The 144179-nt window shown below is 45.5% G+C and overlaps 1 protein-coding gene and 1 long non-coding RNA gene across 2 annotated transcripts; both read right to left on the bottom strand.

The window, feature by feature from the left end:
- Nucleotides 1-473: 473 nt before the first annotated feature.
- Nucleotides 474-69683, bottom strand: JAG1 (jagged canonical Notch ligand 1). Its single transcript, XM_080998980.1, has 26 exons — nt 69322-69683; nt 68244-68549; nt 50327-50378; nt 38841-39095; nt 37549-37609; nt 29953-30083; nt 29606-29725; nt 28473-28586; nt 27500-27613; nt 25083-25196; nt 24566-24612; nt 22154-22327; nt 21277-21430; nt 19325-19489; nt 18256-18369; nt 15436-15549; nt 13842-13955; nt 13050-13166; nt 12345-12372; nt 11685-11770; nt 9640-9753; nt 8534-8643; nt 8203-8439; nt 5838-5969; nt 4577-4727; nt 474-2739 (listed from the first exon to the last, which is right to left on the bottom strand). The coding sequence occupies exons 1-26, from the start codon at nt 69397-69399 to the stop codon at nt 2282-2284; spliced, it is 3660 nt and encodes a 1219-aa protein (XP_080855106.1). The 5' UTR covers nt 69400-69683; the 3' UTR covers nt 474-2281.
- Nucleotides 69684-74576: 4893 nt separating this feature from the next.
- Nucleotides 74577-85166, bottom strand: LOC308472540. The gene is made up of 3 exons (XR_013983568.1): nt 85099-85166; nt 77431-77491; nt 74577-75111 (listed from the first exon to the last, which is right to left on the bottom strand). It is a non-coding gene; the product is annotated as an uncharacterized lncRNA (long non-coding RNA).
- Between the last annotated feature and the right edge of the window lie 59013 nt (nt 85167-144179).

The raw sequence follows: 144179 nt of genomic DNA on the forward strand, positions 1-144179 counted from the left end.
TCCGATGAAAACAGGCACGTCTTAAGGAAAAGCGGGAGGGACACGGGTGGCGCTGTGGGTTAAACCACAGAGCCTAGGACTTGCCGATCAGAAGGTCAGCGGTTCGAATCCCCGCAATGGAGTGAGCTCCCATTGCTTGGTCCCTGCTCCTGCCAACCTAGCAGCTTGAAAGCATGTCAAAGTGCAAGTAGATAAATAGGTACTGCTCCGGCAGGAAGGTAAATGGTGTTTCCATGCGCTGCTCTGGTTCACCAGAAGCGGCTTAGTCATGCTGGCCACATGACCTGGAAGCTGTACGCCGGCTCCCTCGGCCAATAAAGCGAGATGAGAGCCACAACCCCAGAGTCGGCCACGACTGGACCTAATGGTCAGGGGTCCCTTTACCTTTATAGCATAGCTATTGTTGGGGGTGGGGGAAGCATTTGAAGACATTCATGTTGGAAGCATCTTAATGAAGCTCAATCTTCACGCTGTTTTTATACAAAAAAATTTAATAAATATTTTTCAAGATTTATTGCCAGGAATAAACACATCAGAGATGTATTTTCATGTCCGTGTAACACTAATATTACCATACAAGATATCCTCGTGATCCCGGTGGTTTACCCAGCGAGATTACTCAGTTTTAAGCCTTTTTGTTGTCTTTTTTTGCAATTTTGATTTTTTGATCTTCCAACTTTTTGTAATAGCACTTTGATTTCCTCACTCCTTAAGGCGGGCAGTGTAATCTATGGCAAATCTACACAGTGATCTTAACTGGACACTCTACTGTTCAAGTATTCAACAACTAGCTTATCGGAATACTTTCTACATGCAGTAGATTACAAAGAAAAGAAGTTTTAAAAAAAACCTACAAATGGTTCAGCACCACCTATCTGTGCTGGTGGGTGGGGGTGGGGGAAATCAAGAGTTTACAAAATAAGATTTCGGTGTTTCCAACTCCACACACTAATTCGATATTTTTTCTCTCTTTAATTACATGCAACCGGTCACACGTTCATCTACAGAAGGTTATCGCTCAGTTGTGTTCCCTTAAACTGCTTCGCGGCAGATGATCTGCCTGCCCTCCTCTTTCCCCCTCCCTCCTCCCCCATGCCCCAACTTCTAAAGCAGCCAGGAGGGGGGAAATAAAATAAAATTCTAATCTAATTCTAAACTGCCTCAGCTGGTACTTAACAAATATTCTTAAAGTGATACTATCAAAGGTGTTCTCAAAGAATAAAGACAAAACGCGCACTCAACATCGTACAGAAAGCCTGTTTCAAGGCCACAAAAGCCTTCTCTATCCTTTAAAAACAAACTGATTTTCAGAACACCTTAAATTTTGGCATGTAGGCAAACATGTAACAAAGGGGTGGGGGGTAGAATAAAAAGATTTTTAAAAAGATAAAGAAGCCATAAGCTTACAAATGCTATGGGGGGGAAAAAACACCTTCAACTCTAAACACATACATATAAATAAAAAAAAAAAGGAATGATATTTAAGGCTCTTGATTATTAAGTTAATAAATCAAATATACACAGTGATTAATAAAAAAAGGAATTATTTACATAACTATACAAACTTCTACTTTTGACACATTTCCTCTCAATTCTTCATTTTTTTTACCAGCAACTGCTGACAAGAAGTCCCCCCCAATCCCTCCCCACTTGCCCTCCCCACAAAAAAATACAATTAAAAAAAATAAATAATAAACTTTTTTACTTTTTTTCTCGATAGTTGCTGTGGTTCCGAGCTGCAAAGGCACTTTCAAATACAGAACTAGTTGTACGTCATCATAAAACCAATATACAAAAGAACTCTAATTTCAATAAATAAATAAAATTTATCTCCTTCCCTCCCCACAGGGACTGTGTAAATTGTGACATCGAGAGAGAGAGAGAGAGAGAGAGAGAGAGAGAGAGAGAGAGAGGAAGGAAGGAAGGAAGGAAGGAATTCTTTGCTAGGGGAAGGAAGGCTAAATAATAAAAGGCTACATGATACCTTGATGAAACTTGCCAGGAGATGCATCAGCGGCGGCTGAATTGACCGGGGGGGGGGGGGGGGCGGCACTTTTGACTAGTTTTGCATAGATGTGGAATGCAGCGCTTGGTATTCCAGCCAACCACAGCAACTATCACTGCCAGTGTAAGCCAGCTTGTCAAAACTTAAATTAACACAGGGATTCTAAGCAAATAATAGCCTTAGACTCAAAATATTACACAACCGCTTTGAGAACTACAAGCTCCGAGTTGACTCCAACTGGTAAGTATGGATTAGGAGGCAGCGCCCGGCTGCCTGCTATACAATGTACTCCATGCGGTTCAAGCTCTGCGCGCTTTCCAAGTCCCGGTTGTCCTGCTTGTTTGTCCAGTTCGGGTGCTTTGCGGGCGTGCCGTTGGGGGGCTTTTCGTCTCTGTCGACCAGCGTGTAGGTCGCCTGCTTGGCGAAGCGGCTCTTCTGCTGGTGCTTGTCCATGTCGTCTTCCTCCACCTCGGAGTTGTGTGTCCTTATTTTGGCAATCTTGGAGTTCTTGTTCTCATAGTCCTTGATGGGGATGGCGTTGGCGCCGTGCTTCTCGATGGGGTTCTTGATCTGGTTCAGCTGCTCCCGGACGTTGTTGGTGGTGTTGTCGTCCGACGGCGTGTGCGTGTGCGCGCTCTGCTTCCGGCGCTTGCGGATGCACCAGTAGAAGGCCGTGACCAGACAGCAGATCCAAGCCACGGTCAGAACGGAGCTCAGCAACGGGACCAAGAAATCTGGAAGGCAAGAAGAGTTTGGATTTGATATCCCGCTTTATCACTACCCAAAGGAGTCTCAAAGCGGCTCACATTCTCCTTTCCCTTCCTCCCCCACAACAAACACTGAGGTGAGTGGGGCTGAGAGACTTCAAAGAAGTGTGACTAACCCAAGGTCACCCAGCAGCTGCATGTGGAGGAGCGAGGAAGCGAACCTGGTTCACCAGATTACGAGTCTACCACTCTTAACCACACTGGCAAGGGTGACTCTCGTCAACAACACCATCACTACTCAGCTCAGATAGCTCAGTGGTAGGGACGCGGGTGGTGCTGTGGGTTAAACCACAGAGCCTAGGACTTGCTGATCAGAAGGTCAGCTGTTCGAATCCCCGCTACGGGGTGAGCTCCTGTTGCTCGCTCCCTGCTTCTGCCAACCTAGCAGTTCGAAAGCACATCAAAGTGCAAGTAGATAAATAGGTACCGCTCCAGCGGGAAGGTAAACGGCGTTTCCGTGCGCTGCTCTGGTTCGCCAGAAGCGGCTTAGTCATGCTGGCCACATGACCCGGAAGCTGTCTGCGGACAAACACTGGCTCCTCGGCCTATAGCGCGAGATGAGCGCCACAACCCGAGTCGGTCACAACTGGACCTAATGGTCAGGGGTCCCTTTACCTTTAGGGCATCTGCTTTGCATGCAGAAGGTCCAGATAATGATAATAAGAATAATAATAATAAAGGTTAAAAAAGTTAAAGGACCACAGATGGTTACATCCAGTCAATGGCAACTATGGGGTTGCGGTGCTCATGTCACTTTCAGGCGGAGGGAGCTGGCGTTTGTCCACAGACAGCTTTCCGGGTCATGTGGCCAGCAGGACTAAACCGCTTCTGGCGCAAGAAAACACCGTGACGGAAATAAGAGCACACGTTTACCTTCCCGTCAGCAGTATCTGTTTATCTACTTGCACTGGTGTGCTTTCAAACTGCTAGATTGGTAGGAACTGGGACACAGCAATGGGAGGTCACTCCCATCGCAGGGATTCGAACCGCCAACTTTCTGATCAGCAAGCCCAAGAGGCTCGGTGGTTTAGACCACAGTGCCACCCGCATCCCTACAACAACAATAATAATATTTTACCTAATAGTATTTATATGCTGCCCATCTGACTGGGTTGCTCCAGCTACTCTGGGCGGCTCCAACAGAACCATATAGCACTGGTTCTGGAAGACCTACATTGGCTCCCAGTAAGTTTCTGAGCATAATTCAAAGTGTTGGTGCTGAGCTTTAAAGCCCTAAATGTCCTCTGTCCATATACCTGAAGGAGAATCTCCACCCCCATCATTCAGCCTGGACGCTGAGATCCAGCACTGAGCGCCTTCTGGTGGGTTCCTGCCTGCAAGAAGCGAAGCTACTGGGAACCAGGCAGAGGACCTTCTTGGCAGTGGCACCCGCCCTGTGGAACGCCCTCCCAACAGATGTGTCAAGGAAATGAGTAACTATGTAACCTTTAGAAGACATCTGAAAGCAGCCCTGTATAGGGAAGATTTTTAATGTTTATTGTTCTTGTTTTAAAAACACAATAAAGCATCAAATGTCAGTTCAAGCCATTCGTTAAAGCTCAAATCAGCACTATCCTGTATTTGGAGGTTGTGTCTAACAATGAATAAAAGTAATTTTAGAGCAAACTTGAGATATGTTAGAATTTGTGCTGAAAAGCAACCTTGCATAAGAATAAGCCCTGCCGGGAAGTCTGGAAACAGGCTATGAGTGAAACGGCTTCCTATCCACTTGCAATTTCCATTCCTACTGCCAGCCCTCAACCAATGCATGAGAAAATGCAGTCCCCTCTTTTAAAAAAATTACCTGTTTTGCTTTTAATTGGTCGCCTCTGTACCCGGACTTCTGCAACCGCTGCGATAAGCGTGCTATTCCCATCACGCTTGCTCACCAGATCAATAATTTTGTCTGTTATTTCTTTTATCGGGTTCTCTTCCTCCTGGATATCTTCGGCAGACTACGTGAAAGAGTAAGATTGTGTATTAGAGACAACATGAAGAAGAATCTCTAACCCAATGCTCACAAGAGGACCAAACAAACATGGAGACTCTGGTCTAACATCAAAATATGGGGAACACTAGCTTCTATAAGTACAGGACATGCATCAAGTTATTACCAAGTGCCAATGTCAATCCAGTGAATTGCGCAGAATGCCAACCCTTTCAAAACATCCTTTGGGAGGGAAGCTAGACTCTAGGACCCTCCAATAGGCTTGTTTGGGGATTAAGATCAGCATTGGCTGTCTTGTTCTTGGTGCTATCTTGGAAGATTTGATGAGTGAGCACAAGACAGGATCTTCTTTGTGGTGGTGATATGATCCCAGAATAATCCCCCCCCCCCAGGTTCTGCTGGTACATTCATTTTGATGGCTGAGGACCACAATACCGTCTCTTTCCATATGAACCTTCCCTGACATCATCTTCTGAGGCCCTTCTTTGTGCGCTTCCTCCATGGGGGGGTCCGGAGGGTGGCAGCACGAGAACAGGGCCTTTTTTGTAGTGGCTCCCCATTTGTGGAATGCTTTCTCCAGGGAGGTTTGCCTGGTGCCTTCATTATACACCTTTAGGCGCCAGGCAAAAACATTCCTCTTTATCCAGACTTTCGGCTGATTGACATCAAATACGCTTTTAAAATGTTTTGGGAAGGGGGGGCAGATTATTGGGTTGTCCTTGGTTTGTGTGTGTGTGTTTTTATACTGTGATTTTATGTTGTGAACCGCCTTAGACCTGCAGGTATAGGGCGGTACACAAATTTAACCAATAATAACAATTCACTTCCACAATCTTCCAAATGTGTTAACATCCAAGATTCACTGTTGTTCATTTTAATGCACAACACCTTGCTGCCACTAGCTTTGTTTGTACATGTTGGCTGTATTTTGTCATTGCTTTCAGAACCTGAATTGCTGCATTTGCCGTTTTATTGTTTATATCACCTGTATTTATGTCTATGGGCAATATCCAATTAGATCGTAGTTAAACAGAGAACCTACTCTTTCCCACTGAGACAGAGCAATGCGTCTCAACGTTTAGAGAGATAAGTCAGGCATGCCAACCATCAGACTTACAATCGCAACGTGGATTTCATCGTGTGCCAAGTGCGACGGTTCACACGTGATGTAGATGGAGTATTCCACAGACACATTCTTCAAGATACTTAGATTCCTCAGCTCGTTACAGATATGCTCAGTTGTAAGGCCCTGTGGGAAAAGAGCAAACACAGAACATGAGTACTTTTGACAGAAGAGGACATATGGCAAGAACATAAATCAATGGCACTTCTCTCGTTGCCATTTGCACCTGGCTACAACTCCACAGAGAACGTTGCCTCTTAGGTCAAGAGTGGGGAACCTGTGGTCGACCTAAAGCCTCATCCGTCCCAGGCAACGTGGCCAATGGTCAGCGATGATGAGAGTTGGGCCCCTCCAAAGGTTGTTCAACTACAAAGTTCCCCATCCCTGATCTACATTATAGCAGAAGCCATAATATCCACAATTGCCAATTGGGTCACTGGCAAGGAATAAAGGCCATTGCCCAGAGAAGGGCCATTGCTCAGTGGTACAACACATGTTTTGCATTTAGAAGGTCCCCGGTTCAGTTCCTAGCATTTCCAGGTAGAGGAACCCCCCCCCCCCCAATTTTAAATCCTGGAGATCTGCTGACGTTGACTCTGCATATGGCGGGGTCCAAGTGTGGACTCCATAGGGAACTTCAGACTGATCTCAACTCCCTGATGAGTACACCTGGATGGGACATGTTTTTAGCGTTCATACTTTTCTAAATGCACGCCTTTATTACATGTCAAATGTGAGGTAGCCCCCGGTAGCTAGTTAGGCTTGGCTTTGGGAAAGCCAACTTTAATCCCTTGCTTTATAAATGCCCCATTAGATTAAGGTCTGGTTAACTACAATAACAAGTCCCCCCCCCCTTTTGTAATGTACATAATATCTTATTTCTGTTTAGTTTTCTAAAGGTAAAGGGTCCCCTGACCATTAGGTCCAGTCGTGGCCGACTCTGGGGTTGTTGCGCTCATCTCGCTTTATTGGCCGAGGGAGCCGGCGTACAGCTTCCAGGTCATGTGGCCAGCATGACTAAGCTGCTTCTGGTGAACCAGAGCAGTGCACGGAAACACCGTTTACCTTCCTGCTGGAATGGTACCTATTTATCTACTTGCACTTTGACATGCTTTCGAACTGTTAGGTTGGCAGCAGCTGGGATCGAGGAACGGGAACTCACCCCGTCGCAGGGATTCGAACCACCAACCTTCTGATTGGCAAGTCCTAGGCTCTGTGTTTTAACCCACAGTGCCACCCGCGTCCCTGTCGTTTTGTTTTCTACACAGGTACTATTTCTCGTTTCTTCAGGTCTCCCTCTGTGCACTTGTACTTTTTATTTTTCAATAAAGAATATAAAATTTAAAAAGTTCAATCCCTTGCTCAACCGAGTTGCTGTGAGCAAGTCAAACTCCTTGGGCCAAAGGGTGGATGCCAGAATACAGCAAGGCATACAGGTAGCCTAGAGGAACGGGAGGGAAGGGTGTGCTACAGTGGTTTCTGTGGTAGATGGCTTTTTTAAACCTCAGGGGTGAGGGGACTTCAGGGCTGAATGAGGCCCATCAAGGCCTTGAGACTTTCCCCAGGCTGCATATCACATACTGGCCTCATTCTACACTCTCTTGAACTGCTTTTGCCCGGCTGAAATATATCACTGATCTATGGCACTGCCTCTTGCTCGCATGGGTTTAGAGCAAGAGTGGCCTTCCAACTTTCCCGTGGTTCGAATGTAAACCTGATGTCCAAAGCTAAGAGTCACATCTGCTGCTGCTCCCACTATTCTACCTCTGATCCTCTCCATGGAGCATCCTAGAAAGTTGTATATAGGTTGTATTTCCTTGACATCTGATGGGAGGGCGTTCCACAGGGCGGGCACCACTACCGAGAAGGCCCTCTGCCTGGTTCCCTGTAACCTCACTTCTTGCAGTGAGGGAACCACCAGAAGACCCTCAGTGTCTAGGCTGAACGATGGGGGTGGAGACATTCCTTCAGGTATACTGGGCTGAGGCCATTTAGGGCTTTAAAGGTCAGCACAAACACTTTGAATTGTGCTCAGAAACGTACTGGGAGCCAATCTAGGTCTTTCAGGACCAGTGTTATATGGTCCTGGCAGCCACTCCCAGTCATCAGACTAGCTGCCGCATTCTGGATTAGTTGTAGTTTCCGGGTCACCTTCAAAGGTAGCCCCATGTAGAGCGCATGGCAGTAGTCCAAGCGGGAGATAACTAGAGGATGCATCACTCTGGTGAGACAGTCCACGGGCAGGTAGGGTCTTAGCCTGCGTACCAGAAGGAGCTGGTAGACAGCTGCCCTGTCAGTTTATGCTTTGGAATTGCTTGCAAAGGCATTTGTGTAGCTGCTCTTTTCGAGACCAACTTACTGGAGTCATCATCTTTTTATTGAAGGTGAAAGTGATGTTGGCACAGTTGTCCTGATAGTAAGCATCGGAGTTGCATGTGCTTTTCACGGGCTGCTGATTGGAAGGCCAGCATTCGCCTATGTTGTCGCAGGGGCCTACGAAGCAGTGGTCCTCTTTGACAGGGTGGCAGGTATGGCCTGTGGGACACTCGCTGTGAACTTTGGCGCTTATCAAGCAAGGCTTCGGACCGCACCAGACCTAGAACGGAAAAGACCATTCAGTTGGCAGCCGGACACTTGGAACGCATTGAAAAGGAGGCAGGCCGAGGCAGCCAGGGGTCCCAGGACAGTACCTTAGAGCACGTGACTTTTCCGTTCACACATTGACAGCTATTACACTCGTCGTCCCATTTAGTTCCATCTGGAATAATGTGCCCACTGCCGATGCAAGGCCTCCCTGAAACTGAGAGGGAAAGCGGTTCAGGGATTAACTCACAGAGATGCCTTGGACTCAACATTTTATTAATTATGAGATACTTTAAGTAAAGGAACCCGAGTATTGGGTTTGATTTTTTAACAGATGTGTACATATGTAGAATTTTTTTCAACAAGCTGCTTTTTTGGTATTTCTATTATTATTATCATTATCATTATTATTAATATTATTTTATTTTGAAAACATAATAATCATAAATAAAAAAGAATAAAACTGTGCACCCCGCCACCAAGACCATTCCATCGTAACTATCCAACCTCCCAAAATTTCAATGCCTCCTGCGATAGTTTGACCCCTTTCCGTTTTAACAGTACAAATTCTGCAAACATATCTCCTCAAAATCATTTCTCCTGCATATTCCCCATCTTACCTTAATGGCACATGTTAGTTTACCATTAATAGCTATATCCCACACCTCTTTATACCATTCTTTCATTTTATATTCTGTTTGCCCCTTCCACTTCCTAGCTATAATAACTCGCACAGCTGTCAGTAAATTTGTGAGCAAGTCCTTGAAAGCCAGTGTACCTTCCACCCCATCATAAATTGATAACAATGCTACCGCTGGACTTTCGGTCAGCTTTAACCCGGTGATTTCTGTTATCTCCTTAAACACCCTTTGCCATAAAAAATTGTACATATTTTACACCCCCACCACATGTGAATGTAAGTCCCGGTTTCCTGGCATCCCCTCCAACATAAGACTGAATTCTCCGTCTTAGGGGTGGTCCTCCAAATGAAATTGGGACTCCAAAATCCCATTAGCACCAACGTTCAGGATGTGCGATGGTCAGGGATGATGGGAGTTGTGGAAGGCCACAGGCTCCCCACCTCAGCTTTCCCACCAGCACAGATAGACATTCTGGAATTGTTTGCTCATCCATATTAACTACTGGGAAGGAAAGGAGGCTTTGTTTTACTTTATAAGCGACGAACTACTATATATATATATATATCCAATACCTTCTTGGCATCTGGGGCCAATGCGGCCGGCTGGGCAGATACAACGGTACCCGTTGATTTCATCGACACATGTTGCTCCAAAAGCACAGGGCGAGGACTGGCATTCGTTGATATCTGGTGAGGCAGAAGGGGGAAAGAAGATTAGTAGGAATAACGATGATGTAATTAATTAATATGGGCTGCATGGATCAATCCCCCCACCCACCCAAATGAAGAGTTGTAAAGCTGCGAACCTTGCTCAAAATTTTAAAAAAGATTTTAAAGGAAAATCAGGACACAAGTAGTTACTTAATAATTTTCAGCAAAGCTCATATGCTAACCTACAAAGCTGCCTTTTACAGTACCAGGGCTAGCTCTCTGGGGTTTCTTGCCAAGTATCTTCTGTCTTGGCTAGAGTCAAGTGCGCATTTTGCACATTTGCTACCAAGTGAAGATGCCCTGGCACCTGACATCTCCACCATCTGGAGGTGCATGCCAGAGGATCCTCAAATGTTGACTTTTTCCACACACTAGCAACACATCCTATAGAATTCTACCAGTTATATTTTATCTGCACAACCGGAATGAATTTCAGGAACCAAAAGGCTTTTTCTGTGCAGCAAGAGCAGGAGCAGCGAACAACGTTAGTTGCTTGTTGTTGCTTGTCTTTGCCTACCCCCTTCCCACTGACCTGCTCATAGGTTGTGAAGAATATTCCTATGTTCTAAATGGTCACCATTCAGAAAAAGAGGCAGGAATAGGCCAATATATATGTAGACTGTCCCTGGATCAGGTGAGAACTTAAATAAGTTCTCAGAGTTCTTAATCTAGCTCAGTGTTTCTCAACCTGTGGGTCCCCAGATGTTGTTGGACTACAACTCCCATCATGCCTAGCCAGCATGACCAGTGGTCAGGGATGATGGGAGTTGTAGTCCAACATCCGGGGACCCACAGGTTGAGAACCACTGAAGGTTGTCATCTGAACTAGCCAGATGTGTAACTGATCAATCAATCAATCAATCACAGCCAGTCCATCATTTGAAAAATAAGACTTTAGAGCCGCCTTGCCCCCAAAATGGCAACCAGGCATTTCACTTTGGCGACTGCAACCTTGGTTTTAAGGAGCTATTTGGAGCCTAGCTTATATATCTGAGTTTCTAACACTGCTAGAGAAGCTAAGGGGGTTGATTCCAGGACCTGGGACCTGCCAGCCATTTTCTCCCCTCAACAAAAATGCCCTTCCAATGTGGCCTCCATGTCCAATTTGCATTATTGGCATAAACTATTTCTTGTTTTCTGGTTGCACTTCTTTTTAAATCCTGAGGTGGCCTCTTGCTTTTAACACATACGCAACCTCTAGTTCTGCAGGCAAAAAACGCCCTCTGCTACTAATTTAGGAAACATTTTTTATTGGGCAGAATTCCTCATCACAGGAGCTCTGAAAGGGCCCAGTCTAAGGAGAGCTTTGAAGCCCCATGAAATGCATTGACAGGGGTCAGCAAACTTTTTCACTGTCCCTCAGACCTTGTGGGGAGCTGGACTATATTTTTTTTTTGGGGGGGGGGAATAAAAAATGAATGAATGAATTCCTATGCCCACAAATAACCCAGAGATGCGTTTTAAATAAAAGGGCACATTCTACTCATGTAAAAACACGCTGATTCCCAGACTGTTCATGGGCCAGATTTAGAAGGTGATTGGGCCGGATCCAGCCCCCAGGCCTTAGTTTGCCTACCCATGCTCTTCTTGACACTTGAAGTTTCCAATTCACAGATTGCTAGCGGTCACCAGAACCCACAGGACTCTGGGCAAGTTAGAACCAACTTACTCTACTGTTTTTCAGGAGACTTTTAGCATGACTCATTTTCTCCTGCAAACAGGGGCACAGATCTCTCAGGGACATTATATTTGATTAAAAGAACTGCCACTGGAGTCTCTTGCCAAGCGACACAGAAAGCGCCATATGTGCAAACCGCAATTTAGCAAAAACAACAACATATATTGCACCTCCTGTTCTAATGCAACTTTAGGCCAAAGTTAAGAGCTGAAGGATTGCTAACACATACTTATCCTGCAGTCGGGACCTGCAAAGCCTGGAGCGCATTCGCAGCGGTACCAATTGTCTCCATCCACACACGTCCCACTATTATAGCTGTTTGGGGAGAACAAGAAAGAACTTTGCTTAGCCGACGCTTTCTCACTTTCACAAATGCATGTTCTTTAAGCCCTTTAGCAAAAAGCATCTTACACAATAGTAACTTAAGCAACACCAGCCCGTTTTGATTTTAAAGTAGAAGAGAATACTGTTGCACAAATGGGACCTGTGACAAAATGTTGCAGCATGGACTGCTTCTGTATTTAAGCTTCTGGCCACTCCAGTCCTTTCCTCCCACCTGGTTCCCCTATCCAAGAGGTCCCCTATTCTGGGTCCAATGAAAATGATCTGTGTCCACTGGGGATGTTTCTGGGGTGCTGGGGGTGGGAGTAGACACACTGAGGCCAAATCCCAGCTCCATTAAAATCATGAATCCCCCCATTTATTTCTATGGGCAGCCTTCAACTTCCATCCTTTAGATCATTTAAAAGCAGCTTTTAAAGAGTTCTTATCGTGGCTAAATGGAAGAGTAATGAAATTCCCTCTATACAAGATTGGATCCAAAAGCTGACAGAATATGCTGAATTTGACGGTTTAAAAGTGCAATTTAGTCCCAGGCCCATCTGCTTACCATGGATGCGGACTGCAATCGTTGGTATCTGCAAAGAGATAAGAGACAAAGATGCACAATTAGCACTCTGGATTTCTACAGGCAGTGTTTTTTTTTCTTTTTTTTTAAAAAAAGTTTACTCTCATTTTCCTACTCGTATTGAAGTACTGCCCTCAATGAGGCCAAACAGAGTCACAAAATGTTTAGGGGTATGCGTACCCCTGCGTGTGTGTCCCCCAGAAAAAAGCACTGTCTACAGGTGTCCCCTTCCAAAACAGGTTTGAACTAAATTTCTAAAACACACACACTAAACAAATGCACATAGGATTCTTTGCAAAGTATTGTCAGGAAGAAACATCAACAGATTCCAAAGTGGCCAGGCTGCTGCAACCAAGGAACAGATGAGAACGAACCAGAGTTAATGTTTTTTTCCAGGGTGGTGGGTGGGTTGAAGGGAAGCGGCATTGTGAACACGAAAACATCTGTTTCCACTTATTTCATTTGCAACTTTCTCAGGCCCAGGTCAAAGCTCCAGTCCCACACTGTCATTAAAGCCCAATGATTCAGGTGATGCGAACGCCCCACATCAAACAGCTTCCCCCTTCTGGTTTTAATCTCAAATCCCCGAGGGCAACGAGATGAGCCAGTTTTCTCATCGTCAGCCACCGCCACTTCAGAAAGAGTTTGGGTATATGATAGAGAGGGGAAAAGAGAGAAAGCGCTTACTCTGAGTGCAAGTCGGTCCTTCCCAGCCCTCTTTGCACACACACGTGAAGGAATCTCCACTGACAACACAAGTCCCGCCATTGTGACAAGGGTTCGGGAGGCAGCTGCTGTTCCTTGCTGGAAAAAGAAGAAGCAAAACAGAGTTTCTGGCAAAGTTCTCAAAAACGGCACAGGGTTTTAAATCAGGGATGCCGAACCTCTGGCCTGAATGTGAACTGCCCTGAGATGTACGGAGGAAGGGCAGCGTAATAAATTTAATAAATAAATAAATAATAATAATAATTTATTATTTATACCCCGCCCATCTGGCTGGGTTTCCCCAGCCACTCTGGGCGGCTTCCAACAAAACATCAAAAATACAGCAAAACATCAGAGATTAAAAACTTCCCTAAACATGGCTCCCTTCAGATGTCTTCTAAAAGTCAAAGAGTTGTTTTATTTCCTTGACATCTGATGGGAGGGCGCCACCACCGAGAAGGCCCTCTGCCTGGTTCCCTGTAACCTCACTTCTCGCAATGAGGGAACCGCCAGAAGGTCCTCAGAGCTGGACCTCAGTGTCCGGGCCGAACAATGGGGGTGGAGACGTTCCTTCGGGTATACTGGGCCGAGGCCGTGTACAAATGTTACAAGGAAATAATGCTGCTGAACTCCCGACACCCGCCAGCCCCCAGCTAGTACGGCCACTGGTCAGCCAGGACAGGGAAAGGGAGTCCAGTCACATCCAGAGGACCGCAGGTCCCCCTACCCATCAAAATATATTATGATGAGCAGAGCCCACGACCATTTACTAACCGATGTTGCAGGTGGCTCCTTCCCATCCTGCGGGACACATGCACTTGAAGGCATCTCCCTCGTCATAGCAGGTCCCTCCATTGTTGCATGTGGCTTCGTCACACTGACTGTCACCTGCAGGCGTTCGAATGAAAAAGCAGGATTAGTTAGAAGCGAAACGCACTCCCCCTCAAGCTGTATGTGGAATGGGTGCAGGGCAGACAGGCTCTCCAGGAAATCGTTGCAGAAACAGCTTGCCCGTTTCCCTGAAAGTTATTGCATCCCACCTTCCAGCTCATGGTCTTATATATATAACTTTTATTAAATTTTCTGTTTTACCATTTAAAGTACTCATTTTCACATCCTTAAGATATCAGTGACTTCCCTTCTTCTCTCTCCATGGTTCATTTTACATATCATAAATCCCTGCATATTTTACAGAAACTATACCATTCAGTATTCCATTATTACAGCCATCAAAACTTATTTACACTGTTGAAGTTATCTTCATGCTACCAGCATTTTCAGCTGTACACAATTATTTTCCCTATATTCAATAAACGCTTTCCTATCTCCTCTAAACGTATGTTCTTCTTGTTCTCTTATTCTATATGTTAAATCTGCAAGTTGTGCATATTCTGTCATTCTTCATTGCTTGGGACCTTGCTCATTTTCCATTTTTGGGCTAACCTAACACAGGCCACAGTTGTTGCTTACATAAATAGCCTTTTTTGACCCCTGGGAATTTCAGTCTGAGTTATCCCCAACAGAAAGTACTCTGGATTTTTTGGGAAAGTGCTTTTGAACATTTTTATTAATTCATTATGTACCATTTCCCAATACTCTTTTACCCTTTCCAGCTCATGGTCTTAGAACGTGAACACCAACCGCACTACACGTATGTGCATTCAAGAATTGGTTCTTGGGAATGGCCGTTTGATTGACAGGAGGCACAGAGACCTTGAGCTTTGACATTCCCCCAGTTTATCTGTCCATGTTTGGCACCCGGGAAATAAAGAGATTAATCTTAAGGAAGAACTTTGGCATGTGTGCCTATACCGCATCTAGTTTCAAGCTCCTGATCTGATGCTTAAAAAAAAACAAAACTCAATGTACTTTGGGGGATGGGAAAAACGACACTTCGTTGCACAACGCAGTCAGCCACGAACCACGGCTTGCTGTAAACAATGACTCCGGCTTCGCTCCCCTGCCCGGCGCAAGGAAACAAACCACAAAGCTTGGCTCCTCGCGATGTCCCAAACCCAAGATTGTGGTTTGCTTCTCCCCAACGAAGCACGATCGCAGAGCCAAGTACACATCTTGGCTTGCTGATCGCAATTTGTTTATGGGGAAGGGGGGAAAAAACAAAACCACAATCTCAGGTTCCGACATCAAGGTAAGCCAAGCGTTGTGGTTTGTTGTTTCCATTAGGGGAGGAGTGAGACACGGGAGCGAGTGGAGAGGCTGCCTTTTCACCGTGTGCCAGTTTACGGCACACGGTGACGATCGGCCAATGAGGCTATTATAATAAGCCAGCCCCATTCATAGGCCAAACTAGGCACCGCCGAACTTTAGTGGTGGCACCGATCTGGGATATCTCCCAAAAAACACTCACGCGAGTGGCAGGTTTTCCCTTTCCAGCCATTTTTGCACTCGCAGAAGAAATCGTTCACCAAGTCTCTGCATGTTCCTCCATTGTGGCAGGGGTTTTTGCTGCAGTCGTTGATATCTGGAAGGAAGAGGAGGGAGTTAAAGGGGGGGAAAGAAGCGCTGTGGCAAAGGAGCTTGCTTTTATCCCCAGGCATGTCACAGCCCTCCTTTTGCCCTCCCATCCCAAAGTCTGGATTAAGCGCCTTAATGCCACCGCTGACGTTATCATGTTTATTCTGCACCATACCCCACCGCTCACTTTCAACTTCCCTTGCCAACACACACCACTCTGGCTCCCTCGAAACAAATATAACAGTTAAGCTGAAAGCAAATGAGGCCTTATTACATAATGATTCTGTGTCAAGGCCAAAGGCTAGCAGTTCAGCCCCTCCTCTGCCTTCTCGAAGCAGCGGAGAGGAAAAGGGAGGTATTTCAGAGATGGGAAACTGTGTGTGGATTAGAAGCTAGTCATCATCTCAAAACTAAATGACAGCAAGAGAAAGCCTTACAGTAAAGGTTTCTACCGACAGAAGCCTCATAAACCAGGGCTGGGGGGATGTTTGGACTCAAATTGTTGGACTACAACACCCATCGTCCTCAAGCACTGCCCATGCTGGCTGGGGCTGATGGGAATTGGAGTCCCAACATCTCGAAGGCACAAAGTTGGGGGAGGCTGTTCTACGATGCCAAGACAGGAGCAATGAGATGTTCTGTCTTTATAGAGGAAAATACATGGATATAAAACATTCAAGCCCTTTATTCAGCAGTACTTGGGCTGGCAAAAAGATCACTCTAGTTTAAGTGACCCATTCCCTTCTGAACTCAAATTACTGGCAGCCAGGATTTCATCACATGTATCATCCCTAAACGTACATCTTTTTTATCTCTTCAAAACTTCTCCGGTTTATAACAAGGCAAAAATATAGCTTAAGCAACTCCAGAGTCACTTAACTCCAGAGTCAAAGGAGCCAGCCAGATCATTTAAGTAGATCGAACGGTTCCATGAACCGTGGCAAGGAAAGCATCTTGTGCCGAGCACGTTACACACAAGCAGATTGGCAACCCACAAAACATTTAGTCAAGTCGAAAAAGGAATCCGACATACAGAAACTTTCTTCCGCTTGGGGAGCAATTTAGATCAGAACAGCAGCTGTTTTGATTTTTACTAAAGAAAAAGTGTGGTTTGCCAATTCTAAGATGTGTTTGTGCATCACCACTGGAATACAGGTAAGGTTAAAATGTAAAGGACCCCTGGATGGTTAAGTCCAGTCAAACACAACTATAGGGTTGTGGCACTCATCTCACTTTTGGGCCGAGGGAACCGGCGTTTGTCCACAAACAGCTTTCCGGCTAGCATGAGTAAACCACTTCTGGCGCAACCAAACACTGTGACGGAAACCAGAGCGCACGGAAACACCGTTTACCTTCCTGCTGCAGCCGTACCTATTTATCTACTTGCACTGGCGTGCCTTTGAACTGCTAGGTTGTAGCAGGAGGTGGGACAGAGCAACGAGAGCTCACTCCGTCACAGGGATTCGAACTGCCAACCTTCCGAGTGGCAAGCCCAAGAGGAATGCAACTCTTCTGTAGCTTATGGTGCTGCATATGTAGCAGAAACCCAGCAAGCTGTCTGTCTGCTGGCCCAAATCAAGAACCAAAATCCAGGCAGAGATGGAGAGGGTGCCATCTTGGCTGTGAGTTCTAGAAGACCTGCTCCCTGCCTGGCAGGCCTCTTTCCACCTAGCCTGGGAGGGCAGCACCCTGATTGACTCCAGCTACAAAAGCTGAGGCCGCTAAGGAGGCCAGAGACCATCTTGGCTGTCTCTTAGTGCAGACCCAGGTCACTGAGTCTGAGCTTCCACAGAAGCCAGATGCCATGAACCACCATTGGCAGGACTGGCAGCAACAGCAGCAGATATGTTCTTTGCTCATGATAACATTTAATTCTCTTGCTAATTATGCTGTTTTAAATGTGCATTTTATAATTAGCAATGCTTTCAATCCTCAAGGTTTTCTCGATTCACTTTGCTGTATTGAACGCGCATTCTGCAGTTAACCTCCTTTGTAATGTTTCATTTTGAAATCTTTTGAGATAATATTTTAGTTTCCTGTTAAGTAGGTTGCTTTGAGTGTATGCTTGATATTTGACTTTCTTCAGCAATGTTTTATTATTCAAGTGAAGTAGACTTATAAATCATTGTGGACTTATAAATCATTAAATGTGTCAATACAAATGGAAGTTATAAATATTGCAGCTGCTGTATAAGGGATTATTATTGTAACTGGAATGTAACTGAAATCAGTAAGACTTTGGAGCGCAAGAATAAAGGAAATAATCAAACCATCAATTCTAGCATGTGGGGACCACCTAAATTATGAACTTTGGTATTCGAATGATTAATATTGGGAATTGTGTTGTAATTTGGCATTGTTATACTGAGGCTATTATTGGATTATTGTAATTGAAAACGAATAAAAATTAGCAATGTTTTATTCTGAATTGTTTTATCTGAAGTTTTACTATGTTGTAAATGACTTTTGAGATTTTTTTCTTAAAAATATAAAGCAGTATCAAAATGGAATGAATGAATGAATAAATAAATAAATAAATAAATAAAAGAGTAGCGTCTTTCTTTTAAGAACAAAAAACACCAACTGCTCCTTAAGAAGATCTTTTCAGGACTGCAGTCCAGACAGAGGATGTGAAAAGTGTCAACACGAAGAACGACAGAGTCTCCATCCCTCAACCACCTCCCTTCCAGTAGAGAAACAAAGATCCGCTTACTGGCTTCGCAAAAGGTGCCTTCCCATCCATCGCTACAAATGCATTTGTAGGAATTGATGCCGTCAATACACGTGCCGCCATTCTTACACGGGTTGCTCTCGCAATCGTTGATGTCTGCAACAAAATTAAAAGAGATGAAGCACAAAAAAGGAAGTTTAGAAAACTGGGGCTGGATGAAGGAGGTGGGTTAACCATTGAACCCAGAGCTTGCTCCGTCTGGACCCAAACTGCAACCCAGTGCAAAAAAAAAAGAAGAAAAAAGACAAGCAAAAGGAGAAGGCTCCTAAAAAAAGCAAGCCAACTCTCCATACCTTAAAAGGTTTGAAAACATTCCTTTAAGACGGCTCATAAAACCCCCCAGCGTAAAATTTGCCATCTACTGCTGGAGGCCTTTTGTATGTTTATAAAGTTGGCATTTTTTAAAAAAAACAAAACATAAACCCAAGGTGCACGTTCAAGGCTAAAGGTAAAGGGACCCCTGACCATTAGGTCCAGTGGTGACCGACTCTAGTGTTGCGGCGCTCATCTCGCTTTCTTGGTCTAGGGAGCCGGCGTTTGTCCGCAAACAGCTTCCGGGTCATGTGGCCAGCATGACTAAGCTGCTTCTGGCGAACCAGAGCAGCGCACAGAAACGCCGTTTACCTTCCCGCCGGAGCGGTACCTATTTATCTACTTGCACTTTGACATGCTTTCGAACAGCTAGGTTGGCAGGAGCAGGGACCGAGCAACAGGAGCTCACCCCGTTGCGGGGATTCGAACCGCCGACCTTCTGATCTGCAAGTCTTAGGCTCTGTGGTTTAACCCACAGCGCCACCCGCGTCCCTTACGTTCAAGGCTAGGAGCCTTTTAAAACGAGTTTCCTTGAGGCCAAGGGAATATTAGCATCAACTGGCCCACCAAGGAGGAAGGAACGAACTTGGAGCAAAAGTCCAAAAGTGTCCTTGGTGACTGCAGCCAACCCCTGGCTCCCAAGGCCAAACAAGCTGCGGCGTGCAAGGCATTTACACAGGTGGCTGTGGAGAAAGGGAGAGCCGGGTTCACCACAAAAGCAGGGCAAGGAGAAACTTACTTTCGTGGCAGTAGGTGCCGGTGAAGCCTTTGCTGCATTCGCACGTGAATTTGCCTCCCGCCTGGCTCTTGCACTTCCCGTGGGGACCGCAGACATTGGAAGAGATGTAGCGGACGCCTTCCGGGGTGCTGTTGGACGCCACGGCAACCGTGCAGCTGTCAATGACTGCAGGGGGAAGGAGACACGGACCCAACATGAGCTCTCAAGAGACCCACGCCGTCCCCGGCCTCCTGTGGGTCAAGGGCTTTGTGCTTTCTCTTAAAACAAGCAGGCCCTATAAAACAACGGGGGCCAGATTTCTTCGCCAACGGGAGCCACATTCCAGCGGCGGGGGGCACCCCACTCCCATGTGCAAGTATAGGACACCCTGATATGCAACCGCGCCTCTCAGCTAAGCCACAGAGATCAGCTCCTGCCTCCTCCCAACTCAAATTATTAGTATGATGATTCGGGTGGGGGGTCATAGTTGTCTTGTCCCGTGGGCTAGGCAGGGAGGTTTAAACTTCCCCATCTATCTCCCCCCCCCCCCAAGCTGTGTTTACTTCCCCGCCCCCATCTGAGCTGTCAAAATTTGTGAGGGTCTTGAAAGGTCTAGGAAAAATGGATGGGGCAGGGGGCTGAGGTTAGCCACCTGAGGTCTAATGCAAGCCTTTTTCAAGTACAGTGGTACCTCGGGTTACAGATGCTTCAGGTAACAGACTCTGCTAACCCAGAAATAGGACCTCGGGTTAAGAACTTTGCTTCAGGATGAGAACAGAAATTGCGCGGCGGCAGCGGGTGGCCCCATTAGCTAAAGTGGTACTCAGGTTAAGAACAGTTTCAGGTTAAGAACGGACCTCCAGAACGAATTAAGTTTTAACCCGAGGTACTACTGTACCCAAAAGCCTCAGGGCCACAGCGACTCGTACCAAGGAACCACAATACACTATGATGACACAGCTGAGCTACAAGTGAAAGTCCCATTCTGAGCCACGCATATAAGCCGTGGCCTAACAAGGGCAACATATAGGGCTGCAGAATTACTCCCTGCCACCCCCTCCCCACCCCCGAAAGCCAACACTCCGCTGTTTTTGCCTTCTGTACGACAGAGCTAGGAATATGGTAGTTAAAAAAAGATGCCCAAAAACAGAGTTGGAAAATGGTCTTTGAAGCCACCATCCCTTGTGGACAGTGTTTCAGGGGCCACATACCCAAAGGTGGCTGCAGGAAAGAAAAGGTAACGGAGCCCTGGACAGTTAAGTCCGGTCAATGGAGACTATGGGGTTGTGGCGCTCATCTTGCTTTCAGAGCAAGAGAGCCAGCGTTTGTCCACAGAACACCGTGACGGAAACCAGAGCACCTTCCTGTCACAGTGGTACCTATTTATCTACTTGCACTGGTGTGCTTTCGAACTGCTAGGCTGGCAGGAGCTGGGACAGAGCAACGGGAGCTCACTCCGTCACGGGGATTCGAACCGCCGACTTTCTGATAGGCAACAGCCAAAGAGGCTCAGTGGTTTAGACCGCAGCGCCAACCACACTTCTTGGTGGCTGCAGGTGGGCACCCACCATGCTGGGTACGATCACAGATCAAGGACAGAGTCAAGCCAGGTGAAATCCTTACAAGAGGGCCGCCCACCTGAGGTTCCCCACACCCTTGCCTTATAGTGGGACCCTTGGCCTTCCAGGTGTCGCTAGACAACAACTCCCATCATCCTTGAAAACTGGCTGATGGGATTTGTAGTGCGGAAACACCCAAGGGGCAAAGGTTCCTCACCTCTGCCATATCGGACCATTTGCCCAGTAGATGCCAGTTCTCTCCAGGATGTCAAAAAAAAGGCGTTTTCCCAGTCCTGGCGGAAAGCGTCAGGAATTGAACTCAAGACCTTTAGAAAGCAAAGCATCACATTCCGCCAACCTCCCCGGAAAAATAGCAGGCCGCAACGTAGCGGACCGGCCAGATGCAACGCCTACCTTCGCAAGGAGTCGAGCGGCAGTGATCCTTGAGGTGCGAGCAGTTCTTTCCCTCATAGTCTTCGGGGCAGTTGCTGCAGAAGTAGTCGTTTTCGTAATTGAAGCACTGCGCCCCGTTCTGGCAAGGGTTGGGCTCGCAATAATCTATGTCCAACTAGGAGGAAAAGGGGAGGCAGGGGAAAAAGAGGTCGCCTTAAGACAAAGTGCTCATTATCATTATCCTTCACACTGCCGCAAGCAGGAAGCGGCTACGGAATCTGACCTTTTTATTATTATTATGATGATTCTGTCGCCCCCGATCGCTTGTGTACAGCATACAAAACAACACTTGCCAACGGCACTCAAACGAAAAGTTTATCAAGGAGGGGGCAAAGGTCTAGCATGCAAGAGTTACTGCAATTTTTAATGGCAGTTAACTTTCTCAACGCACCATTTCTGAGAAAGTTTATAAAGGAGTACACATGTGAAATGGATTTTATATTCATGAAAAACAACAGAGGTGCTGTATGCAAGGAAACTATAAATGTCAACTGTGAGAATGGACTAAGATCAAGCAAAGGACTAAGAGGAGATTAAAGAGGAAGGAAGCGGTAAGTGAGGAAGTAATGGACATATGTTTGCAACAGGAGTGGGAAACCTGATTGTTTTAGGAAATTGTATTAAATTTAAATAATTTGGGCTGATTTGTAATAACTTGGAAAACATGCACTGCAAATTTTCAGTGTACTTTACGGAGCCCTGGGTTTCTTTGCCCCACAGCTATTAAAAAAAAGAGAGGGAGAGGGGTCCATAGCGCTACTTGGTGAATACAGGTATTCAGGACAGCGGTCAAAGCTTTGGGGCTCTTATCTGGAGCTTGCGTTTCAGCAGCCCTCACCTGACAGACATTTCCAGAGAATCCGGCAGGGCAGAGACACTGGAATCCATTGATTTCATCTTGGCAGTGGCCCCCATTCAAACAAGGGTTGCTTGCACATTCATCGATGTCTCTCTCACAGTGATCCCCTGCGTAGCCAAGTGGGCAGGAGCATCGATAACCATTAACCAAGTCCTGAAAAAGGGCACAGAGAGGAAGAAAATAAAGAAAAACAGTCCGCAAGATTCTGAAGGAGCAGAAACGACTATTTATGTACGCGATGACAGCAGCACAAATACCACTGGCCCAGGGATGGAAAGACGATAAAGTTCCGAACAGTGACGAATGGCTGATGAAGATGACGGACTAGGCTGAGATGGCAAAACTGACCAGGAAAACCAGAAACCAGGAAGAGAAGAACTTTAAGGAGGAATGGGGAAAATTTACAATGTACTTAAGAGAGCACTGTAAACAACTAAAAACTTTGGCAGGATTAGAGTAATGCTTGTAAAATACAAAGAACTATGGTAAAAATGGGTCAATTGTTTTCTTTTTAAAAAATAGAGAAAATAAGGGAGGCAGTTGAAAAAAGGTTGATAACCATGGAAGGGGCAGAGGGAAATCAAAGGATTCATCCTAAACGATGATGTTTCAATTCAAACTGCTTATGTAAAACTCAATAAAGGTATTTATAAAAAAAGAAAAAATAGCAAAAAAGTTCGCTTGGCCCATCAGAAGCATTCAACGGATACACACACAAAAAATGGTTTTTTTGAGAGAACTGGTTGCAGAACTGAGCCCAGAATTAGACAGGTCAAAGCACATTGGTCCAGGTTAGCGGCCCCATTCAGACATAAAGCAAGGGGGACGACACGACTGATTTTTACAGCGAAAGGGCAAGGGGAGATGTACCACCTGCCCCAGGTTTATTCTCCTAATACTCTCTGGCTTCTAGCCATTTTTCTCCCTGGCCATTTCATGTGATTTTCAGTGGTGCTAGGGGGAAAAAGGAGATCAAACAATCTCATCTTGGTAAAAAGCTGGGGTAGTTTTAGTCCCCTAACTTGGTGCATCTCTCAGTGTTAAAAACAAGACACACACACACCCCAACACACACTTTGCGTGTGAGCAATAAACACGGCTATTCCTATTACACCTACTTTGACCTTCCACGAGGCTCAGTGGATAGCCATGAGAAAGTCGCTTTCCTCTCAGCCTAGCCTACCTCACAAAATTGTTGGGAGAATAAAAAGGGGAGGGGAGTATGCCCCCCCCAGAGGAAAGATGGAAGAAAATAAAGCCATTCTGGCAGGTAAGCGGGATGCAAATTAATAACGGAAGATAGTAATTCACAGTATTCCAAATGGGGGGAAAACAATGATTTGACAATATCAATTGATATAGTCCTATTTTCACTTTGCATTGTGTAAAATAATTTAAGAGATCATCCTATGACACTGCGAGGAAGGCCACACCCCCGGTAAGCCTTTGGAGAGCCTACACTGTCCCTGTTGAGTCTCAAGTACACACTCATATTTGTTTTAAAACCTTCAAGGGATCAGATTGTGAAACCTCCTTGTCTTCTTGCTCTCAAGTCCCAGAAGCTTATTCAGGGTGGAATCAGTGCCACGATATTAGAATTGGTTCTCTGCTATAGGAGTGCTCAAGAAATCCGATCATCTATGCATTTCAATGCAGACCATGGGCGTAGCGGGGGGGGGGGGGCTGCCCCCGCCTAAATCAATACAAATCAATAAAATACACAGCTGAGGTTCTGCCCCCCCCAATCCTGTCTACATCCATGATTCAGACCGACCCAATCCGCAACTCCCAATCTCAACTGTCATTTTTTACACGTCACAGTTCTTTGCTGTAGTTCTCAGCTCAGAAACCATTTTTAAAATGTGCATTCCGACAGAGGGGGGAAAAAACCTGTTCATTTCGAAATGTGTATTTTAAAGGCGAACTTTCAACCAGGATTTTCAAGCGCGCAGACCAGCAGATTAAACACAGAAGACGGAATGGGGTGGGTTTCTGGGCAAACGCATTCAAAAGCAACATGGATCAGATGCAAGACCGATAGAATATGGCTGATCCCTATTCTAAAGTACTGATTTCTGTTGAAAACATACATTGAAACCCAATCCATTTCTTGGATCAAATCATATACATTTCTACCGAGAGTCAAGTCCTGATGAGATCAATATGCTCCCGCATAATAAGTGAATGGAAGACTTAAAACTTGGTCCCTTCCCGTTTAACTACATTAAGACGAGCCTTGTTGATTCAGGCTACTGGCCCACCCAGCACCCTGTTCTTGCAGTGGCCACCCGTGGGTGCCCATGGGAAGCCTGCAAGCAAGAGGCAAGTCCGACAGCGTTCTCGTCGCTGCGATTCGCAGCCATTGCTCTACGCAACTAATCTGCAACTTACCCTGCAAGTGCCTCCATTCTGACATTGTCCAATGCAGTCGTCAATATCTGCAAGTCAGAAAATAGCATCAATCACATATGGGAGTAGGTGAGCCTTTAGAAAGGCAGCGCGCATAGGAAAGGCACGAGAAAGAATTCAAACGGGCTTCGAAACTCTAGGCTAGATAAATCCCTTTGTCCAGCTTCCTGCATGCTTTCCTCCGGATAAGGCCAGGATAATGGGTGGGAACCCCGAGCCATTCTTACAGTGGAGTTAAGTGGAAAACTTCACATCATTGTTTCAAGCCCCCTTATTGGCATATAGCCGGTGTCGTGGACTAATGGGTTTGAGAAAAGGGCCTCTTATTCATGCCAGACGAACTACTCCCTTTCTAAAAAAATCGGCTGCTGACCACCACCCTTTGCTGGCTATTGCCAAAAGCTGAGCCTCAAAACTCAGAACACAGGTCACCTCTTGCCCGCAGAAACCCAAGCAAAAAAAGCAGCAGTATCGGAGATACAGAGGAAAAGATGCCTACTTATATCACAATTCTGGCCAGTCCAGCCAGGGACACAGTTGCAATAGTAGTTGCCAATCAAGTTCCTGCAGGAATTGGCATTCAGACAAGGTTTGCCCTCGCATTCGTTGGCATCTGAAAAGAGAAGAGAGGAGGGGGTGCTGTCAAAGGGAGAGACACAGACCACGCTCTCTCGTTTTCACAGCAAACGCAGTTCGTTGGAAGACAAAACAGTTCCTTTTTGTTTTTAAGCTTGCAGGAGTGGATTAGCAAGACTTTAAAAAAAGACGGAGGAAAGGCAAAAGTACTGGGGGACTTTCAGATTTTATTTCCCCAACTATGGTGCGTTGGCAATCACAGAGTCCTTGGCCTTAATTAAGAGCAACTTTTTTTAATTTAAAAAAAAATACAAAGGGGGGGGGGGGGAAAGAGGGTGGGAGTGAGAAAGAAAGGGAGGCAAGGGAGTTTCAAAATGACACAGCATCATCCCCAGTCATTGGGATTAATACTGTTGGATGAAGAATGCAGACAGCTCATTCTTCATGAGATCATCCACAGCTAGGAATGCAGCTGCAAATTCTGAAGGAGTTAATGTGAACAGAGGGAGGAGAATCGCTTTCCCACCAGGCTGACAGGGAGGTTGGGGGGGGGGGAGGAGAGAGGTGGGAGAGGCAGCAAAAGGACACCCTGTCTTAAGAAGAAGAAATGTCAGCAGGAGTCATAGGAACACTCAACACAGCAGATCCTGCAAAGATAAGTCTCCAGGCGGATAAGCTCTGCTGCAGCAAAGATCCTTGTGGAATCTTAGAACTACTTATTTCAGATCCACACCCTACGTTCAAAGCACTCTTACACCAACTCCAAGAGTCAGGGCTTCCCCCCTGCTCCCCAAAGAATCCTGAGAACAGCAGTTTGCTAAGGGTGCCGAGAGCTGTTAGGAGAGCTACAATTCCCAGCACCCTTAAACTACAGCTCCCAGGATACTTCTGGCTGGGGAAGGCATGGAAGTACAGTAGTACCTTCGATCCCAAATGCTTTGCGGGTCAAACGTCAAAGTGAGTGTTCCGGTTTGCAAACGTTCTTTAGAACCCAAACGTCGGATGGGGCTTCCGATTGGCTGCAGAAGCTGCCTGCAGCCAATCAGAAGCCGCACTTTGGCTTCCGAAGGTTTTGGAAGTTGAACAAACTTCCAAAATGGATTCCGTTCGACTTCCAAGGTACGACTGCAGTTTAAGAGCAACTTAAACCTGAGCTGTGACCTAAACTTGTGGCGTAAGCCTTTGTGGATCGCGGTCCCTTTCACCAGACGTGTGACGTTTCCAAATTAAATAACAGAGGCTCGCATGAGTGGCAAAGGATTGCTGCAGAAATGACTCTGCAGTCTAAAAGTTGATGGCCGGTAGCTGAGGACATGGTCCTCGATCAGAAGGTCTGTACAAGATTCGGCTAAGGTTCTTCACAAGTTTCTTTGCACATGCATCCAGCTCTCAACAAACACAATCTTGTTGTGTTAAGCTACGCAGCCACTCCACTGACATATAGCCAGTGTCTCCTGTTATAGCAGCTTTTGGGTGGAATAGAGAAGTAAAGCCATGGGGCCAGGACATCATAGTCACCAAAACAGCTTACGGGAGGAAACTGCAGTCACGGAAAGACCAGGTTCATAAACTGGGTTCTCCGCACGAATGCTGCTTTGGGGACTATCGGGATGAGGGAAAGAAAATTGTGGGTGGCTCTACAGATGTCACACAGAAACATTTGCCCATTGTCCCCATACAAAAGCCGCCCAGAATGGCTAGGACAACCCAGTCAGATGGGCAGGGTAGAAACAATAAAATCACGGTTATTATTAAGAGCAATAGAGAAGATTGCTGTGATTTAGACACAGAAAGGCAAGAAGAAGCCCAGAGACTCCCATGCCTCATATGCTCAAGATCACACATTTGAAACACGCTGGAACAGGCATTACACCATTTACCCTTTATACTGTTTACAGCAAATGTTAATAATGTCAATTAGAATCCCATGTGCTGAAAGGGAGAGAGAGGGACGGACATCTCTGTCATTCTTTAAAAGATCCCAGGTATTCCACTCCCGGCGGAAGCGTCCCCAGTGGCTTCAAAAGCACGGGCTGAGCCTGAATAATGTAAAGGCCGCAGGTTCGAGCCCCATCAGAGACAACTGCATATTCCTGCATTGCAAGGGGTTGTACTATCCACAGGGTCCCTTCAGTCTCGACGATTCTTACGAACTTCCACTAGGCCAACTTCTTCAAAGGGAAAGACGACCCCCAACACTCACAAGCCCCATGTTACCCCATTCAATTCTGACACAAACGTTCCTCAACACGAAGCACGCAGTGACAGATGTCCCTAAATCTGGAGCGAGTTCTCCAATTCCTTATTTCCCCTTCCATAAATCTACGACCCAATACTTACCAATCTGACACGTTTTGCCAGTCCACTGAGGTGGGCAAATACATTTAAACCCATCGACCATATCCTGGCAGGTCCCTCCATGACCGCAGGGGTTTGGAGAGCAGTCGTCGATATCTACAGAGAGAGATTTTGCTTTAGTATATGCATCTCAGCATCATCAAGAGCAGCCAGACTGGCAAGCCACACTAGGCACAGGCCAAAAGCCATTGCTATATTCAGAAAAGTGAGACCAACGCTGTAGAGAATGCAGAAGAGCAAGCCACCTCTGATGTTCCAACTCTGAGGAGATTACCCACAAGGGCCTGCAGTACCTGGGCAGGGGGAAAAGTTTCCCTGGCCCTATCCAATATGAAACCATGGCTCCCACTTTTCATTCTCCTCCCCCACCCACCCTGCAGTTGCAGCTCCGGCAATGCTTACACATTTTGATCATCTGAAATACGTTCATGCGCAGACAGACAGCACTTTCACAACTGAGCAGCCTTTAAAGCAGTATTTCCCAAACTTGGGTCTTCCGTTGTTTTGGGACTATAATGCCCATCATCCCTGACCACTGGTCCCGCTAGCTAGGGATGATGGGAGTTGAAGTGCAAAAACAGCTGGAGACCCAAGTTTGGGAAACGCTGCTTTCGAGAAAAGATTCCAGCGAAGCCATTTTTGCCCTTGCCCTCAAAGAAAGACGACTAGCCCGGCAAGGCTATCCTCGTAAAATATCCATTTGCGGACGTTCACAGAGGACCATTCAGGCTTCCAGATTCGAGGGGTAAGACATTTGGGGTAGCAAACTGGGATTGTCAAAGATCTGAAGGCCCAGCATGCAAATTTCAAGGAGAGAGCAGAAAGCTGCACTGTATTACAAGCCCAGGCAGAATTTCATCGGACCATTAGAAACCACTGAGAAAAGCCAGCACAGCGGTTTGGGTTCGGCAAGGTTCGAAGCTTCTGCTAAGCTGGGAAATTCTTGTCCACTTACTGAGTGTGCAGGTTGGAGCCCCCCAGCCTGGAGCACAGACACACTCAAATCCCGTCGAGGTTTCGAGGCAGCTTCCTCCGTTGTGGCAAGGATCCGAAAGGCAGGCATGTTCCGCTGCAGCAAGAACAGAATCCTCTTCAGCTTGGCCAATGCCGGTGACACGGACAACCTCATTTTTTAAAAATCACCTGTCCTACTTTCCCTGTCCCCTCCATCTCTTGGGCTCTGAGCTGGTGGGGAACACAGTGCCCAAAACTCCCGACAGCGGCTAGGTTTAGATGGGGAAAGCATCTATTTGAGGGCTGAGCCATCTGCAGGCCGCTGTCTCCCTTTCCATACTTGCTTAAGGCAGAGTTGCCACATCTCATGGCGACTGTATTAAAGGTAAAGGTAAAGGTAAAGGGACCCTTGAACATTAGGTCCAGTTGCGACCGACTCTGGGGTTACAGCGCACATCTCACTTTATTGGCTGAGGGAGCCAGCGTACAGCTTCAGGGTCATGTGGCCAGCATGACTAAGCCACTTCTGGTGAACCAGAGCAGTGCACGGAAACGCCGTTTACCTTCCCGCCGGAGCGTTATCTATTTATTTACTTGCACTAGTGTGCTTTCGAACTGCTAGGTTGGCAGGAGCAGGGACTGAGCAACAGGAGCTCACCCAATCGCGGGGATTCGAACCACCGACCTTCTGATCGGCAAGTCCTAGGTTCTGTGGTTTAAGCCACAGTGCCACCCGTGTCCCTATGGGCGACTGTATTATCCCCTACCAAACAGAGATAAAACATACCCGAGGCAGGACACTTTGGGGATGCCCACAAGTCACAATGCAAACCTTTCTCGAGCAAAGTAAACTCGTACATGCCAGATATTGTTGGCAGAACCAAAGACATATCCGAAGACCTGAACTCGGGGAGGACCATAGCTCAGCGGCAGAACTATGTGTGCTAGCTGTAACTCCAACCTATTCTCCCTCTCTCCAAAACGCACTTGGCCAGATACAACAATTCAGTCCCAAGGATGTCCTCGCTACTGCTCGCTTCCTGATTTTCGCTCTCTCCTGACCATCTCTCCAGCACAGCCCAGGGCTCGCAGCCCCCAAAAGCAGCCAAACCAACCGATTGCAGAGATCCTTACCGATTTCACAGTTCTGTCCCGAGTAACCCTCTGGGCAGGAGCACTGGTACTTGTCCGGTCCGGTGTTGCTGCACGTTCCCCCGTTCAAGCAAGGCGGGTGAGTTCCGCAATAGTTGAGATCTGCAAGGGACCGTCCGGAAAAATGAGAAAGGAGCTGTCTTCCGGGTGGGGGTTTGCGGAGCGCTTCGACCGCCACCCCACAACCGAGCCAGAGGCCGGCGTTACAAAAGGAGAGGGTGTTCCCCCCCCCCGGCGGTGCATCCTTGACCCGCAGCTCCCCCCCTTCGCTGCCTCCCCCAACCTCCATCGTGTTTAACTAGCATTTCAAAGCCACCTTGAGAGTGTACCTTTATTGCAGAACTGGCCACCCCAGTTGGTTTCGCAGAGGCATTGCCACGGTTCGTTGCATGTTCCATGGACACAGCCCGGGTGAGGAATGCACTTGTCACAGTACTGACCTTGCCAACCGTACTGACACCTTCAAAGAAAGAAAGGGAGAGGGGAATTAGTCGCTCGAAAAGAAAGAAACAGGCCTACAAATCCTTATTTATTCATTTATTTATTTGGGGGGAATTACAGTGGTACTTCAGGTTAAGTATTTAATTCGTTCCGGAGGTCCGTTCTTAACCTGAAACTGTTCTTAACCTGAAGCACCACTTTAGCTAATGGGGCCTCCTGCTGCCGCCGAGCCGCCGGAGCATGATTTCTGTTCTTATCCTGAAGCAAAGTTCTTAACCTGAAGCACTATTTCTGGGTTAGCGAAGTCTGTAACCTGAAGCATATGTAACCTGAAGCGTATGTAACCCAAGGTACCACTGTACTTGCTTTTACAAGTATAAAATTACAACAGTACAACCATACACACCCACAGTTACAGATTCCTCCAAATCTCTGGACTTGTCACCTCCCTTCCATGGTTCCTATTTTTAAACTATTTCTACTGCATCTTTTCCAACAAACTCCATTGTCTCCATAGTACTTGCTACATTGCAAGCGCTACTGCAACCCTGCCAATGTTTTCATCTGCTTACAGTGGTCTCCAAGATAAATTATATTTTTTTCCCCATCCTTTGCTAAAAGTTTTGGTCTTCTTGGTTCCTGAGCTTTCCGGTCAGTTTTGTTATTTTGGCATAGTCCAACAGTTTAATTTGCCATTCCTCTCTGGTAGGGACTTCCATCTCTGAGCTAGTAGAACCCATGTACAAATCCTTATTTATATTTTAAGATTTAAGGAGAAGTCTCCCCCACTCCCTGCTCAAAAAAAAAAAAAAGAAAAAAAAAAGGAGTATTTGGTATTTGGTGGTTTCTTGTAAACAAACCAAGTTTTTTTTCCCCCTCCAAGGTCTCTCAAGACACAGCCTATTCTCAGAAAAGAATAACTGTTCTGGGAGCCCCAGTGTGGTGCCATGGAAGACAATACTGTTCTGAAACTCACACAAATGGGAGGGAAGGGAGAATGGGTGCAGGCACACTATAGATCAATCCCTGGGGTTTGACAAATGAATTAATAAAACAGGGGTGGGGAGGAGAGGAGAGAGGAAGAATGAGGATTCTCCCAAGGATTCTCATGAATATAAGGGCTTAAGGATACTTGAGCAGAAAGAAAAACAAGCCAACCAATATAGAACAGCAAAGTTACTAGAGAATTTCCTCTTGGACCGCAACTCAGTTTGCTTGGGGTTTTTTTTTTGGGGGGGGGAGAATCACATGTTCGAATTAGGAAGACAGGAAGCATCTTCTTTCAAGAGAGAGATTAATCTGGCAGCAGTCAGAAGATAGTTAAAAGTCCACTGATGTTTCCACTTTGATAACATATAGCTGCATACATAATAAATCAGTTATGTGCTTAAAGAATATTTATATTCATCTGATATTTTTTTCTCCACCAGATAATTTCAACCTAGCAAACCCAGATCCAAAGCAATTTTCATCCAAAGTTTGGCTCAAGTGCCTGTGTTTATGTTCTGAACGTATTACTTTAAGCTCAAGAAACCAGGCTGGTGTAACAAAGCAAGAGATGTAATCTGTTATCCGAAAAGCTCCCCTCCTCGAATGCAAACACAGGGCATTAAGGAAAATCTCCAGTTTAAATACATTCCACACTGAGACACTGCCATTTTTATTTGAAGCGGAGAATATGAAGGGGAGGGTGGGGATGGGGGAATAGACAAGAAAGGTTGAAAGCATGAAATTGTGGGTTAACTGCAAAGTTCACTTCATTACTGGGACCTGGGAAGAAGTGATCACCGGCAATTACTTGCTAAGCTGGCCCTAACTTATTAAAATAAACCTTTCCATCCAAGCCAGTTGGGCTTTTGGTTTTCAAAAACTCTGCCCAGCAAATCCTTGTCATGGGAAAAGCGATAGGGATCTTTCCAAGGGCTAATTGCTTGCAGCGACTTTTAACTCTCCATCTAAAAACCTCAGACAGCAAGCCACTCCCCTAATTAATTTTACAGAACAGGGGAGAGAGAGAGAGCAAGCAGTTCAAAGCCTCTGGATATATTCAATAAAAGAGAAATATTAAAATATATCTATTGGAAGCCCAATTGGCAGTGTCATCTCTGTGGGCAAGACAGAGCAAAGGGGAATGACCCCCCCCCCCTTTTTGATATGGAAGTCACAAAGGATGCAAAAATTATAGATTCTTTTCTCAGCCTGAACTCTGCAAGCATTAAACAGAAGTGTGGACAAGCAGAGAGTCAGTAGTCTTCGCAGTACACCCTGCTCAGAGATGGAGGAGAAATCATTTCTTTACAGCAGCCATGTTCAAAGTCCAGCCCGGGGCCCAAATCCTAAAAACAGCTCAACAACTTTGGGATAAAATCCTAAAAAAAGCTTATCAACTTTGGCCGGCCCTCACGCATGTTCACTTCATCATATCTGGCCCTCTTTGAAAATAATTTGGACACCACTGCTTTACAGGGTCTCCAAACTCCCACCCACCCCTGAAATTCTACTTTTAAATGCTAGGCACAGCCCATCTTGACAGATCTGTTCCAAAGAAGCAAACGCCAGCCAATTTAAGAAAGAAAGCAAAAAAACAAACAAAGCAGTACTAATTTTAGCCCGAAGCATTTATTAAGTCTTTCTGCGTTAACAACATAACACAATCACATTCTCATGCGGAGAAGCCTGGCTCACATACAGGGCTTCATATTTTTTTAAATCAGACCGTCGTCTTCTGCTGCGAGTGGCTTCCAAAATGAAATTTGGGGCAGGGGTGGGGAGGGAGTCAGACTCTTCTATGCGTTCTTGTTTCAGATCTAGCCGGTTTTGAAAATTCTTATTTTTAAATGATCGCATTTGCAACATTAAAGAGACTGTGACTCATTCCCTGACCCCCCACCCCAAACTTAATGGAAAAAGAGTTATAATCTTGTTTCTCTCCGAGTCCAAGAATATAATTGAGGCTGGGGTATCAGGAAGGACAGCAACATCGCTGGAGAACTTTGCAAAGGAAGTGTGGGAAAATTGCACCTTAAGTAAATAAGGGCACTAGAGCATGTCTGGGCAGAGAGTGGGAGGTGAGAGACAGAGGAAGGCTTGAACTCTGGAAACAAAGCCTGTTGTTCTGGCTAGCGAGGAATGTGGGCAAACCCCATAAGGCACTTTCAGATGGATGACAGAAGCACAAATCTCTGGGAGCTCTGGCTCCAGCTCAGGCAGCAAGCTGGTCTCCGGCCCAGACAAAAATGGGGGCGAACAAAACACTGCAGCCCGACCGAAACACACAACACACACATACACAAACACACAAGCCTCTCTTCTGTTATCAGGGCTGGTCAGATTTTTGTATCGCCCTTATCTAGGAGTGATTCATGTATGTTCTCAAGGGTTGAAAAGGAAGCAGGCCTTCACAAGTTTGCAGGGTGGAGGGGCAAAGCAACCCCCCCCCCCATTTTGGAACAGCACGCCGTAAGGGTTCAAGCGGATCTCATCTCCTTTGGCGTGCTGGAGTTGCGCACACAACATGCGTGACCCAAACATGCTCCATTTCAAAGCACATAACGTGAGCTCTGTCGCCTGAGGTGCCATTTGGATTTGGGCAGAGTGCCACAAGCGCAGCAGGGATATGCCAGGGGAGTGGCTGAAACGAGGCAGGGCTGCCCGAGTGTGGCACAAGATGGGGAGGCCGCTCTGTAAGTCTCCTATGCTACAGGGAACCATGGACAAACCAGCTTTCTGCCAGCCCAGAACCGGCGTACGAAAATTGCCTGATCTCCCCAGCTGGGAGAGGGAAATAAAAAAATCTGTATGCATTGCCACCAGTGTTTGAACCCATGCGAAGACCGTAATTTTGGTGACAGGGCATGGGGCTACAGAAATCTGGCTTCGGGTGCGGCACACTCACAAGAGTGAATGCTACCAGGACGGGCTGGGGACTATGGGGAAAAGGCTTTTTGCATGAAACACACACACACACACACACACTCTGAGGTCCAGCGCCAAGGGCCTTCTGGCGGTTCCCTCACTCTGAGAAGCCAAGTTACAGGGAACCAGGCAGAGGGCCTTCTCGGTAGTGGCGCCCACCCTGTGGAACGCCCTCCCACCAGATGTCCAAGAGAAAAATAACTACCAAACTTTTAGAAGACATCTGAAGGCAGCCCTGTTTAGGGAAGCTTTTAATGTTTAATACTTTATTGTATTTTAGTGTTTTGTTGGAAGCCGCCCAGAGTGGCTAGGGAAGCCCAGCCAGATGAGCAGGGTATAAATAATAGATTATTATTATTATTATTATTATTATTATTATTATTATTATTGCTTAAGAACATTAATCCCCATAGGCCTGCAGACAACCAACCAACACCATATTCGAACATATACACAAGTTAGAGCATTGTTCCAGTTAGCTCATAGAATTGTAGGCGGGCGAAAGGTCATGTAAGTCCAACCCCTGTGATGCAGCCAATTCTGGGTAGGCTTGGGTCACCGTCTACCCTGACTGACAGTAGCTCTCCAGAACTTTAGACAGGGAATCCTCTCCCAGCGATACCCGGAGAAGCTGGGGAATGAACCCAAGACCAAGGAGATGCTGTGCTACCAAGCTGTGACGCTGGCACAACCACAACTCCAGGGATGGGGACACAAGCACTGCGGCGCATGATTGCCACAACGATGTCTCTTCAAGACCCCCTCTGCTATATACGAATATTGCGTCTCGCCTGAGCTGCTGCTCAAAACGTTCGAACCATCACATCCAGCCACGGGGAGCGGCAGCATCACAGGGGAAGCACCCCCTCGCCCATGCAGGCAAGCGCTCAGACACTGGCAAAAGGAGGCGTGCCACCCCAAATACTGCATAGATTCACGAGCATTCCTTCCGGACAGAATCAAAGCCTGCAGCAGCATGCACAACCAAGGCACATAACACAGTGGCTTTCAACCAGTGTGCCGTGGCACCCTGGGGTACCGTGAATGACGGTCAGGGGTGCTGCTGGCAACAATGGCCTCTGTCCTTCTGTGTGGTGGTTAAGAGCGGTAGTCTCGTAATCTGGTGAACCGGGTTCGCGTCTCCGCTCCTCCACATGCAGCTGCTGGGTGACTTTGGGCTAGTCACACTTCTCTGAAGTCTCTCAGCCCCCACTCACCTCACAGAGTGTTTGTTGTGGGGGAGGAAGGGAAAGGAGAATGTTAGCTGCTTTGAGACTCCTTCGCGTAGTGACAAAGCGGGATATCAAATCCAAACTCTTCTTCTTCTTCCCCCCTCCCTCCTCTGATGCCCTCTCGCATCTCTGCATGGCTGTTTGTTGCCGCAGCCCTGGCTACAAGCATCCCAGGTGAATAGTGCCTCTGGGGCTGGCCGGGGGGTGGGGTGCTTCCCTGGCCCCTGTGGGGCAGTGTGAGGAGGCACCGCTCTTTGAGGCAGGCGGGGCAGTTCAGAGACCAGGGGTGGCGGCGGCAGCTGCCCAGAGGACTCCCAAGAGAGGGGAGAGGAGAGGAGGCTGAAGGAATACTCCACAAGGGAGGGTGTTCGAAAAAGGGCAAGGGGCTGCCAGCTCTGCAGGCAAGGGGTGAGCCCCACAGAAAGAATGTACAGTGGTACCTCGGGTTAAGTACTTAATTCGTTCCAGAGGTCTGTTCTTAACCTGAAGCACCACTTTAGCTAATGGGGCCTCCTGCTGCTGCCACACCGCCGCTGTACGATTTCTGTTCTTATCCTGAAGCAAAGTTCTTAACCCGAGGTACTATTTCTGGGTTAGTGGAGTCTGTAACCTGAAGCGCATGTAACCTGAGGTACTACTGTTGTTGGTTAAGGGAGCCATGGACCCAAAAAAGGTTGAAAACCGCAGACATCACAGGTTTTCACCACAACTGCCAAGGTGGGTAGCATGCTCACAGCTGCTCCAGATTTCCCCTCTCTGGTCAGAGCACTTGGGGGGCACTGTTCCCTCTTGCACCCGCTCACCAACATTTATGGCACATCCCCTTCTAGGAGCTATGCGTTCTAGATGCCAGCTGCTGTTCATTATTCTCTCTCTCTCTCTTTCTCTATTGCTCTCCAATAAGCTCTGTAGATACAGTGGTACCTCTGGTTATGTACTTAATTCATTCCGGAGGTCCATTCTTAACCTGAAACTGTTCTTAACCTGAAGCACCACTTTAGCTAATGGGGCCTCCCGCTGCTGCCGCGCCGCCAGAGCACGATTTCTGTTCTCATCCTGAAGCAAAGGTCTTAACCAGAGGTACTATTTCTGGGTTAGCGGAGTCTGTAACCTGAAGCGTATGTAACCTGAGATACCACTGTACCTTGTTTTTTATTCCTATTTACTGATCTGCATCACTCCTAGGGCTGGACAACTCCCTCCTTCCCACACCCACCGCCCCTAAACCTTCCCCATTTAAGGCTTTGTATTTCATCGTATGACACAGGGTGGATTCACCACTCTGGGTCTGCGGATCTCAGCGTCGCAGGATGCAGGAGAGGAAGCAGACGCTGGAACTGGGCTCAAAGGACTAGACAAGCTTGGCCTGGTTTGGTGACAGCCCACATTTCTGTGTCCAGTTCTGTGTCCAGCAAAGTGGGGAAACCAACCCCTGGGAATTAAATTCTACCCTGTGGGATCTGCGACACCATAGCAGGCTGCATGAGCTAAGAATGTTGATGTTTATGCAAGAGACAGATAATTATGCTGGCCTTAAAAAACAAAAACAAAGCAGTGGCTTATACAAACAAGCATTACATAACCCCAACATCATCCAGAAACCCTACCTGGATACGAAAGGGAAAACCGATTATTAGAAATACATGCAAATGAGATTCTTGGCTTTCTAGCTGGATCCCTTATACTGTCTGGCTATATGCAAGCTCTGCCTCTCCCTCCCTCCCTTTTTCCTTGTCTGCTGGCCAACACAGAAGAGACTTCAAAAGACTACGGCAAAAGACTCTGCCTTCATCGGTATCTACGGACAAGATTCCATCCAAGCTATTAACCTCTCATCACTCCCAAGTCTGGCTCCCAAGACCAGAGGAACCAAGAGATGCATTAATCCTATTCTAAAGAATGCTCAACTTTTGCCTATTGATGGGGGACAAAGTTGAGGGAATGGGAAGGGAGGAGGGAGGGAGGGATGAAAGCAAGTAATGTAATTAAACACACTATAGAGGAAAATGCCTCGATCAGCAGATTTTGCACATGGGGGGGAAAAAAATGTTTGCGAAGAATTTCGGCCGCAGCTCATTGCGAAACATCCACAAATGCATTCGTCCTCTCGCCTCCATGCCCAACACGGACAGATCGCTGGGTATTTCGAGTGAGGGAAACGTTTCACCTCACTGACGCCGGGAATGGAGAACACGCAATTAAACATTTCATAATGCAGCGGGAAGAAGGGGTGGCGTTTCTTTCTTCCTGCCTCCCTCCCTCCCCCCGGCTAGACAGCCCCATGTTTAATTTGAAAAGTTACGATTGCTTAGCCAAAGGAAGATTTGTTTGGTTTACCTGCACTCTCCGGGAATTTTGCAAGAACCGTGTTTGGGGCTGCAACCCTGACGACAGATGGCTGCGGAGAGAAGAAGGGGGGGGGATTAGAAGGGTGTGTTTTGGGTCCCCCCTCCCCGAACAGCACAAGAGAACCTTTCCCTGGACTCTCGCCCCTCGTGGGAACGTTTTAATCTCCCGCTAGTACTGTAATCCTACCAAATCCAAGGTTTTAACAGGTCCCTTGGATCAAGTCTACTGGAAGAGAAACTAGGGTAGGTAATGTCTCATGACAGCAACTCCATCATCCCTGGAGCAGAAATTTAAGTCCCGTTTTCAAAAGCCTGCCGTGGTGTGCAAAACACTCTCTTTCCAACATTATAAGCCTCCACGTTTCCTCAGGAAGAGAGTCCATTCCCTTTCAAAAGAGTCAAAATGTTCTACCGCAGATCCACCCCTACTTCTCATCACTGCAAACCAATTTGCGTTTGAAAGTGAAAAGGCACAGCCCCACAGCTGAGTATTATTTAGGATACAGGCTTGTAACCTAAAAAGAACCTTTCTCTTGAGCAAGCACCTTTCTCTTGAAGCTTCACTATCAGAGAAGAAGAAACCTTGCTTCTTCATACTATGAAACGTATCTGATTTACTGTCATGTGTGTGGACTTATGAAGCTGCCTTATACCAGGGATGGGAAATTTGTGGCCCTAGGGTTACTGTTGGGACTACAGATCCCATCAGCCCCTGCTGCATGGCCAGGGATGATGGGAGTTCTACTGCTGGGCCTCCATTTTTACCTGCATCTTGTTTCCAATTTTGACTGGCAGCAAGTAGATGACTACTAAGCTACATGGACCAATTGCCTGACTCAGTAGAAGACGGATTCCTCAAGCACAACTCTGAATACTTCCATCTCAGTCTCCACCATTCAAAAACCTCTGTTATATTGAGCCGCAAAATCAGTTTTCCTTGAACCTGGGGTCTCCAGCTGTTTTCGGACTACAACTCCCATCATCCCTGACCACTGGTCCTGCTAGCTAGGAATGATGGGAGCTGTAGTCCAACAAAAGCCAGAGACCCAAGTTTGAGAAACACTGCACTAAATTGAGGTTGCAAGACCCATTATCATGCATCGTTAAACGAGGCATAAGAACCCTCCAACTTTGCTTTGGATGGTGCGGGACTCTCGATTAAATAGCTGACCTGTTTGCCCTCAGCTTGCCTGGAATTAAGGGGAACGGAAATTATCTTTGGTGCTGCCTGACTTCTAGCGCCACACAATACCCAGGGAACGTAACACGGGCATCACAAACCTTTGTCACAGTCCAGGCCCATCCAGCCTTCCAAGCACGTTTTGTTGCCATTCTGATCGCAGGTGTAGTGCCCAAAAAAGTCATCTCTCGGCCGGCAAAACTTGTTGCAGCCAAAGCCGTAGTAGTGCTCGTCGCAAGTGACCCGGATCTGGTATTCAAAGTGAGCCACACCTGCATTCTGCTTCAATATCTGCCACTGGCGGCTCGGGTTGATCATCCCAGAGTGAGATGCCTTTTCGATGATGCTATCGGCGTCTTAAGGGAGAAAGAAAACAGAAATCAGAAGGGAAAGAGCAGCCTGCAGATCTCTGTTGCGGCGCTCCTTTTCATATGAATGGAACCCCCAAAAAGGAGGAAGAATCAGCGAGGTTAAACCAGGATACACAGAAATATCCCCACCAAAGTGCAGCACAGCTGAGAAGCCTGGAGAGATGATTTTCCTTCAAAGCTCAGGGCTGATTCACACACTTGTCCCCTCATGGATGCTAGTACAGTCGTACCTTGGATCCCAAACCCCTTGGTACTCGGACGTTTTGGCTCCTGAACACCGCAAACCCGGAAGTGAGTCTTCTGGTTTGCGAACGTTCTTTGGAACCTGAAAGTCCAAGGGGGCCTCTGTGGCTTCCGGTTAGCTGCAGGAGCTTCCTGCAGCCAATCAGAAGCCGCGCTTTGGTTTCAAAACGTTTTGGAAGTCGAATGGACTTCTGGAACAGATTCCATTCGACTTCCAAGGTACAACTGTACATACATTTTCTTCTACACAAAATCGGGATCCAGAACCCTGTGCAACAAGCACACACGTGCACACACCTTGCATGGTTTCTGCACACGGCAGCAACTGAAACTGTTGCCGGCTGGTGAGTGTTTATGCAGATGGGCAAACACTAAGCGTTGCCTCATTTACCCAACATCGCCAAAACCACTACGAGGACTATTTACACAAGATTAATCTGACTGTGGGATAGCACTTATTAATATTTAAACTCCACATTATCATCTGTCTTGAAGATTTAGGCACCGCTATCAAAGTAAGATGCAGGCCCTGCCTGAAGGCATAACAATCTAATGAGTGGAGGATATTAAACGTTTCATCTTTTTAAACATACTTCCTTTTTTTCCCCCTTTTACTAGCTATGCCAATTCCCATTATGCGTACACATACTGAAGCCGTAAGCACATAGGAAGCTGCCCTTATCTTCTTCTTCTTCTTTGGCGATCGCTTGTAGCTGAGTAAGATTGTCTTCCATGAACACAGTTTTAACAGTGAGTCCGTAAGTGACTGTGGAGACCAATTCTGGATCCACATGTTCTTCCACGGTGGGGACATGGGTTTCCGGGCAGGAATTGATCACGGTGTGGATTTGCCAAGCGCGCCTTCCTCTTAGTACATTTCTCCCTTTCGTCCTGAGTTCGAGAGTCTTCAAAGCCCATGACACCTTTGGTAAAGGCTGTTCTCCAATTGGAGCGCTCTCAGGCCAGTGTTTCCCAGTTGTCAGTGTTTATACTACATTTTTTTAGATTTGCCTTGAGACAGTCTTTAAACCTCTTTTGTTGACCACCAGCATTACGCTTTCCATTCTTGAGTTCGGAATAAAGCAATGCTTTGGAAGACGATAATCAGGCATCTGAAAATGACCAGTCCAACAAAGCTGATGTTGAAGAATCATTGCTTTGACACTGGTGATCTTTGCTTCTTCTGGTACACTGGCATCAGTTCGCCTGTCTTCCCAAGTGATGTGTAAAAATTTTTGGAGACACCATTGATGGTATCTTTCGCGGAGTTGGAGATGGCATTTATAAGTGGTCCATATTTCTCAAGTCTATTTAGCCCTGAACTGTATCCACAGAGGCTGGTTGTGGCTGTCTCATATGGGGTGGGCGATATATTGTCCAAAACCAGTTTGAAGTACATATCGTGATATCGGTTTCATAATTTTTGACCTGGCAATATATTGCGTGCGCCATACAAAAATCTCAACGTGGGTAAAAATGTGAAGTCAGCCACTCAATGCCTCTACATAACTCCATCCTTATTTCAGACATCACAATATATTGTTGTATCAGGGTGTTTGGCTGGTGATATATCGCGATGTCAAAAACCAGGTATTGCCCAGCCCTACTCTAAGATGCCAAGAAATGCTCGCTGTGAAACCTCGAAGCCAGAGCACCAATGCAAAGCCCAAGAGAAAAATGGCTTCTTCACAACCAGAGGAAGGCAAAAGGCAGGAGAGACTGTACTCTGCAACAACAAGAATGCAAAACTCTCTGCTTGCAAATGCCCTGAACTTTGTTCTGATTATTCACCCATCTGCAAGATATCGTTTCACATCTGACTTATAAACGCCCTCAGGCCAACTACAGTAGAAGTGTTGCAAAACCCTATTTGCTCTGGGCAAGATTCATGCTAGAGATTTCCTGCCAGGCAGGTATAAGCTGGAAACACTTTCCCTTCTGAGCCAAGCGGTGACATTGGCACTCCACTTTCAGAAGTTCACCTGGTTTTCAGGTTTTCTCTGCCCCCACCCTCTGCGAAAGCAAGCAGTCGTGTTAAATTACCCCCTCTTTTTTAGTCGTAGTAGCCAGGGCTCAAAATTCTTTTTATCGCTCTGGACAAGGAAGCAAAGATTCCCCTGGAATCTCCTTCAAAGACTCTCTGGTTATAGGACAGCCTTCCAGACTTTTCAAGAAAACCCGAAACAGCTACGCAACAGAACAGCAAAAACCCTAATATTTCACACGTGCCTGGGACCTGGTACATATCTGTGGTATTTCGCTGGCTAGCCCGGCCTCGAGACTTCAATGATCTGACAGCACCTTACAACCTGCTTGACTGCAGACTGAAAATCTATCATAAAACAGCCAAAAGCTGCCTCTGTAGACTAAGGGAGGAGGGAGAAGGGAAATATAAGAGGGGGAAAGCATCCATGCTAGCTTCAACATTGCTTAGGTATTAGTAAGGTGGCAGCAGGGCAGTATCCAAAATATTAAACAAAATGAGGAATGCCCATGAAGTCAAGTTTACCCCCTGACTCAGAAGGACTAGGGCTGTTGTTCTTGTTTACTGCGTTTTCTACTCCATAAGACTGGTGGCTTTCCAGCATCCCAAAGCCAGGATCATTCCCAGCTTCATAGCTGTCAACTTTTCCCTTTGCTTGCGAGGAATCCTATTCGGAATAAGTGAATTTCCTTCTTTAAAAAGGGAAAAGTTGACAGCTATGCCCAGCTTGGCTAGCTGAGAACCTTTCAATAGGACGAGGTTTCAGCAGCAGGACCTGAACCCAGGGCCTTTTAAACGTAAACCACCACAGAGACAACCTCTGTTTCAAGAAGCAGGGCAATAGGGGACAGCAGAGCCTCAAAGTGTCTCTATTTTTCAGGGGCAGCCCCAGATTTACAGAAGCTATCCCAGTTTCCGATATCTCCCGCTTTTCCTTAAAGGTAAAGGGACCCCTGACCATTAGGTCCAGTCGTGACCGACTCTGGGGTTGCGGCGCTCATCTCGCTTTATTGGCCGAGGGAACCGGCATACAGCTTCCAGGTCATGTGGCCAGCATGACCAAGCCGCTTCTGGTGAACCAGAGCAGCACACGGAAACGCCGTTTACCTTCCCACCGGAGTGGTACCTATTTATCTACTTGCACTTTGACGTGCTTTCGAAGTGCTAGGTTGGCAGGAGCAGGGACTGAGCAATGGGAGTTCACCCCGTCGTGGGGATTAGAACCACCGACCTTCTGATCTGCAAGTCTTAGGCTCTGTGGTTTAACCCACAGCACCACCCGCGTCCCTCCCGCTTTTCCTTAGGAGTCCCTATTTTCATCGGAGAAATGTTGGAGGGTATGGGAGAGAAAAAGGTGAATAGACACTATACACCCACTTTTCAAAGAAGGATCGTTGGGGATAGGACACTCTTTTACTTAAGGTACTTCTATGCCAGCCTTCAAAATAAATTCCATCGGTTTACAACAACAACAATATATGAAATCATTTGTCTTGCTTGCCTTCCAGGTTCCAGGGAAAGGATCTGTATGCTGGTGCAAATCACCATGCAAGACATAAATGCTCCCCCCACTCTCAAATTAGTGCCAGTCACAGGCTATTTGCAAACCCAGCATGAAATAAGTACTATGCATTTTCAGCCAGCACCAGCCTTGTGTTCCAGCTCCTGCTGTCAACCAAAGGCCACGGCTGCCTCTTTTGGGGTAGGGCCAGAGAGCCCCCATGTTCCTGCATTCAATCCTTGCCATCTCCCGGTAGCACAGGGAGAATCCCTTGTCTGAACCGGAGAGATGCTTCCAGCCAGTGCTGACAATACTGATCTAGGCAGAACCAATGGCCTGACTCAGCATTCTCATTAGCAAAGGTAAAAAGGTAAAGGACCCCTGGATGATTAAGCCCAATCAAAGGCGACTATGGGGTTGTGGCGCGCATCTCGCTTTCAGGCTAAGGGAGCCGGCGTTTGTCCACAGACAGCTTTCCGGGTCATGTGGCCAGCATGATTAAACTGCTTCTGGCACAATGGCAGAAACCAGAGTGCACCGAAATGCTGTTTACCTTCCTGCCGCAGTGGTACCTATTGATCTACTTGCACAGGCGTGCTTTCAAACTGCTAGGATGGCAGGAGCTGGGACAGAGCAACGGGAGCTCACTCCATCATGGGGATTCGAACTGCTGACCTTCTGATTGGCAAGCCCAAGAGGCTCAGTGGTTTAGACCACAGCGCCACCCACGTCCACACTCATATGGACCAGTTCACACCGATGCTTCTTCGCACAATTCTCTGTCCAGGGAAAGCTAAGTGGGATCATGCGGCGTCACAGAGAAAAGTGACTCCTGGGATGTGGCATTACTGGCCAGTTATTAGCAACCACACAGGGGGAAGCAGCAACAACAACCACCACCAAGGACACTCTCGTAAGCAGCTTTGGTAGGATTTTCCACATATTCCTCGCTCCCTCTCCCCGCTTGGCAGCGTGCACGAAACCAAAAGGAAATTAGTTCAGAGTTGTACAAACCTGCCATTACCGGGCCGCAAGGATGGAAGGTTAAGGACTGGCAATCCCATGGCGGCAGACAGTGCAAGGAGTCAAGTCAGCCAGCTTGGAGAGAAAGCGATCCTTACAGTTCTCATTGTTCCGCACACAGGAATCATATGATTTGAATCAAGGGGGAAAAAAGGAGGAACTGCAGCAATTAGGAACTGAATGAAGGGGGCGGGGGAAGGATTTACATTCCCAGGAACACGCTTTTGGCTTCACTTTGCAAACCCTGCATAGCCTGTGTAAGAATCACAGAAACCACAGTAAGACTTGCACGGTAAATTTCAGCTCCACTGTGCTGGAAGACTGGGTGTTAACAGGGAGCAAGTTCGTGCAACTCAGTGCAGTGTGGTACACTGGTTAGAGCCGAGAGACCAGGATTCAAAATCCCTATTCAGCCAGGAAACTCACTAGGTGGCCTTGGACCAGGCGTAGCCCATCGGCCTAAAACCTACTTCACAGGGTTGCAGGGAAGGTAAATGGGGAGAAAAACGACGTGTGCTACTTTGGAGGGAAGGTGGATATAAATAAATCCAATATATGAATGAACAAACTAGGTGAGTCGTGTCAGGCTGTTAGGAGGAGCTACTGGCGAACTGGCGGGGGTGAGGGGAGGGAGCCCGAACAAGATAATGCAGTTAATGTGACCGGCTGCCACTGTGGAGGAGGTGAAACACAGGAAGCCAATTTAGATAATACACAGAGTCACAATCATTGGTCCAACGTAGCCTGATATCGCCTCCCCTGGAAGGCAGCAGCTCTTTCAGGCCTCAGAGAGCAGCTTTCTCCAGGCTGGCTATTCAAGGTCCTTCAAAATATCCCTGTGGATGCTACAGATTGAACCTGGATCATTCGGCAAGCTAAGCAAATGCTCCAACACAGCCCCCTTCCAGCACTCGAAAAACTCTTCGGTGGTCAATTTGTTTTGTTTTTTAAAAAAGCTGTCCTGGGACTCTGGTAGCTTAGAAGCTCCTTCCCCTTATAGTATGCATGTGTAAGTTTGAAGAATACAGTGGTACCTCAGGTTAAGAACTTAATTCGTTCTGGAGGTCCGTTCTTAACCTGAAACTGTTCTTAACCTGAGGTACCACTTTAGCTAATGGGGCATCCCGATGCCGCCACGCCACCACTGTGTGATTTCTGTTCTCATCCTGAAGCAAAGTTCTTAACCTGAGGTACTATTTCTGGGTTAGCGGAGTCTGTAACCTGAAGCATCTGTAACCTGAAGCGTCTGTAACCCGAGGTACCACTGTAGTCTCTCAGTTGTGAAATGGGTACCGTATTTTTTGCTCTATAAGAAGCACCCGGCCAGAAGACACACCTAGTTTTTAGAGGAGGAAAACAAGAAACAAGAAAGCAACGCAAAGCCCCTTGAGTGAAGAGGGAGGAGCGCTCCCACTGCACTCAAGAGACTTTCCGTGGCTATCCCCGAAGCCAGAAGAGCAAGAGGGATCGCTGTGCACTGTACCCTCACAACAGGTTTCAGATATGCGGGTCTGCACACACCTGCGTCTAACATGCTGCCAAAGCTCAATACGGCACTCGACTGCATCACAACATTCCTGTTCTTCCAAGCACACACCTCAAGATGGAGAACAAACGTACCGACTCCTGAAAGTTCTGCTCTTACAGAGGACAAACCAATGCATCACACTAAAAACCTACAAATCTTCAGGATATAGTGCCTTGACTTCAATTTATGGAGAAATCCTGACAACACATTTTCCCCTATGCTACAGAATCAGAAGGCAGAACAAGAGAGCTTGGAGTTATTTCTTCAGACGAGTCCCATCTTCAGAATGGCTTGTCAGACATAGCAGCAACAAGTAAAACACTGGAGGAAGTTCTCTGGTCATGCTGCTTACCAGCAGACGACCAATGACCACTGCCCTGATCAGCTAAGAACAGCTGCCAAGGGCCAGAGGAGGTGGCGCTGATGATGATGCCAAAAGATAGCATCAGGAAAGGCAAGACTTCAACCAAACTTTGCGAGCACATCCAGCAGTTTCTGCTTGAAGACGAAGGCCAGAAAGCATCTGAAGAAAGCCCTCCCAAGCTCTCATCCATTAATGGTTATTTATTATTGCCTCACTTCAGCCCCCAAACCGATAAACACACATATTTGTGTACCGTTCTTAACAGGGTGGTCCACCCTACGTCCGGTTACGTTCTCTTTTTTCTTTATAATTTAGCTTTTCAGATTGTAGAAATTTACAATCCATTATCCAACCACCTACATGAAAAGAGAATTCCAAGGAATCTCTTGAACTTCCCTCCTCTCTTTTGTGGGTCCTTATATTAACCTTTTCCTCCTGTATCTTTTCTATTAATCCAAATCTTTTAAATCTCCATTATACCCAAAATTCAACATTGAACTACAAGTCTTAGTCCAATCCTACTAATGATTTTAATTGTTTACAATGCTTTTTAAGGGAAATTATGCATTTCCCCCATTCCTTATTAAAATTTTGGTCATCCCAGTTTCTTATTCTTCTGGTTGTTTTTGCCAATTCGGCATAGTCCATCAACTTAATCTGCCATTCTTCTCTTCTTCTTTCCATCTCTGGGCCACTGACATCTGAGCAGCAGTGGTCCAGTTACGTTCTCAAAGGACAAGGATGGCACAGCTGAAAACCACAGCAATGGCACACAGAGATGCATTCTCGTTGGCTAACCCAGCAATAACAGATCTTTCTGGCCTTTTTGAATAAGAGGGCATCTTTGCTTGGGGACGGCTGTCGACTCCATGCCTGCGTGAGGGCTTCCCGGAAGTAACTGGCCGGATGCTGCTGTAAACAGGATGCAAGACTAGACAGACAGGCTACATGGAGAGTTTGCAGCTCTTCGGATATTACTGGACTCCAGTTCTGAACAGCCCCAGGCAACATGGCCCATGGTCAGGTAAAATAGGCATTGTTGTTCCATAACATCTGGGAGGGCCACAGGACCCCCATCCTCAAGACACACCCTTAACTATTTCCAGCTGTTCCTTTGGTTTGATTTGGTTTAGGAGACTGGTGTTCACCATCTCACCTGGAATAGCTCAGTCAGTAGAGCATGAGGCTCTTAATCACAGGGCCATGGGTTCAAGCCTCAAGTTGGGGAAAAGATTCCTACATTGCAGGGGGTTGAACTAAATGACTCTTGTGGTCCCTTCCTACAACCCTACAGTTCTGCGATTCTTTAACTAGCCAAGTTTGAGGTTTGCAATTAAAAAAAAAAAAAGGTTATCCAAGTTAATCACTTTCAGGAAGGGGCAAAGCACTCATTGCAAATCAGAGCACACTAGGCATCTGTAAAATGCTCTAGAAATTGAACTATCTTATTATTATTATTTTTTTAAAAGAGCAAAAAGCAGGAAATTTGTACTCTATTCACCAGCAAGTTCTGGTAAATGTTTGCCAGTAGTAAATAAGAGACAAAAAAAGAGAGGAGGCGTTCTTCATTGTAAGGGATCTCTAGTGTGATCCCTTTAAAATATACAATGCTCAATCTATTGCAAGTTTAAATTGCAAACATATGCAGGGCCACATCTGAACTGGGTCAAACATTTCTGGTTCAGAAAATGCATTTTGACATTTTGGTTGGAGGACATCTTTTGCCTCCAGAATGTTAAGGCAAAATAAAGGGCTCATTGTGAAGCTTTGGAAATTTCGGTTTCATGAAATAAAGATGAGATCTATTCAAAGGAGAGATAGTAAAGGCTCTGAATGAAAAGGACTGGGATCCTCCGGCAAACAACAGCGTCTTTCAAACGCAGGCATTTCCTCACAGGGGTCAATGCAGAAACACCTGTAAAAGATTTCTCCTGTTTTCCATTTGAGGTTAACATAAGCATGTATATCTGTGTGCAATCCATCATCCAATGTCACCAGTGTCCATTGTAAGATGCACTTCATTCTGGAACCAAAGTGTTTGGGTGACTCTTTTTGCAGTACCATAACAACGTCTTTTATTTTGTTTTTATCTTTATGGCGATACCTTAATAAGCTGCCTCTAACAAGACCCATTTGGACAGGTGCTGTTAAGACAGCTTTCCCTGGAAGATAATTTTGCACAATGATTTGGGGAAGAGAATGACCAAGATTGCATGGATAGGAGAGAAGAGTTTTACAATGAGCACATCATTTGAGTTTTCTTCCCTATAAAATGATTCACATCTGCGATATGTGAATAGTAGCAACACCAGATTTACAGGATTCTCTTAAAGTCAAGCACAATTACTCTAAGCACTTCATATATGTTAGGAAAACTATTCTGTGCAATTGAAGTACGTATATTGGCCATGTCACTTGGCCTGCCTGTATCCTAGCCGTGGAGCCATTTTTGTATGCAAAGCCTGAAAAAGTTGGGATACTTTTAGCCTTGACAGGGGAAACCCAAGTAGAACCTTCCGCCCAACTTGGTGCAAACAGTCATGACAGATAATACCGTTGAATATTTATGGTTTAAGAAGGGCAACAGCAAGACTGAGAAAACTGTCAACTTCTGAGCATAGGCCAGGATGCAAATAGCAAGCAGCCTTTTAAGACGCCAGGCAGTTGCAGTGTCAGCAGTAAGAGATGAGGCTGGGGCACATCTGGAGAAAGTACCGCAAGCTCTCATTTACCTCTGAAAAGCAAGGGCAGCTACAGATGCAACCAATACAGTGGTACCTCGGAAGTCGAACAGAATGCGTTCCGGAAGTCCGTCCGACTTCCAAAACATTTGGAAACCAAGGCGCAGCTTCCAATTGGTTGAAGGAAGCTCCTGCAGCCAATCAGAAGTTCAGTTTCCAAAGAATGTTCGCAAACCAGAACACTCACTTCTGGGTTGGTTTGTGGCGTTCAGGAGCCAAAACATTCAACTCACAAGGGATCCAAAGTATCTCTATGGGAAAAGGGATCTAATCAAACGCCCATTAAGCAACAAGTTTCGATGGCAGTTTAGCCAAACCCATCTCGACACGGTGCCATTCCCACTGTCCGTTTCTTTCGCTACATGGGAATCACGCAACGTTTGTGATTGGGGTATGCTTTGGGAGCCGCCAAAAGGTCATCTGTAAATTGGTGCTCGCACAACAAAACTGCATGAAGGGGCTGTAGGATGTTTGTGAAGCACATGGGTCGCAAACATAGGGTGAATGTGAGTGCGAATCCAGCAAGATCTGGGGGGCACTAGTTTGAATGCCCCTTGAGTCATGGAAAAGGGACAGCAGAGACAACCACATGAACCAAATTTTAAAGCTTTACTTAAAGATGAAAAGGATTCTGCAGAATGGTTTCTTTGAATCAGCGTTTTTATAAAGCACACTTGTTTGTGAGAAATTCTGAATCGACTGCACCTACGAGTCCACTGCAAAACCTGTTTATTTCCACACAATTTTGCAGCCTTCTGAGAAATGGCAGGGCGGACTGCTCGTAATCTCATGCACAGAAATGACTGAAGTAGTGCCATTGTTGCTGATGTCAAACTGAGATGTTGTTGGAAGACTACCCTGGCCTCTCTGGAGGCTGAATAGCATTGTTTCCAGTCACCTTTACCACAACACACCAAAGAACTTCCACTTGCATGGAGATCTGTGGATTTCAGCTCGACTTGGAAGCACAGAACACTTGCGATTTTCTGGGGGACATTCCCCGCCATCATCCTAATACCCACTACTGGCAATGCACCAACCGACCCATGGTCTACTGGTGGATTCTAACAGAGCATTGAGATTGCTTCTCCAAACAGATGGGTCTTTTCAGCTCAGAGGCTCAGGCAGCTGCCATTTTACTGGGCAACCCTCGCTGTGTACAGATCATCTCAAGTGAAGCTCACCCTGGAATTAGAGGAATTTAAGTTTGTCTTCTACGGTTTGCCAATCAGAAGTTCGGTGGTTCGAATCCCCGCAACGGGGTGAGCTCCCATCACTCGGTCCCTGCTCCTGCCAACCTAGCAGTTCGAAAGCACGTCAAAGTGCAAGTAGATAAATAGGTACCACTCTGGCGGGAAGGCAAACAGCGTTTCCGTGCGCTGCTCTGGTTCGCCAGAAGCGGCTTAGTCATGCTGGCCACATGACCTGGAAGCTATACGCCGGCTCCCTCGGCCAATAAAGCGAGATGAGCACGACAACCCCCGAGTCATCTGTGACTGGACTTAATGGTCAGGGGTCCCTTTACCTTTTTAAGCTTGTCTCCTGCATGGAATTCAGGCTGAAACAGACAAGCTCCACACCAGGCCCCAACCTGGAACTGTCTAGATGTTTTGAACTACAAAACGCCAGGAGGCTCCCACGTCTGAGGGGGCTAGTTCATACCCTTCCATTTGCCCCTTCCCATAAAGGAACAGTGCATACTTCTTCCGACCCAGAATCTCTGCAAAGATCCAGCCCATTCCTCTATTTAAGCTGTCCTTGCTGCTTGCTTTTAGACAGCTCGGTGGCAAACGGAGGAGACACACACAAAAAAAGGCCATGTGCATACTTACTAACACTGTCGTTACTGTAATCCCAGGCTTCAACGAGCAACGTGTAGGATCTCTGTAAAGACAGAAAAAGACACCATGTTAGTATCAAAAAATAGAAATAGTGGTAATGAGGCTTAGTGGAGCCACTGCCATCTTTTTATTAGAGCGTGCTTTGGAGAAATGACTCTGCACGCATTTTCCTGACAATCATGTGCTCCTCTAAACATAAATAGGCAATAGATTACAGCCGAGACAAATGTGATCCTCTTGCAGCTGCTTAAACTACCTTATCCAGTCTGACTAAGCTACCTTATCCAGACTGACTCGAGCAATTTAAGGTGAAAGGTCTCTTTATCTTTGTCATCGCTAATGCATCTCACATTCTTAACCAGGAAGTTCTGCATCCACCGTTTGAGGCCTTGCACAGCTGAGATGTCGCTGTGGTTTCTTAAGCACGCTGTAAAGGAAGGAAAGTGGCCCCCAAAGGAGGAGGATTTATTTTTTTAAAAAAGGGGGGGTTTAAACCTTTTTTTTTTTTTTTTTTTTTTGCAAGATCCCAACATTTCCCCATTCTGCATGCCCCAAACCAGGTTGCTAAGGATTGTAACTGTCAAGGTTCAGAACCGTAATCTCTAGAGACTCTGCTTTTCAGCACCTCTTTGAACGCTTTGTCTGTGGCAAAGCCATCGCTGCTCCCACAAGTATCAGGTAACTAAAGGAAAGGACGGGTGAATCTAGGAAGGGAAGGGAGGAGGAGGGAGAGAACTGCATAAAGCAGTCTTAAAAAGAAAAAGGAAAGGGGTGGGGGACTTCACAACCCAACCCTAAACCTCTTTGGAGTAAGAGGGAAGAAATAAAAAGGCTAACTGCCACCTGTGCACTTGGGATGTACACAAGCCAAACATTCAGGCAAGAAGGATGCTAACTAAACCAAAGCACCTTTTATCCCTAGCCTTGAGCAGAGAAAGAGAAAGAAATCTTCAAGAGTTAATCACACTTTCTTCATGTGTCCCTCCTCCTTCCATCCCACAAGTTCAGAAAACTTCATTTAAAAGTGTGGCATGGGGAGGGGCAAGGAGGAGGAAGGAGACACAGACACCAACCCACGATAATTCAGGGACAGGGATGTTTTCTACGAAGCCTACCATCAAATGCTACAAGTCTTAAGTGATGTATTTTACAAGACGGCAAGCTACAACATGCTGTAAAATGTTGGTGAGAATTGTGGGACACGCAGGTGTACGATGCCAAGGCAGCCCCTGGTTCATCTTTCTGCACATTAAAATGTAACCGGTGTGTGGCGCTTTCAGTCACTATCCTTCCCCTGACACATCTGGAGTGGTCGTCTGTGTTTTAAATGGTCTTTTTAAAAAGAAAAAAGAAAGAAAAGGAGAGAGAGAGAGAAATACCAAGAGTCCTGTAGTCATGCAAAGATTGAAGTTGTTGTGGTTGGAAAATCTGAAGTTTTTACAATGACCACAAGGGATAGAAATTTAGACACACACACAATGAACAAGCTTGGTTTCTCAGCCGGACAATTCCACAAGCCTACACATTGGGAGTGTGCCAAAATATTCCGGTGACCAGGTGTCAGTGTTCAGTCACCTTAGCTTCGTGGGACGTGGGCGAAAGGGAAATTACACTTAAGACTCTAACTCAGGCAGCAGAAAAGAAAGTTGTGACTCATAAGCTTAAAGTTTGCCTTTTGACTAATGACATTGTTAGCACTGGCTATCAATCCATTTGCAAGGGTGGCGAGAAGGGAATTAGGTTTTTTGCAGAGACAAACAGCTTCCCTGAAAGAAAAGTAAACAACTGCAAGGTGTAAGGCATAACGCTGACTTTAAAAAAAAGAGAGAGAGAGAGCGAAAAGAATTCAAAAGCAAATTCATTTCTCACGACTTAGCTCAGCATGCAGCCTCTGAATGGGGGGGGGGGGGGGAGGGGAGTCTAGCTTGCTTTTTAAATAGACAGTGTTGGATTGCAGCCTAAATATGTTTCATATTGAAAGCAGACGAGGATTCCATTTCGTTCACTGATAACTGTGGGAAAATGCTTGGAAAAGTAAGCAAAAGTTGGGCAAGTAGAGACATGTGCCCCATCTTGCAATGAGTGGCCAAACTTTTTTTATTATCGTTATTTATTATTGCATTCATATTTCATTAGCGCTGCGTACTGTACAGGCATTTCTCCCTGCGCAACATACAGACGTTTTTTAAAGCACACACTTGAGGACCCTCCTTCCATCAAGTGTACACACACACACAGAGAGAGAGAGAGAGAGCACAAGATGCCAGAGCCAGAACATAAATATACATTCAGCTCAACTTGGAGGCAGTTCTATCTGTCAAGGCAGCCTTCCGCCTTGGATTAATTGCAGCAACACTCCTCCTGAGTCAATGCACAGAGCCAAAACATGTTAGAGCAAGTTGGAAGCATACCACACCAAAAAACAAAGAGCCAATTATGGTCACTCCTGCTACCTTCAGTTAAGAGGATGTTTTCACTGCAGCCTTGCATAATCGTTTGGGAAGATGTTCTGTTTTAAGGCATAGCAACAGTTCCTGCTCATTCTTAGTATTGTTTACTGGCCTGCCCCACCCCGGGCAGATGGGGAGGGAGGAAAAGCAGAATATTTTTGCTGAAAGTGCTACTGTTACTTCATACCTGGCGTTGCCACATTCCAATACGGCCCTTTGCAAATTTGTTTTGGGGTGGTTGTTTTTTTTTTGTTTGTTTTGAAATAAAACAACCAGCCGACAAACACACACTCAAGAAAGTCATTTTTTGCACTGAAACAGAGTCTCAAGACACCTCAAAGGTCTGCCAAATTTGTGGCATTTGTGAACCATGGTCTACTTCACTAGACAACAACACTAATCACTTCTACTCTAGCAGTGAGTGTCCACCCTCAACGATATCGGGAAAGGTCCGATAGTCATTAATTTCAGCTCAAATTAAGAGTGTGTCCACTCAGAAACTTGTAGCAGTAAGCAAAAGAGTGAAAAAAACAATTCTTCACACAGCAAGTTCTCCTGTTCTTGTAGACCAGTCCCTTCCACAATTCAAAGAGATACCCAATTTGCGTTTTGGGTTCTGTTCCTGTTAGGAACTGGGGGGGGGGGGATTTTGCTAGCACCCAAATACAACCTCCTTGCTTTCAAAGCCATGCACCTCAGAGATGGTAGAGGGTTAAGAGGTGTACATCAATCCCCACTCTAGAGATCAGCAATTAAGATAGCCGAGGAATGCATGCATACGGCACAGAGGCTTAATTTTTCCCATGCCATGTCTGACCCTTGCACATCTTTGAATAAATACACCAGTCAGGCACAAGAATTCCACATCCTGAATCTTATCCCATCAAACCAAGCTACTAGGCAACGAGTCGACACTGAGCTAGGAGACAGAGGGACACCCAATTAGCTAGTAAAACTGGGAACCAGAAGGCAGGAGGCTAATGAAAGAATCTAAGAGGGCTCAACAAAAGAAAACAGCCTACCTTGAAGTTTAGGTTATGGGAACATTTTACTGCGGGAGACCAGACCTCTGTGCTTTGCCCGGCACCAAAAATGCACATGTGTCATGTCATCGAACTTGATGCACAATGAAGACCAGGGATGGGGAGCAGGTGACTCTTCAGAATCTTATGGACCATAAGCCATATTACCCCTGACCGCTGGCCACGAAGCAACCATCAGTGTTCAAAATTAGCCAGGCGCCAGGCGCATTTGGCATCCAGCTATCAACTGGTGTGACCAAGTGAAGCTGCTTGGGTGCCACCTGACATTTCCACCACCTGGAGGTGCACACCTAGGGATCATTGGATCTGGACTGTTTTCACACACTAATACCCCATCCTGCAGAATTCTACCAGTTATATTTTATCTGCACAATCGGAATGAATTTCCGGAACCAAATTGCTTTTTCTGTGCAACCTGAGTAGCAGTCACCCATTCAGAAAAAGAGGTCAGAATAGGCCTATCTAGATCTAGATCTAGATCTAGATCTAGATCTCCCACTTGATCCTGGAACAGTATACACACACACACACACGGACTGTTCCAAGTGGCTTTTCTTCTTTAAGTTCTCAGAGCTCTTAACCGAGCTCAAGGTTGTCATCTGAACCAGCAATCAATCACAGTCAGGCGATCTTTGGAAAAATAAGACTTTGGAGCTGACTTACCCAAAAAATGACCACTAGATACAGTGGTACCTCGGGTTAAGTACTTAATTCGTTCCAGAAGTCCATTCTTAACCTGAAACTGTTCTTAACCTGAAGCACCACTTTAGCTAATGGGCCCTCCTGCTGCTGCCGCGCCGCCGGAGCACAATTTCTGTTCTTATCCTGAAGCAAAGTTCTTAACCTGAAGCACTATTTCTGGGTTAGCGGAGTCTGTAACCCGAAGCGTATGTAACCTGAAGACTATGTAACCCGAGGTACCACTGTATTCCATTTTGGGGACTGTGCCCTTGGGCTAAGAAGCCATTTGGCCCCTAGCTTTTATACCCAAGTTTCTAACACTAGCAACAACCCCTGTGGCATCAGGGAGTTCATGCAATGGATGGTTACATCTGCACCGGTTTGTTTTTGCATGCTGCAAAACCATGGGTGGGGAACTTGCTTTTCTATCTGATTAAATTTAATTATGTACCCCGTCTTTCCGACAACGACCTTCGAGTTCAAAGCAGCTCACCATCATGTGGCCCTCCTGGTGTTACTGGGCAACATCTCCCATCATCCCTGACCATTGGTCATGCTGGCTGGGGCTGACCAGAGTCCAACAACCCCCAGAGGGCCACAAGTGCCCCTATCCTTTCACTGACTGTGCGTGAACAGGGTGCCCATGTATATCTTGATATGACAATCCCAAAAGATATGCCAACCTCTGTCTAAGCTGCACCACTTTAGGCTGCAAATGGTCAAAAGAACCACCAACAAAAATAACTTCCACATAGCAGACTAGATCTCGGAGAATCCTTCTCTCCAACTTGTTGCTTTCCATGTGGAGCTCATACACATGAGCATGGATGGAGCAACCCAGTCAGAGCCAGGCGACCACCTCAGGCTGCAGGATCCACAGGGCAGCAGATCCCAGATATGCAATCTGGGCGCCAAAAGGCTCCTTAAACCAGAGTTAGGTAAAGGTAAAGGGTAAAGGGACCCCTGACCATTAGGTCCAGTTGTGGCCGACTCTGGCCAAGGGAGCCAGTGTACAGCTTCCGGGTCATGTGGCCAGCATGACTAAGCCACTTCTGGCGAACCAGAGCAGTGCATGGAAAGGCCGTTTACCTTCCCACTGGAGCGGTAGCTATTTATCTACTTGCACTTTGACGTGCTTTTGAACTGCTAGGTTGGCAAGAGCAGGGACCGAGCAATGGGTGCTCACCCCATCGCGGGGATTCGAACCGCCGACCTTCTGATCGGCAAGCCCTAGGCTCTGTGGTTTAACCCACAGCGCCACCCGCGTCCCTAAACCAGAGTTACAGTCGCCAAAGCAGAAAGCCTAGTTGCCATTTTGGGCCAGACGGCTCAAAAGTCGCATTTTTCGAATATGACATTCTGTTTCCCGAAATTCATCCCAACTGTGCAGATAAAATACAACGGACAGAACTTTACAGGAAGCGTAGCTTGTGTGTGAAAACAGGCCAAATCCCAGGATCCTCAGGCAAAGACCTTGAGATGGTGAAGACATCAGGTACCATCCTGACAGCTGAGCATCTTCACTTGGTCGCAAGAGCCAGATGCAAAATGCGCCTGGCGAATTTCCAACGCTGGGAGGGTGTGTGTGTTGCATATGAGCTCACACCAGTAGCAGAGACGGAGCAACCTAGTCAGAGCCAAGAGCTGCTGCCTTCGCACACATATTGGTTAAGGAACGGGTGACAAAATCTGTTGAGGGCCCCCAGGGACCTGTTTCTCCAATCCTCTCTGCATCCCTTTCATGGCAGGGCAGGTTTACCTGGATCAAGATGCAACGCCGCCCTTCTTTGCTACGATAACGGATCATGAGGCAGGTAGCACCGTGCTCTCCTTGCAACACTGCCTGCTTCTGCCACAACCCTGCCAAACCACCACCAGCACCAGACCACATCACCGCAGCCCCATATCACCAGCAGACCTGGCCCTGTGTCACTAATTCAAAATGTGTTGCAAAATGTGTTTGCTAGGACAAGATGCGCAGAAAAAGGCATTGGTGAAAATCACAGAAGAAGCTGCACTTCTGTTGCTGTTTACTATTGGGTTCCAATGGATTGCTGAATATTGCTTTATTTAAGTTGTTTATTTTAAAGTTATTGTGACTTTTTATGTAGGATCTGATTCTTACTATTAATGATTATTATTGTTGTTGTTGTTGGAAGCTGCCCAGAGTGGCAACACAGCCAGATGGACAGGGTAGAAATATTATTATTATTATTATTATTATTATTATTATTATTATTATTATTTCATGCTGGACACAGCAATACAGGGGCAGCACAGGAATGAGAGAGCTAGTCTGTGGCCCTCCATATGTCATTGACTCCAACGCCCAGCAGCCCCAGCCAGGATGGCAAATGAGCTGACATGATGGAACTTGTAGTTTAGAAGAATCTGGAGAAACACGTGTTCCCCATCTCAGATGTAAAAGCTGGCCACAGCAGAGCAGGACTAATGGAGTCCAGCACAAAATTGAAAGAAAAAAACCAACACACTACTGATAAGATCTCCTTTAAAAGAGCAAAGTATGGCTGTTAAAGTGGTAACAGGTTGGGTTTTTTTTAACGACACAATCCTAGTCTCTCCCACACACTGATATCCTCATTGGGTTTTCACGGGCATTGTTGGTAGCTAACCACACACTCCCAGGTGTGGGGAAAAGGAAAGGATTATGCTAAGCATGTGATCAGATTACAGGTGAGAACTTTCAGGCCTCAGGCCAGAAGTGGGGAAGATCTGTGAATCTACAGATCTGCTTGGACTACAACTCCTATAATTCCTGATCACTGGCCATGCCAAACCTAGGCAAACCTAGGCAGAAATTTAAGAGGACTTGCAAATTCTGGCCAAGTGATTGTGGAGGCCTTTCAGAAAAGAGTGCCCCTGGTTCCTGCCCAAAATGTTAGAAACAAAATTAAGTTGGGTACCATTTGAAAACAAAAGACTATATTGATCCACAAATATACCAGTACCCAGTTGCACGAGATTTCACAGCCAATTGAAAGGTTTTAGGACTCCCCACAGTAAACAACCTCAGTGCACCTGCTCAAATCCAAAACCTTCCTTCTCAAGTCATTTTGCAGCGTTCCCCCTTTCCGCAACTGGTAAAGAGATCTCTGTGGCCCAAACTGCATTCCACAAGCCTGGGAAAAGAAAGGATTCGACTCCAACTCTCGCTGACTGTGGTTCGCATTCCCACGCACCTCACCCTTGTTTTGTTTCCCCTCAGCAAAGAGCCAGAATGCCTTACTGTACTTTGTGACTCAGATTTTATCTGAAGGTCCCGAGTTCAAGTCTGGCTCATGCTGGGTGACGCAGCATCAACATGCGGCAAGTCTGGATTTACTAGCTCTCAGCCAGATCGGCTCTCCCACGACTTGGGACCAAGCATTTAAAAGTGCCTCAGAACAATGCATTCTGCTGCAACACTCAATGCAGCAAGAAATCCCTATACAGCTGTACCTTGGTTTTCAAATTTAATCCGTTCTGGGAGTCCGTTTGACTCCTGGAACAGTTCGAAAACCAAGGCAGGGCTTCTGATTGGCTGCAGAAGCATCCCGCAGCCAATCAGGAGCAGCAGAAGCCACACAGGATGTTCGGCTTCCAAAAATCATTTGAAAACTGGAACAATCACTTCCGGGTTTCTATCATTCGGAGCTGAAACATTCAAGTTCAAAGGCATTCAGCTTCCGAGGTTCCCCTGTATTTAAAGGGTATCATATCCCACCTTGCGGGACGCGGGTGGCGCTATGGGTTAAACCACAGAGCCTAGGGCTTGCCGATCAGAAGGTCAGCGGTTCGAATCCCCGTGACGGGGTGAGCTCCCATTGCTTGGTCCCAGCTCCTGCCAACCTAGCAGTTCGAAAGCACGTCAAAGTGTAAGTAGATAAATAGGTACCGCTCAGGCGGGAAGGTAAACAGCGTTTCCGTGCACTGCTCTGGTTCGCCAGAAGCGGCTTAGTTATGCTGGCCACATGACCCGGAAGCTGTATGCCGGCTCCCTCGGCCAATAAAGCGAGATGAGCACCGCAACTCCAGAATCGGTCAAGACTGGACCTAATGGTCAGGGGTCCCTTTACCTTTTTATCCCACCTTGCAGCCTTCCTAGTTCTCCTCGTTCTCTTCAACCTCCTCTCCAGCTTGCCAAACTCCAGCTCCCATCAGACAACAACCAGCATGACTACCCCCAAAGAATCCTAGAAAGTAGTTCGTTATGGGTTTGCTACGGATGCCGAGAGTTGTAAGGAGACCCCCATTCCCTTCACGGACCGAGAATTCCTATAGGGATTTAAGAATCGATCTCTCTTCTGCAGGGAGTGCTGGGAACCACAGCTCTGCAAGGAGAATAGGGGTCTCCTGACAGACCTCAGCCCCCTTAGAAAGCAACAGTTCCCAGGATGCTTTGGGGCAAGTCTTGACCATTTATGGCGCGGTCATATTTTGAAGGTATTGTGCAGATGGGACCCTGAATAACCAGCTAAAGCAATCCGCAATCCGGAGCGCACTCCCCAAAACCGCTTTCCAGTGGAGACAACATTTTGCACTCTTTAAATTGGGCTTCTTGACCAAAAAAAGAGTGCAGGAGGGCTTTGTTGTTGTTGTTTTAGAGCACAAGTGTGTCATATGCAAACACATGTCCGCTTCTGTGCACCAGGCCCCCTCTCCCCCAACCTTGGGAGAAGGAGCAAGGTCAGGCATGATGACCACTTCTTCTCCTCCTGGTCCCACCTCTGGACCAAGCCAGGTATCACTTTAACAGCTCGGCTGCTAACCACGTCCATTTCTCTTTTTTTAATTACATACCAGGCATTCGTGGGGAGGGGGCATTTCCGCAAGGCCACACCACTTCCTTCCCCAGCCACAACCTCGATGATCCTCCCCTATAAGGCTGAGATCACAGATGGGGAATCTTCTGGGCGTTGCTGGAGTACAAGAACTCCCATCACAACAGACCCCTGGCCATGCTGGCTTGTACTGATGGAAAATGGAGTCCAACAACCTGGACAGAGTGAGGGAGGGGCACAGATTTCCGACCCCTAAGGAAAAAGTCTCCCATTGGGCCAATGAGAACTTCAACCCCATCCCAAGCTTCATAGAAGTGCTCTCTCTCTGTGTATGTTGGGATCAGGGCTGAAGACCTCCTAATTCAGTGTAGCCCCAATTAAAATGGGGTGGTGGGGGCGCTGTGCCCCATATTTAATTTAAAAAAACAAACCAACCCTATGCGGTTAGAAACCATGCTACTGATATCCAGTTTGGACCTCTATTCTGAGAGAGAACATTGAGGGAGACCCAAAGCCCAGATGGAATCTTAAAGGGCCAAAAATGGATGTGCCCAAACTCCTTGGGTGGAAACAAGCTACCCATAGGTTGACTACCGTTACAAGGTTTTTGTTTGAGGGCATCTTGCATACCTGCTCTCACAAGGCGGAAGGAAGTAGGAGAGTCATGTGCAGAAGCCCATTCCCTGACAAGGACAATACAGAGCAGAGCACCTCTTTTGACCTTGAACGCATCTCCAGCAAAGGACAAGCCGAAAGGGTTAACTGCGGTCCTAGCCAATCCTTCTGCTTCATGCCTATAGTTAGGGCCGTGTGCCAAATCACAAGAGTATTCGTTTCCTCGTTTGGGGACAGAAAAGCGAGCCAGTGAGTTGAAACCTGTTGCGCTACTGCCCCACGTGGAGGACTACTTGAACATAATAACCTGGTAAAGACAGAGGGAAAAGAAGCTCTGAAGGCTTTCTTTCCTGCACCCACAACCCCCTGTTTCAGCACCTACAAGGATCAGAAGATCCCAAAGGAAATCTGGCTGCAGGGCAGCTTCAGATTCTCAACCCATTGCCCTCAACCCAGAGCAGCCTGTGTTCGGACCAGTTCTCGCTCAGCTTCACATAGTGCCAAGGTGAAGACATTTGGTTAAAACACAGTGCGGATGGCAATCCTCCAGGTCCCTCGGGCCTGGAGAACAAGGAGGGAAAGCACACAAACTGCTGAACACTTTGCCCCATGGCATTACAGAACTGCCGAGTTGGAAGGGGCCCCGAAGGTCATCGAGCCCAACCCCCTGCAATGCATGTTCATTCCCAGATCACATGACACCCACCAAGAGGGGCAAGTACACAGAACTTGAGGAATTGCACCGCCAAGGCAGCAACTGGGGATAAGGAAGGAACACAGGCAAGACCTACAAAGGCCTTTGGAGGGGGGAAAGCAATACAGTAGTACCTTGGTTCTCAAACGCTGAAAACCCGGAAGTGTTCCGGTTTCTGAACGATTCTCGGAAGCCAAACGTCTGATGCGGCTGTTGGCTATTGTTTCCGGGGCGCCTGCACCAATCAGAAGCTGTGCCTTGGTTTTCGAGCATTTCGGAAGCCAAATGGACTTCCGGAAGGGATTAAGTTTGGTGCTTTTGTTTTTGCTGTTTATTTTATGGTTTTTGTTTCTGAGGCTTTTTTTTGTTCATTTGTTTTTGTGACTGTGGAACCCAGTTCAGCTACTAATTGATTGATTGTGTGACTGCGGAAATGGATAAAAGCCCCCCATCCAAACAATGACTATCATCAATGCAGGTAAGAAAAAAAATTAATTTTTATCATCTACAATACTATCTTATTCATTTAATAGTGCAGTACATTGATTATTAGGGACGTGGGTGGCGCTGTGGGTTAAACCACAGAGCCTAGGACTTGCTGATCAAAGATTGGTGGTTCGAATCCCCGTGACGGGGTGAGCTCCCGTTGCTCAGTCCCTGCTCCTGCCAACCTAGCAGTTCGAAAGCACGTCAAAGTGTAAGTAGATAACTAGGTACCGCTCAGGCGGGAAGGTAAACAGCGTTTCCGTGCACTGCTCTGGTTCGCCAGAAGCGGCTTAGTTATGCTTGCCACATGACCCGGAAGCTGTATGCCGGCTCCCTCGGCCAATAAAGCGAGATGAGCACCGCAACTCCAGAGTCGGTCAAGACTGGACCTAATGGTCAGGGGTCTCCAGCTTGCCAAACTCCAGCTCCCATCAGACAACAACCAGGGTGAGCTCTTGTTGCTTGGTCCCTGCTCCTGCCAACCTAGCAGTTCGAAAGCACATCAAAGTGCAAGTAGATAAATAGGTACCACTCCAGCAGGAAGGTAAACGGTGTTTCCGTGCGCTGCTCTGGTTCGCCAGAGCGGCTTAATCATGCTAGCCACATGACCCGGAAGCTGTACACCGGCTCCCTCGGCCAATAAAGCGAGATGAGCGCCGCAACCCCAGATTCGTCTGCGACTGGACCTAATGGTCAGGGGTCCCTTTACCTTTTTACATTGATTATTGCTTTCATTTTATGGATCAACGGTCTTGTTAGATAGTAAAATTCATATTAAATTGCTGTTTTACGGGTTGTTTTTAAAAGTCTGGAACGGATTACTTTCTATTGGAAAGCGCACCTTGGTTTTGGAACGGACTTCCGGAACGGATTAAGTTTGAGAACCAAGGTACCACTGTATTTAAAGAATGGATCCTTATGGTGCTTCATGTCGTCCAAGGAAGAGGGCAACTTAAGTGTGCCTTTCCCTTTTCCCTTCCCCTTCCCCAACCCCTTGCCCTTAGGACCAAGCACTCACTGAAACCGGAGAAAGAGGATACCACTTTTTCTAAGTATTATTTCTGAGTGCGCATGCTCGCTGCCTCTCAAACCGAGCCGATGAGTGTCCTGGCAAGCCTTCTGGAATAATGACTATCCTGCAAACGCCTGATGTGCTGAAGCAGCCATTGTGCAAAGCAAGTCCATGGTTTGTCCGGGAGCCAAGCTACGCCGAGTCTACTGCTGCTTCCTGTTGCTTGCCTTGTCCCAGCATTATTTTTGGACAGGCCCCATTATGCTCTGTAATCCTGCCTGCTGTCAGGATGGCCACATTATTGTCATTGGTTAATATTAGCCACCACTGCCTCCGTCTGGGTGGTCGGACTACAATTACTCCAATGACCAAACTGGTATGTTTCGAACAAAAAGGAAGAGGGCGGGGTCTTTTTTTTCTGGGGGAAAGGCTTTAATTTTAAGAAGGAATAGGGGCGCCTCGTTTTTAATCAGTTCTTGCAAAGAAGCCCCCAGCTGCAAAGGGGCTCAATAGCCGATCACTGTTAAAAAAAAACCCCCGAAATACCATCTCCCCTTATCCCATTGCCAGACGGCCTTTTCCTCCAGAAGCTTCGCTCCCATCCCCCTCACCGCCCAGAGAAAACGCTGCAAGCAGACCAGGATGTCAGTGGGCAGTTTAAACCCCTCAGCAGCAAGGAGATTACCCGCTATTCTCAGCATTTAGCCTCTCTACCTGTTTAAAGCATCGCTTTTGATAATTAAACGCACCAGTTACAACAAGGTGACAAGGTTAATAGACAGAATACCTAGCAGTCAGTCAAGCAGAGAGTCAGATTTGCACCCAGCAAGCCTGAACAAGACGTGTTTTTTTTTTCCTTCTCCAGACTCATTTACCTGGAGAAGAGCTGAGTAGGAAGGGACAATGTCCCAAATCACTTGAGCCCCTTTAACCATTTCAGGGAACGCTGTGCCCTTCTGGGGCACAGTATTAAGATTCCTGAACTGCAGCTAGGCCTAGTTCTATCCCCAAATACATGTCCCAGCTCCTCGATCCATTCAAGAACGCAGATAAGCACCTTCTTTGGGGAAATAAAAACCTCTGGCATGGCGAGTGTTATCCTGGTCATGGAACAAAGCAGCAAGTCTAAAAATGCATGGCTTTATTTTACTAAGACGGTGAGTCACCACTGGAGCAATCAGGAACGAGAAGATTTATGGGACTTCTGCCTGATCAAACAGAAACGTCCCCTGGAATTGACTCTTTTAAAGTTAACAGAATCACAGCAGTTTATCCAAGAATAAAACACAGCAATTCAAGAAAGTTACTTGGAAGCTGCTCCCAAGCTAAGAGGCGGATCCTATGCAGATGTAGGCATACTTAGGCCGCAATCCTAAACGCACACTTGCAAGGGAGCAAGCCCTACTGAACAAAGTGGAACTTTGCTCCCTATAAGCACGTTTAGGATTGGCACAATTCGGCCCTCTGCTTTTGCTGCGGAAGGATCTGAGAAAGGAGTCAACTTACAAGACTCATATATTCCAATGCAAGCTCATGGCAATGGATGTAAAAATATTGTCACAGTCTGATCACTTGAAGTATATGCACTCAACTTCAGAATACCAGCCTCACCCAATGGGCTGCAACCCAAGGCTGGGAGAATTGGTTACTTTTCAAACACTTAATGCAAACAATTATCTGCTCCACTGTAGTCCCTCTCTCTCTCATTAAAAATACCACACATTTCATGTTCTGTTCCCATGATGCACTCAGTCCTACCAAATGCAAGTTTCCTCTAATTCTTTGTTGTCACAGATTTCACTTTCGGAAAGTTGAAGTCCTCTCACAGGCTCAACGATAATCTGATAGCAGTTTTTCGCCTCCTCGGGTCAGAGACCCTTTGATAGATCCAGACAAAAGGCCTTTGGGGAAGGGCTGTCTACAAAGAAAAGCCTGGCATAACTCAGCAAGATTTTTTTTTGCTTTTCCTCAAGAGCAGATCCTAGAACAAAAGTCAGCCTTAGGAGCTAGCCAGAAAACATCTTTGGAACGGGAGTATGGTTTAGTTGAAGAGCTGGCTGCTGCTGCTGCTGCTAGCACTTTTCCAGCCCAGGGGTGTAAAGCACACAACCAGGAGATTCAAAACTTGTATTAAAACAACAACAACAATTTGCAACAAAGCACTTAAGATATTTTTAGCACCTCAGTAGGCAGCCAATAAACATGACTCATAAATAAACAAATAAAGTGCTTTATATTTGCAAACTGCAAGGTCACCATGTAAACGTGGGGGGTTTTGGAGGGGGGGGTGTCGAATTTTGAATATGCATTGGAAAAAATGCCAGCTCTGACCTATACAATGTTCCCGGCTTGCCTGAACGGGGGGGGGGGGGGGGAATGTCTTACGAAGAGAGAAAACACGAAATTCTCACCGTCCTATTTAATGAATAATGGAGGCTGACTTAAGTGAAACAAAGAAAGTCACGCACTGGAAAGCATTTCAGGGTATCAAAACAGATCATAGATTAAGCCATTGGCATTGTGTGGGAGAGGGCTTTAAACAAAGGCATGCCAATGCTTGAACCAGCAATAAAACAAGGGGTTTCCTGAGGTGTGTGGAGCAGGCCTCCTTATGGGAAACACACACACAAAGGCTTACTCCGCAAATATCCATTGGCTAAAGTGCAGGTCACGCTTCTTTCAAAAATATGCGATCGCATTTTTCTGTATCATTTTAGCAGTTGGTGCAGGTGCAGCCTTGGGGATGATGGCTCCTTTCTTTCCTTCATGCTGTTTCGCTGCCCCGTTTCCTAGCAACCTATTCAAACCTCCAACCTCTTAAAAAAAAAAAAAAGGAAATTTACAGCCCTCCATCGCCACAGCCATTACTCACAAGGGTTACATAAAAACCTAGGCTGGGCAGGGGGAAAGTTTTAATAACAAAACTCTAAATCCTAGTCTCTACTTCATTTAATTACACATGTACGTAGTTAACTGTGTGTATGTTAAATGGAGCAGAAACCATGCAGGTTAGAATCTACACTATATATATATATATACACACACACACACACACACACACACACATATATATATATATACATACATACACACCCACACACATTTTGATTTACTTGAGGAAGTATAGATTCAATCCAGCATGGATTACAGGGTATGTAGAAGGAAGAGACCCAAAGGGCTTTTCACTCACAAAGCAATGTTTTAGAACTATTTCTTGACAGAAAGCATGTGGATAACATGTCCTGGCAAAGAGAAGATGTGGGGCCCTTTTTAAATGTGGGCCTGTATTTTATTATATTTTAAAAGGAGAGCCTTCTCCAAAATCACAAAGGATTGAAAAGTTAACAGCTAGCCAGATTTTTTTATTTTTTTTGCCAATTGCCAACTGTAAGTTAGGAGGCAAATCTGAAATTAACACCAGCTCCTAACAGCTTCCAACAGGACTGCTCAGTTTGCACCAAACAAGAAAAAGCTGAGGACCAACTGGCTCATCTTCAGTTGAATGGAGACCAGAATAGGGAATTAACCCAAGTCTCAGCAGTGACTGCTTAGCTAGGGAGCTCAGGGTTGCCTTTGGAGATAACACAGCCTGGAACATATGCTTGCATCGGATCTGGGATGTGTCATTCCTACCACAAAACAACAAACAAAAGATGCCATGAGAACCTTGAGGAAGAAGGCAGATCACTCCAAACCAACTGAGCTAATGGAAACTAGGAATTTCATCATAAAAGCACCTTGGGTCCAGCCAGGTAGATTTTTTTGTGCACAAAGGTGAGAAAGAAATCCACACTCAAAACTCAGCTTTTTATTGGAATCGGATTCCTTGAAGGAGTCTTCTGCTAACCTACAGCTGCTTATAGTATTATTCCATACACACACACACACACACACACACAAACACATGAGTTAGGATCCCAGTGCTGTAGATGGCAGGAGATTATGTGGGTAACAGCCAGAGAAGAACACCTGGTGGAATTACCTGGCAGGACAAGATCACCATAGGATTTACTCATGCCTGACTCACCGGATATGCAGACATGCCATAAAAAAAGCAGACGGGTGTTGAGGGGGGTGGTGGAATGTTTTGGGAAGGAGAGAGATGGGATGCTGTACAGGGAGGAGGCGTCGGCTGCCTAATCGCATGCATGGTTTATGAAGCAAACCCTACAGGGCTCTATGGAGGTTTCTTCCAGGTGTAGGGCTGCAACTTAAACTGGGACATGAGTGCCATTGCTCAGTGTGGCTTACTCCCAAGTAAACACGCCTAGGATGGCTCTGTGCACAGGGACTGCATCTTTACTCAAGTCAGCCTCAGTGTTTGCGGATCAGATCTGCTGCTTGCTTTCACAGAAGCACCGGTCTGCTGCTTGCTTTCACAGAAGCACCGGTCACTTTTAGGATTATGGGCTGGTGGTGGAGGGGGAAGAGATCAGTTTCATGACACACACACAAGAAAAGATTTGTCTGTCCAAAAGGGTCCTGGATGAACCCGCTCCTCAACAAAGACACAGAGAGAAAAGAGAATAGAAAGGAGGCCGAATTCTTAAGAGAAGGTTGACAGCCATTGGCAGCACTTCAGATACCACACATTTCCACTAAGCTTTTTTTATCCCTTTGATGGCAGATTTGATAACAGTTTTATCTCCCTGCAAGCAAAACCAAACTAGCAAGGCTCAGAGTATCGAACAGGGAATACTTTTGTGAGCTCCGCTATTGTACTTTGTAATGCAATCTTCTTAAATATGTGCACTTAGTTTCACCCTAAATCATAATGATCTTTTTTAAAAAAAAAAGAAAGAGAAAGAAAGACTCAGAGGGATGTGTGCGTGCGCCGATAATTGCAGCAGAGACAGATAGGAGGCAGCACAAGAGCACATGGTTAGCATTTTGTGTTGTGCTCCGAGTTGCTGGGATCACAAGAGAGAAACGGGAGGAGGGACTTGGCTGTCCCTCCCACTGAATCCTCCCAGATCTCCCTTTGCGAGCCAATCAGAAAAATGCAATCTAGTGCATGAATATTCATTTGGGAGACAACAGTTGCACCTCTTCCAGAAGACCAATAAAGAAGGAGACCTCCATTTCAAGAAGAGGGAGGGAGGGAGGCAGGGCTCCCAAAGCTGTTCTTTCAAAAGCTCTCCCTGCCCATTCACACAACCAGGACCTGCTCAACACCCATAAAGAGGGATCTTAGATGGATTCCACATGTCTGGCCCGGAGTTTAAAAGGATGCTGTCCAGCTACGCCCCTGAAGGGAGACGGCAGATTCCTGCTTTACAGTGCTGGCAGGCAGGCAGGCAGACACAGACAAACAGCATGGTTCCTTCTGCATTATCAAGAGCTCAATAGTGACTTAAGCAAACATGCATTTGGTGAAAGTGCGGCCCATTTGAAGACTGGGTCATTCACAGCCAATTAAGGACCAACGCCTTTCCCAAGTGCACGCCCTTCTTTCCAGGTGGAGGGTCCGGAACTGCTACCCAAGCCAAGGGAAGATGGTTCCAGCTCTCTTGCCTCGCCAGGCAAAACAGTAAAGCTCTCATAGGAGAAGGGGAAACAAGCAAAGGATGGCGGTGGCAGCAGCAGCAGCAGCATGGGCATAAGGCAGAGGGAGTTATGTCTCTCCTCTTGATTGAGCTCCCAGAGATTCTCCAGGGTCTGGGCTGGGGAAGGAAGCACGCTAACAGGATTCCTGGGGAAGCTGGCAACCGGGAAGAGCTAGCAGCTCCCACGGGCACCACCAGAGATGCCACTGGGTAGGGCGAGAGGGGTCCCCATAGCATTCCACCAAGGGGGTCTCCAACGCATGGCCTGCCGCCCCCCACCCGACCCTCCTGCCTCCACCTAGGCATGAGAACTAATTGGGAGGGGGGAGCAATAAAATAAATAAATTGCATGAACTTCTGACCTTTTAAATTCTCCGGGGGGACGGGACACTGGGGACAGGGGATGACTTGCATATACATGTAACACACAGGTTTCCCCCCCACCCACCAATTCACTTAGGTTTTTCCATCTAGCTCCGTTTAAGCTTAGCCAGACGGAGACGTATGCGGCTCTAAGCCTGCGACCGCAAGGCAGCCAGCCCCCATGCACAGTAAGGCGAGGAAGAAGGAAGATGCTCTCAGCAAAGTCAAGTCACTCACCGGCCAGGCAAAGCTGAAAGGGAGGACAATCCGGTTCCTTTCGTTATTCCGATTGTATTTCAAACTGAAGGTATTCCCACCGACGACCGGGGTAGATCCGGACCCAAAGCTGCAAGGGCCCCCAGCGGAAACCCTCGACTGATACTCCTTCAGGCAAACTTTGAAATAAGTATCGCATTCATCTCTGGTGCATTTCTTATCGGCTGGGTTTCGGGTCCCGTCACAGCAATTCCCATTCTGCAATTCGCCATTGACATTTTGCATGGATATGATCTCAAACTCGAACTGGCCTGATGTTAGGGTCACCTGTTTTGTTTTGTCATTTAAAAAAAAAAGTTCCCCCAAAGAAAGCAGAGAGGAGAAGGAAGCGTTAGCACGTTGCTTGTAAATAAATATATATATTTTTTAAAAAAATAACCACTAACAAGTTTAGCAAAAAATGAAAGGGGAGGCTTCTATTGCTCCTTGATTCAACAGGTTAAAAAGCGAACAGGAACCCTCATCTGTTACCCACGCCCACCCCCAAATTCTGATGTTAGGGGTAATTCCCAGAGGGAAATCGTGTCGCTATTTGCCTCTCAGCGCTCAAAAAGAGTTAAAGGGTCGTTAGCTTCAAGCAAGGGAACACCGCGCAGAAAAAGCATTGCACAGCTCAAGCGAATAACTCTAATCAAGTCAGACGCACTCCTGAAAACAATCATGGAAAAGTCCGCTTGCTACGAGGCTTTCAGAAAGCAAAACCCTCTGGAAAAAAGAAATGGAACGCTGACGGTATAGGGGGAGAAGAAAGGGAAAGTCCTCGGGGAAACCTGGCTTCCCCCCTAGAAATCATCACCCCGAATTCAAAAACGCATAGCAGAAACATTTTTTAAAAAAATGCAGCTGACGGGGGGCGGTGGGGAAATCGGTCAAAGCGAATGTCTTGGGGCGGGGGGTTGGGTAGGCGGGCAGGAGCTCTGCAATCGAAAGCTTTCCTTGGGAGACAAAAACCCCAAAAAACCGAAGCCTGCGAAAAGCGAGCTTCTGCGCGGAGCTGCGCTGCGGGAAGCAACGCCCGAGCCTTGCCCCAAAAACGTACCTTGACTCGCAAGCATAACAGGGCAAGGAGAAGCCGTAAGGAGAAGTCCGTGAGCTGCGGTCCCTTTGAGCCAAGCATGCCTCTTGCTTGCAGAGTGCCCTTCGCGCAGAGACGCTCCCCGGCTCGCTGCCGCTCTTTGCAGCCGCTGCCCGGCTCCCAGATATATATATATGCTCTCCCGGTGGAAGCGCGCGCGGGTGGAAGACGCCACTTCTCAAAAGGTTTTCAATAGCGCCCCGATCTTCAATGCAAAGCAGCCCAGCCTCCTTTTATTCTCCTTGGCCTCTGTCTCTTAAAAACCCCCACCCTTCCTTTCTTCCTTTCTTATTAGCGATGGTTATTCCGCGCGCCCCCACCCACCCCCCTCGCCCGCTCGCTTTTCTCTCTTTTGCAGAGCTCACCGGCCAACCCCTCTCTCTCTCTCTCCAGCCCGGCCAGCACAATAACCCGGCCTGAGCCCCCCTCCCCACCCCCCGCCACACGCGCATAGACGACACCCCTCCGGAGAGAAAGGAGGGGGCCCACGGCTATTTGCACGCGCGCAACCAGCCCCCTCCAAAAGGAAAAAAAAAAGGAAGCCAGAGGAGGAGGGATCCGATCGCCCGTGCTGCAAGCCCCACTGAACTGACTGCTTGCTGCTGCTGCTTGCTAGCCCATGGCTACAGCAGGAGGAGGAGGGGGGGCGCAAACGTCAGGCAGCGCATGCGTTGCTATTAATATGCATTAAGGGGGAGGGTGGAAGGGCAAGCCGCAGCCCCGCCTCGGGTCCCTGGAGAGGCTTGCCTTTTTTCCTTGGAAGGGTGACAAGAGGTGGAGCAACCCTGGGAAGGCAGGGCTGGGCGGGGGGGGGGGGACGGGGGCGGCGAGGGTTGCAGGAGGTGAGGAGCAAAGCGCAGCAGGTGGGCAAGGAGCCTTGAGAGAGGCGGGAGAATTAATAATGCTTGACGCGCGGCAAGAAAACCGCGCGTCTGTTTGCAAAGCTAAGCAGGGTCCGGGGTGGTTTCAGACGGGATGGGGGAACCGCTCGGGTGGAGGAGGTTGGACTGCATGGCCTTGGAGGGAGGTGTCGCTTGCCCCCTCTCTAGGTTCCGCGATGGTGATGCCAATAGGAGGGCTTGCGTGGCAGGGGGTTGCGCTAGATGACCCTCGCGGATCCCTTTGCGCTCTGGTTCCATGACGGCTAATAGCAAGCCTTCGAGCATTGCTGTTGCAAATATGGGAGAGCGCGTTTGGTTTCGCTGATCGTGTCTGCTGAGCTGAAGACAAGAATTGGGTTTAAAAAAAAAAAAATTAAAGCGGGAGGGGAGGGCGGAGGTGCCCGTCAGGTGTGCAGCCCTCCTAAGATGGGCGTGTTTTGGAAAGCCTTCGCGGAAGAAGCTGGCTGCCACCCAAACGCGCGTGCACGGAGGTTTCAGGAGTGGGGAGTTGGCTTTGCGCAGAAACGCCCCGGACCTATTAGCGTTTCAAGGCTTTGGAGGGTCTCAGTTGCCCGTCCGTTCCTTCTCCTCCCTCCCCCGTCCGGGCCCACCCGCCGCTGGAATCGTGTGCCTGGGTGATCCGCCAGCCCCGGATAGCATTCCATATGCCTGTGCCAAACGTGGGATCTAGTGCACGATCGCTCGTGTTGCAATAAATCTGCTAGTCTTTAAGGCGCTTTGTTGTTCTTCCTTCGTAAGGAAGCGGGCGCGTTCTCTTCTCATTCTCTCCCTCCCCCTCGGGGGGCCACACAAGCTGAGCCCCTTTCTCAAGGCATGGGAAGGGAAAATGGATTACTTTGCGGGGGGGGGGGAGGCTTCAGAAATGTCCCACGCTCCCCTATCACACGTGGGAGAGCTGCAAAGAGAAACTTAACTACGCGCTCGCAAGGAGGAACAGCTCTTTAGCGCAGGATTGCAAAGTTCAGCAGCTTTTAGTATCGAGAAAACCTGGACGACGCGTGAACGTCGCATGATCGAGCCGTCTCGGGAGCTTCCCTCCCAAACCACAGGGGCAAACGCAGCCTGAATGCCTCGGTGCTGTGCTCAGGCTGGGGAATTCGACGGGAGACTCTTTGACTTCAGAGCAAACGTGCAGACTCGCACTGTTAAGTCTCAAGGTGGTCTGTGGAGCTACTTAACTCCATATTTCTCAATCAACCTGCCTGCCTCTGGGCGGTCCAGGTGAGGACTCGCCTGATTGAGCAACGAACTAAAGCAAGAGTCCCTGCACGCAGAAAGCTAGTATGTCAGGGAAACGGCTGGAGTCCTTTTTCCTGGCTTGCTAGGTGTTTTTTTTTAGTGTGGAGGATTTTATATGGAAAGCTATGAAATTATGTGGAATAGCTCTACCCCGCCCCCACCCCAGCTTTTTGGGGAGGCAGACCAGGCACAGGTCTTCCTTCCTATGCCTTTGCCACTAAATAGCTGTCGCGCATACCTATGCGGATTCTACAAGGGATGGCACTACTTTAAAAATGGTGCGAGGGCGACGTGGCTTTGGGCTTGTTTGCTCCCTGCGCTTCTGATCGGTGAGCGCAGCATTTTAGATAAAAGCCTGCCGGAGTGAATAATGCGCGCAAACACCATTTTCTGCATTGGGAGCAGCTGTATGGGTTTGGGAAGGGGAAAGAGGTTCGCCTTGAGCGTTTGTGAGGATACGCGGGGCGGTATGAAGTAAAAACACGCACGCACAAAACATCGAAGTTATGAAGCTCTGCTCCCGAACCTGTTACTGAAAGAACAGCCTCTGAGCATATCAGGAGTGCTTTTCCCACATGCATCAGCCACCCCAAGAGCCGAGGAGAGGATGGCTTTTAGAGTCCCAGCTGTAACGCCCTTGGGCCTGATCCTGTACACTTTAAAGCATCTTTTCCCCTTCATAGGAGTTCTGGGAACTGTAGTTTGACAGCCTCAGAGTGCCAATTCCCTTCACCAAATGACAGTGCCCATAATTTAATTTTAATTTTAATTTTCATTTTGGGGGGGGGGAGCGCTTCGAATGTGTTTGGGGGCGTGTATGCAGCCTATGTTTGGAAAGATTCCTGCATTGCATGGGGTTAGACTAGATGACCCCTGGGTCCCTTCTAACTCTAAGAGTCTATGATTCTATGGTAACACGGGGGGGGGGCACACCTGAAAAGCCATGATTCAAAGGTTGCCCTCCCGTGCGCCTTTTTTTTACTTGGTGGGGGTTGGGTGCGTAAGACCCGCAGTGGATGGCAATCGCTTTAGGACAGGTTGTGCGTGTGTTTGTGTCTGTGTGTGTGAATGCGAGAGAGGAAGATGATCACATTGGGAAAAGGAGGCGTGTGCTGGAAATCAGTGTCTCGAGACAAGTCGTCACCCTGGGGAGAAAAGGGCGTGCGTTAAGGGTTACTACTTCTGCCGTCAAGCCGATCGCGCAGCAGCAGAGAGCTTCGCTGCCTGAGATCTGGCAAGATTTGATGGGTTAGGCACCAGGAGAGGAAATCCTTTTTGGCAACGAGAGAGACTTCTCCAGGAAACTGATCACCTGAACCAACGTGGTGCGCTGACACACACACCCATAAAAAAAACCCGAATCAAACAATCAAGCGCCTGGAGGCAGGCTTACTTCTGAGTAGCAGTATTCCCTGCGCTTGCTCCGCAGCTTGGTTTTCCCGTTTCCCAAAGTTCAGCTGCTGCGCAACTGCACCTCTAAGGGGGCGCTGCTCTGCGGCGGCTCCAAGCGTGGTGGCTGGTTAAGTAGGTGACAATCAGCTTTCGATCTGTAGCCCTAAATAACACTTATTAGGAAGTGAGTCGGATGGGCTTCCGTGGGACTTCCGAGAGAACATCTGCTGCGTCCAAACGATGATTTAAGAACAAGGATTCCGGGCAAGGAGAACACTTTAAATCGGAACAAATCCAAGCCTGTTCGCACCTGTCAGCCATGCTTTATTTTTTTGGCGTATGAGTTGCAGTCATTAGTAATAGCAGTTAAGCTTCCTTTTAAGTGCTCAAACTGTGTCAGGTCTCAGTTAATCCTTACTATGACCCTGTAAAGCAGGCTAATAGAATCATCCCCATTCTCCAGATGGAGCTGTGGTGGAAAGGCAGACCTGGTTCGTGCTGATGTAGTCTGGGCTGTACCAGTGGTATACTGGTGCGGGGAGGGGTTCGGTAGCCATATTTTTTTAAAAAAATAGCTGTCAGTGAAAGTGTAACTCAGGCATTGCTGGGTTAAAAGAAGGATGTGGGTGGGCGGGTATGTAGTCATTTAAGCACCCACCTGCAATCTGAAATGACATAGCTTGAATACACAGCTAGGGTAGCCTGGTCAGTAGGACATGAGACTCTTAATTCCAGGACTGGGGTTCCAATCCAAAGATTCCTGCATTGCAGGGGATTGGACTAGATGACGCTCTTGGACCCTTCCAACTCTGCAATTCTATGGTGCTATGAGAACTAGACCAGAGAGGCATTCCCCGTGAAGCTTGCTATCTGCGACCTGCGACCCAGATCACGTCCATAGGTAAAGGTAAAGGTACCCCTGACCGTTAGCTCCAGTCGCAGACGACTCTGGGGTTGTGGCGCTCATCTCGTTTTACTGGCCGAGGGAGCCGGCGTACAGCTTCCGGGTCATGTGGCCAGCATGACTAAGCCGCTTCTTACCTTCCCGCCAGAGTGGTATCTATTTATCTACTTGCACTTTGACGTGCTTTCGAACTGCTAGGTGGGCAGGAGCTGGGACCGAACAACGGGAGCTCACCCCGTCACGGGGATTCGAACCGCTGACCTTCTGATCGGCAAGCCCTAGGCTCTGTGGTAGCGCCACCCACGTCCCCTCCAGGCCACATCTATACCATACCTTTAAACCTCTATTATACCACTCTAACAAGTCATGGCATCCTCCAAAAGAATCATGGGAAGTGTAGTTTAATTCCATTCAAAGAGGGATTGATTGTGAAACTATTCTGAGAATTGTAGCTCTGCGGGGGGGGGGGGGTTGGGGTCTCTTAACAGCCCTCAGCACCTTTAACAAACTACACTTCCCAGGATTCTCAGGGGAGGAGGAAGCCATGTTATTTAAAAGTGGTTTAAGAGTTCTTGAAATCTATGGTGCTGATGTAGCCCCATGCAACATCTCCCACGAGTTTGTGATGACGGTGAAACGCGGAAATGGACAGAAAAACGAATGCCCTGTGATCTCTGGTAATGCGTGGCAGTATTATAATTTTAAAAACCCCCGTAAAGTGTGACGTTCCTGTAACGTGTACACTCCTTGTGTTATAATAATTATAACCATGTACAGTATTCATTTAAGACCTTTACATGCTACTTAATAGTTCACATTTCTAAGCGGTGCACGCAAAAGCAATTTACAGAAAACCGAACAATGAAACCGTACAAATTCATCAAAAAACCAAACACCACCTTAACATGCCTACTGGAAGAAGAAAGTCATAGCCCTTGAAGTTCAGGACAAGGAGAGTGCTTGTCTAATCTCCATTGGGAGACAGTTCAACAGGCTTTTGGTCCACTACAATGAATGTGTGGCTTCTGAAAGCTGTGCATCTGAGCAACAGAGATTGCCTCAAAAATCTCAGCGATTGTCTGAGATATAAGGGATCAGGTAGTCCTTGAGACATCCTGGACGCACAGTTAGTTAGTGGTTCCCTAGATCAGGTGGATGGGAGGTTGCCTGCTCTTGATGGGGTTATGCTTCATCTAAAGAGTGGGTACTTAGCTTGAGGTTCCTTCTCGATCAATTGCTGTCTCTTGAAGGTTCAGGTGGCCTCAGTGGTGAAGATTGCCTTCCATCCACTATGACAAGGCCCAGCTGAACTCCTATCTGGAAAGGGATAGCCTAACTTCGGTTGTCTATGCTCTGGTAACCTCTGTGTTAGATTAGTACAGGAACATGGGTTAGGGTTTATGGGAGTTGTAGTCTGAGACATGGAGACGGCTACACACGTTTCCTAAACCAGGCGTATAAACCATAGCAAAGTCAGTCACCAGGTAACAGTCCCTGTGTAAGCACAGAATGCCGACTGACCACTGGGAGCCAGGAGGCAGTGGCGCTGGGAAACCAGTGAGGGGTAGAAACAGGATGGCATAACCTGGCCAAAAAAGTAACCCTCTGTGTCCACATGCATTTTGTCGCAGGTGAATGTTTACCATGTTCCTCCTGACCTCAGTTGTGGTTTTAGCTTGGATGGACTAAATGAGGATCTCATTGCTGCTCAGCGAGGTTTTCGTGGTCTATAAGACCTCTGGCCCATCTGATCCCGTTCCATAAAGATCAGCCAGAGATTATGCCTGTGTGCCAAAGGGCAGAGGTAACCCATCATGGCCCAAGGTTTATTACAACCGGCAGCTTTCGGATCACTGCTAATGTTCTACTTATCTGCTCATCTTTCTTGTTCTGGTTCTAAGCACTGCTGGGACATTGCTGGCATTAGTAAGCATCCTTCATAGTTCGCCCAGGAAATAGGTTCATTTCAGCACTGGAGGAATTGACGGCAGCATGAGCCTGGTAGATTGTAAACATCACTCATTTTGCCGGCAGCTTTGGATTTCATGCAGGTTTATACTATGCAGGGTTAAGTGGGTTGAACTTCCCGGGAAAAGGGTATCTGACCTGCTAGACTTTCTATGAATTCTTTCCTGTTCTTATTACCTTTTAAACGAGTGGATTCTATTGTGGTTGCCAGTTCTTGCACCTTAAATTGCTTGATGGCAAGAAGGTCCAAGAAAGGCTCATTCATCATCCTGCCGAACGGAGAAGCTTCAAATTCCAGATTGTCTCTATAAAAGGGCCCTCAAGAGATGGCTTTTAAAGGTCTTCTCCAGCCCTACATCGGATTAACATCCCATGATTGTTGTGCAACCAAGAGAAGTGGCAGCTTTTGAAATTCTGCCTTCTATGAAATTGTTTCTGTTTTACAATTTTGAATACTCATTTAAACATCCTTGAAATATCAAGGACTTCCTTTCTTCTCTTCCCGTGGTTTATTTTGCATATCATAAATCCCCGCATATTTTACAAAAACTAAACCATTCAGTATTCCATTATTACATCCATCAAAACCTATTTACACTGTTGAATTTATCTTAATGCTGACAACATTTTCAAGTATACGCAATTTCCCCCATATATTCAATAAACATTTTCCAATCTTCTCTAAATGTATGTTCTTCTTGTTCTCTTATTCTATATGTTAGGTCCACAAGTTGTGCATATTTCATCAGTTTCAGTCAGGCTTCCTCAAATTCGGCCCTCTACATGTTTTTGGCCTACAACTCCCATGATCCCTAGCTAGCAGGACCACTGGTCAAGGATGATGGGAATTGTAGTCTCAAAACATCTGGAGGGCCGAGTTTGAGAAAGCCTGGTTTAAGTTGTCATTCTTCTTTAGTTGGGACCTTGCTCATTTTCCATTTTTGGGCTAACAAAACATGGGCCGCAGTAGTGGCTTACATAAATAACCTTTTTTGACCCCTGGGAATTTCCATCTGAATTATCCCCAACAGAAAGGAGTCTGGGTTTCCCCCCTGAAAAGTGCTTTTAAACATTTTTTTTTCCAATTCATTATGGATTATTTCCCAATACTCTTTTACCCTTTTGCAGGTCCACCACAAATGAAAGAACATTCCCTCAACATTGTAATTATAACTTCCGATGCAGCTTGAAGATGCTGCACATAGCAAGCCAAGTCTGTCACAGACAGCTTGGTTGTCTTCCCCCCAAAATGCAGAGAGTCACTGGTAGCTCGGTTGGTTACAGCGTGGTGCTGATAATGCCAAGGTTGCAGGTTCGATCCCTGTATGGGACAGCTGCATGATCCTCAGGGTCCCTTCCAACTCCACAATTCTATGATTCTATGTAAAAGCAAAAGAGGTACAATTCTCCCTGCAACCACTAAAACCTGGGTTTAATGTGAAATCAGTGAAGCCGTACAGAATAGATGCCAAGTGAGATACTGCCATATATCTGACATTTCCTGGGACATTAAAAATTGAGTGCAGGGTTGTTAAATTATGACTGCTACAGGTGTCATTTAAACTGCCAACTAAAAATTGAAATAGGGACTTAGGGTTTAGCATGAATGTGAATAAATAAGCAAAAAGTGGTTGTCAATGCGCAACTAGCTCTTCTAAGCACACTTACCTGCAGTAAAACTTCTGAGTAAACCTCGCTGGGATTGCAGGAATTCTACTTTCTGACTCATCTGGGGAGTGAGTGAGAGATAATGACAGAAGTAAGGCAATAGGTCCCTATTCAAACACACTAACATGACACTAGCTCTGATATCACTTGTGTTGCTTCTAATGGCCATTAGTGTTAATCTTGGTGACTGTTTCATCTGGCCCCATTTTGCCAACGTCTCGTCACACTCTGGCGTGACCAAGAAATCAAACTCAACACGGAGCTGCCTGGCGCCCACCGCGTTTTATAAGGCTAAGGTTGCACGTAGGGTACAGTCGAGGGCAAAAACCTGCTTCTTCCTTTAGTAACAGGAATCGCCAATGGGTGAGCTTCAATTCCCTGCCTCCACAGCTCAACTTTTGGACCAGGAGGGATGGGGATGCTGTCTTGGTTGGGAGGAAGGAGATATAGGTCAAAGCAGTAGTCCCTTGCTCCTCTTGAGGCAATGGCAGATGGCGATATTGGGGGTGGCAAAGGAAGACAATGGGGTGAATAGAGGAAAAACTGGGAGTTTGTACCTTTCTCTCTCCTCTGCTTGCCAAACAGGGGTGCCAACTGGAATAAAATATTGGGGGATCCCAGGGAAGCCCTACCCCATATAATAGGTCACAAAACATGGTGCACACACACCATTTGAATGGCAATGCCCATCAAATGTGGGGTGGGGCAGCCCCCTCAAATACTTCATTGGGGGTCCAAAGAGACCTTGGCCCCTAGGAGTTGCCTCCTCTGCCGCCAAACTTGACTGGTTTTCAACTAGCAAACGATAACAATAGGTTGCCATTTGGGCACAGATCTGAGGCCACATTCCTAAGACAAGTCCAGAAGTGAAATCGGGTGTGGTTATGAAAGTGAATTTGGGGCTGCAGTCTGAAACCAGTTTAGGATGGGATAGCCAGCAAGGTGCCCTGGAGATATTGCTGGACTTAGCTCTCATCAGCCACAGAATGGCTGGTAGAATGGGAGTTGCCATCCAGTTTCACCTGCAGGGCAGGTGGCTAATGCATAGATTTTAATTGTACCCTAGACCAGGTAAGTAATGGGCATTTTAATTTCAGAAAGCCCTTACACTCATCCTGCCTATAGCCCTTTCCCGTATTTGAAGTGCCTCACATTTCATTTATCCTTATGTGAATTTGAGAGCCTCGGTGGATCATATTTCATAACATTGGCTAATGAGATGCTATTATTATTATTATTATTTTCCATTTTATACATTTCAATAATTTTACAATCATTTTAACATTTTAGAACTCGACTTCCTTCCTCCTCTTTCTGCGGTTCCTTAAATTTATTTTTAATATTTTCTGCATATCCTAATTAACTTAATTTACTCATTTATTCATCTACTTTAAAACTGCAGCTTCTTACAATAATCCTGCCAATGTTCTGACCTGTTTACAGTTTATTTGTAAATATTCAATAAACCATTTCCATTCTTTTATAAAAAGTTTATCTTGATTTCACATTTTTCCAGTAAGTTTCACCATTTCTGCATATTCCATAAGTTTTTGTATCCATTCCTTTTTTGCTGGGATTTCTTCCTCTTTCCATTTTTGGGGAGGTAACATTCTTGCTGCTGTAGTCGCATATTCATGGAAATGACGCTCGATTCCTATGACGCAGCTGTAAATTAATGTCACAAACCAGGTCAATATGAGCTTTGGCAATCAGGAAATTGGCCTGAACCCCTCAAAACCAGTATTCCAGGTTATGATGTCCATCCAATTTAAATGTTCAAAATATGCCTCAGCTTCCAGTCTCTCTCCCCTTCAGGTCTTGCATGTCTTCATCTTCTTTGGATAGATAACGCTCATATTAAGAGGATTTAGATTTTAGAACAGGTTGCATGGGTCATCGGCCAATATGGCATGATGCAGTATTTTGAATGCAAAAGGTTCACCCGAGGTTTTCTTGTTCCCAAATCAGAGATGTCGTAGAGGTTCAGGATGTGAAAGGAATCAAGCTCAGACTTATGAGAGAGAGAGAGAGAGACAGAAAGTCATAAAAAAGCCTGGGCATTCTTCTGTGCGCTAGGGAAATGTGTAATTTCCTTTGCAGGTTCTGTGAGTCATTTGGGTTATAGCTGTAACCTGGCTCTGTGAATATCATGATAACTTCAGACACATATACACATTAGGCTGTTTTTCTTCTTTTTCATCATATAGTATCAAGTTGACTCAGGTTCCTGGGGCTGTGCCGGAGAATGGAGGTAAGCAGCAATAGACAAATTTGTGCATCGAGGTCCCCAAGCCACCCCAATAAAACACAATTCACACAGAATTTTTGTTTAAGGTTTTTGGCATAATTTTGGCCACAACTTTATTAAAATACAAAAAATGTGAGTGGTTGCTTAGGCATTGGTTGCGACTATCTGTCTCCGCCCGGGGGACAGCCTGACATTCGCACGCCTGCGAAAGTCAGAAAGGGAAAACATTTTGGGGAGAAAGATGGAGCTGGGAACCATGCCCTCACCTCTCCCCAAATGCTCCCAGGGGCTCTTGCGTGGCCCTAGCCCCTTGACAGGGGTTCGGACAAAAGCATGGGGAGCCCCTGGATTCCTTTAATGGAATACCCTTGCAGCAGCAGCATTGGAGGGGCAGGCACAGCCAACCCATGCCCCTCCACCAACCAATTCATAAAACCAATGCCTAACCGCAACATTACAAATCATCTGTAACCTGAAGCAACTGTAACCTGAAGCATATGTAAGCCGAGGTGCCACTGTAAAGAAAGGAGATCCTGACTAAACATCAGGAAGAACTTTCTGATGTAAGAACTGTTCAACTGTGGAACTGATTCCCTCAGAAGGTGGTGGACTCTCCTTCCTTTGAGGCTTTTAAGCAGAAGCAGACGGCCATCTGTCATGGATGCTTTAGTTGAGATTCCTGCATTGCAAGGGTTGGACTAGATAACTCTTGGGGTCCCTTCCAACTCTACAATTCTATGATTCTATGATAGTATGTCTGTGTGGCTAATTCTTCAATCTGAGTTCCGGGGTTTGGGATTATTCTGTTATGCAGATCAAGAGTGCAATACATTTTTAGAAAAAAATATTTTATTTGCTATGTACAGGTACGTCACTGATATCCATTGTAGGTAAGTAATGCAAAGGAGCATACAGAGGTAAACAATGCAAAAAAATGGTAATCCAACACCTATAAGAAGAAAATAACTAGTAACAAATATGAAAAACGGCCAGATTTGAGAATTACAGAAACACTGTATTTGTTGTCATCTTTTTCTGTTAGTCACAGTCCCAAAGAAAAGTCTTGCAGCCCAAGTAATTCTTCAGCTAAGAGTAAATTTTATCATTGAGAACCAGGCTGCTGTTTTAGTATTTGCCGATAAAGATAAATCCCTCTCTTCAACTATATCTCACGGACAATTTTTATTTCAATTTGGCAGCTGTCAGCTTAGTACCAATAAAATAACTTCTGGAGAAACCATGTAATTGGCTCAAATGAAGCCAATTTCTGGGATCCAGCAATCAGTTTGGAAGAGTGTGACTGCGCTCATATAAGCATATCCTTGGGAGCTTAACCTCTGGCATATGCATTAATTTAAGCCAGTAGCCAGCACAAATAGGCTCCCTTTTCTGCTGGAGGCATTTCAGTCCAAGTTCTTAATACAACTGAAGGTGTGATCCCCGCGAGTCTCCAAAATAGCATTTAGCATTTTGTTCCCGAAGCACTTCCTGATCGCTTTCTCCCTGGAACCCCAAAGCTCAAGGATATAGCTTTTTTCCTACAACCACCTTGGAACCCCCAAAATTTTGGACCACAAGTCCCATTCATCCAGTGGCTATGCTAGCTATGTTTTTGGCCTCAGCACTGAGCAATTGCAAATGCTGTGTTTTTAATTTCCTAGATCTCCTTTATTGCAACAAATATTTCCTATATATGCACCTAGTACTTTACAGTTATGGGGACTTTTTTGTGGTTCAGGATGCAAAGGCACAGCCATGTTAGTATATGTTAAAGGGTTCCTTTCCGAGCACAATTCTAAGTGTTGGTGCTGACCTTTAAAGCCCTAAACGGCCTCGGTCCAGTATACCTGAAGGAGCGTCTCCACCCCCATCGTTCTACGCGGACACTGAGATCTAGCGCCGAGGGCCTTCTGGCGGTTCCCTCACTACGAGAAGTGAGGTTACAGGGAACCAGGCAGAGGGCTTTCTTGGTAGTGGTGCCTGCACTGTGGAACAACTATTTGACTTTTAGAAGACATCTGAAGGCAACCCTGTATTAGGAAATTTTTGGATGTCTAATGTTTTACCATTTTTTATGTGCTGTAAGCCACCCAGAGTGGCAGGGGAAACCCAGCCAGATGGGTGGGGTATAAATAATAAATTATTATTATATATTCGTCTATGTCAGATTTTATGCGGTGATTTCCTTTGAGGAGTCAGATTCCCCATCCCCTCCAGGCCCATTCTTATGCTCATGGTTTGCAACGCCTCTCTTCTCATTAGCGACAAGTGTTTCAACTGTTTGATTCAGCACCAAAACATAGTGATCTCTACTACCTCTCTGCTGGGCACATAAAAGAATATTGTTACTACCTTGCCCACCGCTGAAAAAGACACGTGTTGTGCCATCAATAACCTTGGGAAACAGAGCTGGATTTTATGCACAACGTGTCAAAGAAATTCAGTTACAAGCTCTGTGATGCTCATAGCAAGTACCATTCAGCACGTACTTCAGAGTTTCAGTTTTTGAATATACCAAACTGTAGGAGACATTTTTGACATCTTGTGCTATTTGAAAAAAGAAGATGTCTCCTAAACTCTACTCCCTTGTGAGAGTTTTGCCATACCACAGCCATAAGAAAAGGACCTGCCATCCTCATATGAGGCAGGTGGTGCATGTGTCATGTTTTAGGCTCTACAGTTTAGAGTAAACTGAATGAATGAATGAATGAATGAGTGAATGAATGAATGAGTGAATGAATGAATTGTACCCCACCCATCTGGCTGGGTTTCCCCAGCCACTCTGGGTGGCTCACAGTAGAATATTAAAAACATGATAAGACATCAAACATTAAAAACTTCCCTAAACAGGGCTGTCTTCAGATGTTTTCTAAAAGTCAGGTAGTTGTTTATTTCCTTGACATCTGATGGGAGGGCGTTCCACAAGGCGGGCACCACTACCAAGGCGGGCACCACTACCAAGAAGAACCCTCTGCCTGGTTCCCTATAACCTCACTTCTCACAGGGAGGGAACAACCAGAAGGCCCTTGGCGCTGGACCTCAGTGTCCTGGCTGAATGGTGGGAGTGAAGACGCTCCTTCAGGTATACTGGGCCGAGGCTGTTTAGGGCTTTAAAGGTCAGCACCAACACTTTGAATTGTGTTTGAAAATGTACTGAGAGCCAATGTAGGTCTTTCAGGACTGGAGTTATATGGTTTTGGCAGCCACTCCCAGTCACCAGTCTAGCTGCCGCATTCTGGATTAGTTGTAGTTTCTGGGTCACCTTCAAAGGTAGAACCACGTAGAGCACGTTGCAGTAGTCCAAGCGGGAGATAACTAGAGCATCCATCACTCTGGCGAGACAGTCTGCAGGCAGGTAGGGTCTTAGCCTGCATACCAGATGGAGCTGGAAGACAGCTGCCCTGGACACAGAATTGACCTGTGCCTCCATGCACAGTTGTGAATCCAAAATGACTCCCAGGCCGTGCACCTGGTCCTTCAGTGGCACAGCTACTCCATTCAGAACCAGAGAGTCCCCCACACCTGCCCGACCCCTGTCCCCCAAAGCAGTACTTCTGTCTTGTCAGGATTCAACCTCAATCTGTTAGCCGCCATCCATCCTCCAACCGCCTCCAGGCACTCACACAGGACCTTCACCACCTTCACTGGTTCTGATTTAAAAGAGAGGTAGAGCTGGGTATCATCCGCATACTGATGAACACCCAGCCCAAACCCCCTGATGATCTCTCCCGTTTGGCACATAACCCTTTCCTTCCTGCGAAAGCTTCCACAATTCATTTGACTTTCTAATTATGGATCCTGATTTCCCCATTTGTTCAATATGTAGTTAAGGGGAGCGGGGACCACCAGTTAAATCCCTTCCAATTAGTTCCTCCCCGCAAGTGCAAGGTGGTGGCGGCTGCAATGGAGGCAAAATTCCCATCCCGCGCAGGCGATGAAAACTTTTGCCGGAGTTCAATCACACTTGGTAATTACAGAAATTAGCTTTCAAGTTTAGATCACTCGGCTGTGCAAATGGGCTCCTCGGGTGGAATGTGCTGCTCTGAAATGCACGTCAGTCAACCATGAAGCTGGATAAGGCACTATCATTATATTTGACACCGTCACATTCATTCGAGTGAAGGGGATCGGTTTCAGCAGAAGAGCAAGATAAAAGTGGCCCCGGGGCACTTAGGGAGGCCTCTTGAACTAAAAAGGAAGCCTTGCTCATCATGTTCCTCATGAAAGCACACCTTGACATACAGTAGCTTTAACTCCTTGTAAAGGGATTAGATGCATGGCTGGCATTTACTTCTCCGCTAGGATCTGCACCACAGGCAGAAAATCCTAACTGTGCCTGTTGGGTGTTTGCCTCTCATAATAAAGGCCTACTGGGCCCTGCCAGGGGGAAAACAACAACAACATGGCGGCTTCATCCAATTCAGAACATAAGAGTCTTGATCCAACATCCCCTTCTCTCAAAAGCCAACCAAATGCCTATGTGGACCCCAGACCCTCCAAATGCCCCTATTTTCCAGAACAGTCCCAGATTGGGATGACCTTTGCCTTTTTCATCTTTAGCTTTTAGGATAAGTCAGCGCCCTCTCACAAGTCAGGCAAAAGAAAAACCCTCTGTCCGACCTGCAGTTGCTATTTAAGATTCCACTTCCCCACTCCCAGGTCATAGGAACATTTAGCATCTTCAGACAATGAAGAGTTGACCGAGGGAAAACCCGTATCATCCTATATTGTCAGTGTCACATTTACGTATAAGCTAAACAAGCTATAGCTTAGGGCCCCAATCTCTTGGGGCCCCCCAAAAAAATTTAAAGAAAAAAACTGGATGTACATTTCCAAAATATAAGATAAAAAACAAATAAAATAAAACCTACATACAGCGACAGTGTTTTGTGTTGTGTAGGCTCCTAGGTGTTTCCTGCTTGGCAGGGGGTTGGACTCGATGGCCCTTGTGGTCTCTTCCAACTCTATGATTCTATGATTCTATGATGTAAGTAATGGGCCCCACCTGCTAGCCTGCTGCCTGGTTTGCTCTGGTTTGCTCATTTCTATATACAGTGGCACCTCGGGTTACATACGCTTCAGGTTACAGACTCCGCTAACCTAGAAATAGTACTTCGGGTTAAGAACTTTGCTTCAGGATGAGAACAGAAATTGTGCTCCGGTGGCGCAGCGGCAGCAGGAGGCCCCATTAATTAAAGTGGTGCTTCAAGTTAAGAACAGTTTCAGGTTAAGAACAGACCTCCGGAACGAATTAAGTACTTAACCCAAGGTACCACTGTAATTTGAATCCATTGTTTCGGGTTCTACCCTCTAGAGCAGGAGAAAACAAGCTTGCGCCATCTTCCATGTGACGGTCCTTTAGATATTGAAGGTGGCTATCATATTTCCTCTCATTCTCCTCTTTTCCAGGATAAACATACCTCATAACTGACTTACAAGAATTGGTTTCCAGACCCTTATTCATCTAGGTTGCCTTCCTCTGCACACATTCTTCTTAGAATGCACACATTCTTCTTAGATTTTGTCAACATTCTTCTTAGATTGTGATGCCCAGAACTGGACACAGTATTCCAGGTGTGGTCTGACCAAGACAGAATAGGTAGAGTGGGACTATTACTTCCCTTGACCTGGACATTATACTTCTGTTGATGCAGCCTAGAATAGCATTAGCTTTTTTTTGCTGCTACATCACACTGTGGACTCACGTTAAGCTCATGGTCTACTGAGACCCCATGATCCTATTCACAGGTACTATTAGCAAACCAGGCATCCCCATCTTATATTTGTGCAGTTGGTTCTTCCTGTCAAAGTGCAGAAGCTTGCATCTGTCCCTCATTTTGTTAGTTTGGGCCCAGTTCTCCAATATGTTAAGGTCATACTGAATCCTGATTCTGCTGATGAAAACATGGATGCTTAAGAAGCTATTTCTGACAGCCTTCTTGGTGGGTGGGATGTGGTAGTCAATTCACTGGTCCCAGCCAGGGTCTACTTGGAGAGAATTTTGAACTTGGTTAAGATTTTGACAAATGGCTTCTGCTGTATTCGATATGGTAACATGATTTGCAACACAGGCCATTGCATTTGTGGTGAGGAGGTAACAAAAATATTCTGCACTATATGTCCTCCTAGTCCATTTCTGGAAAATGTGTGGAATAGTTTTCCCCCTCTGTTTATTAGAGGATAAGAAACAGGGGGTCTAGTTGACGAAAAATGGAATATTTGCTTGCTAGGACTAATATGGAAATTACTCAGAGTGTGGTCACCCTTGTCTTGGCTGCTGCAAGACAGCAATAAAATTATTTTGTGACATAGGTAGCAGATTGCAAGTAGGATAATGTATCATTAAAAGCTAGATACTTTATGTATTTTCATATTTTAAGCTGCTGTCATTATGCTATATTTACATTTGAACGGAGCTTTCAATATATGCAACTCCTACCAGACTTGCATTTAAGATAATTCCACTGAAAACAATGGGATTTGCTTATAAGCTGCCCAGAGTGGCTGGTGAAACTCAGCAGGATGGGCAGGGTATAAATAATAATAATAAAAATATTCTTATTACTTGTGACTAAACATGCACATGACTGAACTATACTGAGCTGACATTTCTTGGACTTGATCCTCTCAGTGATGCTTCTGACCCAATCCAGACCATCTTTGACTTGAAATACCTGAAATTGAAATCTTTGACTTGAAATACTATGAAATTGATGAAATACCCAGCGGTGCCTGTGAAGAGTGTCACAGTTGCTTCAGTGAAAAAGGGAACGTGCTTCAGATGGAAGTAGGATAAGGAAAGTTGCTTAAATTTTGTTATCCCTATTGTGTGATCCATCTTGTTTATTTTCCTCTCTTGTTTTCGTTCAAAATTAAAATCACAAAAATTTAAATTTAATAAAATGTTGGAAAAGAAATCTGGAAGTTGTTGTACCGTAACACCATAAGATTAGAAATTATAGTGGTCCCTCTGGTTAAGTACTTAATTCGTTCCGGAGGTCCGTTCTTATCCTGAAACTGTTCTTAACCTGAAGCACCACTTTAACTAATGGGGCCTTCCGCTGCCGCCGCGCCGCCGGAGCACAATTTCTGTTTTCATCCTGAAGCAAAGTTCTTAACCTGAAGCACTATTTCTGGGTTAGCGGAGTCTGTAACCCGAAGCGTATGTAACCTGAGGTACCACTGTATTGAGTTTCACCAAATAAACATACAATTTCTTATTCACTGCCCAAAATAAGATGCTAAACTCTAATTTTACCAGTGCTTTTTTTCGGGGGGGGGGGGTACTCAGCACCGGCCACTTTTTTATTTTTCTAGAAGAAAAGCACTGGTTAAAAGTGTGGCACTTACTTTAACAACTTCATGGTGAGTACCGGAACCGTTTTTTCTAGAAGAAAAACACTGAATATTACACTTTTGTTCAGCTTGCAGGATGTTGTCAAGCAAAAATTCGTAGCTTATTGCGGGGGTGGTACATGCAGCTACACCAAGCTTATATCTTCTTCTACCAGTTTGGGTGTGAAATTTAGGTTGCAATTCAGTGTTGTGCTATTACAAATGTTCTGCGAAAGCATATCAACTTGTCAGATGGAACAATCCCTCCTTGCACAGGACTTCTGCTGACAGAGTTCGTTAGGAGAATCCCCCTCATATATCTTAGAATGGCAGCTAATTTCATCGCTGCCCTTCCTTCCTTCCTTCCGTTCCATCTATCTTATATAGACTTATTCCTCTGTCTTCCCCCAGCAACCTCACATCCATTCCGAATCTGAAGCTGCTCCTTCCACGAAGATGAGTGAGAAGGAAAAGCTACGCTTGCTTAATTTCTGCAAATCAAATTGCTGATAACGGCACGCAAACTAATCCAATTACTTCTCCCCCGACCCTGTCCCATTGCTGGCCAGCTTAGCAACTCTTATGACCAATGTTTTTATTTCATATTTTGGAATTGCAGGATTCAGTTGGCCTGTGGTAGGTGGAAGGAGTAAATAGCTAGATCAGCTGGCTCTCTTTGATTGTGCCTAAGCCTACGTTGTAGTTGGGGGTGGGTTGCAAGAGTTCATCAACCTTGTTTAGACCCTTCTGTTTGCAATTCAAATCTGTCGCTTCCTTCCCACCTCCTTCCAGGATATTTATTGGAAGCACGTGCTGAGGAATCTGTGCATTTGATATGCTAATGCGCACAAGGCTTCGGATGAGGTAGGACTCAGATGGTGGGCCAAGGGGTCCATCCCATCAGCAGAAGTTCTGGAGACCCATCTGTTCTGTTTTGTGAGCCCACAATGAAGCCCGTTGCAAGAAATGGCGGAGGGCTCTGAATTTGGATGACTGCATGCATGCTATTAACCTTCAACAAGTGCAATCCTGCAGAGAGCAGCTTGTACGATGGGAATGGCCTTTGTTGTTGTTGCTAGATAATGAGCCTGAAAACACACACACACACACCACTTTAAAAGAGGCAGAACTGCCCTCCCCTCCTGGTCTCCTAACCTTGCGGCTGATCAATAGCGGATCCCTCGCCACAAAAGCCTGCATTCTTTTATTCTCAAATTAGAGCAGCTGTTGCAGCACCAGCTCAGCTCATTGGAAACCTATTAGATTTGAAAGGGCTTAATCCACTTTGAAAACACCAGCGCTTCTGAATCTCTCTCTCACACAGATTAAGAGGCAAGACACTGAGCGCTTGCCAGGCTTTTCAATAAGGTAACCTGCATCGTTGACACTGGACAAGGTGATGATAACTCGGTTCTGGGTGGTACACAGTGATCCACATGACAGTCACCTCCAGGCTTGATTATTGTAACTTGCTCTATGCAGGGCTGCCCTTGAAGCTGACCCAGAAACTCCAGCGGGTGCAGAATGCCACAGCGAGGCTCCTTATGGGGTCTTTGCCATGGGATCACATTCATCCAGTGCTTTACCAGTTGCACTGGCTCAGGTTTAAGATGCTGGTTTTGACCTTTAAAGCCCTGTGCGGCCTAGGACCCCCGTACCTACGGGACTGCCTCTCCTGGTATGCCCTGCAGAGGACTTTAAGGTCCACACACACACACAAAAAAACCACTTTGGAGGTCCCAAGCAGCAAGGTGGTTAGATTGATCTCAACTAGGGCCAGAGCCTTTTCAGTACTGGCCCCGACTTGGTGGAACGCTCTGTCGCAAGAGACTAGGGTCCTGCGGGACTTGACATCTTTCCACAGGGCCTGCAAGACAGAGCTGTTCCACCTGTCCTTTGGTTTGGACTCAGTCTGACCCTTATGTTTCCCTCCCCTTATGGTTTTGATTTATGGGCTACTATTAAAATGAGGCTGCATTTTAAATTATATTTTAATAAACACGGTTATTTCCCATACATTCAATAAACATTTCCTAATCTTCTCTAAACATATGTTCTTCTTGTTCTCTTCTTCTATATGTTAAGTCTGCAAGCTGCGCATATTCTGTCAACTTAAGTTGCCATTCTTCTTTAGTTGGGACCTCACTCGTTTTCCAATTTTGGGCTAACAAAACATGGGCCGCAGTAGTAGCATACATAAATAACCTTTTTTGACACCTGGGAATTTCAGTCTGAATTATCCCCAACAGAAAGGACTCTGTTTTTTGGGGGGGAAAGTACTTTTAAATATATTTTTTTCACTTTGTTATGGATCATTTCCCAATGTACCTTTTTACCCTTTTACAATTCCACCACATATGAAAGAACGTTCCCCCAAACGTTCCCCAAAATGTATTTGGGTGGCCCTGCCTATGAGTTCTCATTGTCTTTCGAGCTGTTGATGCCCCCTGCTATTTTTAATTATAAGGATGTTAAAAACCCCACCTGTACCTTCTCAGCGAAGAGTTTCACACAGCGAAGGAATGGGTATTCAGGAACACACCGGCATAATCTAATGAGGCATTCTGAAAGCAGAACAAAATCTTAGGCAGTGCATATAAGGGGGAGATCGAACTTAACGCCATGGAATAGATGGCAACTGAAGCAGAAAAAGCATGAGGAATCAAAGATGATTAGAGGAAATGAAGGAAAAACACACTGAGCAGAATCGCAAGAGTGAGAGAGATTGAAAAACAGAATGAGGATGCTCGGATGAATGGAGCAACAAACCTTTGCATCTCATTTCTTAAACTCTGAATGAAAATCTTAAATTGAAATATTATGTTTTAAATTGTCATTTTTTTTATCCTCTTCAACAGAGGAAATGAGGAAGAGTTGGCTAAGCTTTCATTATGCCTATTCATGAGTTTCAGGTGGTCCCCCCCCCCATAGCAATGAACAGTTTCAAGATGAATAGCTCTCTCTTAGAATTAGTGCTGTACCATTCATTCATAGGCATTCTGCGTTTAATTATTTTTTAAAAACACACACACAACCCTGCTGCCATCTTCCTTCATTGACATAACAATGGTCTCTGTCTGCTCATGCTTCTCGACACTTGGAGAGCAGATGGGAGTGCTGAATGCGAATGTGTCTTACCATGATAGAAATATTTATATGAGGAGCAGGACTTTTTTTCAGTGTTCGTGTAAACCTCCTGAAAGTAATTGAATCATGCTATGCCTATTTCAAGGCATGGAAATTCCACAGATTAATGATGATGATATCACTACTTCTTCCTTTTTTCACCTAGCGACACTTGGGAAGGAGGCAGATGCAGGGAGTGGAGAACATAGCCCAGTGATGGCCATACTTGGCCCTGTTTTGGGACTACAGTTCCCATCATCCCTGACCACTGGTCCTGTTAGCTAGGGATGATGGGAGTTGTAGTCCCAAAACAGCCGGAGGGCCAGGTTTGGCTATCACTGAGTCATAGCCCTCCCTGCCAGAATCACATGCAGAGCATCCTGTTTCTCAGTCAAGGAGTCATCCCAAGGATGTGGCAAAATAAAGCCTGTCTTCCTTTCCCATTTGAAGATTGTTTGTTATCAATATGTGAAGTTGTGTCTATAGGCTATTTCGAGTCCGGCGCTCACGCACAATGCATCATAGGGCAAGAATGTATGGCATTGTATTCATCGTCGCATGCTGTGAAAGGTGACCATATTGGTTCTAGAAAATCCTCTCTAAGTCAGCCAGGGGCTAGTCCTAGGTTCCGTGGGACTTAACTGCATTAAATACTAGAAAAAGTTTTGAAGTCATTGTCCGGACAACCATTGTAGTGTTTTAGCTTTGTACTAGAGTGCTTAAGCTACAGCCAAGAGGATGCCATTTGCTTACCAAACCCTTTTCCAAAACATGTCAGTGTCTGTACTGTGGTCCTCATTAAATGATGAATGTCTTCTTAGCACAGATTAGGGTCTTTCCATTTCCGTGCTATATTAGAGACAAAAAGAGACACACCATACATTTGAAGGACATGACTTCTGCCACAGAATCCTGGGAATTGAAGTTTGTTAAGGGCGCTGGGAATTGTAGCTCTGTATGGGGTGAACAGTCCACAGGATTCTTTGGGGTGGGGAAGATGTGCTTGAAATGTACAGCTTGCACACACCGTCACGATATTGTGGTTATTTTTTCTTAGGATAGGGGGGCGTTTTTCGCCACAGAGGATGGCACCACAAACTAGAAATAATATAAAACTATAGTTTACAGTGGTCCCTCGGCTTACATACACTTTAGGTTACATACGCTTCAGGTTCGCTAACCCAGAAATAATACCTCGGGTTAAGAAGAAGAAGAAGAAGAGTTTGGATTTGATATCCCGCTTTATCACTACCCTAAGGAGTCTCAAAGCAGCTAACATTCTCCTTTCCCTTCCTCCCCCACAACAAACACTCTATGAGGTGAGTGAGGCTGAGAGACTTCAGAGAAGCGTGACTAGCCCAAGGTCACCCAGCAGCTGCATGTGGAGGAGCGGAGATGCGAACCCAGTTCCCCAGATTGCAAGACTACCGCTCTTAACCACTGCACCACACTGGCTCTCAAGTTAAGAACTTTGCTTCAGGATGAGAACAGAAATCGGGAAGCAGCGGGAGGCCCCATTAGCTAAAGTGGTGCTTCAGGTTAAGAACAGTTTCAGGTTAAGAACGGACCTTCGGAACAAATTAAGTATGTAACCAGAGGTACCACTGTATATAGAACTGAAGGCTTTGCGCAGTCACATGGACGTAGCCAGGATTTATGTCGGACTTTTGTTCAGGGTGGCAGAACCGAGTATCTGTGACACAATTGGTCATTAAGTATTTTTATTCTGCTTGATGTCTCCCCACCTTCCCCATGTATGGGATTCTGGATGAACACTCTAATGGTCAATCTGCCACTGGAATCGCATGGAAATAATCCCTTAGGAAATTTAAATGCCTTCTCGGAATGTAGTGCAATTTCCACCCTGCCTGTAAGTAACCCTAGAGCTAATTTCCTCCCCCAAACTGGTGCCCCCCGAAACTACAACTGCCATCATCTCCAGGCAGCATGGGCAATGGACAGGCTGTGTGGTTCAAAATATCTGGAGCGCCCCAGGTCAGGGAAGCCTGCTCCGAAGGTATGAACAACGTTGCCTTAAAAGCAACTATTTTCTTTTCAGCGAAAACACAATAGTCGCTTTAAACCAAAGATTCATGCACAATTTACGACAGCTGAAAAATTGACTGAATCCACCAGGCAACGCATCAGAATGTTAAAAGGCCCCTCCGATTTCCTCTTTTCTACGAGAGGCAGAGTTGCTTGTCATAAGCCATTCTTACGCTGGTTAAAAATAGATGCTTCTGCCCTACGAACCTTTGAAACCTCCTTTCCCTCCCAAACCCCACTGGTTTCTCTTTTGATTAGTCGAAGAGGAAACAGAATATCCAGGAGGAATGTACATCAAAGCGGACACTCTAAATGATGTAGAAATGCATACAACAACAAACAAGGCCAGCGGGAAAGGGAGAGATGCTATAAGCGGGCATGTCTTCATATTACACCGAAGGTCAGCTCGCTGAAGATTCAGGAGGTGATCTCTGCAAAGCCGCAGCAGAGTTTAATGCCTTTGCTGGAATTTGGAGAGGTAGGTAGGTAGATGTGCATTACATTCCTTTGAAATACTGGCTCTGTGCCTATTTTCTTCTTGGGGATGATGATGATGATGACTAACATTTCTATACTGCATTTGAAGATCACAGGGTGGTTTACAACATAAAAACACAAAAATACATACCATAATAACAAACAAAACCTGATATGTATTGGCTGGGCGTCATGCAGGCTTACATGCTTAGGTAGCTTGTGGGCTTTGGTGCAACAACAACAACAACAACAACAATTTATTACTTATACCCCGCCCATCTGGTCAGGCCTCCCCAGCCACTCTGGGCAGCTCCCAACAGAATATTTAAACACGATATAACATCAGACATTAGAAGCTTCCCTAAACAGGGCTGCCTTCAGATGTCTTCTAAAAGTCAAATAGTAGGCTTCAGGTGGGACTACACATGAGTAGGGGCTAACCAACTGATGAACAGGAAGAGGTTCTACATAACCCTTCTCCTGATCACTGATTTCCAACCGGAAATGCCCACTCCGCCATTTTAAGTTGTTTCTCCATTGCAAGTTTATAGTGCTGCGGCCATTGAAGGAAGGAAATTGTCTCCATTGATCTACAGAAATAATAATAATAATAATAATAATAATAATAATAATAATAATAAATCTACAGAAATAATAATATGTAGACAAATACATAGTCATTCGCAAAACCTTGATTATGTGACCAGTGACCTCATAGGAGCTAGTAAATTATTTGAGGCCTAGAACTCACCTCTAGGAAACTAGAATTAAGATGGGATTTTAACATCCCCCAGCTGAACTCAAAGGAACTTAAATGTGTTTGACTTTGGCTGGATTCTGACAACAACAATAAAATTAATATCAATACTTTTTACAAACATCATAGGCATTTTGTGGGTCTCTCACAGGCAGCCCCGTCTGTAGAAAAAGTCATGACAACAGCTCTAATGTGTCTCATTAAGGAAAGGGTGTGTGGTTTTTTGGTCTTTTAAATCCTGCAACCCATTTTTCTGCCCTTCATATATTTTGCTGTGCCCTTATTAATCTGTGCCAGCAGCCAGACATCCTCTGACAGGGATAGTGAATGAATCGCTTCAAGGGAGTCCTTTTTTTATATACTGAAGAGAACAGGAATGTCTCCAGTATGTCCAGAACAACCATCTTTTTGTTTGTGGACTCCGAGCTGTAAAATTGAACGGGACGTGAGAGCAAAAGTTGAAAATGAGAAGAATAGAAATAAGTGGAGTGGGGGGGAAAGACAAGTGACAGAAATACTGAATAATGGCTCTGTACACAAGAACAGCATCTTCTCTCCAAGCGAGCTGTATAAATTGTTCTGTGTTGGTTTCCCATGTGGTGTCAATTCATTTGGACTGATTTGTCGACACCCAGGCTAACACTGGATGTTAAGCATGGCTTGCTCAAACCCAAAAGCTTGCTCAAGTGATTAAAACCTTCTGACCATGGATGGGCTTACACATTGCAGAAGCCACATGGATGCTGCCAGGAAGCAATTCTGGTGGCTGTAGCTTTAAGTCGTGGGATGGGAAGCGGGGCAGTAACACAGAGAGTCTATGCCACATCGATCTTCTGAATCAGGGGCATTCTCCAGGACAGTGCCACACATTTCTGGCCGCAGCTGGTGTAAACTTTCCATGGGACCCAGAGGGTACAAGAGACCGTGCACCTCCTAGGGAAGGGCGGATCTGTCAAATTCTCTTAATTCCCCCCCAACCTTAAATTCAGTTCATCATGTTTCCCCATGAGTTTGCAATCTTAAAAAATGTTCTCAGCATTTTAGTACAAAAATTCTGCTAACATAATATGCTTACAAAGGTAGAGGGACCCCTGACCGTTAGGTCCAGTCGTGGCCTACTCTGGGGTTGCGGCACTCATCTTGCTTTATTGGCCGAGGGAGCCGGCGTACAGCTTCCGTGTCATGTGGCCAACATGACTAAGCTGCTTCTGGCGAACCAGAGCAGCGCACTGAAATGCCGGTTACCTTCCCCCGGAGCAGTACCTATTTATCTACTTGCAATTTGACGTGCTTTCGAACTGCTAGGTGGGCAGAAGCAGGGACTGAGCAATGGGAGCTCATCCCATTGTGGGGATTCGAAGTGCTGACCTTCTGATCGGCAAGCCCTAGGCTCTGTGGTTTAGACCATAGCGCCACCCGCGTCCCTAATATGCTTATATTCAGTTGCAATTTTGCAAAATGTACACTTTTTTTTTTTTTTTTTGCAAAGCAATTTCCCCTAATAGAATATATTTTGGGCATCTTGTTTCCACCAATCTTTGCATTTTTATTCACACCTTACCCTAGTATATGCAATTTTCTACATGTTGTTTAGCTGGAGAACTGCGCTGCAATATTCAGAGAAGTGGAAATTTCCAAGAATGGTTGGGTTTCAGTTCGCCTTTGGTTTCTTTAAGTCTAAAGTGAGTTTGCTTTTAAATGGAAACTGAATCAACTTTCTCCTCCATTCTTACTGCCTCTTTATGTATGTGTGTTTCTTACTATTTTTTATCCAACTGTTTTATCCCCGTTCATTTAACAGCTTCATTTTTCTGGCCACTTACAGAGTAGTTAGACAAAGGCTTCCTCTTGACTCCTATATATGTGGGGCATTTTAATCATCATTCAGATCAGAAAATGATCAACCCGTTGGTCAACCTCTTTCCATTATTTTGTTAGGGTGGGAGGAAATAATGCGGGAGCACCTCAAGTTTTGCTTGCGAATTTTGTAAGTGAAGCGTATACAAATATTCATCCCTCTGCCTGTTTATGGCATGAATACGAGACTTCCAAGGATGAATCACATATAGCGTTCGCATGTCTACTTCATTCAAGGGGAGTATGAGTGAGGGGAATTGATCCCTCCTCTAACTGACCTCCTCTCATTCCCTTGGTTAAGACACTCCCCCCCTCCCAGCTTGGCTCAAATGCTATAAGTAGCCCATATATGGAGAAAAAAAGTGTCTCAGATGTTGTGGTATAGAGAAGGCAGCTCCCAAAATGTGGAACTCCTTTCCCATGAAGTTGCACCAAGGATCCTCATTACATGGCTTCCTCCCCGCCCCCTCCCGAAAACAGTCTTTACCCTGACTGTTGACATTTATGATGTTTCCCATTTTTTTGTGGGACCCCCTCTGTTGTTTGATGTACATTATTTGGCTTGTTTTAAATTGTTTCATTGGATTTTAATGTCATAGGATTATATGGTTGTAACTTGCCTTGGGACCTCGTGGGGAAGGGCGGGTGAGAAATTACTTTAATAAATAAAAATGAGCAAAGAGGTTCAGCTCCCCCTTTCATATAAAAGTCACATCCTACTTCCTGCTTAATCCACAAGTGGGGCAAACGTATGATTAAGGAAACACGGGCACTCCAAGAAAGTAGAAATATATGACTAAGAACGCACCAACCATCTCCACATCAACATAGCTGAAAAGGTGCAGGAAGCAGGCATATAGGTCCTTTCTTTGAAGTACAGCAGTGTAAAAACAATAAAAGAAGACAGCACCGGATTCTTGACATGAGATCACCTCAGCTATCAAAGATCTAATGGCATGAGATTGCCATTGCTGAAGGTAGAACTTGCCTCAGAAGAACATTGCTCTCATGAAAGCAAAGGTTACATATATTATTATTGTAACCTAGAAAGTCTGCGCCATAAAAGGATCTGACAATTTTATGGGTGTTTCCCTTTCTCCATATAAATCTCTCCCTTTTCTTGGCAGAAAGAGTGAAAACGATGACGGCCAGCTGTAAAAGCGAAGGGCTCCTCTGTATTTTCTTCTCGATTTTGCAGAGGGAGGCGTGTGGTGGGCAGAGGCAGGTGGGGGGAGGAGGGAGAGAGACTGATTTAGTTAAAATGCCCAGTGGATTCCCACATATATTTTGCAATGGTTTCTCCCACCAGGAATCTCGCCCACTCCCCATGCTTCTCCGATGCAATTAATGACATGCAGAAGTGTCAAACAAAAGGAAGAAAAGGCGCACTGCTGCTGGGAACGAGCAATGAGTGTAGTAATGTGATTATGGTAATGATCAACAAGTCATAGTCTGCTGCTTTTGTTCCCTGTAATTAACTTCTTGGAAGGGCACAGTGGCTTTCTCTGTACTCATCAGATGGCTCTGTCTTTGTGTCCCCCAACCTCTCCCTCCCCCCCCTCTCTCTCCCCCCTACAGAGACTGTCTCCCTGCAAGTGCATTGCTAAACGAATTCATTGCAGGAACAAAGATGCGGCGGCGGAATAGAGATGGATATCATTTGTTGTCAGAAACTCAATACCATATAGCAATCCAATTACTTAAGCTGTTTTTATCGGTCTTATTGCTGCTCACGGCCGAGGTATGCTCTTAAAGTGGGATAATTCCATCTCACAAGAACGCAGAGGAGCAGATTAGGGCTCTAATGAGAAGGTTTTCTGTAGGCGAGGACTTTTCTATTGCATAAGCATTGGGATCCAGGAACCAAACCTGCAGCGGGGGAAAACAAGGGCCGTCGTTGCAAAGCCCAATCAACCTCAAAATCTGCACGGTTGCTTTATAGGTTTTCTAGAGGGAAGGAGAGAGAAACGAAATACTGGCAAATCTGCCATCCCTTTGCGGCCTGTTGAGAACCTCGACTCGAATGAGAAATGGAGATTGCTGTAAGCTGGCTATCTCAATTTGTATTTAAAACGGTCGGCTCGCTGTATTACAGGTCAAAAGTTGCGCTTGACGGCAATAGCAGTTACAGAACACCAGTTGCCATAAATTGCCTGCAAGACAATTTCAGCATACTAGTACACAGAATGAATTTGGGGAGGAAAAGGCTTATAACTCTTTAAAAAACAAAACAAAAACCCCTATGGTTGAAAATGCTGTAAATGAAAATGCAACTATTCATGCAACTGAATATTGCAAGATTCCAAATCCCGTGATCCCTGATCACTGTCCAGGATGTCTAGGGCTCATAGGAGTTGGGGGTCTAACAGCATCGGGAGGGCAATTCCTACTGTGCTATTGCTATTTGTTGTTGTTGTTTAGTTGTTTAGTCATGTTTGACTCTTCGTGACCCCATGGACCAGAGCACGCCAGGCACTCCTGTCTTCCACTGCCTCCCGCAGTTTGGTCAAACTCATGTTAGTAGCTTTGAGAACACTGTCCAACCATCTCATCCTATGTTGTCCCCTTCTCCTTGTGCCCTCAATCTTTCCCAACATCAGGCTCTTTTCAAGGGAGTCTTCTCTTCTCATGAGGTCGCCAAAGTATTGGAGCCTCAGCTTCAGGATCTGTCCTTCCAGTGAACACTCAGGGCTGATTTCCTTCAGAATGGATAGGTTGAGTATGTGCTCCGAACTGCAGGGTAAAAAATATGTGTATTCTGTATTTACGTATAAAGGGATGGGGTGTCTAACAGAAAAGGGGGGTGGGTGGGTGAGGGAAACTGGACTCCACCTGAAAACTCATTGCATTCTCATGTAGCATTTTCCCAGCCTGGCTTCAATTCTGGCAGTAAGAAGAGAGCAGTACCAGAAGTCATGGAATGTGAGAAAGTAAGGCGAAAGGCACCTTTCATCATATGTGGTGGAAATGTAAGGTAGTAAAAGAACTTTGGGAAATGATATATAATGAGTTGGAAAAAATGTTTAAAATGACTTTTTCTAAAAAAGCCGCAGTCTTTCTTTTTGGAATTCTAGGTGCCGAAATCCCAAGGGAGCAGAAAAGACTATTTATATATGCGACCACGGCTGCATGGATGTTATTGGCCCAGAGATGGAAAGAAGATAAAGTCCCTACCAGAGAAGAGTGGCAGATTAAGTTGATGGATTATGCCAAAATAGCTAAAATGACTGGAAGAATCAGACATCAGGGAGACCAAAATTTTAATAAGGAATGGGGAAAATTGATAATTTATCTTAAAAACCATTGTAAACAGTTAAAATCATTAGTGGGGTTGGAATAGCACTAGTAGTTCAATGGTGAATTTTGGGTATAATGGGGATGTAATAGATGTGGATTATCATAAAAGATGCAGGGGAAAATGATTAACAATAGGACCCACAAAGGGGAGGAGGGAAGTCCAGGAGATTCTTTGGAATCTTGTTTTTATGTTGTATGTTGGATATGTGATTGTAAAACTTTAATCTGAAAACCAAATAAATAAATAAATTGTTTGGGAGCTGAAGCCATGGTTTGGGTTCTAGAGTAGGTTTGGCATGAACCATAGTTTGGTGAGGTAGCCGAAGGCCCTGGGCTTTCTCTCATACTATATCCCTTCGTGCATGCCTGAGGCGACGAATCCCAAGCATTTGGCAAATTATTATTTTAAAACAGGATGGACCAGAAGGGAAAATATGTGAGTGGCAGTCATGATTCATGATTTTATAGTCAAAACATAATTATGGACAGGGGAGGCAGAATACATGGAAGATAACACCTCTGATATGTAAAGAAGAAATAGAATTTTGTCAAGGCCTTTGTAAAATTCCTTTCATTTTAAATAGCCCTGTTGTCGTTGTTGCACAAATTTGTAGCCAAAGACCTACCATAGAATGAATATATTTATACTGTCAATTTATTTAAAAAGCTTCTAATAACCACAGGAGCCAATTTGTTTGGCATGCTTGCCATTCTTTTCTGGGAATGCTAAAGCTAGAGATAGGTGCTCTTTTTCTGTTGCAACAATGCCACTTAAAAGGCAATTTGAGACATGAATAAAAATCAATGTTTAACCCAGAAATATGTTTTAGTTAATCATCACTTAGAACTGCCAGTGAGCAGACTCTTCTCTCACACAGCTGAACCTGAACTAAGCATGAACTTCCAGTAGGTTTAAATACAAAACTCAGGGCTCGTTCAAGCATTCTCAAGGATGTAGTGGAATTTTTATATCCCTTAGGATGCTGAGAGAGAATCAGACTAAAACATGTTTACTTTACCTCCCAAGTAATTATGAGCAGATTGCAGCTTTTTTTTGGACAATGGGATTGTCTTAGTAAATAAGAAGATTGAGAAGCTGCAATATATTTTGATTTCAATGAGTTCCACAAGACATTTCCATTAGTAAGTTGGGAAACATGCATTGCAATGCACTGTGAGCTGAACCTCAAATCCAGACAGTAGTAATGGATCAAGCTGGAATAACGTTGTGAAATAATGATCTATTATAGTCTGGTTCAAGTACTGTTCAATAATCTTCCTGATGATGTGGTGAAGATACAGGAAGTATGCTCGCTGACTTTGGAAATGATATACAGTGGTACCTCGGGTTAAGAACTTAATTCGTTCCGGAGGTCCATTCTTAACCTGAAACTGTTCTTAACCTGAGGTACCACTTTAGCTAATAGGGCCTCCTGCTGCCGCCGCGCCACCGGAGCACAATTTCTGTTCTCATCCTGAAGCAAATTTCTTAACCTGAGGTACTATTTCTGGGTTAGTGGAGTATGTAACCTGAAGCATCTGTAACCTGAAGCGTATGTAACCTGAGGTACCACTGTAAAGCCAGAAAGAACTGGGAAGGTTATAAAGCAGCGATGAGGATCTATGATCCTCCAGCCAGTATAGAAAATCATCAGGGCTGATGGGGGTTGCAGTCTAGCAAGCATTTGGGAGGGTCACAGATTTGCTACCTCTACTCTAGAGGACACGATTAAAATACGAAATGACCCTGGTAACTTGCAGCACTAGATCATAATTAATAAAATACTGATCCATAAGGTCAAATAGTAATACTTACAATGGTCACTTACACAATTACGACTACTGATTGGCATCCTTCTGTCTTTGGAGATAATGGGGGAGTGCAGCTTTGGGGTGACATCAAATTTTTTCAAAATTTTTTTATTTATGATTTCCAATTTTATACATTTCAATAATTTTAAAATCATTTTAAGATTTCAAAACTTGACTTCCTTCCCCCTCTTTCTGCGGTTCCTTGAATTTATTTTTAATATTTTCTGCATATCCACATTAATTTGCTCATTTATTCATCTACTTTAAATATATACTCTTATGAAATATATACTCTTATGATTATTACAATAATCCTGCCAATGTTCTTATCTGTTTACAGTTTGTTTGTAAATATTCAACAAACCATTTCCATTCTTTTATAAAAAAAAGTTTCTTCTCTTGATTTCTTACTCTTCTGTTAAATTCCGCCATTTCTGCAAATTCCGTAAGTTTTTGTATCCATTCTTCTTTTGCTGGACCTCCTTCTTCTTTCCATTTTTGGGCAAGAAACATTCTTGCCACTGTAGTCGCATACATGAATAAATTTCTATACAGTTCGGGTAGTTCTGTCCCTATAATTCCCAAATAATGTTCCTATAATGCCCTGTATTATTGTTTATGATTCACATTATTATCAGCACCAGAATGAGATCATAATGGCCAATCTCTCTCCTTCAAGTGGACAACATCAGCACGAGGACACAAAGACCAGTCTCTCTCCTTCATTGGCCACTATCAACATGAGGTCACAATGGCCAATCTCTCTCTCCTTCAGGGAGGCAGCATCCTCATGAGGTCACAATGGCCAGGAGAGGGTAAGAAAAAACCAGATCACAGCAGGCTGTGTGTGCAGATGGTAGATGCAAGTATAGCCTGGCACCCCAGATTCAATGGTGAACCTTCAAAGTCCAGTAGCTGTCTCAGGTTGAGGGCAGACTAGAGAGAATAGATAGACTAGGCAGCAACTGATGGGCAAAGCAGCAGTAGACCAGCCGAGAGGAGACTACAGAAGAAGAGAGGAAGGACAGGAGGAAGCACCCAGCACTTGGAGAGGAAGAGAGAAGGTAATTTGGAGAGGAGTAGCAATGCTCGCCTGTACTTGTCCCTGTGACAGTCACCCAGAGTCATAAGGCAACTCATGAACCTCAACCCCAAGCAATGAAAATTAACTTTCTGGGACACCTGTAGCAATGGAAGGGGAAGGGGTCAGACAAAACTATTAACAAGATGTCTCGAGTCAAATCAGAGACTCCCAAGTCTTCATATTCCGTAAGTTTTTGTATCCATTCTTCTTTTGCTGGACCTCCTTCTTCTTTCCATTTTTGGGCAAGAAACATTCTTGCCACTGTAGTCTCATACATGAATAAATTTTGTACTACAAAACCACCATATATGATAAGGGGTCATGTCAAACTGTTGGAAGGTTGCAGCACCTGTGGCTGTAGAGACCAACATGGGAAAGACTTGTTTTGTTGCAGCAGCGGCAGATGAAGGTGTCCAGTTGTGTTGCTGCAGATGCACCATGGTGTTTTTTCTCTCTGTGCTTCTCCCGGTGGTCATTCCTCCTGTGGTCACTGCTGTGGATACACAACTGGACTGTTTTTCTCCAGGCTCCGTGGTTGCCTGCAAGGGATTCCCACAAGACCACGGCAGTTACTGACACATTGCAAAGATATAAAATGGAGAAAATTAGACCACATCTCACCCGTGAAGAAACTAGAACTCCTACAGGAGCACAGATTAATGTGTTTCAGAAGAATAAAATGATATTGATGGATGGATACTGAAATTACTGGAAGTGGCATAGGAAGTGAAACTGAGGGGAAAATACGGATTGGGAGGAACTGGACCTAGAAAAGAGCCCTATCATTTTAATGCTTGTCTATGGAGGTTCTTGAAGCTACGACTATGGCCCCAAAATGGAAAATGAGTGAAGTCCCAACCAAAGAATAATGGCAACTCAAGTTGACAGAATATGCACAGCTTGCAGACTTAACATACAGAATAAGAAGAACATAAGTTTGGAGAAGATTGGAAAACGTTGATTGAATATACGGGAAATAACAGTGTACAGCTGAAAATGCTGGCAGCATTAAGATAAATTCAACAGTGTGCATAAGTTTTGATGGATGAGTTAATGGAATACTGCATGGTATTGTTTCTGTAAAATATGCAGGGATTCATTATATGTAAAATGAACCATGGAAAGAGAAGAAGGGAAGTCACTGATATTTTAAGTATGTAAAAATGAGTACTTTAAATTGTAAAACAGAAAATTTAATGAATATATATATATGAAGCTACTACTACAAGGCGTTGAGGAAGTATGACTGGAGTCACTTAGTTCCAGGGAAACAATGCTGGCTCCATATGAAGGAATCCTCAATATGTTTGCGATCATCTACACCGCCTGCCCCCTCTTTCTAAAGAGGTTACTCTTGATTTGACACTACCAATAATAGAAGGTTAAAATGCACACAAGGAGAATTTGCTTAGAGGAAAATAGAAAAGCCAGCTAATAAGGGCCTCTGCATAACTGAGTTCAGCTGCATTTCACCCTGAACTGTTGACAAGGTTATTAGTGTACAAAGGTTTCAGCCACAGACCTTGTCCTGTAACTCCAAGGTGGTTCTCATTAATTTTAATTGGCAGAAACATGTGAACATGGCCTGATTCTTCCCAACTTCACTTCAAGCCATATTGACCCCAGCCCACTGAAGCTTTTGGTGCTAGCATCGTCTCGGAGAGCAGTCCTAACTGGGACAGGGCCAGCCCTACCATTATGAAGCCTCAGGCAGATGCCTCGGGCAACAAATATAGGGGGGCAGGCAGCAGTGGAAAGATCCTGGAGGACAGAGTTGTGTGTGCCCTCTTAAAGGTAAAGGACCCCTGGATGGTTAAGTCCAGTCAAAGGCGACTATAGGGTGCAGCGCTCATCTCACTTTCAGGCTGAGGGAGTTGGCGATTGTCCACAGACAGCTTTCTGGGTCATGTGGCCAGCATGACTAAACTGCTTCTGGCGCAACAGGACACCATGACGGAAGACAGAGTGCACGGAAACACTGTTTACCTTCCTGCCACAGCAGTACCTATTTATCTATTGGACTGGCATGCTTTCAAACTGCTAGGTTGGCAGAAGCTGGGACAGAGCAATGAGAGGTCACCCCGTCACGTGGATTCGAACTGCCAACCTTCCGATTGGGAAGCCCAAGAGGGTGTTGCTGTGGTCTAAGCCCTCTTGGCAAGGCTGCTGCCCTCAGGTGTGGTGGAAGATGCCATCTTATCACCAGTGCTGAAGAAAGCTTATTATCATCCTCCCAGCCACTTTTACTGTGGAAGGGTGGTGCTACTGCTTTTGAGCAGGAGCCATGGTGGCTGCCCATTTCAATTTACCCAAAATGGGCTGGAGGAGACTCTTGAGAGTCCCATGGACTGCAAGAAGATCAAACCTATCCATTCTGAAGGAAATCAGCCTGGAGTGCTCACTGGAAGGACAGATCCTGAAGCTGAGGCTCCAGTACTTTGGCCACATCATGAGGAGAGAAGATGCTGGGAAAGATTGAGGGCCCAAGGAGAAGGGAACGACAGAGGATGAGATGGTTGGACAGTGTTCTTGAAGCTACTAACGTTAGTTTGACCAAACTGCGGGAGGCAGTGGAAGACAGGAGAGCCTGGCGTGCTCTGGTCCATGGGGTCATGAAGAGTCGGACACGACTAAATGACTAAACAACAACGCAGGAAGTTTTGTGAGGAGTATTATTGGAAGTATTGCAAAAATGGAGAAGGGGAAGGATGATTTGTTAAGAGATGTAAAGTCAATATAAAGTTAAGAAATGCATAAGAAGTGGTTAAAACGGTGGATCATCAGAGGTGCTGATGGAAGTATAAAAAGATTGTATAAGTGATACATTTTATAATTTATATGTTAAAATCAATAAAAATTAAAACAACAACAACATAGATTGTGGCACAATATATATGTGTGTGTGTGTGGCCACATTGTGTGTCTGTGTGTGCAGAGGTGGATTTAGGGGTGCACAATTGGTTCACCCACACGGGCCACCAAGCTGAGAGGGCACAGCAACAATGATTTAGACAGGAAGGCAAGAAGCATGGGGCTGCTGTACTTTGAAAGCCCAAGGTCCGCCATTGGCACGTGCGTGTACTGGGGTAGCTGCCCATTGAGGGCACTATGCCAAGGGTCCACCTACCCTGGATCCAGCGTTGCACTGGGGATCAGCTGCATTGCGGCATTTGTCGGCACCTGAGGCTCACCTGCTCACTAGGTGGGAGCGGGGCACAGTGCGTTCACAGACCCTGTTGCGCCAGCTCAGCCGTCACCGCTGGAGCCAAGCAGGGCCGCGCTGTGCCACCTGCCCACCCATGCAGGGGGAGCCGGCTGCTCCCAGCTGGCCGACCCGGCCCTTGGTGGGCAAATCCCCCTGATGTTGGCCAAGCAGCCATTCAGTGAGGGGGCCAGGGATGTGGCAGAAAGGCCAGGCTCTGGGGTGCAGAGACCCCCGATGGTAGGCAGAGTGGGACGGGGATCCCTGCGTAGGAGTGCCTGGTTCATGCCCCCTTAAAATTGTGTGCCTGGGGGCTATGGGCCCCTGTGCCACTCCCACTATGCCCCGGCTGGGGATTCCTTCCAGGTAAATGGTTACAGAATTGCAGCCTAAGAGTTGGCCAAAGACATTCAGCAAGAAAGACAGTGAACAGTACTGGTTTTACAATATTGGCCCGAATATAAGCTACGCTCTTTTTTTTCCAAATTCCGACTGTGAAAAGTTAAAGTGTGGTTTATGTTTGGAGCCGAGCACAGGCACCAGTTTGGGGAGAGGGGTCACGGAGCGCCAGCCACCCCTGTCCACTGTTCAGGGTGGTAGTACTGGGAGGTGGGCCACACCTGCAAATAAGCCTTGAATTTTAAAGGTGCGGCTTATAGCCAGGCCAATACGGTACTATGTAAACTACAGTGGTACCTCAGGTTAAGAACTTAATTCGTTCTGGAGGTCCGTTCTTAACCTGAAACTGTTCTTAACCTGAGGTACCACTTTAGCTAATGGGGCCTCCTGCTGCTGCCGCGCCACCGGAGCACGATTTCTGTTCTCATCCTGAAGCAAAGTTCTTAACCCGAGGTACTATTTCTGGGTTAGCAGAGTCTGTAACCTGAAGCGTCTGTAACCTGAAGCGTATGTAACCCGAGGTACCACTGTATTCAGATTGAGGCGATATTCACATAGTGCCCTTAACCACACACCCTTTCCCATGCTAAGACGAAGTATGGGTCAGTAACAAATGGATCAGTAAGCAAGCTCACACTGATGTAAAACACACCAGAATGTGCAAGCTTTAAACTGTACACCGCACTCATAATACGATCTTTCTCAGGGGCACGGTGAGAAAAATCCAAACACACGCACACACTGGTACGCAAAGGCAGGGCTGTTTGCTTAAAATAAATATTTGCTAGAATAAAATAAGTGCCGTTCCTGCTTGCTGGAAACGTTGCTGAAGAAAATGGATAAAAGTTGCAAAGCAGGAAGCTGACATGTGTTTTGTTTTGCTTTCGATGCCAAAAAACAAATCTGTAGCAGACACCCAACCCCAGCAAAGGAACAGGAGGATGGAAATGTGTGGAGTTTTTTTGAAGCCTGCGGCATGGAACCCCCCAAAGCTCTGTTAGAAACAAAGTCCGAAGCTAGCTTCTGATGTAAGAAAATTCACAGGAGTTGCTTCTCTCACCCCCCCCCACCCCGCCCCGCCCCACCCTGCTCTGTCTCTATTCTTTATGTGGGTGGCAGATGTCATTGATGATGAAAAGTGCACTCTCCACAGCAGGACAGCAATCCAAAGTGCCTGGAAAGTTTATAGCTGCTCTAATAGCTCCCGGTCTTTCACGGAAGACTAGTTCGGTCAGCATCCTTGGGGGCTGAGGCTTGCTGCCTTCAAATAGGGGCCAGGCAATACCTCTCCAGGCCCCAACAAGTGATGCCACTTGGCCGTCAGGAGAATTTGATTTATTATCTGAGAAGCTTCCCATCCATCTGCATAGGAACTTCATTGAAGTAGCTCCCCTAATGGGAAACTGAGATAGCCTCCCACCCTGCTCCAATTATTTCCTGCTTATTGCTGGGAGCCTGGAGAGTTTTGTTTGTGGGGGGCTTCGGTTGTCGGGGGACTGTGTACGAGGGAGTCCCTTCCTATGCTGTGGAGTGTTGTTGCTGTTGTTCCAAACTCATAAATTGCGAGCATTTTCATAAGTTTTTGCTAATTAATGCCACCGCAGTGGAAATGAGAGCTGGGCTGCAAACAAGCTACGGCAAGTGGGATTTTTATTGCTAGTGGCAAAGTATAGGGAATAATTACCAGGGCCCACAGAGATCTCTTGATTGCAAGCATCTGCATATGTAATGGACGGGCTGAAAAATCCCAGAGAGAAACGGATCAGGATTTGCACCGTAGGGCACATTTATGTTGTCAGCTCCACCTTTCAAACTGCAGGCGGACAAATGTGGGAAAATATTTTCTGAAATGCTAGACATGCTGTTGACTAATCCTGGGCTAGGGAAATTGGCCCTGCTTTGCTACACACTGTCCGGCCGCCAAGACTTGCGAGCGAAATATTTGGGCATCACGTTGAGACTTGATCTCACAGAGAGGCTTCTGTCCTGTGCGGATTTCCTCGTTGCGATGGCTTTGGATGCAATAAAATAAAATAAAATAAAAATCGAGGGTGCAATTGCAGGAAGGGAGGGGAGGGTAGGGTAGGAAGAAGGAAAACGTGAAACAATTCATGCCGGTGAGCAAAAATGACTAAACAAATAACCCCGCTGCAGACATGTGGAAATGGGTGGGTTGGCACCAGCGATGGTTGGGGAAAACTGTCCCTTTAGCCAATCCTAAAGTACGTCAGGTAAAAGGCGTTGGATCCAGCCTGACATTCAAGGCAAATATCTGGATTTCAGAGGTAACAGAACAGGTAATTAAAGATATCCAAAGTAAAATGCACTTCTTATAAGCAGTATCTGCTGGTGGCTTATTGCATGCAGAAACAAGCTTATTTTAAAAGGAAGGTAAATGCATTTTTGAGGCTGAAAATTAAAACGCATTTACTCTGCAGGGTCCTCAAAAAATGTATCAGCTGCAGGCGGATTGTTTTCGGACTTATCTCTGATTTAGCAGGTTCAGAGGCATTAGGAGTTTGTGTACACAAGCATACAATGAGAGGGTGGCCAAGCCACTGAGAAACTCAGCTCACCCTGTTTTAGTCAGATATAGAATCTTCCCACTTAGTATGCTGGTAGTCTTATTTGTTAGCCCATTTTATTTTATTTTATTTTACTTCTTATTTTTAAAGAAGGCAAGCTGTATAAAAGTGTGAGAATGTATCAGGCTGGCTTTATTGACTGGGGAGGTAGAATCTTCTAGCAGGATTGATCTCAGGAGAAACAGCTCTGCTAGTTACCATCATAAATGTTTAAAGGTATCAAAAATATTTGACAGAAAATTCTCAAGGCACTTGAAAAAATAAATCAGAAAGGAGAGAACCTGCCTGAGGAGAGCAAAGGGGTGGAGCTTATGGATTTTATTAGGGCTGATTTGAAATGAAAGAACAATATTTACATTTAACAACAGTGTCCTGTTCTTAAGCAAAAGAAGGACTATAGGGAATGTTGACCCCAAATAATTCAGTAGATTGAAAAATGGAAGAACCCCATACATTTATATTTATAGCCATGTTTTGCATTGGTAAAAGAATGAATGGGAAGAACACAAATCTCTTCTTCAGAAATATGATCTAAATTCCAAATAAATAAGGCACTTAAATATAAATGTGTTTGACTGTTTTCTTAATGAGGCTTGCTCGCAGGCCCTGCAGGGTTAATTGAGTGCAAAGATCTTATCTTCGCTGTATTACATTCGCTGAAAATGAAGGCGAAAACCTGGGCAAGAATTTGAACAAGGCTCGAAAATTCAAGCACTCCACACTGAGCTAACTAGCTTGTGTGGCTCCGGCTCGCTGTATGCCTTCAAGCGATGGAGAATTTTAAAAGCCCTAGATTACAGGGCCATTAAAAAAAGAGACACATTTACATGTGGTCACATGTAGATTTGGCCACAAAGGGATCACTTGCTGCAAGTATCCCAACACTAGCTGAATTAAATGGCACAGCAGGTCCAGTCGAAACACAAGAAAAACATGTCAAACTTCATCTATTATTAGTTGCTACAGGCCCACACTCCAAAACACAAGGACAGCTGGCCATTAAGTTCCCTTTCCCTTTTCCACCGGGTCTTTTAATTGCCTCTTGTCCTGTAGCGACGAACGCCCTGGAGTCGAATACATTGACATGAGAGGCCTTCCACTCTTCACGGCTCGCTTAGAAGTTTGTGTCCGCAATACTAAAACAAACAGATTGAGCCACAAAGGAACCATTCAAAACTGGAGATCTTTCTCCGCGAGCAAAAGTTCAAGCGAGGCGCGCGTGATACTTCGGCAAGGGTAGCTTGCTGCAAAGGGTGCGCCATGAATATTCATCCAAACGTCTTCAGTAATGTTCACTTGTTTCAGTGCCGTGTCAACGCCCCAGGCATCGCCGGTTGCTCCTCCAATCATGACGCCTTTGGACAGTCTTTGGAGTCGGTAGCTTAACTGTCATAGCTGGCAAAATTCCTCCATTCCAGATGAAAGAGTGAAATTATTTCCTGAATTATTTTCTTCCTTGGGATTCTTGTGTCAATGGGATCCTGGCAATGAAACTCTCCCTGTTACTCTTCTCTGCCCTCCATCGTCATCATCATCATCATCATTTATTTATACCCCGCCCATCTGGCTGGGTTTCCCCAGCCATTCTGGGCGGCTCCCAGCAGAATATTACTACTACTACTACTACTAAAGTGATCAAGCATCAAACATTAAAAACTTCCCTAAACAAGGCTGCCTTCTTTTAGATGTCCTAAAGTCAGATAGTTGTTTATTTCCTTGACATCTAATGGGAGGGCATTGCACAGGGTGGGCGCCACTACTGAGAAGGCCTTCTGCCTGGTTCCCTGTAGTTTCACTTCTCGCAGTGAGGAAACCACCAGAAGGCCCTTGGAGCTAGACCTCAGTGTCCAGGCAGAACGATGGGGGTAGCGACGTTCCTTCAGGTATACTGGGCCGAGGCCGTTTAGGGCTTTAAAGGTCAGCACGAACACGTTGAATTGTGCTCGGAAATGCACTGGGAGCCAATGTAGGCTTTTCAGGACCAGTGTTATATGGTCTTGGCGGCCATTCCCAGTCACTAGTCTAGCTGCCGCTAGACAAAGAAGGCCAATGCAAGCAGCCATCTGCCAACCCCCAAATATTCCTGGGCCTAGCATGATGTAGCTTCATTCCCCTGCGGCATTCCATCTCAAATTTCAAAGGTAGCACCACTGGGCTGCCAAGTTGCTACTTGAATCCATGACAAGGCTTTTTTTTCATGTTTGAAAAGAAAACCTTCAGTACAGTGGTACCTCAGGTTAAGAACTTAATTTGTTCTGGAGGTCCATTCTTAACCTGAAACTGTTCTTAACCTGAGGTACCACTTTAGCTAATGGGGCCTCCCACTGCTGCCATGCCGCCACCGCATAATTTCTGTTCTCATCCTGAAGTAAAGTTCTTAACCCAAGGTATTATTTCTGGGTTAGCGGAGTCTGTAACCTGAAGCGTCTGTAACCCGAGGTACCACTGCATCTTTGTCTTTTAAGGTAAGCCCACCCCCAGCAAAATCTATTTTGATTTCACATGCCAGCCAAAAGCTGTTATTGCTCCCCCTCCTAATGCACTTACATTTTATTATATGTAATCACATTTGCTCCCAAGGCCCCAGGTTCACTATATAACATGGGGTGATGCTAGTGTCAAAGCTGAAAACAAGAGCAACCATGGTGGAAAGCTCTGGTGTGCGAGTCCAATCTGTGACAATGATAGTGGCCAAAAAATCTTATTTTTGCACCATCATTACATCCACACAGAGTCATTCAGTGGAGCTGTTCTGAGAAGTTAAAGGCCTATCACCACCAGGAGCCTGGAAAAATTGCTGGAAAAGGAGTCCGTGACCTGCTGTGACAGCTTTGCTAGACACTTGTGGATAAAGTCGCCTACAACTGATCTGACTTGGATACCATGATTATAGCAGGTCCTAGGGAGCAACCTTTGACAGCTGTTGATGCTTTTTGAAATTGTTATTTTCCTTTTCTGTGGCCTGAAGTTGTAGATTGGTTTCTTGGAAGTGGGAGGTCAGCCACACTTCCTCTTGTCCTTTCTGGCTCATTAAAGCGGTCAGAGAAGGTTTGGTCCAGTGGGCAAAGTATATGCTCTTTAAAGGAAGGCATAGTTGCTTCAAGGGACGTGGGTGGCACTGTGGGTTAAACCACAGAGCCTAGGGCTTGCCGATCGGAAGGTCGGCGGTTCGAATCCCTGCAACGGGGTGAGCTCCCATTGCTTGGTCCCAGCTCCTGCCAACCTAGCAGTTCAAAAGCACGTCAAAGTGCAAGTAGATAAATAGGTACCACTCTGGCGGGAAGGTAAACCTCGTTTCCGTGCGCTGCTCTGGTTCACCAGAAGCGGCTTAGTCATGCTGGCCACATGACCCGGAAGCTGTACTCCGGCTCCCTCGGCCAATAAAGCAAGATGAGCGCCGCAACCCCAGAGTTGGCCATGACTGGACCTAATGGTTGGGGCCCCTTTACCTTTACCTTATAGTTCCTTCTATAAATCCTGAAGATGGCTTATAGTGAGACCTTTGTTGCAGGACAGGGCAATAGAAACCTCTTTCTCTATCCCCACTGTGCTGGATGATTTCCAACCTGTCTAAAATCTTCCATTTGGGAACAAGTTGCTTGAGCATGTAGTGGCCACTCAGCTTCAAGAGTCCTGGGCAAAACAGATGAACTAGACTCATTCCAAACCCTCTTCAGTCCCAATTTTGAGACTTGAGAGTGCTTTGGTCATTCTCGTTCAATATTAAGGTAGTATTTTGGCCAGTATGCTCAAGTAAAGAAACATTCCACTTGATTTAAAAGCCAGCTGCAGAGTTAAAATAGAACAACAAAAATAAGCTGTATTTTTATCTTATTATATTGAGAATATTTCCAGCCTTTGAAGAATTCCTTTGGCTTCACAAAGCTAGTGGGAGAGAGAGGCATTCACACGGGAACCCGGCACAGCCATCCAATTCCCAGTTCCTTAAGAGAAGGATTATGAAAACACAAGCTCAGGAAATGCCTTAGAACAGGAGCAACCTTCTCACTACATATTAGGGCACTTCCAGACTGTCTGTTTTCGGGTGGCATTTAATAACATACAGCACGGGCAAATTCAGGTTGTGCAATTAAAGTTGGTTTTGAGCTCTTGTGCGAGAAACAAGCCCCCGCCTACAAGCCCCCCAACTTTTATGTGATAAGTAAATGGGTGGGAAAAGGCACTGATGCAACGTCATCTCACCTCCCCGCAAAGAAATCAGAATGAATACCCAATAAGTGGCTGGCATTGTCTAACCTCCCCACAAACATTGTGCAGACGAACCAGGAGGAATGCTAGGAAGACTGCCAAGACCACATAACACTGGTCGTGAAAGACCTACATTGGCTCCCGGTATGTTTCCAAGCACAATTCAAAGTGTTGGTGCTGACCTTTAAAGCCCTAAACGGCCTCGGTCCTGTATACCTGAAGGAGCATCTCCACCTCCATCGTTCAGCCTGAGGGTCCAGCTCTGAGGGCCTTCTGGCGGTTCCCTCACTGCGAGAAGCGAAGTTACAGGGAACCAGGCAGAAGGCCTTCTCGGTAGTGGTGCCTGCCCTGTGGAACGCCTTCCCATCAGATGTCAAGGAAATAAACAACTATCTGACTTTTAGAAGACATCTGAAGGCAGCCCTGTTTAGGGAAGTTTTTAATGTTTGATGTTTTATTGTATCTTTAATATTTTGTTGGAAGCTGTCCAGAGTGGTCGGGGAAACCCAGCCAGATGGGTGGGGTATAAATAAATCATTGTTGTTGTTGTTGAAGCAATCTTAGTGTTGGGTGATCCCAAACAGAGGTGATCACATTGATGCAAGCAATGGCCACAGTTGAAGCAGCAGCAGCAGCAGCAGCAGCAGCAGCAGCAGCAACATTACACCTGGGTTTAATTCTGTGCTTGGCTGGATTTGCTTTTGAGCAAGTCATTATCTTTCTGCTAAGATCTGCAAAGAAAGGGATAATAGTTTCCAACAGCTGTTAATATGAGGTTAATAGTTATATGCCGCACAGGGGAGTTGCAGAGACAGGCAGCTGAAAAATAACTGCTAGCAGCAATGTTTTTATTTACTTGTTGTAAAATTTAGATCCCACTATTCAACATGTAGATCTAAAAGTAGCTGACAAGAGTAAAATAAATGGTATACAAAATTCAAAACCTCCAGTGAATCATCTGAGAAGCATTCAGGTATGCAAAGCCCTCCTTAAGTAAAACAGTTTGGATCATGTCTCTGAAACTCAGTAGAGGTGGTGTCCACCTAATTCTTGCAGGAGAAAATTCCACAGAGCTGGGCCCACATCGAAAGCATGACTTCTTGCTGACATGAGTCCTTTTTTAAAAAATGTAATTTTTTTGTATTTTCTATTTTACATAAACAAATTAATTAAATACATAAACATATCATCCCTTCTGACTTCCCTCCCCCCATTGTGGATCTTAATGTCATGATTTTCCCCTCAGCATCTCTGTCATAACTCTATTTTTATAAATCCTTTGTCAATCCATAGTTTCAATTTTTACTACAAGTTTTCTGTCAATCCTACCAATGTATATAATTGTTTACAATTGCTTCTCAAATAAATTATAAACTTTCCCCATTATTTATTAAAGACCTACTCTTCCTGGTTTCTAATTCTTCCTGTATGTTTTGCCATCTCAGCATAGTTCGGCAATTTTGTCTGCCGCTCTTCTTTGGTCGGAATTGTACCGTTTTCCATTTCTGGGCTTAAGAGAGTCCGCATAGCCTTGGTCACATACATAAATAGTTTCATCTGGTCCTTCGGGATCTCTGGTCCTATAACGCCTAAAAGAAAAGCTTCTTGGTTCTCTTGTTGACACGAGTCCTGCTTCTGGACCATAGTAAACCACTAACAGTGCTTCCTCTGATGATCTTGGTGAACGAATTGGCTTCTACAAGATATGGCGTTCGTTAAGGTATCATGGGCCCAAGTGATTCACTATTGTACGCTAGAAGGAAAACTCTGATCCTAAACCTCGGCTGCTGCTGCCTTGCAGCTGTGCTCATTTGTGAGAAAGTCTTCAGGAGTAAACCCTGAGGAAGAATATCTACCCACTGCCTTGCCGCTGAAGAAAAGGCTAAGGAGATGATGGACTTTTTGGAGCTGGCCGACCTGACTGGAAGAATCCGCGAACAGAAAGAGGAGGAGTATCAAGAAGAATGGAAGAAATTCAAGGACTATTTAGTTAAATATTCTAAGATAACATAAGAAGAACTACTTATAAGTACCAAATTGGCCTAGGAGTTAAATATGTTAAATTGTATAACATTATGGATAGAAGATGATATGAAAAGAATGAAAGATGTTAACTGACTAAGTGTAATCTATTCAAAAGTAGTATTGGAAAACTGCTACAATGAGCTACATGGAAACTCAGCCAGGGGGACTCGAGGAAGTCATCCAAAAATGATAACAAAATTGGGATTTTGACAGGATATATGTTTGTCTTTTTTATATTGTTATGCTTTGTTTTTATGTTTGTTATAAATTTGGAAAACTAATAAAAAAAATTGGAAAAAAAAGAAGAAAAGGCTAAGGAGTAAACCATACACAAATCAGGAGAAGGGTCCCTAGGGTGGCTTAACGGTGCCTTGAAGCTTCCTTCTAGCAACTCCTGCAGCCAAGCTGGTGCCAAGCATATTGCTCTGCCTTTCTTTGGACCACATCAGTGAGGCTGAGGGGGGTGTTTTGTCATCTGGGCAGCCCGAGACCTCCATATGCACTGCCCAGGCAGAGAGGTCACTTCACTGTTGCCACTGCTTCCACCACCACTCCTGGTCTATGTGACGTTGACATATGAGAGTGTTGGAGGTGAAATAGTTAAACAGGTTACCCAATCAGAACCCAGGGGGTGGAGTCAGAGGGACTATAAAACCAGCTCTGGGAGGGGCGAAGGGGGGGAGTTCGTTGGGAGTTGGGTGGTTGGTTGGAGTGGGAGTGAATTGGGATAGAGTCAGTGGGTAGGTTGAGTTAGTGTATAGAAATAAGCTGAGTCAGGAACAGTTAGGAGCTAGGAAGACAAGTAAATATCTGAGAGGTGGTTTAGTGAGTGAGAGCAGGTAGGTCTGGATAGGCACCCCATGATTATAATTGACCAATACCGTTTATGAAACCACACGCTTGTTAAACTGCAATAAATGAACAGAAGTTTATGTTCCAATTTAACCCTGACTGGACTCAGTATTGTACCACGTAGGGCCTGGGTGGTGGTAGTGAGAAATAAAGTGGTGGCACAGGGACCAATAGACGGTGAAACGTCCGGGGACCCTGTGTGATCGCCACAGTCATGTTTGCTTGGGAAGCTCTCCTCCAGTTCCAAAAGAGGTTTGCCACAAGGCAAGGTGTGCTGCTGTTCAAGAAGCATCATCCCCAAATCTCTGTGGGTAGATGTGCAAACTCTTTGTTGCGGCACCTTGGACCCCAGTCTTAAGGTGAGCAAACATTTTATGGGACCGGAACCTATGGACTGCTTTCCTCTCCCTTGTATATTTCCTGTCAAACTGCGTAGTCAGAGAATAACCTGATGCACACAGGCTTGGATTACAGGCTCCTTCCCTGAATTTTCAGGTTTTTTTATTTGCAAAAACCAGCGATTGGGTATCAGGACAAGTAGTGCATTTCCTTGTGCATGGCAACAATCATGCACAGCAATGTTCTAGAGATGGGCTGTGTTGGTTTGTGAGGAGAAGGAGTGTAGGGGGGGGAATAGACAAGTCACATGTGGAGGATTTTGTTTTGCAGGAGGGGAAGGGATGTGGTGAAGGACTGGACTTCCTCTAAGTCTGTACTCTGATAAGGAACAGTGTGCAGGCAGCATTCTGCCCCATTGCTTAGTCAGCATAAAACACACTCCAACAAGAGCGCAAGAACTAGGATGACTGACAGGCATCTGACACTTCGGGCCAAGGGATATTCATTGAATTTGATGCAAGTCGTCTGATAAAATAACTTATAAACCTATTATCATACTCATACATAGGTTTCTTTCAATGCTGTTTGACAAAGAACATTCCCCTCAGTTTACCCTTTGCCTTTCCTGGCCTCGATATTTTTATTACACAGGCCCAGATGGGCAGTTAGGAGAAGGATTAACGTGGTTTGCATGGGAACCAGCAGCCAAGCTCTGTCTGAGGTCTTGACAGGCGGTACCAGCCTCTGCCTTGGAGAAACACATTTAGAATTAAACACATGTTTAATTCCCCCACCCTTCCTCATATGAGAGAGAGCAATGACATTTTAAACCCAAATGATCCTGCATTATATAAGCCATGGGTAGGCAAACTAAGGCCAGATGGCCGGATTCGGCCCAATCGCCTTCTAAATCCAGCCCGTGGACAGTCCAGGAATCAGCGTGTTTTTACATGAGTAGAATGTGCCCTTTTATTTAAAATGCATCTCTAGGTTATTTGTGGGGCCTGCCTGGCGTTTTTACACAAGCAGAATGTGTGCTTTTACTTAAAATGCATCTCTGGGTTATTTGTGGGGCATAGGAATTCGTTCATTATTATTTTTTTCAAAATATAGTCCGGCCCCCCACAAGGTCTGAGGGACAGTGGACTGAAAAAGTTTGCTGACCCCTGGATAAGCAATACATTGTGAATTTTCTGCAGTTCTCGCACCTTGAGCCAAGATGGTTAGAGATCCTTGAGCTCCAGGAACTACTACTATTACAATCAAGCATTTCACCAATGTCTGGAAGAATGCTGTGCCTCGCATACCCTCTGAGGTATTTACTATTGCTTTTTTTAAACAGCCCCAAGATGCTCCCACCCCTATTTCCATCAGAGAAATGTTGGAGGGGAACTGCGAGAAGTGAGGTTACAGGGAACCAGGCCGAGGGCCTTCTTGGTAGTGGCGAGAGGCTCAGTTGATGTACTGCTTCCCTATTCAAAATCATCCTCATCCTCATCCCTCGACATTGAAAGCAAGTAATTCAGAGAGAAAGGCCCTAGGCTAGCTTTCTTCCTGACATGCTTGCACAGGAATGATTTTTTGTTTTTCTATTGTGCTGGTCCCCGGGGGGGGGGGTGTGTTACCGTGCAGCGTGGTCTAAGTCCAGTCCTAGGTTGTGAGTAAGGAGGCTGTCAGTCAGGGGCGAAGCGAGGTCCAACGCAAGGAGTCGGGCGTGGTCAGGAACTCCGGAAGAGCAGGTCTGGGTGCTGGCAGGAACAGGATACCAACATTGTTGCTCCCACAACCTGGGTCTGGGCTGACTGACCTTTATCTCCTTTGACGCCTAGGGCGGTCCTGGCCCACAGGTGACTAGGCTCTCCTGGCCTTAAGGCGAGCACTCCTCCTGTGAGAACTTAGTTCCCTCTGCCTCTCTGCCCTGAGCCTCTGCAGCTCTGGAGAGGCTGGAGGGTTACTGGACCCAGAGGAAACCTCACCTTCCCGTGACAGGGTTGAGAGAGGTGCACCTGCAGGCAATGGGTCCTTGATCACCTCTGGAGCCAGAGCGGATTCAGCTGGTGTCTGCTCCTGAGGATCTGGCACAGGTGAGGACCCTTCAGGTTCAAGCCCCAGCCCTGGCTCAGCCAGCCCTGGAGGCGGGGACTCCTGTGCAGGCTGGGATTCCTCCGGTTCAGCCTCCGAATCAGATTCCCAGGCCATCACATCTATATATTTTTTCTTATGGGGGAGCATTCAGTCATGCCAGCCCCTTCTTGCAGGCTGACGTGGTCAAACCTTGGTGCTACACTATCGGCTCAGTGGGAACTAGGCCTCCCGCTCCCATTCAAGTCTCCCATTCGTGTACCCCTTTTATAATATAAATTGATATAAAGATTCTCCGGTGAACTTATCCTGCTGGTATCCAAAACAGAGTAATGGTTTGTTTCTTCTTCGAGAGATAAGCAAATATACTGCCAAAACAAAACAAAACTGAGCTCAGAGTCCAACAGCAAAATCACCATAAAAGGGTATTAGTACAAGTAAGGAATAAATTGTCTCGAGTGCAGAGATAAAACTACTGGCTCCGGTCAGCCATTTTTCCTTGGAAGGTAAAACATTGCTGAAAAACCCAGTCAGACTGACCAGTTTCAGTTTTTCTCTTTCAAATGTTGCTCCTTACCACATTGATGTTGGTCCCCAAGACACACAAAGGAAGATGGGAAGCTGCCCTAAACCAAATCAGAACATTGGTCCACCTAACTCAGATGCTCTCCAGGATTTCAGACAGAGGTAATTCTCTGCCATACCTGGAGATGCTGGGGTATGAACCTGAGAGCAGATGCTCTACCGCTGCCCTTTGGCCCTTCCAAATTCAGATGTGCCTACACTAGACCCTGCAGATGCTGTTCCATTATGCAAAGTCCCCATATCCTACTTCCTAAGGCAGAGGTAGGCACAATTCAGGCTTGTGGGATTAACTTTCCTTTCGTTGATAAGACTCCGGGATCTGCCCACCGGAGCCTGGTGCAAGACATACTTCAAGAATGAAGAACCTAAGGATTAGTTTTGCATATCAGAAATTAAATAGAGCTCAGAGTCCTTCCACTGAAAAACTCAAGTCTTGGTTCTTCTTTCAGCTGTCGTGTGTGTGTGTGTGTGTGTCTGTCTGTAGGGAGGGAGAGTCATGTCGTTGCTGCTATTGCCAAAGAACTGTGAGTCAGAAAGATCTGCTTGAAGTGCTGGAAATCACCCAGAGGTCCACCAGTGGATTCCTCTATACCTCCTTACTCACCCATGTTCTAAGGAATTCCCATGATTTCATAAAACAGAGAGTGAGATCTTCCTTCATTGCTCTTTGGGTCAGTTAGGTGGGAAAGAAAGAACTGGCTTGACTGGAATCATGACAAGATTATGAGGGAACCTCCTTTGGGACACTTCCAGGATTGTGCAGGGCTGCTACTTGCAGCACCAAGCTATTTTGGAAGGAAATAGATTGGCAAGTAACAGTTGCTTGGGGGTCACGGAGAACCACCTTGGTTGTGATGAAGGGTGCGGTTTGCCTTCCATCCAGTGGTTACGAGATGGAAAGGTATAATGAGAAGGCCAATAAATAACTGGAGGAAGGGAGTAAATGGGATGCCGTTTTACAGAGAAGCACTCTAGATGCATGGAAAGGGCATTAAACCTATTTAAAATATAATTAGATCTTATTTAAAATATAATCTCCAGGCCACCCTTCAGTATAAAATGGCCCAGGTAGAGAGATCTTTGATACTTTGCGTACTAGATTATTCTGATTGGTGATAATGGCACCACCAATCTCTGCCTGTTTAGTCTAATGTTACAGAATTAAGTGATGGCATTTGGAATTAAATGCATAGCAGAATATGAACTGAACCCCTCCTGGAGCATCAGAGGCAGATTTAGGGAAGAGCAACCCGTTTGGTCTCACTGGGCACAGAGCCTTGGGGGCACTTCGTAGGACGTCGCAACTATGAAGTAGAATGGAAAGCGAAGTGTGTTTGTGCACGCCAATTTTTGGCATCTCACAAGGCTGAAATTTGAGCTCCCAAGGCCTGCCACTAATATAATCACACTGGGGTTAGCAAAACAATAGCACTATCTTTATTAAAGGAAATGCATGCTTGGTAGGCAAGATCCTAGTTCTGTCTTAGCTAAAGTAAAGATGACCAAGCCGTGCATGTCAAAATGTTTCCTCTCGTGAGGGAGGCATGGAGAAGAAGGAGAAGGAAGTGCGGTTATGTCAGGAACCTTAAGAGTATCAGGAGAAAGATCAATAGATCAGCACAAGAAAGACACACTAGGAAGCATGGAGTTTCCTCTCTATCTCCCCTTTCTCCAGCCTATAGCCCAAGTGGAGCTGTACCTTGAGACTTCAACATTAGGCTGATAGTGCATAGCTGTCAACTTTTCCCTTTTTTAAAGGGAAATACCCTTATTCTGAATAGGATTCCTTGCAAGAAAAGGGAAAAGTTGACAGCTATGCTGATAGTGGCATCAGAAACATGAGAGGCATTTTTTCCCCCTTTTACATTAATGGATGCCGGTGTTGTTAGCATTCTTGATGGGGATTAGTCCAAGATCTTGCGAAGCAGGCCAAAGATGTGGAGGGAATGTTCATAGGATTCTGCTTGCTTTGCTAAGCTGTAGGACACAGATCAGGGTGCAAGTGCCATTGGAGTCGATGTCACTATTTCTGAGTAAACATGCACAGGATCAGACTGCAAATGACATCAGACTCACGGCTTTGTGGCTTCTGCCTCCGCATCCATAGCAGGGCGACTATGTGCCCTAACTTTACATAGGACAGTCCTCTGTTTGAAGGCATCCTGTATTTGAAGGGCTGTCTGGTTATAAGGATAAAACAAGAATGGAAAGCAGGGGTCTTGAACCTGCCCATCAACAGTTAGCAGCTGGACAGCTAAGTGAACAAGGACACAGTCCTCATTAAAGTGGGTTGTACAGTGGTACCTCAGGCTACATATGGTTACAGATGCTTCAGGTTACAGACTCCGCTAACCCAGAAATAGTACCTCGGGCTAAGAATTTTGCTTCAGGATGAGAACAGAAATCGTGCTCTGGTGGCGTGGCGGCAGCGGAAGGCCCCATTAGCTAAAGTGGTGCTTCAGGTTAAGAACTGTTTCAGATTAAGAATGGACCTCCGGAACGAATTAAGTACTTAACCCGAGGTACCACTGTATTGCATTTCCATTTAAACTATTGCGATTATTTCTAAATTTGCACCACTGCTCAAATTTCACATATTTCACATATATACCTTTTAATGCAAATCTGTGCCCTCTTTTTTGTGATGCATGACTGGCAATATGTCAATGACTCCCCCCCCCCCCAGCATGCAAGGGATCGGTCTGCAAATGACGTCAGCCCCAACAGAAAATCAGTGTGAATTTTCAGTGGTAGGAGATTCCTGGTGCCTAGCAGAGTCTCACTGTGTTAACATGTGAGCTCCAAGTTCCATGCTAGCACCTTTGGCTGGCCTGTGTGTTACATTTTGGGTGCTGTCATCTGAAAACATTTCAAAGTATGTTGCCGACTAGATCCAGTACTCTTAAATTGGCCTGCCTTGCTAATCCATTAATCTATGGGATGCAGCAGGCTGCCAAGGAGTGAATAAACCTTTGGAATCAGACCTCTCTGTCTTCCTCTCTGCTTTGTGTTGGCAACTAATAGTGAATTATTTGGGAGATTATCCAATGTACACTGCCCTTCTTAGGGCTGACTGATCTCTGGAATTGCCAAACATGTTTGCTACCGACTCCTTTAGAGGCCTACAACAGCCTGCGAAAATGTGCCCTCTGTATTTTGTCAGCTGTGTTATTCCGTCACTGCCGGAGCCTTGTCTCATAATTCACAAAACTGATAAATAAATTCCACCCCGGAGTCCATGATAATGTAGCATTTGGCACCATCACCTTTAGACACTCTCATCACCTCCGAAAATATTTTCCAACCTTTTTCGTTCAGCCTTCCTTTTTTGGGTATCATATCAACACCCCCTCCCGTCGCCGGCTCAGCCTTTTATTGCACTAATTCAAACATCACTTCAGAGGTTAACGTGTTTGAACTCCCGGACTGATGCTTTTAACTTCTATCCTGTGGTCAATCAGAGGCAAACCTCTTTCTATAAACAGTGTCAGATAGTGTCTCACACATTGCACTTAAGAAACTTAACTCGCAGTACTTCCTTGACCTCGGTGGCCTTCCAGATTGGGGCAGCTTAAGTGACACAGAACAGGGTCCCTGCGAAGGAATGAAGTGTTCAGTTCTGTAAGGCTGAGATCTGAGGAGCAAGGGCAGAGGCAGAGAAAGGGAACGGATGTAGATACACAGAGTGAGATCCAAGGCTGGTGAATCAGGTCCTGATACAAAACCCAGTGATGGATATGGCCTTCAGGAAAAGGTAAAGGGACCCCTAACCATTAGGTCCAGTTGTCACCGACTCTGGGGTTGCGGCGCTCATCTCGCTTTATTGGCCGAGGGAGCCGGCGTACAGCTTCTGGGTGATGTGGCCAGCATGACTAAGCCGCTTCTGGCGAACCAGAGAAGCACACAGAAACACCGTTTACCTTCCTGCCGGAGCAGTACTTATTTATCTTTTTGCACTTTGATGTGCTTTTGAACTGCTAGGTTGGCAGGAGCAGGGACCGAGCAACGGGAGCTCACCCCATCGCAGGGATTTGAACCGCCGACCTTCTGATCAGCAAGTCCTAGCCTCTCTGGTTTAACCCACAGTGCCACCCGCGTCCCTTGGCCTTCAGGTAGTTTGCCTTAAATATACCGCCTTTATCTTCCACGGATCTCAAGTGCTCATCCCCATTTCATCCTCATGTCAGCCCTGTGAGGCAGGTTAGACTAAGTGATGGTGACTGGCCCAAGGTCACCCGGTGAACTTTGTGACTGAGTGGGGATTTGAACCTTGCTCTCCTGGGTCCTAGCCCAACACTCTAACCATTACATATCTCTAGAGCCTCGAACTATCTGCTCTGAAGTTTCCTACGTACGGCGTGCATTGCTCACTCTTCTTTGTTCCCATTTATTAGGATTAATCTGACAGAAGGGGAAGTGCTAGTTTTGGGGAAGAACTTATCTTCAGGAAGCGGGGTTGAGCACCGTGTCCCCCAGATCCCTCAAGCTCCTATTTATTCTACATGTTAATTCTTCAGGTGACAGACCCCTTGCATGCTGTCTTAATGCACACACCCCAAAGCACTTTGAAACATCACGCAATGATGTGTAGGGAGAAGGGATGCATGTATTTTGAGATGATAGTTGGAAAAGTTATTTTATTGGGAGCAGCAAGGGAGGGAGTGGGTGGGAAGTCAACTTTTAAATTTGTGTTGAATTTGTATTAATTTGGTGGCAATTTGTTAAAAATTAAGGAATATCAATAAAAATAATTGGCAAAAAAGGGAGAAACATCAAGTAAGGATCCACGCAGATATAACAGAGCTCACAGATCACCAAACACCACAGAGAGACCTTTCATGACACCTGAAATCACCTCAGATTCCATTCTTGTCAACAAGGGAGGTTTACATGCTCGGTGGCAAGTCCCCCAATTGATGAATTTCCACCTGACATATGGACCCTTGTAAACTGCAGCCCCTGAGATTCGGTTTGTTTAAGCTGCTTGTGATTCAGTCACTTCAGCTCTAATTTCAAAAAGAGCACATTGATGCTTCTTGTTTTGCTTGGGTGGTATTCAACTGAATGTTACCCGGAGCAGACCCATTGAAATGAATGGGCCCAGTTTAGTCACGTTCATACATTTAAATGGGCCTACTATGCGTAAAATGTAGTTGACCACCACCCTTTCTTTGCTTTCGCTGTTTATAACAGTACAATATTGCTTTGTGGGATGCTTCTCCACACCTCAGATATTTCGAAAAGTATCCCAACCATTCAACCACCGAGTGGCTGACCCTAATTTGAAAGAAAATTTGGCAGTGGGGAAGCAAAGTTCAGTTATATGTCTTCCTCAAATGTTGACCAGATTGAGTCATAGCATGCAGTGTTCCTATTTTCTAGGGACAGTCCCAGATTTACAGAAGCTGTCCCAGTTTCTGATTTGTTCCCAGAATGGACCCGCTTTTCCTTAGAACATCCCTATTTTCAACAGAGAAATGTTGGAAGGTATGGAATTATCTGACCCCCCCAAGCCATCTGAAGGCAGCCATGTATAGTGAAGTGTTGTTGTTTTTTAAAAAAGTCTAATGTTTTATTATGTTTTTATATATGTTGGAAGACACCCAGAGTGGCCGGGGCAACCCAGTCAGATGGGTGTGACGTACAGTAAATAGTAAAATTTGCCCCAGCCACTCTGGGCGGCTTCCCACACATATAAAAGTGTAATAAAACGTCAAACGTTAAAAACTTCCCTGGCCTTGGGCTAGCACGTATCTAGAGAGACCTTGTGCATTCTTGAGACATTGTGCAACGCCTTGTGTGCAAACAGAAACACACCTTTGGATTTCCGTTCTCTTTTCGCATATAAAGACAGACCTTGTGTCGAGACAGGAAAAAGCATTTCTCCATGTGGAAGAGCACTATATAACCCCCAAACAAAAAACCAGCATTCATTGATACTGTCCTGCATCAGGCCGGTGGCTTTTAGCAGCAGCCTGGCAAGTCGTTGCCCCCTTTAATGGCAGGGCAGATAAGTAATTCAGAGGCATGGACTGGGGGGGGGGGGGAAAGCATCACCTACTAAATTCATGTGCATATCATACTGCAGTTCAAGGCCTGCCATCCTGCACAACTCTGACAGTAGCCCAAGAACGATCACCCACAGATTATCTCTCTCTCCTGCTGCTGTATTTGCAACATCAAAATCAATAGTCCCTCCAGCAAAGAAGCATTTCATCATATATATTCCAATGAATGCATGTATTTATGCCGAAGTGACTAATGGGTTTGTTTGACCTGTATATGATTCTGCCCTTGATCAGAATAGTTTGATGCATATGGTTACATATATGGTTCTGATGGATTTTTTTTTAATCCTCTTGAGTGGTAAATAAGTTTGTGGTGTTTGTTTCTGAATGGTAAAATTCTGCCTTTTAACCATTTTTGGAACCTGAATCCCCATCAACTTTCCCCCTCTGTGGTCCTGCTTTAATTGCAATCATCTGGGTGATTATTTCATTAGCTATTGCTATCTCAGGCAGGTAAGCTATTTATCCAGCTGATTCCTGTTTGGTGCTTATGGTATTACTTTTATCTCTTTTGTAGACTAACACCAGTGGATTTGGTTAGCATTGGGTTTATTTTTTCAGAGGTCTAGTTAAAACGTTTGTTAAGTATAAAGGAAATACGTGTTTTGCTGCACAGACATTCTATAATGTTTTGATGGGCATTTCTGAAAGATATTGTGATGGGATAACTCAGTGGTGTGTTGATGCTCACTACAAAGTCTTAAAGAAATATTTTGGGAGAATTTAAGATATTTGTGGCCCCCTCCCTACCCCCCCACTTAACTAGCTCAATATCTCCTCCATGTTATTTAACAATGAGTGACAGTTTTGTTGAAAGATTCGCTTTCCTGTAGGCAGTGTTTATTCCTTTGCTTTTAAATGGGAAATATAGACCAAACAATCCGATACAGATTCCCGGTTGTGTATACTCCCATGTCTCCTTACAAGTGCATAGTTCAGAAATCACCCGCTATAATGCCTTCATGAGATTCATAATATAAATATATGCTCTTGTTATTACATGTGGATAAACTTGGAGCCGAAACTATTGGTAGTGAAAATGGCTAAGGGGTAAAAGAGATTTTTTTAATAAAAAAACCCTAGCACAATTATACATAGATACATAAGTAATTTTCACTGTGTTTGTTGGGTCTTAATCCCAGGAACATGTGTGCTGGATTGCAGCCTAGGTGTTGTAAAGCAATTTATGAAAAAAATGGTACCCCGGGTTGCAATTCTGCATCCTTTGAGGGCCAGTGAGAAGTGTTTGTTCAGTTCCCAATACCCACTCCAGAAAGCGGGCCAGTTACATTTTACAAAAGAAGAGAGAAAATGTATCACTCTTACCCCCAAATGAAAGGCAACGAAAGAGGGCAGAGATTCGAATAAATGTGGATATGCTTATTTAATATGTATAGATGCAAATTTAGAAACAGTTACTGTAATTAAAATTCACCACAGTGGACCACACCGAGACTAGCTGGCCTGTGTGCCTGCTCAGTTTGATTCCCAGGTACAGTGGTACCTCGGGTTACATATGCTTCAGGTTACATATGCTTCAGGTTACAGACTCCGCTAACGCAGAAATAGTACCTTGGGTTAAGAACTTTGCTTCAGGATGAGAACAGAAATCACGTGGCGGCAGAGGGAGGCCCCATTAGCTAAAGTGGTGCTTCAGGTTAAGAACAGTTTCAGGTTAAGAACGGACCTCCGGAACGTACTTAACCCGAGGTACCACTGTACTAACTGCTGGTTGGGCACCTTCAAAGTCCCTCTGCCCCAGCTTTCACTTCTTAATTGTTAAACCGGACTTAGACCAGACCGCCCTTCAAATAGAGGACTCCTTTAAAAAGGAGGACTGTCTAACATAAAGAAGGATACATGGCCAGCCTACATCTGTCGCTGTAAAAGCATTCCGGAGAAACCTTATCTCACTCCCCCCTTCTTAATCTAATATTGTGTAGACCTGAAGCGGTATCACAAATTGACCTGCCTCTTTTGACAAATGCGCAGAGGATCAAATAAAACATTGGGTCCCAAACAGCAGCTGTAATCGCATTTCAGTTGCCTGCAAGCGAGTGTGTTTATCGGCCGGTCTCCTCCTGCTGAACTGCTTTACCTGTGCGAGTAAAAGAGGTGAGGAAAGAGAGCTGAGAGGAATGGAAAGGGAATATATAGGCCGTGTTTGGGGAGCCCATGGGACCTGTGATGGTTAAAGGCTATTGGGACACCAGCAGCCACAGAATCAATGCCACCCACTCTATTTCTTCACCAATTCATGTTTCAGAATTTAAACCCTAAATTGAAAAGCTGACAAACGCTCAGGGCTGGATTCAGGTTTGATGAGGCCCTAAGCTACTGATGCGGGTGGTGCTGTGGGTAAAACCTCAGTGCCTAGGACTTGCTGATCGTAAGGTCGGCGGTTCGAATCCCCACAGCGGGGTGAGCTCCCGTCATTCGGTCCCAGCTCCTGCCCACCTAGCAGTTCGAAAGCACCCCAAGTGCAAGTAGATAAATAGGTACCGCTTTCTAGTGCGAAGGTAAACGGTGTTTCCGTGTGCGGCGCTGGTGCTGGCTCACCAGCTGCAGCTTCGTGACGCTGGCCACGTGACCCGGAAGTGTCTTTGGATGGCGCCGGCTCCCAGCCTCTTAAGCGACATGAGCGCGCAACCCTAGAGTCGGACACGACTGGCCCGTATGGGCAGGGGTACCTTTACCTTACCTTTAAGCTACTGAAGGTAATGGGGCCCTTTATATGTCCAGCTGTCCTTTGCCAACAACAAATTGTCATTGTTTTTTGTGTTGAATATATGCTATATTGTAATTGATGGAACTAATAGGTATCTAAAGTCATTTACACATAACAAAATATGTATTTTATCAAAGTAATCGTTGGACTGAAATACAATTAAGAAGAAGTATATTAAGAGTGATTTTTTTGGGGGGCCCCCAAGAGAGTGGGGCCCTAAGCTATAGCTTGTTTAGCTTATACATAAATCCAGCACAGGGACATGGGTGGCGCTGTGGGTTAAACCACACAGCCTAGGACTTGCCGATCAGAAGGTTGGCGGTTTGAATCCCCGTGATGGGGTGAGCTCCTGTTGCTCTGTCTCTACTCCTGCCAACCTAGCAGTTCGAAAGCACGCCAGTGCAAGTAGATAAATAGGTACCGCTCCGGCAGGAAGGTAAACGGCATTTCCGTGCACTGCTCTGGTTCGCCAGAAGCGGCTTAGTTATGCTGGCCACATGACCCAGAAGCTGTACGTCGGCTCCCTCGGCCAATAAAGCAAGATGGGCGCCGCAACCCCAGAGTCGGTCATGACTGGATCTAATGGTCAGGGGTCCCTTTACCTTTACTTTAAATCCGGCACAGCACATGCTGTATGATTTCAAGTACAGTTGATTCCCAACTTACACTGCGGTTGTGTTCCAGGGACAGCACAGAAAGCCAAAATTGCTAATAGTCAAAGCACACATGCCCCACACCTCCGAATGCTCTCACAGGCCCACTATACACTCTCCACAAGGTCTCCCAAGGTGATTGCAATGGTGGGTGACATTATCAACTCGCCCCCCCTTCCCAGATGCCCACTCACCTTAAAGTTTTTTAAAATGTTCTTGGCCAAGCATGCAAAGCTTCACACACATTAAATGCACGTGCTGTAAGTCGCCACATAACCCAGAAAGCTGTCTGCGGACAAATGCTGGCTCCCTTGGCCTGGAGCGAGACGAGCGCCGCACTCCATATTCGCCTATGACTGGACTTCTGTCGAGGGGTCCCTTACGTTTACCTTTTACCTAAGATATGGTATGAAGCTTCATTGTCAAGGGATCAATTTTCACAGGGACTGTAACAGAGGGATGAAGAGGGATGAGCTCTTTTTCCCACTCACCTCTCCATTTTGCCAGTTTGTGAAAACTTGTTAACACTCTGTGTGTGTGTGTTTGTGCGTGTGCGCGCACCCCCCCCACAATTTAAGAAGAAGATTAGTCAATGCCATGCCATCAGTCCTGAGCTCCAGATTTTTGATATATTGCTGAAATGATGCAAATCAAAAACCCATTTGCCACTTTCCCAGCAATATCACTTGAAACCTTTTCTTTGCTGCAAACTGCTATTCTGACATCTGCAAGTGTTTAATAAAACTCACAGGTTTTGCCTTTAATTTCATAAAATAATATTTGCGGCTATGTCATAGTTACTGCTTATTCCAAACAAGAAAACCAAGAACCCACACATCTCAAATGTCATGTGTTGTGAGAAAGAGACTAAATTATTTTTATGTTTTGAAGTTGTTTTGTCTTCTGGAATTGCTTTCCCTTACAACCCTGCCCAGTCTCTCAGCATTCGAAATATTTTTTTTCTCAAAATATTGGATTTATTCTGGATCAATTCATCTGCCATAAACACAAGGGTCTTGGGTTCTGTCCTAGCAATAGATTATAATCAACGCTTGACACTTTTGCATGGCTGCAACAAGCTTAGTGTATGTAGACGATGAAGTGATTTCTTGGTTCATTCTATTTTTGCTGCTGTTTATCCAGCAACAAAACTTTTTTCAATGGCTACATCCCCACGACCACTGTTTTATTTTCTTTGTTGTTCAAAAGTGTTCTCTGGGGGGAGGGGTGACCAGTGGCATAGCATGAGGGGGGTCACAGGAATGTTTGTGCCTGGCACAAAATTGTTAGTGGCACAACATCCAATTCCCAGTGTTGCCTCAATACACACTTCTGTCACTGGGCTCAGTTGAAAATGGCTTCTCCCCGTGCTGGAAGTGTAAAGAGATAGAGGGAACATTCCTTCATATGTGGTGGACTTGTAAAAGGGTAAAAGAGTATTGGGAAATGATTTATAATGAATTGAAAAAATGTTTCAAATTACTTTCCCCCCAAAACCAGAGTCCTTTCTTTTGGGGATAACTCAGACTGAAATTCCCAGGTGTTGGAAAGGTTATTTATGTATGCAACAACTGCAGCCCATGTTTTGGTAGCCCCAAAATGGAAAATGAGCAAAGTCCCAACCAAGGAAGATTGGCAACTTAAGTTGACAGAATATGCACAACTTGCAGACTTAACATAATAAATAAGGGAACAAGAAGAACACAAAGAAGATTGGAAAATGTTTACTGAATGTCTGGAAAATAATTGTGTACAGATGAAAACGCTGGCAGCATTAAGATAAATTCAACAGTGTAAATAAGTTTTGATGGTTGTAATAACGGAAAACTGATAGTTATAGTTTTTATAAAATATGCAGGGATGTAAGTTATGTAAAATGAATGATAGAAAGAGAAAAAGGGAAGTCATTGATATCTTAAGGATGTAAAATGTCTCTCTGAAATTGTAAAACAGAAAATTTAATAAAAATCATATTAAAAAGAAAGAAAGAAAATGGCTTCTCCCCGCGACCCAGGAAATGACCTCTCCAGACAGTGGAACAACTCTTCTTATCTCTGCAGCTATGATCCCCTGGGTGATGTGGACACTGTTAGGCAGTTGACTGCACATGTGTACTCTGTCCATTTCCCTCCTTCCCATCTACACCTCCACGCAGCCCCGGGCACCAGCAACCCATGATACACCACTGAGGGTGACCACCTGAGGGGAAAATTGTGACCTCCACTGGTGACTGCTATCCCCGCCACCCAATGCTTCTAATGCTAGATAATCTCTCACCTCCCCAAATGATTGACAAAAGGATACCGACTTGCTCCCACTGCAGCACCCATTTATTCATGCGATGTCCACAATGTTCATTTTGTCACAAATACAAATGGAACAGAATGGGGCCCGTTCTCTTCCAGATTGCATTTGCAGTGAAGTGCATGCCACTCTTTGCAGCCATCCAAGTCAGCTCGGTGGAACTTGCTCCCACCGCAGCATGCAAAGGACTTCAGCCTTAGCATTTCCACTATCTCCAAAAGGGAAATGCCTTAGGCCTATTTGGTACCTGCAATTTGATCCTCAGGAGCTCACCTGTAGTGTGAAAGTCAGGGCTGGCTTCCTGCCCAGCAAACGCACGGGCTGCCAGCTGAGTCATGGGTCTTTCAGGGACTCCTGATATTTTCAGGGTATATGGAAGGATAGGAATGTCTCACCAGTATACTTTGCATGACAAAAGTAAATTAAAAAAGGCCACCATTTCAGCAAAGGGGTTGCCAGGTATTTTCCTTGTACATTCCTGAAGCAGAATTTGCTACACAACAGTAACCAAATGCATTGCTGGTCGATTCAGCCACATTTTTATGCTGCTTTTACAGGCTGAGAACCTGAACTCTGGTTTATTATTAAATGATTAATTGATTAAGTTATATACATACCACTTAATGCCAAAATATTAAATAATGCTTCCAAGTTTAATTAAGACAGTTGAAGTGAGGGTGGGTGATTTACGGCTATTGAGCCAGATACCGAATACAGTCGTACCTTGGTTTTTGAACAGCTTAGTTCTCGAACATTTTGGCTCCTGAACACCGGAAACCTGTTCCGGTTTGAGAACTATTTTTGGAAGCTGAATATCTGACGGAGCTTCTGTGGCTTCCGATTGGCTGCAGGAGCTTCCTGCAGCCAATCGGAAGCCGTGCTTTGGTTTCCAAATGTTTTGGAAGTCAAACAGATTTCCAGAACAGATTTAATTTGACTTTCAAGGCTGTATAAGGGTTTGAGGAAATATGTTTGCAACATTATAAAGGGAAATGGGGGGGAAAACTTAACAAAGAATCCCAAATAAATGACCTCGGTGTTTTCAAAGAGAATAAAAGGAACTGCAGGTAGGTAAACCGAGGTGGAAAACTAACTCCAGAATTATCCATCTTAGAACTTAAAAAATATTCCTAGGCACAGGAAGGACAGATACTGGATAGTGTACATCTCAAGAAAAGATAACTGCCAAGAACAAGATGACACGGTGTATTTCATGACCATCCTTGGCGTTGACAGTTCTTAGATAGAGAAAATTGTTCTTTTTCCAGGAGACTTGTTTACACAATCACTTCTCCTAAGATGGTCCTGTCACTTGCCTCTGTTCTGAAGTTAGTCACATTTATCAAACCAGAATGAGGTTAAAAGTAAGAATGTGCGACTTGGTACCTGCCAAACAGCAACCAGTGCTGTAAGAGACGGTTGCATTTTGGGCTTTTCAACAGCTAACAGATTGGAAACTGATCTGATTTTCTTTTAATTGAGCCCATGATTTATTTACTGTCCTAAGATCACCTGATTTTGTTCCTGCTATAACATTTCTTGTCAGTTCACCAAATGAAAAAGAAAAAAAACTATCATCACTATAAAGGGTCATCAATCCATTGTCTATTTTCTGAACTTTAGGGGGATGGGAATCGAGAAATTCTGAGTCATCTTCGTGTCACTCTTCTGGTTGTTTTGCTCATGTGAAAAACATCATTTTTTTAAAAAAAAACTTGCCAGATAAGGAAACATTGGGAAATTATCCTTAGAATAATATTGAATATATTAACTATATATGAAAATGAAAAATGAATCTGCAGATTGACATTTTCATGCAATTACCGATGTCCACCTCTTTGTGTTCCTTTGGATACAGTTCTCCTATATGCAAAAAGCTTTAAAGTCTCAAAGCCAGAAATATCTGGTTTGTTTCTTTTTTTAAAAAAAGGCTTTGCACCTATCATTTTGCCATTTGATCTCTCTCTCACACACATACACGACAGATTTCTTTCTTTCTTTCTTTAACTACAGAAACAGGGCTTGAATTCTGGGGAAATCTCACCAAATTCTGATACATTAACTCAAAAGTAGCAAACCGTTAGACTAGTCTGAATCAAAAGTGAAAATGGAAGCCTATTACTAGTAGTTAGGAGGTAGTCTTTCCTTGCCATTAGTTATATCATTAAAAGAACTGCATAAGAAATACTGACTCCACACACACAGGAAGAACAAGGATAGAGTTTGAATGCTTCACCTGTAGATTTACAAATCATTTAATGCGTCAGTACGAATGGAAGTCGGTAAAATTGCAGTTGTTGTATGAAGGATTGTTATTTTGACTGGTGTGTAATTGAAATTAATAATATTTTGGAACGCAGAAATAAAGTAAATAATCAAACCATCAATTCTAGCACACGGGGGGGGGGGGGACGCACCTAAATTATATAATTTGGCATCTGAATGATTGGTATTAGCAATTTTATTGTAATTTGGCATTGTTATCATGAGGCTATTATTGGATTATTGTAATTGAAAACGAATAACAAATACAGTGGTACCTCGGGTTACATACGCATCAGGTTACATACGCTTCAGGTTACATACGCTTCAGGTTACACACTCCACTAAGCCAGAAATAGTGCTTCAGGTTAAGAACTTTGCTTCAGGATAAGAACAGAAATCGAGCTCCAGCGGCGTGGTGGCAGCAGGAGGCCCCATTAGCTAAAGTGGTGCTTCAGGTTAAGAACAGTTTCAGGTTAAGTACGGACCTCCAGAACGAATTAAGTACTTAACCTGAGGTACCACTGTATAATAAAAATAAACACCCGAGTCCAAAAGGTGCAGAATGCGTGGGACACTTTGAGGCAGGCTGTAAATGAAATATGAATGAATAGAGGAGGTGCTTCATTGTCACCACGATAACAGAACATAACCTCCACATGTCCCTGCAACAATTCTTTCAAATCACCCATAGCAGGATGGGTTGGTCTTAAACAGCAGGAAGGTTCCATGATATTTAATATTCTCCCCACTGGCTGTGCTTGTGGCATTCCAGATATGGTCCGACTACAAACCCCACCATCCCTGATTATTGGCCATGCCGGCTAGGACAGATGCGAGCTGGAGTCCAATAGCATGTGGGAGGCCACCAGTTCCCCATTCCCTGTCCTAACACGGAAATCAAACATGAAGTTAGGGTTAACAAACATTAAGTAGATTTGGGCTAATCTCCCCAAGCCATTCATTCCGTAATAACTAGAGAATGTCCAATTGTGTCACTGTGGGGTAAACACAATGCCTGACAGATTATTGTTTAAATCGACGCTCGAATGGCTCCCCAATTATCTGTTTGAGATAATGTCTGTGTGAAACTATGAATAGGAAGATTCATGCCATTTTTCAAAAATCCTTTTGAGAGACTAGATTGAGCTGAGAAAATCTTTTGGGCATTCTGACTGCTAGAGGCTTCAGCTTTGATACATAACAGCACTGCCTCTAAAATAAGTGACAAGAAAGGGAAGTAATGTCATAATTTCCAGCTGCTACTGGCAGGAGTTACATAGGGACATTTGACCTTTTTTCTGATCAACACATGACTCAGCTGAGGAATCAGAATCTTAGGCTCGGAGTGTATTTTTTAAAGTCCCCGAACATGCAATTGCATTGAATGCCCTTTTAAATTATCTTGCTTCTCTAAAAGTTTGGTCAAAAGAACCAACAATATCTATTTGGTGACACAAACACACACACAAATTAAACAGAACATATACCTACCTAATGTTACCTGCAAAAATAAATGCTTTTTGTAAGCACATCAGAAATATTGCTCTGCTTTTTCCATGCACAAGTCCTCACTAAAAAGCTCTGTGCTCAACCTGTTTTTTAGCGCTTAACTGGAGCAAATGTCAATTTGGGTTTTCTGCCGATTGCTGTTTGCTCCAATTGAGCACTGCTTCTGATGCAACAGAACACCGTGACAGGGACCAGAGCACATGGAAACACTGTTTACCTTCCCACCGCAGCGGTACCTATTTATCTACTTGCACTGGTGTGCTTTCAAACTGCTAGGTTGGCAGAAGCTGGGACAGAGCAATGGGAGCTCAACCTGTTGTGGGGATTCGAACCACTGACCTACTGATCAGCAAGCCCAAGAGGCTTGGTGGTTTAGACCACAGTGCCACCCGCTCCCCTTCAAGCGGACAGAGGCCTATCCCACCAATATCCTTTTAACTTGAGATGCTGGGGATCAAACTTGGACCTCAGTTGTTTGCCATGGAGCTATGGGATGCAATTGATGATGGATCGCCCATGCTACCTTCATGTCCCTGCAAGCCTGTTATTAGGGCACATGGCTTCAGTCGCCTTCCCCACCATCTTGGTCTAGGATTGTGGGCTACACAGATGGTGCAATCAGTCTGAGCCGCTGGAATCTCCCGTCCGGGGCCAGTTTGGTGGCATGTGAACGTACTCCAAAGCACTCGCTCCCACATGCAACATCTGTTGCCCTGTGCGAACTTCAGGCTTTCCCAATTTCTCCTACCCACAGTGAATTTATGGTTCATGGAACATCTTGCGGCCATTGATCCAGAAGAGCATATGTATCCCCTGGTGTACCGTGTGATTCAAGGACCAGCCCCCCCCCCTTCACGAGGTGGATAGCTGAATGGTGGGATTCCAAAGCCCACCGTCTGCCTAAGATGCATATGGCAGAAGATGGTACTGACTCCCCAGAGGCCCAATACCCATATGTCTCCATGCGATTGCCAGTTTTATACACTGGTCACATGCCGCAGCAACTCTTTTAAAAACTTATCGCCGGGCTTATCTCCTTTGTGAACATCCTCATTATCATTTCATTGTGCCACATGATTCCTGGCTTGCCGCAATGAATATTGACTTCATGCTTGCTTTTCTAATTGAATTACAGGCCGCTTCCTGCCTGTGCTCCTGCGGCCCTGGCAGCCACGTGAATAGAGGCTGGAAGAAAAGATGTTTGCTAGAGCCCCTCGGATAACAGGGACCTGTCACAATGTTGCTACAATGATTTATTAAAAAGGAGAGGGGGGAGGTTGGAGGGAGGGGAAAGTGGCCCCGGCGGGTGGAGCGGGGGGGGGGGAGGTCTCTTGCTCACTTCCAGCACCAGCTGCTTGCTTTCTTCTTTTGGGGTCTCATTATAAAAATAGGCGAAAAAGGAAAAGAGGAGGAAATAAAAGGGAGATTAGTTTATCAATGGACTCGAGCACAGAGGGCCTTTTTTCCCAGCGTCAAAACACAATGGCGCGCTCCATATACTCATGTTTAACACTGGAGGGAATCTGATGTTAGGAATGAGAAGTATCAGTTCACTCGTAGAACTACTCCAATAATCTGAAATCCAAAAGTAAACAGATTCTGATGTCTAGCAGACATCCTGCAATATATGAGTGCTGCTCCTATCCCTTAAAGAGCAAACATCACTGTAAAGATAGTACTGCCCCTGCTATTGATTTCTGTAGGAAAGTCAGCTCCCGTTACTCTGTCCCAGCTCCTGCCAACCTTACAGTTTGAAAGCACGCCAGTGCAAGTAGAGCAATAGGTACCGCTGTGGCGGGAAAGTAAACAGCATTTCCGTGCACTCTGGTTTCCGACACAGTGTTCCGTTGCGCTAGAAGTAGTTTAGTCATGCTGGCCACAGGACCTGGATAGCTGTCTGTGGACAAACACTGGCTCCCTTAGGCTGAAAGCAAGATGAGCACCATACCCCATAGTCGCCTTTGACTGGACTTAACCATCCAGGGGTCCTTTACTTTTATTTGTGAAAACTGCTAAAGGATTCAAGACATGCTCTAACATCTACCCAACAATGCACTTGCCACCTAGAATGGTTGCAGCACAGAATACAATTTGACAGGATGACTGAAGAGTTCACACACTCACGTTAAATGTGGACAACAGAAAATGGTTCTAGGCACCATGCTTTCAGTTTCTATGGGTTCTTGCACCATAGTTTCACATTTTGCAAGACCAAAAAGTGTGGCAAGGACAAAGCTACCATGGATGGCTTGTCTACCTCATGTGGGTTTGTGGTGAAAGGCTGTGGTTCAGTGGTGAAACAGCTACTTTGCATACAGAAGGTTCCAGGTTCAACCTTTGACATCTCCTGATAGGGATGAGAAAGGCAGTGCAGTAAGCAGTGAAAAGCAGCTCTCTCTGTTCCAGTTGCATCTTGATTTTCAAAAGGACCCAATCCATTGCTGACTTGGCTGGTCTATTGATAATACCCAAGTAAATAATGTAGGTGCATGAACCTCCAGGGCTCCACTGAAGACTGATAACAGAGTCAAAAACCATCCATTCTAGTAGTCTCATTTAGTTGACAAAAATATTTCTTTTTCACACTGGGAAGCAGGGGCAAGTTGATGCCAGATTTATGATGTTGGTGCTCTTTATCAGCATCTGTTGCTATGCAACCAGAGCAATAAAGGCTCTCCCCGGTTTCAGATGGGGTACATTCACAGAAGCATCCGTGTTTGCACAGCATGATGGAGATAGCTTCCCGTTTGGGCTGGATCCGCGTTAAGGCCTGCTAACTGTGGACAGCCTCCTTCTGTTGGAAAGTCACGAAGCCAGAATATGTAGGCCAGTTACACTGCAACACCCTTTTAATGGTAATAGGGGTTCCTTGAAGGAAAAGATGTATGACACACCTAAAAGGGGTGTGGTTTTGTTTTGTTTTGTTGCATTTCATTCATTTTCATTATTAAGATGAGAACAATTTCATTGTCCATTTGTTAGTCCTGTTTGCTTCTCCAGTCCTTCATACGAACCATATTTGTTTTAATACTTACATTTATGTTGTCTGCCCCCTCCTCGCTTTGTTTTGTGGGGTGGGCGATTTGCTGCTGCCCCTGGCAGCATCAAAAGTCATCTTATCATGCCAAGCATAGGTGCATCCTCTTCTTATCTTAAGAAAAGTTAAGAATAGTCTCCTTTGGGGAGGAGAGATAGCTGCCATTCCCTACCTGCCAAATTTCCTCAGAATGACACAACATCTAGGGTCTTCTGGGAAAATAAAATGGTAGTTGCCAGGATGTGACAGCCAAGAGGAGCTCCACAGCTGCCAGAGAAGGTGAAGCCCCTCATCAGTGAAAAAACATTGAATGAGTATGAATGGGGTAGCGAAAACAAACCCCTTTCATACCCATTCATTACTCTTGGCATTTGTTTCATAATGAATGGAAATTGAACCAAATGGGCCTCATTCAACCCAGTATTTCATTTGTTATGGCAACTGTTTTGCACACTGCCCAGAGGGAAATGGCCAAAATGGTAGTCTGTAAATATTTTAATGAAATAGAATTAATGCACCAACTTGGTACTTGAAGAATGGCGAAGCAGAGCGGTTAGCTCTTCATAATTGCTAGCTTACAACTCTGAAATGAAACAAGCAATTGTGCACACACAAAATCCAGCTGAAAGCTCACTTAGAAAGCCGAAAGAGGATCAGGTAGAGTTTCGTGTTTACTCTTCAAAGTTGAGCAAACGTGAGATTAAATCCACCTGCCACACTATCTCCTCCTGGGTCACTGAGAGCCTTCAACTTTTTGTTTGCAAACAGCTTAACGGCTACTGGAGAGAGTAGTCATCAATAAGCTTATTTCAAACAAAGATTAATGCCCGATTCAGCTTAATCATAAGGTAAGATCACTGACGGCTGACGCAGCAGGTCCGGGCCAGCAAAGAGGATTGTGGGGTGATTTATGAGGCTGAGGCTAATTGCAGCTCGACAAAAGATGCCGAGGAAAAGCAAACAGGAGTCACGAAGAAAGAGCAAAGTGGAAGCGCTAGAAAAAGACGCGCTAGGGTATAAATATATAATATGGAGCAATGGGACAAAAGGTGAAGCATAAAAATAAATAGGCTCGTCCAAAGTGCTCTGCTGAACAAACCGAACATTTGGAGACCTGCCGGGGACACTTCCTAGCACAGGAGTCAAAGGAGGTCTTTGGGAACAGAAAACCATTGTCATCCAATGGCTTTTTAAAGCCTTCCCCCGTCTCCTCTGTGCCTAAATAAGACCAATTTATTCTTAGTAACTGGGTAATTTCCATTCACATCCCACTTCAGAACCCATCTTTCCATTTCTTCCGGGCACACAAAGGCAAATGAGGCAAGATAGGAGTGGCCGCTGCAATGTGTGGAAGCTTCAGCGATGTAGCTGAAAATGGATCCTAGGCCAGGCCAGTGTTTAGAGTCCACATCAAAAGGCATGTCTTCAAATCTGCTTTGGAGGGTGGGGAGAAACCCCAAAAGTGTGCACAGGGAGAGGACTGGGGAGATTGTCCCATTGGGAAAGCAGAAAGCACTGCACTGAATACAACCCTATAAAAATGCATATGAAAAACACTTTTATTGCTCAGAATTGCATACCCTCCAACATAGGGACATCCTATTTAATCACAACAACAACAACATTTCCCCCCCAACAAACTCCTTTCCCTTCCTCCCCCACAACAAACATTCTGTGAGGTGAGTGAGGCTGAGAGACTTCAGAGAAGTGTGACTGGCCCAAGGTCACCCAGAAGCTGCATGTGGAGGAGCGGGGAAGCGAACCCGGTTCACCAGATTACGAGTCCATCGCTCTTAACCACTACACCACGCTGGCTCTCAACAACAAGAACATTTATACCCCATCCATCTGACTGGGTTGCCCCAGCCACTCTGAGTGGCTTCCAACATATACAAAAGCATAAAGGTAAAGGTAAAGGGACCCCTGACCCTTAGGTCCAGTCATGGCCGACTCTGGGGTTGCAGTGCTCATCTCTCTTTATTGGCCGAAGGAGCCGGAGTACAGCTTCTGGGTCATGTGGCCAGCATGACTAAGCCGCTTCTGGCGAACCAGAGCAGCGCACGGAAATGCCGTTTACCTTCCCGCTGGAGCAGTACCTATTTATCTACTTGCACTTTGACGTGCTTTCGCACTGCTAGGTTGGCAGGAGCAGGGACCGAGCAACAGGAGCTCACCCCGTTGCAGGGATTCGAACCACCGACCTTCTGATCGGCAAGTCCTAGGCTCTGTGGTTTAACCCACAGCACCACCCGTGTCCCATATAAAAGCATAGTAAAACATTAAACATTAAAAACTTTCCTATGCAGGGTGCCTTCAGATGTCTTGTATAGTTACTTATTGCCTTGGCTTGGGGGGTTGCATAACTCCATACCCTCCAACATTTCTCAGATGAAAATAGGGATGTCCTAAGGATAAGCAGGACATTCTGGGATCAAATCAGAAACCGGGATGGCGTCTGTAAATCCGGGACTGTCCCTGGAAAATAGGGACACTTGGTGGGTCTGGAATTGCTGCCAATTTTGCTGATGTGGACAAGAGACATCTAATTTTTAAGGCTGATCTCCCTTTCTGCCTTGTCACTCTGTATTTGTTCAGATCAGTTTCACCTGCAATATTCCAACCGAAGTCATTGTGTTCAAGGTCAACTGACCGAGGACTTGCTTGATCTCGGTCAGTGAAAAGCAGCCCGTTTTCTTTGTAATGATCTATGGAAGTTTGGAGGCCCATTTGCAAGTCTGTTCAGATAAGACGGCTAACTACCTTTGAGCAGATAGATCATCATCATCACTCAAATGCTGAACTCATTCCCAAAGTGCCAATGACTTTGTAGCCAAAGCGAGACCAATGAGCAAGGACATAATGGTATCATTCTGCTCAAGGGAACTCGGAGGTTTTCAGAAACAGAAGCACAAAAAGAAAATGTTTTAAAAATCAAAGGTAGGAAGGTTCCCTCTTTCCTGCAAAATAAGCCCATTGATTACTCAGCATGCTCTGTCACCATGGAATGTTCAGAGTCAGCTGGAAAAGGAAGACTGGAGTAGGAAAAAGAAGAAGAAGAAGAGGAAAATATACCTGATCAACTCACCTTGTTGTCTGCGGATGTGACTTCTGGGTTTCCACTCACTGTGAAAATGTCATTATTGCTACCATGGGGTGGTGGCACGTGATTCTTCATGGTCATGTCTATGCTAAAATTCTAGATTTCTTTTTTTTAAAATATATGAGTGGATTTCATTTCCGCTCTCAGAGAGCGAACAAAGCGAGGTGGGGCAGCTTTTACAGGCTGGGGGCCATAGTTCCTCCTTCCAGGGGCCGCATGCCAGTGGCAGGTGGGGCCAGAGACAAAAGTAGATGGAGCAACAGGTTTGACTCGTACCTTCGTTCAGTAGGATATATTCCAGCTACCCAAAAGTAAGAGGGTTAATAGGGCTCTGCTATGCCTACTTCCCAAAGCCTGGCTTAAGCTGGCACTGAAAGAATTCCTCATTTTTAAGTGCCAATATTCTCTTTTTGGAATCTTGGTAATATGCTGAGCTGCGTGAGGCCATTTGACGCCCATCTCTGAATCCTCGTGGTGCTGGCTTAAGCCAGGCTTTGGGAAGAAGGTGTGAGTCTCTGGCAGGGTCCTCTGTATCTATTTGGTCTTTCAGATTAAAATTTTACAATCACATATCCAACATACAACATAAAAACAAGATTCCAAAGAATCTCCTGGACTTCCCTCCTCCCCTTTGTGGGTCCTATTGTTAGTCATTTCCTCCTGCATCTTTCATAATAATCCAAATCTTTTACATCTCCATTACGTCCAAAATTCACCATTATACTACAAGTGTTATTCAATCCTACTAACAATTTTAGCTGTTTGCAATAGTTTTTAAGATAAATTATAAATTTCCCCCATTCCTTATTCAAATTTTGGTCTTGCTGATTTCTGATTCTTCCGGTCACTTTTGCCATTTCGGCATAATCCATCAATTTAATTTGCCATTCTTCTCTGGAAGGGACTTTATCTTCTTTCCATCTCTGGGCCAATAACATCCGCGCAGCCGGGGTGGCATACATAAATAGTCTTTCCTGCTCCCTAGCCTCTAGCAGGGTCCTAGAACCCCCTAACCTCTTTCCAAAGTCCAGTTAGTGTTTGCAGCACAACATGCACAAAAGTGCAGCAGTCAAAATATTAAATTATAAAAACAGTCAAAAGAAGATCCCATTACTAGTATGCAGTTGTGACACATTTCTGTTCATCTCAGAGCAAAAAGGAATATCTATCCATGTGAATGTGCCAGCCCTTACAGCAGATTCTGGAAGATATGCACAGGTACAGACCCTGAACATTGAATAACATATAGCCAGAACTTTTCGAAAGGCATTGTGGAGGAGAAGAGACTTTGCAGCATAGATGCGAACCACTTGTATAGGAGCTGGTGGCTGGTCCATTTCTACCTATGCACTGGAGCTACTTTGATCCTTACACAGAACTGCTTAGTGCTTAACCACTTATTAAAGTCTAGACGCAACATTAAAAGCCCGTAAATTGGTTCCAGACATCTCCAGTCAAATCATCAGCTAGAGCCGAGGATGGATTGGCGAATCTCTTGCGTAATTAAAACTGACTGTTACAGTTTCTTTCGCTTAATTGGTAACACTTTCTTTGTGAGCCAGTGAGTTAAGAATTTTGCTGGATCATTGAAACGAGTTCCCGGGTATCAGATCAGAGCTCAAATGTAGTTTTATGGGTAGCTTTGCAATTATGGTCTACCCTGGTGGTCTCTCCTCCTGCTGTATCTTTTCTAGTTTAAATTTATGCTTTTACCACAACCTTAAAAAGTTCTGATTTTTTAAAAAACAACTAAAAACACCCCACGGTTTTCAAACTAAAAACTAGCAATATTTTCAAGTTTTCAATAAATATGAAATATTGCACCATTCAAAACCCTCCTCTTTCTTGCAGGGTGAATTAGATGTATAAATCTACGGGGCATCCTCTTACAGTCTTGGTTGGCTGATGCCTGTTTCATATGTCTTAAGAGGATGTCAGCGACTCATTCCACTGCCTCATAACCTTTCCCTTGCCACACTGAAGTGAATCTGCAGGTGATGGTAAACACTACCTGGGCCAAACAATACAGGTAACTTCACATTATCACACAGCCAGCAAACACCTGGAGCGCAGGTGAGCCCCACTGTTCCTTAGAAGGAGACAGGGCACAAATGTGGTAGCTAGATGGATGAGATTCTACATATTAGCTATGCATATTGGTGATAAATCATAATATATTGCCCCTGGTGTGGGGGTCAAATACACTGAGTCAGTGAACAGGAAGTCTGAAGGAATTCCTCATTTGAAAGTGCCAGTATTCTCCCTTTGGAATCTACGGGTTGCATAAATATTAGAGTGTGGGCAACTGTGTCCCTCCAGTTGTGAGTGGACTCCAACTCCCATCAGCCCCAGCCAGGATAGCCAATGATCGAGGATGATGGGAGCTGTAGTCCACCAGCATCTGCATTGGCATGAATCTCTGATAAATTATATACACCATTTGCATTCTCACTGACTTTCAGCTGTTCAGCTGCCCATAGATGATGATGATGATGATAATAATAATAATAATAATAATAATAATAATGTATTATTTATACCCCACCCATCTGGTTGAGTTTCCGCAGCCACTCTGGGCAACAGAATATTAAAAACACGATAAAACATCAAACATTAAAAACTTCCCTAAACAGGGCTGCCTCCTGATGTCTGCTAAAAGTCTGGTAGTTGTTTATTTCCTTGACATCTGATGGGAGGGCATTCCACAGGGTGGGCATCACTACCAAGAAGGCCCTCTGCTTGGTTCTCTGTAGCTTCACTTCTTGCAGTGAGGGAACCACCAAAAGGCCCTTGGAGGTAGACCTAAGTGTCCGGCCTGAACGATGGGGGTGGAGACATTCCTTCAGATATACTGGGCCAAGGCCTTTTAGGGCTTTAAAGATCAGAACCAACACTTTGAATTGTGCTCGGAAATGACTGGGAGCCAATGTAGGTCTTTCAGGACCAGTGTTATATGGTCTTAGCGGCCGCTCCCAGTCATCAGTCTAGCTGCCGCATTCTGCATTAGTTGTAGTTCCTGGTTCACCTTCACTACGCATTGCAGTAGTCCAAGTGGGAGATAACTAGAGCATGCACCAATCTGGCGAGACAGTCTGCGGGCAGGTAGGGTCTCAGCCTGTGTACCAGATGGAGCTGGTAGACAGCTAACCTGGACACAGAACCCATCTGTGATATTGCATGTCTATTCACATGGACAATATTATGCCATTTATTAGAATTTCATCTATACTTATAGATCATGTGTTAGTTTTGAAATGCATGCAGCGCAAGGATCCTAGCACCTTTGCAGAGTTTTCAAAAGAAAAAGAGGGCATCAAAGCCCAAGGCCTGCTCAGCTTGGACCACATTCTCTTAGTTCTGCCATTTGAAAGCAAAAGCCCCTCCCCCCTTCTCACCCCTCTTTCAGACATGCTTGCAGTGTGTGAAAAGATCTGTGCTTCTTGATTTGTCTATTGCAAGGCTCTTATGAGCCCCAGAAACAGCAGACGCAGTGAGTGATGAGCATAGGCAAAGAGATTTCTTTAAGCATATTTGGTTTTCTATTGAAATATGCAACATGATCCAATTATGGCTAAGCAATGAGGTTCTTCACGTGCGCAGAGCCACAGGTTGGCCACTTAGCCTCCCATTCATTTCCTTAAACTGTATTGTCAACCGTGCTTCACCCTTGACTAGCAGAGCAGCTGCCCGTGTAGTTTTAATCCCATTTAAAAGCCTCCCATTATCGTGCTAATATATTTATAAAGAAAGTAGGCACCTGGGATTAAGCCCAATGTTTCTCCCTTGAAAACGCAGCTCTGAGCTGGAATAATTCCTGAGTCCCCTCACTAGTTAGCTACGGCCAGTTGCTTTGTCCCAGTGCCAAATTGGCTGAATGAGATTAGCAATTAATACCGAACATGCTTTTCTTCGCTTGCAAAATCCTTGTGCTCGCCAGTCGCAATCATATTCTCATCGGATCTTTCTTATTATGCTGATCAGGCAGATATGGTGGGCTTTAGTGAGCTTATGCTCTTCCATGGAATTATGACAGGCATTAAATTAATGCCTTGACAGAGCAGGTATGGAGTCGAATGAAAAGAAGGTGTTTGCGAAACTGTTAGTTTTAAGTTTATTTCAGTTCAGGTCATCCAAGTTTGCAAAAAGTAACTCTAAATGTTAGAGTTTTTCTTCTTCTTCTTCTTCTTCTTCTTCTTCTTCTTCTTCTTCTTCTTCTTCTTCTTCTTCCCCTTCCTCCTCCTCTTCCTCCTCCTCCTTTAAATGCAATGCCCTGGATTTAAAAGAAATGTTCATTTTATCCACCAAACAGAGGTGAAAGATCAGTGGATTTAAACAACAGGGGAGACAGTTTTAGGCTGTGCATCAGGAATAAATTCCTAAATATAAAAATAGATCAGCCAAAGATCAAACTGCCTAAACAGTTTGTGGAATCTTTTTCCGCAGGCAAGTTTGGGGACTTACCTTTTTCTTTTAAGATACAGGGCATCCTGCCTGGGAGCAAAGTTTTTTTTTTTTTTTTTTTTTTTTGCATAGCTTGCCCCCCCACCATTGGATAGGCAAACTGCCCCCTGAAACACTTCCCATCCTCCTTTCAAAGAGGTTGAGGTGAGCTGTGAGGGAAGTTGGGTGGTTTGGAGCAAGTAGTGATATATGGAAGTGAGAGCTGGACCATAAAGAAGGCTGATCGCTGGAGAATTGATGCTTTTGAATTATGGTGCTGGAGGAAACTCTTGAGAGTCCCATTGACTGCAAGAAGATCAAACCTATC

Source organism: Podarcis pityusensis, assembly GCF_964106645.2.
Source record: "Podarcis pityusensis genome assembly, chromosome: 3".
NCBI lineage: Eukaryota > Metazoa > Chordata > Lepidosauria > Squamata > Lacertidae > Podarcis > Podarcis pityusensis.

Excerpts from the sequence above, each read along its gene's own strand:
- JAG1 (XM_080998980.1), bottom strand. The coding sequence starts at position 69,399 with ATGCTTGGCTCAAAGGGACCGCAGCTCACGGACTTCTCCTTACGGCTT. Across the intron at positions 50,379-68,243 it reads CTTTCAGCTTTGCCTGGCCG|AGATCCTACACGTTGCTCGT; the intron begins GTGAGTGACTTG and ends CTGTCTTTACAG. Across the intron at positions 30,084-37,548 it reads AAAATTCCCGGAGAGTGCAG|GTGTCAGTACGGTTGGCAAG; the intron begins GTAAACCAAACA and ends CTTTCTTTGAAG.